Raw genomic sequence first — 115,156 nt, forward strand, 5'->3', positions numbered from 1 at the left:
GTTTCCATGGGAGTTGCGGATGCTCTATCTGGAAACTGAGCCCAATTTAAGCACCTAAATATGGATTTTAGGTAGATTCACTAGCTTAAAAACTTTGGGGGGCGCGCATATATGTATATAATTCAGTCGGTTTCGTACATTCCTCCCTCCCACATCCCTCTTAAAACAAAAGCTAAACTTTCAAATCTCAGCTGCCTAGCAAAGTGTCGTACACTCTACTATTGACGTGTGCACCTTCAAACTAACAGATTCTCTTGACTTACCATAGCTACGTTCTTCCAAGCCAAAAATTGGTCTCCTTTCCTAAAGCTGTTTCCATCAGTGCATTATTCTTACACATGGACCTAGGGCCTCTCTTTCAGAAAAACTGGTCCCCAATTCCTTAGGAGCAATTCTCAACCTGAGGTCCTTGGGGTGGGAGTGGAGGGGTAGAGCCCTTCCAGGTACCCTGTAGGGCAAAATATTGACCGAGACAAATCAGGGGGTGTGGGATCTGTCTGCTATTAAATGCTCAGCAGCCTAATAAAAGTAGGAGAGCTACAGCCTTAGTGGGGGTTAATAGATGTGTTTGATACTGGATGACTGGATCTATTTTATTCATGTGGGAATTTGTGATAATTACACCGTTAAGGCGATTTTTTATTTTGATATAAATTTGTATCTTGATGCTGACATTTTACAAGCATATGCACTGCTTTAAACTCAGACTGAATGGGCAACCCAGAAAGCTTTGACAAATAAAAAGGACTTTCTGGCCCTGCTATAGGTAACAGCCCTAGTGTTTCTTAAGTGAAGAAATGAGACATTCCAAAGACTGGGAAAATGGAGGCCAGGAGAATGCCAGTTCTACCCCTGCCAGCCCTCAGGACACGTGTGCCGCTGCTGAATGTGAGCCTTTCTCTGTCCCGGCAGCTCTGCCAGACTTCTAGCTGCGTTTCCCCCTCCTTTTCAGCAAGGGCCAATACAAGACCCGTTCTGTCAAGGCTCTGGCCTAGCTCCTTCCTCTGCAAAACCCTCCTTAAAGTTCTGCCTCCATCGTATTAGGGGGAGGGGTTTACATTGAATCCAATGGATACCATGTCCCTACATTACAAGTGGGCTACAGCTATGGAAACAGTGTATGAGAGGAAGGAGCCAGTCTACTTCTGCACCCCAGCTTGAAGGTAAGGACTGCTGGACCCTGACTAGTTGTGTGGTAAGAAATCATGAGGTAAGCTAAGCACAAATTTCCTTTGTAAGCATGAAAACCTGCAATTAGAAAAAATTCGTTGTGGTATCCAACATGTCATCAGGTTCTTTCTCTGCTCAGAAATACAAGCATATGTGAGTTTTACTAAACCACACACCCCATGTTCATCTTGATAAGTGGACATGCACGTTGATATACTGTCTTTTAATTGCAATAGAAATAATTTCCCTACTAGAAAACTAATCACCACATAAAGCTTTTCTGTACAGTTCATAAATGCATACATATGGCAAGTTTACCAACCTCGCGGGATGGTTTCCCCGCCAAGACTGGGACTGATTTCTAGTCTCTGCAGAGCTTCCGTACATTTCATCCATGTTTTCTGTGTGAACACTTTATACATGAAGTATTTACTCCCAGAATTGCCAACATATCACAGAAACAGAAGGATCATAGGATGATCCACAGTTGACAATTCTCCTGAAAGTACATTATTATAAGGTCCCTTTCTAACCAAGAGATAACACATCACTGCACTTCATCAGTAAGCACTACGGTGCATCAACAGAGGTTAACAGACTCCCTCCCCATGAACTGTGCTGCATAGGGAAAGTTAGAATTGAGACCCTGGTATAGCAAATGGAAAAACAAGAAAAGCTGGTACTGTGTACGATCCTGCAGCTATGAAAGGGACCTATGTGATAGGCCCCAAATCAGGAAAAACAGCCCTCTGCAGGACAGCACTTATACACAGGCTTAAAGTCGATGGGACTTAAGCACATTCTTAAGTTCTCTCCTCAGTAAGGATGGATTTAAGTATATGCTTAAGGCTCAGATCCTGAAAGGTATTTAGGGGCCTCGCTCCCATTGATTTCAGAGAGAGTTAGGTGCCTAAATTAGCAATCATAGTTCCAGCTTTTCAGCTGTGCATCCGGACCTATAATTTCCTGGATCAAAAGGCCTTTCCTAATCCTCTTTAAGAGATTCACTCCCTACTTGTGCTGGCCAGTGAGTACTTACTTTTAAGGTTACCAATGATCAGAAAATAAAATGCTTTAAGTGCTAAAATGCTGTCCAGGCTGTGTTGAATCAAGCAATCCAGTGATCCTCTCCAAAAGTTTAAATGCTTATTCAAAAACTTTGAATGATAAATTGAATGTCACCTAATGGCAGAAAGTTGTTTGTTTCGTTTGCTTGTTTTTTGCTGCAATGTCCTGAAGAGTTTTTATTTCAAAGCCTTTGTGTCTGAAGGGTATTCCCCCCCCCCCCCCCCCCAGTGTCTGAAAAGGCCCAGCTGCTTCTCATATTTGACTGCATTCAATACACAAAAGGCCTGAATCTCTATAAACTAGTCCTGTATGTCAGTAATTTCTTCCAGATCAAAGAACACAGTAAGAGACACATGGGGCAGAAGTATGCGTTGGCCATTGCTCTACTCGCCCGCTGAGGTCTGAAATGGAGGATCTGGACCATCAAGGTGAGAAGATGATCAGCTGTTGTCAGAGGATTTTCAGCTTCCATTGACTGTAAATCAATTTACAACAAATTGTTGAAAGCTGCCATGAACCCGCCCAACTTGTGTCCTGACTCAGCATCCGTTTAGCAGGAGTTTCACTGACATGTTGCTATGAATGAGACGTCAATACATAGGGAGGGGCAACAGTGAAACTTCTTATGCTCACCTTCAAGGCCCTTCACAGCGCTGATCCTTCCTACTTACTTGCAGGTCTCTGATCATGTGCCCCCCTCACCCATCCTCTGGTCTGCCGGCAAAGCCAGCTTCTGCTTCCAATTTTGTCTCCTCTCCTTCTCCCATTCTGCATGGAGCCCCCTCCCTGAACTAATCCATAATGCCACGGTCCTCTTCTCCTTCAAGACCCACCTCCGCTGTAACACCTCCAAGGAGCCAGCCGATTGTGGTTTGATTTGTGCATCAGTTGGGGAGAGCTGATTTTCTCTACTTTAGCTATTGCGCAATTTGGTAGTTCTTGCTGACTCTCAGTAATCCCAGCCAATGATTTTTTATCTTCACGACCCCTGCCCTCATCTCCCACCCTACCCTGCTCCTTTTATGTCACATTCGCTTATCATGTTAAGTCTCAAATTAGATTATAAGCTCTTTGGGGCTGTATTTTACTGTGTGTTTGTATAGCACAATAGTCCTAGCTGGGGGTCTGTAAGCTCTACTGCGATGCTAATAAATAATAATAAATTAAATCTAGTTTTGTGAATTACTTGGAATCAGGTTAAGGGAAAAAATCCTACGGCATATAGTGTGTGCCAACATGGAATTCTGGCAAATGTCTGCAATAGGGTGGCCTTGTCTCCCAATAGTTTACACGAGATGAGCTAAATCAGCGTGTTAGGTTGCAACCACCCAAGGTTCTTCTGAGCTTGGTTCATCACGTACTTCTGCCGTGCTTAGCCTGCTTTATCAGAAGGCTGCTGTCTATCATTGCTTTGGTTTTTTTTTCTCTTCCATTGGAAAGGCTTCTTCACCTGCTTCTTCTGGGTGCAGGAAAGCTGTGGGTTGTGAAGCAGATTCCACATTAGCCAGATTTCGGCTACTTTTAGACTGTGGACTACCATGAGATCTTTGTAAAAGCAGGGGTCAAATGTCTGCAGGTGCGGGGCAGCTGAGGGTTTCACGATGCCAAACGTCTTGAATCCTTCATGCAAAACAGGTTTGAGATTGATTCTCTGCAAGCACATGCCCAAAAAGACATCATCAATGGGGAAGAGCTCCACCTCTTTGCAAGCCTGGAAGAGCTTTTTCATGGTGCTGCTGGACAATAAGAAGCCCCCACCGCCTGCATAGAGTGGGTATGTGCCTAGCCCATACATTGTTTCTGGGATATAGTATTTACTCTTCTGCACCCGGATTGGGTGAGCATTGTAGATGATATCCCCAACAAAGAGGTCTTCTGCAGGGTCATGTCTCTCGAGGAAGTCAATGATGTTCTCCACATTGACAAAAACGTCAGCATCCCCTTTAAAAATGAACTTCACACTGGAACAAAACTCATCAGCCCAGTTCAGGAAGTGGATCTCTTTCAGGGTCAGATTGAAGAAAGTATCCAGAAAGTCCCAGAGTAAAATGTCCTGGTACATCAGACTCTCCTGATGGACAAGAATCTCCCATGTTGCAAGTGCTGTCTTATTCTTTGGTATTCCTAGGAGGAAAACTCTTTGAACCTGCACCCCATTCACCAAACCCTCCCTGCCCCAGGTCTTACGGACTATCTCACGTCTATCAAAGTCCTCAACCACCGATTTGATGGCTATAAGCAGGAAGGGACCTCCGGGTGTTCTCAGGCATTTCTTGGGCTGGTTAATGAGAAGATCAAAGTTCCGATTGTCCTTGTTTAGAAGGTAGCGCTTGAAGTCGAAGGCAGAATGAGTCAGCGGTGGTGAAGTGGTAGTTTGGGCCTTTTTACTTGCCACCTCCGCATCTTTAGCAATAAAAATGATTCTGGGTTGGCCAAATGTCACCTCCGCTTGAGGATGCCACTTGCGGGCTTCAGGGCCTGGGAAGATTCTCTGCGTTGGTGAAGGTTTCTTGTGCGTTTGTTCCCTGTTTCCTGTTGTCCGGGAAGTACGCTCCAACTGGGAATAGAGTAAAGAGCAAAGCACTACCACCAGGAAAAGGGTGCAGATCGCATCCCCTTTCAGCTGAACTCTCATTGTCTCCACACTTCTTGTAAGGAGTGTTAAAAGCTGTGCTTGGTGAGTTGCTCAAAACCCATGTCCATCTGCAAATAAACACATTGTACATCAGTGCAGAGCACTTAACATCTTCAAAGCACTCTGGTAAAAATTAATTTAATAACCACAAGACACCCGGGAGGGAGGTATTAATATTCTTGTTTTACCAATGGCAATGCTGAGACCCATTAAGTGCTTTACCAAGAGCTAGACAGCAAACCAGTGACTGAGCTAGGAGTTGAATTCAGGAAGGCCTGGCTTCCAGTCACTTGCTCTGACCTCTAGACCATGTTGCTGTTCAAGTTACCATCAGGAAACCCAACTTTTTCTTAAAACCTCTCCGCTGATACAGTGGTTGATTCACCCCCCACTCCAAAACCACAAAAGATCCCACCGTTGTGTCCTAGAAGAACGTAGAGCAAAACTGTGATCAAAACCATTCTTTTTGTCTCATATAAATAAAACCCTTGATAATATTAAGTGGCTTCTTTAGTTCTTCAGTCCCCTCTTTGTCATTCAAAAGCGAAGAGACAAATCTGGCAGCTGAAGGCCAAATTTTCAAATAGCCATGCACAAAAGTAGGCTGGCATTTCTGAGCATGCCCAACAAGAGCAGAAATATCCAACTGCAGGGTGGGACTGTGTGTATGCATATATACATCTGCATGCAGACCCCGACATCTGCATGCACACGGTGATAACTGCATATCTAAGTGGGGTACAGTAGGTGCACCTCTGAATACACACATTTGGCCCTTTGTTTCCATTGGTGTTTATAAACTGTTAAACATATGTACGTTTTTAAAAGTTATATCTGGCAATATAATAACGTTAGATGGATACAACATCATTTTAGAGATGGGAGATCTGCCAAAATGGATCAGACCAGTGGGACACGTTGCCTGTGACAAATGACCAATATCCAATGCATCGGAGGTACAGAAAAGAGCCTCTATTATGCCCATAGCTAATCATGCAGTGCTGTACGAAGATGGGGGCTAGGGAAGAATGTTTTATTTCACAGGCAAGGACAGCTTTTCTTCTACAAGGAGATGTGATTGCCCACATATGCTTCTCCCAGAGATCTTCTAGTCCAGGGGTTCTCAAACTTCATTGTACCGTGACCCCTCTGAGAACAAAAATTATTACATGACCCCAGGAAGGAGCACCAAAGCCTGAGCCCCACCCCCACAGGCTGGGGGAGCCAAAGCCTAAGCCCTGCCATCCTGGGGGGGCACCAAAGCTTGAGGGCTTCAGCCCTGGGTGATGGGGCTCAGATTTTGGCTTCAGCCCCAAACCACAGCAAGTCTAATGCCATCCCTGGTGACCCCATTAAAACAGAGTCGTGACCCACACTGGGGTCCCGACCCACAGTTTGAGAACTGCTGTGCTATTCAGTTAGATTAGTAACTAAACTGCAAGAAGAAAAATAAGAGTTGCAAGGATGCAGAAAGCAGTATCTAAATATAATCCAGGGAAAAAATTGGTCACATGTCTATAGCTGGAATGGATACAGATCCTTTTTCACCACAGTACACGTAGTCACATTGTTTCCCACAGTAGCTAAATAACTATGTGGAACAGAAGCAAACTGATGACAAGAGTTGTTCCAGCTATCCTTAGAAGCAATTGGTTCTCTTTCTCCCTAGAGAAGGGTATATCTATTTATTTAAGCCTTACACACCCAAGGGGAGGTGGTGATCAGAATCTGAGAGCTATCTACACCAGTGGGATTTTTTAAAAGATCATTATGATTGATACACACACTCTCACACACAAAAGTAAAATGATATCTGATTACAAATCCTATAGCTGCCATAATTTACATTCATAGATTTTTAAGGCCAGAAGGTACCATTGTGAAAGATCATCTAGTCTGACCTTCTGCTTAACCAAAAATTGATGCCTGCGGGATCCCTCCAAAAAAACACACGCTCAATGATGATTCCCCATTTAAGCTTATATTTTGAAACCTCTCAGTTAGCCAGTTCTTAGTCCGTTTAGTGTGTGCCATGTTAATTTTGTCTCATTCTAGTTCTTTAATCAGAATGTTGTGCATACCAAGTCAAATGTCTTACAGAAGTTGTGACGTTATTGACTTGAACTGGGACTGTATAGAACATTGTTGCAACCAAGGTCCTGTAGTGGCACCAAATCTTGCATAAAGGGGGTCAAATAAGGTGTCTAAGATGAGGTTATGGTTTGCTGGTTAGGATTATGCTGTTTGCATGGATCATTTTTGTATTTAAAGATGTAAGTATTGGCTCTATGCTGTCTGTATTCCAAATTTATGCTATGCTTCTGGGTGACACCCCAGACAAGTTGATGTCAGCTCTGCCTAGCCTGCTTGCTGGCCCATTAAGGACCATCAACTATACAATTGACCATTGAGAGAAGGCAGACACGCCTTGTGACTCAGCAAGGTGTGCAGGGACCTGCCTATGGACAGAACTCTGAGGTTTTTCCAGGCCATGTGATGGGCAGCGTGTCTTTGGAACAAAGAAAGAAAGAGACCACATGGCAAGAGAATATAAAAAGCTGCTGCAGCTCCTCCATCTGGTCTTCAATCCTGCTTCTTACCTCTGGAGGGACTTTGCTACACTGAAGCATTGAAGCAAGGACTGACTGACCCATCCCAGCTGTGGATGTTCTCCAGAGACTTGATTTGAACCTGCGGTTTATTCTATCACTGCTGCAAGCCTGAACCAAGAACTTTGCCATCACTGTATGTCATTGATTTCATTTAACCAATTCTAGCTCTCATCTGTATCTTTTTCCTTTTATGAATAAACCTTTAGATTTTTTATTCTAAAGGATTGGCAACAGCAGGATTTGTGGGTAAGATCTGATTTGTATATTGACCTGGGTCTGGGGCTTGGTCCTTTGGGATCGAGAGAACCTTTTTTCTTTTACTGGGGTATTGGTTTCCAAAACCATTAATCCCCTTAACAAGTGGCACTGGTGGTGATACTGGGAGATTGGAGTGTCCAAGGGAATTGCTTGTGTGACTTGTGGTTAGCCAGTGGGGTAAAACCAAAGTCTTCTCTGTCTGGCTGGTTTGGTTTGCCTTGGTGTGCATAGAAACCCCAGCCTTGGGCTGTAACTGCCCTGCTCTTAGCAATTTGTCCTGAATTGGCACTCTCAGTGGGGTCCCGCCAGAACCAGCATCGTTACAGAAGTCTATTACATCAACATTATTATCTTTATCAACCAAACTTGTAAGCTGATCAAAAATAATATCAATTTCATTAGACAAGATTTATTTTCCATACACCCATGTTGATTGGCATTAATTATATTACCCTCTTTTCACTCTTTCCTAATCAAATCCTGGATCAGCCATTCCATTATTTTGCCCAGAATTGTTGTCATGCTGACAAGTCATCCCGTCTACTCTTTTTAAATACTGGCACAAAATTAGCTTTCTTCCAGTCCTCTGGAACTTCTCAAGCGTTCCAGAGTTATTAAACATCAACATTAATGGTCCATAGTGCTCCTCAGCCTGCTCTCTCAAAACTTTTTGATGCAAATTATCCAGACCTACTGATTTAAAAATGTCACTTTAGGCACTGGTGTTTAAAATCCTCCTTAGTTACGGTTGTAATAGAGCTTATTTGATCACCATCATCCTATATATACATCCTCTGACTTTTTCCCAAATACAGACCAGAAATATTTATTGACCACGTCTATCTTATCTGTATTGTGGTTGATTAGTCTACCATTTCCATCTAGTAATGGACAAATACTATTGTTATGGTTCCTTTTGTTCCTGATATACTTAAAAACTCCATATCTTTGCTGGCCATAGAGGTTGCCTTGTGTCCTTTTGTTTCCCTTATCAATTTCCTCTGGATTCTAGCTTCTATTTATAGTCACTGCTATCAGCATCCCCGTTTTTATTGTCATACATTGTTTTTTAAATTGCTTATTTCACTTTCCCTCCTAGTCAGGCTGTTTGTTGGTTTGTTTTTAAACAAGTACAGCCTTCCTTCTTGGTTGGAGCTTTTTGGAAATTTAGTAAAATGTTCTGATGCTGTTCCCAGTTATCATTCATATTTTTCTGCTTAAATTTTTTTCTGCCAGCTGATTGGACTCAAATGTTTTCAGCTTTGTGAAACTGGCCCTTTTGGAGCCCCAAGTGTATATATATTACTGGTTGGGACTTTATTCTGTTTGCACATAAGAAATGTAATCAAGTCATGATCGCATGCACCTAGTTCTATGATCAGTTTCTCTTTATCTGTCATGAGGTGGTCCAATATAGAGCATTCAGGAAATAGTCATCTATAATGTTTAGAAATTCGAAGGATGTTTTAGTACTGGCAACAAGAGACTTCTAGCATATGCCACTCGGTTTGAATTTCACTCAGTAATTCTTGCATCAAGCCCCAGTTTACTCACAGGCTCTCTGAGGATTGGGTGGGGCTGTTCTTAAGTGGTTCTGTTCCCTTCCTGTCAGAGAGATCTCAGGGGAATTTGGAGGAAGTTATTTTTCTTCCCCAAGGGTGCTCTCATGTTTGGGTGCCACTGGTTCCACCGTATCACCCCTCTCATTCATAGAGGGGCCATTAGCCTTCAGTGAGACGGCATGATCATCAGTATGCTGAAGACACCCCAAGTCTTCATCTACATCTCCTCTGACCCAGTGGGAGCCAGTCAAGCACTTGTCTGGAGACCACAGCATGCATGAGAATGATCTGGCGGAGGCTCAGACCAAATACATCTGAGGTGGTGGTGATGATGGTGGGTAGGAGGTATGGGAGAGATTATATTTGTCCCTTGACAGGATGTGCACCTGCATTTGGTCAATCAATACACAATCCTGGGTTGGGTGAGATCTCCAGCTACTGTGCGTAGAGCAGGTAGTATTTGGGGTTTTTTGTTTTGTTTTTTTCATCCATGTTTGGTTTTGAAGTTATGCCCTTTTCTGTTGTGTGTAGACCTCCCATCCCTCATCCATCCCTCATCCATCCTGCAGCTAGACATCTGCAATGTGCTCTGTGTGTGCCGAAACCTGAAATACAATTGGAAGCTGCAACTGGTGCAGAAAGCCGCAGCCCATTTATCACCCTGTCCCTGGTGATCTCACTGTCACCGTGTTACTCTAGTGCTCTGAGGTCTGCACTGGCTGCCTCTGGGTTTCCAGGGACCGTTTAAGGTGCTGGTGCTGACTTATAAGCCTTGAAGGCCCAGATTTTTGAAGGTGCTTAGCCATTGCTACCCATTTAAAAAGGGATTTAGGCTCCAAAGTGCCTAAACCCCATTGACTGCCAATGGGATTTAAGCTCCAAAACTAATGACTTTAGAATGAGTTAAGGCTAGTTCAGTGCCTTCCAGGATTGGTCCCTCTATGAGAAAATCCAAGATATGTTGGCAAGTGATTACGTATCTCAGATCAAGTTAAAAGCCAGAAGTGTTTTTCATAAAATCCCGTCTCCTTCCCTATTTGAGAAAGGATTTTTTTTTCTTTTGTGTAAATGTCTGATCTTACATCAGCTCTCAGATTCCAGATGCTAATTAAGGTCTTGGATAAAAAACTGGCTCTTTATTGCATTTAATTTTATCAACTAGGACTTGGAATAAAATGTGTGTGTCATGAAGCTAGAAATTTCCATGACTTACAGATTTATCCTGCCAAATCTGTGGAGTCTGGCAATAGAATCCTTGTGAAGGAGCCAAAAAAAATCCTGGATTGTTACATGCATGGGCTGATGGCCCAATCCCTCTTCTGTGTTTTCATTTACTGAAGGAAAGGACTCTGAAATACAGCAATATAATGCTCAAATACAACAGATTACTGCTGAATATAAACTTCTAATTTAAAAGGAATTGCTTGCCTTGATCCTATATCAAATTATATGGACCTTTGTGTTAATGTTGGATATTTTTACAGCACTCATCCTGGCCTTGACTTATTAGCCAGGAGTCAGCTCTGTTTGAATTTGTCAGTGTGGGAAAAGCTCTCGAGGTTCTGTTACTGAACTTGGCCAACAAGATGCTGATGAGTTCTGCAGATCCCTTTCTATTTCTTGAGTATTCATCACCACCCAGCATCAGGAAAAACTAGGGTGATGTTAAAGCAAGCAGAAAAGCCCTGCCCCTTGCTGCACAGGTCTGCAGCAAGAGCGTGGCTGTGGGGTAATGCACTGAATAGTACAATGTGCTACCATGTGGGAAGAGCAGGTTTTGCTACCTGGGTCCAGCTTCTCACTCCTGGGACTAGCTGAAGCTGGTAGGTTCAAGCCATGACAGTAGGGATGGTTTTGTATCACTCAGGCTGCTCTGCCAACAAAACCAGCCCTCTATGGCTCGCTGGAAAAGCTAGAGGTCTGAGGGTCCATTGCCAAGTTCTTCCCAGTCAGATTTCTTGTAACCTTCCCCTCCCCGCCCAGTGAATGTGAAACCTTGAAATAGATGGTCGGGGGTCCCACCAGACAGGCTGTTGGACCTGCAGCACCCCTGCCACTGCTGTGAAAAAGGTAGGGCAAGGGATACCTCCTAGCCTTCCCTCTTGCTGCTCCTCAGGTGGCATTGGAAGGGAATCAGCGGATCTGATGTAGAATTCCTTGAGGGCATTTGTTTAAATGTGGGGTTGGCTGTATTTCCTGCAACCAGGGAACTGTGTTGTCTATCAGGGGTGAAATCTTAGCCCTCCCCGCCCTTCCCCAAAATCAATGACAAAACTCTCATTGACTTCAGTGGGGCCCAGATTTCACCCTGGGAGCGCAAACTCAAGGCGTGACCGTGAGGTTGGATGGTTTTACGACAACTGCTGGGGAGAGTTGCATTTCTCACCAGAGTCGGCAACAAGGCCAGCAGCTTGTTGGCAAAAGGCATAGATGGCAATGGGGAGACCTGGGCATCTGGAGCTGAGGGAGAGGACTGTACAGGTGAGCTCAGAAGCTCTGCCATTCCTTCGGTCAAATGATGCAAGAAGCCACAGGATTGCAGGGGTGAACCAGTAGCTGGGAGGGATGACAGAGCATCGAGCTTCCCCTGAGACACAAGCGGGCTGGATGAGTTACATGGACTCTGCTTGAATAGCAGTGAAATCAGTCTCTAGGACATCAGGCTAGCAAAGGGACACAGGGTTAGGGTAGTTGGAGATGACTATAAAACACAACAGTGAACCCCCGTGCAAAGAGAGAACAGGAAAAACGATCTAAGTGTTTGTATCGGGCATTTTAAAGAGCTGAGAATGGAGAGGGATGAGCATGGAGCATGATGAAGACAGAAGAAATTGAAATAATAGAATCATAGAGATGTGGGGCTGGAAGGGACCTTGGGAAGCCAAGTCCAGCCCCTGTGCTGAGGCAGGACCAAGTAAACCTAGATCAGTGGTTCTCAACCGTGGTACGCAGAGGTCTTCCAAGGGGCATGTCAACTCAATTATATATTTGTCTAGTTTTACAACAGGCTACATAAAAACCACTAGCAAAGTAAGTACAAACTAAAATTTCGTACAGACGATGACTTGTTTATACCGCTCTATCTATTATACACCGAAATGTAAGTACAATATTTATATCCCAATTGATTTCTGTTATAATTATATGATAAAAATGAGAGAGACCAGCAATTTTTCAGTAATAGTGTGGCTGTGACACTTCTGTATTTTTGTCTGATTTTGTAAGCAAGTAGTTTTGAAGTGAGGTGTAATTTGGGGGTATGCAAGAGAAATCGGACTCCTGAAACGGACACAGTAGTCTGGAATGGTGGAGAGCCACTGACATAGACCATCCCTGTTTGTCCAACCTGTTCTTAAAAAGATCAGCGATTCCACAACCTCCCTTGGAAGCCTATTCCAGAGTTTAACTACCCTTAGAGTTGGAAAGTTTTTCCTAATATCAAGCCTAAATCTCCCTTGCTGCAGATTAAGCCCATTACTTCTTGTCCTCCTTCCAGTGGGCATGGAGAACAATTGATCAGAGTCCTCTTTATAACAGTTCTTAACATATCTGAAGACTTATCCCCCTCAGTCATCCTTTTCTCAAGACTAAACATGTCCATTTTAACCCTTTCCTCATAGATCAGGTTTTCTAAACCTTTTTATCATTTCTGCTAGTCTCCACTGCACTCTCTAAAATGTCCACATCCTTTCCAGAGTGTGGCACTCAGAAAGGACACAGAACTGCAGCTGAGGCCTCACCAGTGCTGAATACAGCAGGACAATTACCTCCCAAGTCTTACGTACAACACTGCTAATAATGCACCCTGGAATGTGTGATGTTGCACTCCATATGATTTTATAAAAATATGCTAATGAGTGTGAATATAATGTAACTGGAATATGCTTCATGCAAAAGGTCTGTTGTACAGTATCATTATAAAGCTTATAATCTACTGAGTGTGGTCATCCTATTTGTATAAATATATCACTCTTGTATCTGAAACTAGAAATATGAAATGTAACTCTGAGGTCCTATTATAGTTATGCAAAGTGTGGGCCATTAATGGTGGTTTGGAATCTTAATGGCTCCCATTAACCAGGACAATTACCTGTAGATGGCTCTGTTTTACTTGTAAGCTTCCTGTATACCTGTGGGTAATGAAGTCTTACAGTGACATGTGATCATGTCACCTGAACTGAAATCCATCTTTAACCTGGTGCTTTTCCATTGAGAAGAGGGGTGGGAACCCAGAGGGACAAAGGATTCCCGCCTTATGCAAAAGGCATATAAGTGGGTGGAACAGAACAAAGGGGGAGGGCCATCATAAGAAATCCCCTAGCTACCACCTGAGCTGGAACAAGGGCTGTACCGAGGAAAGAATTGTGCCCAGATTAGGAAGGCATCCAGTCTGCGAAAGAAACTTATTGAAACATCTCTGAGGGTGAGATTTTATCTGTATTCAGTTGTATTACTGTACTAGACTTAGACTTCTGTGTTTTATTTTATTTTGCTTTGTAATTAATTTTGTTCTGTCTGTTACTACTTGGAACCACTTGAATCCTCCTTTCTGTATTTAATAAAATCACTTTTTACTTATTAATTAACCCAGAGTACGTATTAATACCTGGAGGGGGGGGGGGAAACAGCTGTATATATCTCTCTATCAGTGTTATAGAGGGCAAACAATTTATGAGTTTATCCTGTATAAGCTTTATACCGAGTAAAACAATTTATTTGGGGTTTGGACCCCATTGGGAGTTGGGCATCTGAGTGTTAAAGACAGGAACACTTCTGTAAGCTGCTTTCAGTTAAGTCTGCAGCTTTGGGACACGTGGTTCAGACCCTGGGTCTGTGTTGGAGCAGACTGGTGTGTCTGGCTCAGCCAGACAGGGTGCTGGAGTCCCAAGCTGGCAGGGAAGGCTGGGGCAGAAGTAGTCTTGGCACATCAGTTGGCAGCCCCAAGGGGGTTTCTGTGAGCCAACCAGTCACAGAATGATATTAGCCTGTTTTGCAAGTGTATTACATTGTTAACTCGTATTCAATATGTATCCACTGTCACTCCAAATCCTTTTCTGCAGTACTGCCACCTGGCCAGTTATTCCCTATTTTGTAGTGGTGCATTTGATTTTCCTTCCTAAGTGAAGTACTTTGCATTTATCTTTATTTACTTTCATCTGGTTTAATTCAGACCAATTCTCCAATATATCAAGGTTGTTTTGAATTCTAATCCTGTTCACCAAAGTGTCTGCAACCTCTACCAGTTTGGTGTTATCTGCAAATTTTATAAACAAACTCTCCACTCCATTACCCAAGTCATTAAAGAAAACATTGAATAGTCCCAGACCCAGGACTTACCCGTGCAACACCCCACTAGATACGCCCTTCCAATTTGACAGCGAACCATTGATATACACTCTTTTGGAGTATGGTCGTTCAACCAGTTGTGCACCCACCTTATAGTGAATTAATCTAGACCACATTTCCCTACTTTGCTTATGAGACCATCATATGAGATGTCAAAAGACTTACTAAAATAAAGATATATCACATCTACTGTTTCCTCCTTACCCACTAGGCCAGCAACCCTGCCTAAGAAGGAAATTAGGTTGGCTTGGCATGATTTGTTCCTTATCTCTCTCTTATCCTCGAGCTGCTTACAAACTGATTGTTTAATAATTTGTTCCAGTATCTTTCCAGGTATTGAAGTTAGGTTGACTGGTCTATAATTCCCAGGGTCCTCTTTGTTCCCTGTTTTAAAGATAGGTGCTATGCTTGCCCTTCTCCTGCCCTCTGGGACCTCACCCATCCTCAGTTATTTCTTGAAGATAATTACGAATGATTTGGAGATGGCTTCAGCTTGTTCCTTAATTACCCTAAGGTAAATTTCACTTGGCCCTGCAACTTGAATACATCTAACTTATCTAAATATTCCTTAACCTGTTCTTTTCCTTATAGAGGTGGCTTCTCTTTTAACCCTCATGTATCCCCTACTGAGCCCATCTTAATCTCCTCTGAGTCTCCAGAGCCTCTGGTCATGGTGGGAGTGCTGTACTCCAATCTCTCCCTGGACCCACAGCAGTGCCTCTGATTGTCAGCTTCTTTCTCCCTCTACTTGGGATAGAGGAAGGCGCTGCCAGTCAAATGGAATCACTTGAGGCCTGGACCCCATAGTCATGAAGACACTAATTCTGTGGTGAGAGCTAGAACTTGCACCCCAGGTCCAGAGTAAGCACCTGGAATGCCACACCAGACTTACGGCAACCGCATAGAGTCTGTGGGCATGGGTTAGTACGATACTGGCCCGCTTGGTGCCGCGCCTGTAACCGGCTTGAGCTGTGGAACTGCTGCCTAGGAAGTCAGAGTTGTTTGTAGAGGTTTCTCTTGGCGGGTGATTTGTATGAATTACCTAGTTGATTCAGCTGTGTTCCCAATTACACAGAGGCTGCTGTCACCCACCTTTCACTGCTAGGCCCTCCAACAAGGAAAAGAATATGCTGCCCTGATGCAGATTGTATATGTCTGTGCAGGGGCAGATTAACCCTGGGCTTCCAGCAGACCGGAAAGCATGCTGCTAAGCTCAGTGATGTGCAGCTTGGCTTTAGGAAGGGAACACTCCTGTTTTGGTGGGTGCTAGGCCCCGGTGAGTCTTAATTTCCTTCTGAAATTTCTAAACAAAACATGCATTGTTTTACAGCACGTTTAACTGTGAGGAAATCAGACTGCATTGTTTGTTGTAGCATTACATTAAAACCAGTCAGAAACGCATCCACTGGTTAGTCTCATTCCCCTTAAGCAGCAAAGCAAAAAGCCGAACCCATGACAGTTTGTCCCTCCAGGAGAAAGGGGTGGAAGAAAACAACCCTCCTTCTCAAAGAACGGAAATACCAATAGGAGGAATTACTTCGAGCAAGTTAATAAACAGCCCTGTCCAGATCCAGCTCTGGAGCTTAGTTGTACACTGCTGTGACTTTGTGCACTGGATGCGTGGCCTGAACTGGAGGCCCTGTGGAGTTCTATACTGCACCCACAGGACCAGAGCACCTATCGATTCTGGGTGTGGAAGGATTTCAGTGTGAGGCCCACAGCATGCAGCCAGATTCCCATGGAAAAAATTAAAAGAACCCTCGGAGCTGTCAATCACCCACCAGGCTGCACTGCACAGTTACACTTTTAAATGGATTGTGTAATCGTTGCCTTGAAATGCCGATTCATTTCACTGCACCGGGACTCAGGAACCCTGGGTTCTAGTCCTGCCTCTCCCGCAGACCTGCTGGGCGACCCTGAGCAAGTCGTGTGCCCTCTCTGTGTTTCCCTTTGCCCCGCCTGTAAAATGGGGATAATGAGAATTATCTGCCTGTTGAAGCAGGTTGAGAATTTAAGTGCTGATTATTGTTTTGTTCACGGGTTTGTGTTTGCTCTAAAAGGGACCTTCCAGCTGGAAATGGATTGCACCTTGCTCTCGTCTCAGTGCAGAACCTGTGAGCTCTTTTGGGACTTCTGTTAAAACGCTGTTCTGTAACTCTAGCAATTCCAGTTCCGTTCCCTGGCACTCCCGAGGCTTCTTTCAAAGGTAGACGAATGCCACCTTTCACAACACTACTGCAGAGCACGATCCTGGCCCATTCGACACTGGGACCAACCCGCCCAGCCCTCAAAGTGAAGATCTGGAAAAGGCTCCATGGTGAGCTCTCTGGGCGGCAACCCCTTCATAATATGTTGGGCCCAAATCTGTTTAAAACAAACAAAATCTTCCTACAAATAAGGAACAGCAGAGACCGACGTAGATTTTTATTGTGAACTGGAAGCCAGAGACTTTTTTTTAAAGCAAAGAATCAGGGTGTTTTTTTTTTATTATTATTTCCAGGAAGATACTGTCTCTTTAGCCTGCCCAAGGGTCAGAGATCCTGGTTCTGTGTCCTGCTAACTTGTGTGTGAGCAGACTGTGATCAGATACAGCATCCTAGGACTAGGGTTCAGAAAGCTTCTAGCTCTTTTCAAGTGGGTGAAGTAGAATCATAGAATATCAGGGTTGGAAGGGACCTCAGGAGGTCATCTAGTCCAACCCCCTGCTCAAAGCAGGACCAATCCCCAATTAAATCATCAAATCAAAGTAACCCAGGGGAAGGGTGGCAGGATGCTGCATCTGAGAGAGGCAAGATAAGCTCATCTCCAGTTGTGCTGCATTCTCCGCTGGAAGGGAGAGAGGAGAGAGTGTTTGTGCTAATGTGTTGGCACAAGCATGTGTCAAAGCAGTAACTGCTATGTCCTCATGAGCCCTGTAACATTGGCCTCTGCTTTGCTCTACACCACCTGGTCAGGATTCAGTGGCTCAGCCCCATACCTTCCTGAGTGCACAGCTGTTTACTCAGACTGTGAGCAATCTCGCCTGATGTGACTCTTGGACAGGTTTCAAGTCATGCTTTATTTGCAGAGTATATGAGATTTTGGGGGTTGGGAAAAGTTCCATGCAGGAGCCAGTCTCGTTGATTTTAAAACAGCAGATTATTAGATTCTCCTCCCACCAACATCACGTCCTCTCTTCCCTCCTCTCCCTCCACTCAAAATAACTAAATAGATAGATAAAAGCCTGGCCAGAAATAAGAACAACCCGTGGAACTATGCAACATTTCCCTGAACAGGCTGGATGGAGCCTCGCTCTGGAGCCATAGATTTTAAGGGCAGAAGGGACCGTTGGGATGATTTAGTCTGACATCCTGTATAACATAGGCCATAGCACTTCCCCAAAAGAATTCCTAGAAAACCTCCAATCTGATTTCCTGAAACCTGATTTCAAAATTGTCAGTGATGGAGAATCCACCATGACTCTGAGTAAATTGCTCCAATGGTTAATTACTCTCACCGTTAAAAATGTACACCTTATTTCCAGTCTGAATTTTCCTAGCTTCAACTTCCAGCCATGAGGATCAAGCCGTACCTTTATCGGCTCAATTGAAGAGCCCATTATTTAATTATTAGTTCCTCGCGTAGGTATTCATTGATGTAATCAAAAATCACCCCTTAACCTTGTATTTGTTAAGCTAAATAGATTGAACTCCTTGAGTCTCACTATAAAGCACGTTTTCTAATTTGTTAATCATTCTCATGGGTTTCCTCTGAACCCTCTCCAGTTTATAAATATCCTTCTTGAATGGTGGACCCCAGAACCTGACACGGTATTCCAGCAGTGGTTGTACCAGTGCCAGATTTAGAAGTAAAATAAACTCTCTACACCTACTTGAGATTCTCCTGTTTATGCGTCCTGGGATCATATCAGTTCTTTTGGCCACAGCATCACACTTGGCAGCTCATGTTCAGCTGATTAGCCGCCATGACCCCCAAATCTTTTTCTGAGACACTGCTTCCCAGGACAGAGTCCCCCATTCTGTTTCCAGGTGTGTGTTTACATTTAGCCATGTTAAGATGCATATTTGCTTGCGCCCAGTTTACCAAGTGATCTAGACCGCTCTGAATCAGTGACATTTCCTCTTCGTTATTTACCATTTTCCTCCCCCCGCCCCTCCCCCCAAATTTTTGTGTAATCTGCAAACTTAATCAGTAATGATTTTGTTTCCTTTCGGGTCATTGATACAGGTGTTAAAAAGCGTAGGGCCAAGACCGATCCCTGTGGGACCTCACTGGAAACCCACCCGCTCAATGATGATTCCCTGTTTTGCCTGTTGCCACCTATCAGTTAGCCAGATTCCCCTCCCGCACTGTCAGACCACTTCATCAGCCCTGTCACAAGCCTTTATAGTTCCCACCCAGCCTCGGTTTCCCCATCAACCATTGCTTAAATTCTTACCAGCAATGCCCCACAGGTGGTGCTGTTCTGCACAGCCCACTTCAGAAGTCTTTATACCTCCTCCCATCCACACCCAAACATCCCCTCAGAGAAAAGCTTTGGGCTCCTTAGTCCAGTTAGGACAGATAAGAACCCAGGAGGGTATTCCCTTGTAACCTAGTAGACAGACTTTTCACGCCATGGATGAACATAGCCATCCTTTCCCCTCCCCTTGCCTTTCCAGTCTGAGGAAAGCACCATGGCTTGGTTGCAGGAGCAACCTGAGGAGAAAAGAGTGGGGGAAACAACACTGGTGGGCTTGACAGCGAGTGGGTTCAGAACAGAGAAAGAGAGAAACCATTCCCTCAAACACTCCTTCCTCAACTATGTATCAGTCACCTTCTGGAGAGCAGATCAGTATAACTACGTCCTGTACCTTGAGCCCACTCTCTGATTAGACTTAGAAGGCCTCGTCTACACAGACAGTCACACTGGTTTAACTTAAATTAGTTGTCACCCAGTAGAGACGCATGTGTGGACACACTGTTAGGGAGCAGGTTTGGTTTAGGTTACACAGATTCTTACTGTATTCCTAATTGATTTAAGCTAAACCACAATAAGCCTGGTTTATAATGAGATACGAGTCTGTAAATAGCCTGATTCACATTGGTTTCAAATCACATGTTAGTCCCATTAGTGCAGTTTTGTCACCTGGACAAGTTTTGTCGCCTCTATTTCAGATGACATCCATGTTTGGCCCCTTCAGAGAAGCTCTGAGGTGTTTCACCTCAGGTCTCAGCACAGTGTTAATTCTGACATGGGTAGCTCGAACTTCTTTAGCAGGAGCAAACTTTAACTACGTATGTATGTATTAAATGGCAAAATGGTCTTTTCTGCAAACTGAACCGCTGCTCCCAAATTAAAATCACTGTAAAGTGCCTGGAGTGTTTGGCAAAAATGCCAGTGCACTTCTGGAAAAGAAAACCCGTTCCATTCCTGGCCTTGACTCTTCCATGCCAAGTCCCAGTGTTGACTGGGTTTCTTCATGCAAAGTCACAAACCTCTTCAAAGTTTGTAATACAAATGGCTGTGGTGCCATGAGGGCTTCTCTACTTGCATGAAAGGGTACTGCGGGAGGAGGTCTAATGTGAAGTTATACCGTTCCAAAGCAAAGCATTGTGGTTTGGTCTCGGCTGAGTTAGGAACGAGATGCTTTGTAATGTAGCCTGGTGGGAAGCCAGGCAAATGTAGTATAAAGCCCTGGCAAAGGAAGTCACAAAAACAACCAGTAAACTAATTTATGAAGGTCCTTAGAAGTTTATAAATCCATAACCAAACTTTGAAAATGTGCTTTGTTTAGCTGAACATCTTCAACCAGTTTTCCCAGTAAGCCTGGGGCCTGATCCAAAGCCCTGGGAACTCAGAGGAAAGTCTCCCATTTACTTCAGTGGGCGATCAGCTCCTAACACGACGGGGGTCCTGGTCCATGACTAGAGCTCCTAGGTGCTACCACAGTACAAATAATGTTTACGACTATAGTCCTAACGGTGGGCACCACTATGGCAGGTAGTATTGGAATTGTGCTGTTACTATTAAACCCCTCGCATGAGCAGGCCAGAAGTTTTAAGCCTCCAGCCATGAGAGGAGATTGTGCTTTGTCCAGGATGACCCTTCTGCAGAGCTCTGGAGCTTTAAAATGTACAGCTGTTGTTGCTGATATTTACTACTGGTATTGTGGTGACACATTGGGCTAGGGGTTGTAGAAACACAAAACAAAGAGAGAGTGCCTGCCCCCAAGACCTTACAAAACCCTTGCGTGAGCTGCCTCTCATGCTAACACACATTAATGGACATGATCAGGATTATTGCGGGATTATTGCTACAATTCTCGTTAATTTGTCCATTGGCAATAATCCTTCAAAGTGCAATTAATCCCATTAGTTTTCAAGCCAGTTTCTTTTTCTGGTGGGTCAGATTTCATCACAGAGCCTCTCATTTCACCTATCAGTTCTATTCGCCACTCCTTTTCAAGGCCACTGATACACAAATTAGCCTTTGAGAAAAGCTCTAAAACAGTTTCGGAGGCAGGGCTAGCTGTGTACGTTTCGGAGGCAGAGCTATCTGGCGATCTGTTTGTAGTTTCCAAATGCTGTACTCAACCAACTTATCAAGTGCAAAAGCTGGAAAGCAGTTGTTGCTTCCAGTGCAGTTTTCTGATTGCAAAATATTGTAAAACCAGCCAAAAATTAAATGGGGAAAAAGAGCCAAGTTGTAGCTGTTAGACCCAACCCTGGAGCCCCAGATCTGCATTTGCTGAGTGCCCATGACTCCCACTAAAGTGCCCACAATTCAGGGTGCTCACGCGGGATTGGGCTCACACAGATAGGCTTTGTTACAGGGTTACAGGATCAGGTGCTATTTCTGTGTCTCTGACATGTGCCATTCACCGGCCTTGGTCTGTAGGGGCTGTTACAGTGTTTCACCACGCCCTGAGCAGCAGGTGCTGCCGGCCTGCCCCACCGCATGGGAAGCTTGAGGAGAGATTGTGCCTCTGGGACCACAACCACCTTCTCCCCCAAGTGGTCGGGGACTGCATTTTCTGCCCATAGTCTGGCTGGCCCACCCTGTGGATTAGTGCCAGACTGGGTGAGGGGCAATTGACTCTCCTCCTCACCTGCCTCCACAACCTTCGGGGCACCCGGTGCCCCTGGTGGCAGAGCAAGAGGTCAGGCTCTGGGTAGCCAGTCACAGTCCAGTGCATGGGCTGGTGGAGATTGGGAGGCTATGACCCTGTCCCCCACTACCCTTTTGGGAGCATAATGTGCCCTGGGACAGGGGGCATGCTAACAGAGGACTACAATTCTGAAATTATGACAGGCGCGTATGCAGGCTACTGAAGAATGGGGAGTGGGAGAGAAAGGGAAAGTCCCTTGTGCTGTGAATCACCCCTTAAGGAGCCTTCGCAATCCAGCCCTTGGTGTGTAATATTAGAATAAACTCCAGATCCATCTATTATTCACAGTGGCCGTTCCTTTCATCAGAGGTGGGCTGGTTTTGTTTGTTTGTTTTGCTAACCTGAAATGTAAGAGAAGTCCAGGTGGTTTGCAGCATATGGCCAAGATCTTTAAAAATGTCAGTGTTAGAGGTGGGTGTGTAAATCTGTACTTGGGCTCCTACGTAGGAACAATGGCCTGACTGTCAGACCTGTTTAGCGCCCAGCAGCTCCCGCTGATGCCCAGAGGTGCTCAGCACTTTGGAAAACTGGGCCTCATGTTATAGCAGCTGTGATACAGTCAGGCTGGAGGGCTGCAAGGGGGTCTTCATATTGGGTTCTGAGAGGTGGGGGGGCGCAAGGACCCTCCCCCAGCCATGGGGAGGATCCTCTGAGCCTGAGACTCAAATAATTATCTGGGGCAACTGAAAAAAATAACAAGGACAGGTGTGTGGGTCAAAGGGTCAAAAGTAGGGGACACCAAGCAGAGAACCCCGGACAGCGCCCACTGGTCCTCAAAGGTGTCAAGGGAGCCAGTGGACGCTGCCCAGAGGAACTCTGCCCAGATACATGAGCCGAGGGAGTATCAGAAATAGGCCCCAGAGTAGCAGAGAACCCCCTCAGCCAACCTCCTCTCCCTGATGTTATAGATGGCCACTTTGGCCATCGTTAAGAGGAAGTTGACGAGAAGGTCCCATGACTCTGTGAGGCCACAGACAGGGTGTGCATATATAAGAAGATGGGGGGAGAAGTGCAGCTAAAAACATCAACGGAGGTCTAGGAGCCAGAATAGGGGCTGCAGCCTGGCAGGCTGAAGATAGGCATACACCAGGGTCTCCCTCGTGCCACAAAAGGGGCCAGGTATCGGGAACAGAGGCAAACCGTGCCAGGTACATGCCTGTGCTTACGGCTCCATGAAGGAGCCGCCAACCGATATCCCCAAGGTGGAGTATAGGTTGGCCCACCGGGGTTCCTCACCCTCAACAGATGACATTAGGTCCCACCATTTAGTGTTGAGGTGGGACACGAGGGTGAGGAAATGCAAGAGGGTCTTGGAAGGCCGAGATGTTACCCATAGAAAATTAAAGGCCCCTTTTCCTACAAGTTGAGAAGGGGTTACCTCAGGTCAGTTAGGGACACCTGATTCCAATTAAGGGCTGCCTGAGGCCTTTAAAAAACCCTCCTCTGGGCAGAGAAAAGAGGGAGACAGAGACAAGCAGCTACCAGGCTAGAGGCAGCAGGGAAATAAGCTACTCCAGGGTGAGAGGCCGTGCTCCTTCCCATAGGGGAAACAGCCAAACCTGAGTGCCTGCTAGGGGAAGGACTGACACCCCAGGGCAACCAACAGGACGACACCCTGCACCAGCGAGGAGGCAGCGAAAGGTACCCCCTGGGTTTTTGTGTTTGAGACTGTTTGGTGGAGGGTCACCCCACAGGCCGACCTTCAGGCCTGCTCTGAAAATACGACCAAGGGGCACAGAAGGGGGAAGGCGAACCCTGAGTGGGGCTGATTACCCCAGGCCCACCATCGCCAGGGGCGGAAGTGCTAAGTCTGGTGAAACGAAGGAGGTGCCTTGCCACACAGCCTAATATGGAATTAGGAGCCTGCCTTTAGCTTCCTGTTTTTGAAAACTTTGACCCACATGTCCCCTAAGCTCCAGAATAATGCTACAGCCTTTCTAGTATAGTGAACAGTCAGTGTAGCACGCATGCAGCCCCGGATATCGCAGACCTGTTCTTGCTCAATCTCGGGTGGCTGAATGCCACTTATCCCTCTAAGAAGTTGGTCGCTGACCGCTCGGGGGTTGCAAAACTAGTTAGCATGCCAGTGTAGGATTTTCTTGATACTCAAAATAAGAGATACCATCTGCAAAACCTCTGTTTCTCCCCCAACAATCTGCGTCACTTGCTTTCTTTCCTTCTCCCTCTTTCCCCGATCCCCCATGAAATGATAAATCTGGTTTCTTCTGATGATCTGCCATTGACGAACAGCAACTAAAATTCATTTAAAGTTCTCACATTAGCATCTTCCATAACGATTTACAATGCTATTACAGTTTGTGATGCAAATATTGCAATGTCCCTAAATACATATATATATATATATAATAGTACCTTTACCCTGGGAGTATGCCCCATCAATTTGAATGGGATACTCCTGAAGTAAGATATAATGTGAGTAAGAGTGTCACAGTCTGACAAAAATCTGTTTACATGGTCATATGTGACGTTCTGTTAAATGCTAACGAAATATATATATATTTACAATGATACACAGTTTGCAAAATTATGTATATATGGACTGAGCTCCGAAGATTACACCACTGAAACTCTGGTAAAGAGGACTGCATACAAATTGTGAGTGTAACCCAAAAAAGAAGGTCTTGTAAGCATAACATGCCCATATTTTTACATGATTACATTTGGACTGTAACAGCCCTTCTTGCAGCTCTAAGACACCCCATAAAGAAGCCCTAATGTCTTGCACAAAAAACAACATCTAAAAACATGCAAAGAAGATTCTATTGTGAAGTAAAGCACAAGCCTATGCAAAGTTGGTCAGAGACAGTTCATTTTAACTGGCTCTGCTGCATATTAAATCACGGTAAAATGAGCTGCATAGCTTCTTGTATAAACCACTGTGGGAACAAAAAACTGTAGGATTGACTAAAATAAAAGCTTGACTATAAGAGTCTCCAGTTCGCGTTGCCTTTAGTATAACATGTCCCCCTGATCAAACATAAATGCTAGATACTTACATCCAATTTGATAGTGTAGATCCTGTGTCCCCTCAGTAACGTTTCGTCAGTGGGTTGCCAAGTAGGCACATCTGGAGACAGTTAGTGGAGACATTCCTTAGCCTCTAACTGAAACCGAGGAAATCCTTGCTGAGCAAAGCAATGCTGAGTCTCCTGCATTTGGGGGCATTTTTGTTACGGAAGCCACCAAAGTTCCTCCGTGCGTGTGTGTGTGTGTGTGTGTGTGTGCGTGCTAATGTGGCTTGTGACAACACTCTACATCTCTTCTTTCCAAACACTTTCTTACTGTAGTGGTGAAAGGAGCTCAGTTTTCCTAGTGCTTGTCATGTGATTTAGGCAGATGTCTCTGCACACAGGCTGTGGGAAGTTGGAGAGAGCTCTGAGTGCAGATGTTGGCTCGCACCGAACAGGGGTTGGCTGCTTGACTGTACGTACAGTGATGGATCACACGGCCTGTGTCAGATCTGGAAGGCATTCCACGTATGTTTCTTCGAACAATAGAGCTAACGCCTCGTATAAAAGGGGCAGAGAATGTAAATTGCTGGGGACTAAAACATGGTACCAGAGTGGTGTTTTCTTATGACCACTTAATTCTTCCCTCTGTGCTCAAGCGAAGTGAAGCACTTCACTGAACACTGGGTCTGGTTAAAAAACAGCCGTTATTTCCCGTGAGACTTTTGAAAGCAACAAAGCCTTGTTCAGGTCGTTCAACATTTTCCCACAGACTTTTCTTTTTTTTGCCCAAGTATTTTTGTACAGAATTTCTAACTCACAATTTTCATTTAGATTCAGTTGGATTCAAATGAAAAAGAGAAAAAAAAATTGACGTTTTGGTTTTGGTTTCTCCAGTAGGGGAAAAAAAAATGCAGGGGACTCCATGGAATGAGGGACCAAAACCCATGAAAATCCATTTTCCCTTTTGATTTGAATCAAATGGAATTAAACCAAAACCATTACTTCAGAATGGCATCTAAATTCATGTACTCACACCGGCCTGCTGAATGACCGTGGGCGAGTTATGTGGTCTCCTTGTGCCTCAGTTTCCCCATCTGTAAAATGGGGATCAGAATACTGACTTCCCGTGTGGAGCGCTTTGAGATTTACTGATGAAAAGTGCTACAGAAGAGGTAGGGAGCATGAGAAGTATTTATTAGTAGCAGTACTTTTTCATTTTTGACAAAACAGAAAATTTGGAAGGATACCGTTTTTTAAAAAACGTTCATATGGTCCAAAACCCCCAATTTTTTGGTTTAAAAAAAAAAAGGAACAATAATTTCCACCAAAGCATTTTCACCAGCAATACCGACCACACAGATGTAAAGGTGATATCCCGTAAAGCTTTCTAATGGGGACAGGTACAACTGGTCAACTTCAGCTACTAGTTAGTCCGTTGAAACAGAACAGCTTATTAAGAAGTAATGTGATCAAGGCAACCCTCCCCCAGCCTTTAGCATTACTGGCCTTATTCTTTCCCCGTGGAATGGCAAACTTCCCACTGATCCCAGCGGGAGCAGAACTGAGCTGTGAGTCAGAGAAAGGGCTGTGCCTAATTTTCATTTTGCCCCAGGGGATATAGACAGCCATGCTGGGAGTCTGCCCTGGGGTCTGATACCTGGCTGGATACTGCATTGCATTTCCAGCCTGAAGCCAGCCACTTGTGGAAGAAGGCAAGACCTACCACACAGAGCAGCAGCTCCCTAGCTCTGCCCCTACTTTTACAATGCTCCCTCTGGGCCCCAGCCACCCAGAGTGGACACGGAAGCATGCCATAGACTCGCTGCTCCTCCCCTCCTGTGAGTTTTGGGGCCTCCCTGTCCCTTTGCTTCCTTCCACAGGATGAAGATAAACAGGGATCCTCCTAAGTATTAACTCTCCTCTGTGGGTAGCTGCTGCTGCTGTTTCGAGACCCATGCAGTGGGGCCTGGAAGGTAAGGAGAGGAACAGTCGCCATGGGTGGACCCCTGTCTCCTGACACTGTTACCTATTCATTGTTTCCCTTGTACCTTGTTCCCCGCTCCCATGTGTCTGTTTTCATAGAATCATAGAATATCAGGGTTGGAAGGGACCCCAAAAGGTCATCTAGTCCAACCCCCTGCTCAAAGCAGGACCAATTCCCAGTTAAATCATCCCAGCCAGGACTTTGTCAAGCCTGACCTTAAAAACCTCTAAGGAAGGAGATTCTACCACCTCCCTAGGTAACACATTCCAGTGTTTCACCACCCTCTTAGTGAAAAAGTTTTTCCTAATATCCAATCTAAACCTCCCCCACTGCAACTTGAGACCATTACTCCTCGTTCTGTCATCTGCTACCATTGAGAACAGTCTAGAGCCATCCTCTTTGGAACCCCCTTTCAGGTAGTTGAAAGCAGCTATCAAATCCCCCCTCATTCTTCTCTTCTGCAGACTAAACAATCCCATCTCCCTCAGCCTCTCCTCATAAGTCATGTGTTCTAGACCCCTAATCATTTTTTTTCTCCAGCTGTCTCTTGTCGTGTGCTCTGAGGCCGAGACTGTCATATCTTTGTAATGTGAGCATATAGCTTCAAGCACCATGGGGGCCTCAATCTCAGCTAGGGGATCTCGGTGCTACTGCGGTACAGATAATTAATAGTACATGGCTTTTCCAAGGTGTTCTGCAGATGGAAGACCCAGAGGAGCACCGCCTGTTGGCCAAAGGGGCAATAGATCCACCCAGAGCTTTTGATAGACAAAGGAATTTTGCGAAGCTCCGTTACTCAGCACATGGAGAGCGTGCTAACATTGACACACTGCTGGGCTTGTTTAAAGGCCTCCCTGGAACGAATAAGAAGAATTTGATTTTATGAGCTGTTTGCAGATTTACTGTTTCCCGTCATATGTGCTGGACTGTACAGGGTATTCTTTGGGCTGGCACTGGTTCTCCAACCCACTGCATGGCATCTTGTCCCTCAAGGGTCACTGGACAAGGTTGGGCAGAAGGCTCAGTCTGGCATGTGAAGCTTTTAAATGAGCAAAGTCCTACCCCACTGAAAGAGAACCGGAACTGCTCCTGATCAGATCTGGCTGATGCGTCAAACATCACTCTCGTCCATCACTCAGGCAGAGAGCCCTGCACTCTGAGCTCCTACCCCGATACATTGATCCATGGGGTTAGTATTAGAACAGCGTGATACGTGGAAGAAGGATGGTCCTGTGGCTGAGGCATTGGACTGTGGAGGACTGGGTAAAATCCTGACTCCACTTAAGTCAATGGTAAAACTCCCATTGACTTGAGTGGGAACAGGATTTCACCCCTGGGTTCAGTTCTTGGTTCTGCCAAGACCTCCTGTGTGACCTTGGGAAAGCCACTTAATCTCCTCATGGCTCAGTTTCTCATTTGTAAAACCGAGATGATCATTCCCTACCTCTCAGGGATGTTATCAGGACAAGTTCACCAACGTTTGTAAAATGCTCAGATACTGTGGTCAATGAGGGCCATGTAAGTGGACAGATAGCTCACAACTTACATCATGGCACTGAAATGAAGGGAACCTTGCCTGTCTTCAAGTTTTGTAACAAACCTCAATTTCTGGTCATATTTGCTGACAGGCCCATCAGAGTTATAGCTGGAACCTCCACAGAACTTGGTTGTGATGTGAAACCAGAGCATTTAACTGGGGGGGGGGAATCCAGAATCCAAACCACATGGGCTTTGCACGTCCCTGTTTCTGGACAGCAGGATTCTCCTTAATATTATTATTTGTATTATCACAGTGCCTAGGAGCCCTAGTCACAGACCAGAACCCCAAACACAGAACAGAAAGTCCCTGCCCTAAAGAGCTGACAATCTAAGTATCTCCAGGATCTTTCAGGTAGATACGTTGTCAGAGCCGGTGAAGACAGTTATACGCTCAGAGCTTCCCCATGATGCACTCATTTCTTTTTACCGTTGCAGCATCCCATACTTGATTATATTCCTCTTTTTAATAAGTTTTATTGAGTAAGAAATAAAAGCTGAGGCAAAGAAAGCCAAACTAATTTATTTCGCTTTCTAAAGACATTGTAAAAATATGATCTGATATATCAATATTCACCAAAAATACATGTTTCTTTATAGAAGAAGTCAGAAAAAATAGAACAAAATGCTTTCCGATACAAAAGACAAATACTATTGAGGTTAAATGCTGTAAATTGGGTGCACATGCTCCAGCGCTGAAATCCCTCAGCACTGGAGCTGCAAACTGTTAATCTCGATCTGGAGCTGAACTTCCAGGGTATCCATAGCTGCAGTTTCAGCTTGAGAGTTTCAAACCTGACTAGGGGATTGAGCCACACAGCTCTTATTGAAATGACTAACTGTTGCGTGGCTCATTCCCCTAGTTGGCTTGGAAACCTCAACCATGGTTTAGCCCTTAGTAGAGACAGGGAAAACCTACAAAGCTTGGATCCAGACCTGAACTTGCCCAAAATTTGGGCCCATTTTTAAACAAAAGACACAGGGCCAGATCCTAAAGCAGTAGCTCCATTGAAGTCATAACCTCTGAGGGCCTGGCTCGTGGTGAAGAAACCCTGTTCTTTCCCTTTCCAGTGTCTTTCTAATGTCTCAGTGGCTTGAGGCACAAAACATTATGATCCTTTTAAAGACACATTTTTATAAGAGAGGTTTCAGAGTAGCAGCCGTGTTAGTCTGTATTCGCAAAAAGAAAAGGAGTACTTGTGGCACCTTAGAGACTAACCAATTTATTTGAGCGTAAGCTTTCGTGAGCTACAGCTCACTTCATCGGATGTAGCTCACGAAAGCTTATGTTCAAATAAATTTGTTAGTCTCTAAGGTGCCCCAAGTCCTCCTTTTCTTTTTATAAGAGAGTTTCTAATCCAAGTAAACAAGCAGTTTGAGAGCATTCAAATGCTTTTCATTGCCACGTGCATGGTATCTATGTTTTTTATTCAAATTTTAAGTGGAATGTGTGTGAGGGTGTGGATGGGGTGGGGATTGAGGCTCAAATATTCTGGGCTCCCCTTTGAAGCTGGAGAAAGACTTGTCCATCCTAGCAAGGAGGCCCACGGCATCTCAAGGTGACCCTTCCAATTTCTGTCACCTAAATGCTGAGGCAAGAGGCGCAGATAATGTCTAAGAGATCATCCGCTCACCTCTTTCTAACAGAGCCTCAGCTCTTGGTAGTTCAAAATCTGAGCATTTTGATTTTTATTGTTTGAATAAGCCCGCAACTCTAACCCTACCTCTCAGTAACCGTGCAAGATATATCTTGTTCTCAGCCATGTTTTCCTCTGACTTCTGTGTTATTTTGACATGGTTCTGAGACTCCCTGGCTGTAAAACCCAGTGTTGCCAACTCTCTCATTTTTATCACAAATCTCATATTGGTGTTTTTCTTAAAGCCCCAGCCCCCGGAATCATGTGACTATACCAGAATTTCAGCATACATTAAAAAAACCCAAACCTTCCAAACCTTAAGTTTCTAGCCCTCATGACTGCAGAGATATGGTTGAAAATGTAAAACCCTAAAAATGCACATACCAGATAGCAAATAAAAAGAACTCCAAATGTATTATTTTTTAAATCTCATGATTTCTGAACACTTGTGACTGGCAATACTGAAAACTTTTCATTATTCTTGGAATTGTTCGCAGCTCTTGGATTATAAATCAGTCCATCATGAGTATGTGGCATGGGTTTGGACTGAAGCTGGAATGGGGTATCTTTCTGTCATCTACCATGGTTTCTAAAGCATCCACCGTAGTGTCTGTTCTCCTTCAAGTGGAAGAATTAATCTAGGGTGTGATTTTTTCAGCACTATTGAATGCCAAACTCTCACTGATTTCTGAAAATCACACCTCTGATGACCAATTTGATATTTGCAGTGGTGTTGTAGCTATGTAGGTCCCAGAACATTAGAGAGACAATCTTTTGAGCTTACATTAAGCTCTTCTTCAGATCTCTGTAAGCTTGAAAGCTTGTCTCTTTCACCAGGAGCAGGTCCAGTAAAAGATATTACCTCATCCACCTTGTCTCTCCAACTGATATCCTCTTTCATTACACCTTTAAAAAAAGTTGGTTTTACTTAAGTCATAAATCTAGTTTAGACAAGGGGGTGAGGTAATATCAATGAAAGATATTATCTCACCCTCCTTGTTTAATATCCTGAGACCCACATGGCTACAACAACACTGCATATAAATCTTGTTATGTTTTTATGCCAAAGTGGACATGGTGGCCATTTAAAACTTCATCCTCCTCTTTTAACAGCCATGTAAACCCTTTCGCTCAGCTATGCCAAAACAAGGCATTTAAAGCCCTGTTTGGATCAATCTCTTCTTCCCTCTGCCAGACTGAAAAGAGCCTGTTTCAAATCTGAGACATTGCAAACACTACAGAAACAATCTGTATCACAAAAAAAAGCCCTATTGGAGTTTCCCCTGTGAATTTACTTTGACCTCATCTCTGTTGTTTGCTTAATATTTTGCCCATTTATTTTGTTTTTGTGAGGCTGATTTATTTGTTTAACATTCTGTGGCATTCAAAATAATAGCACGTTTGACCTTGAAGGAAACCACAGGTATGTCTTCACAGATTCCCTTTGATATAGGACCAGTGTCAAGGTGCAGGGAAAAATTCAGTAGTGATGCAAACCATGGTGTACACCGCACAAGTGGGCATTAGATGACTGGTGTAAGGGGTAAAGAAGCATCCCACTTGTGCCTATTTGGTATTTAAGTGTGTGCAAAAAAATGTGTGTACCTACCACACCAAAGAAGAAGAAGGAAGTTAACCAGGAAAAACAACTTGCAGGAAGATGTGTGCCTCATTAGCAATAAGTGACATGGCAGACAGGCAGAGTTACAGGAAACAGAACTTTACTACCTTTGCTGACAGGCCAGTCTTGCATGCGGAGGATCTACTGTGTGTGTATAGGAGCCTGGTCTCAGCTTATATGGCTGATCCCCTGGAGTCTCACCAAACTACCTCCCTCCTGAAACCTGACCCTCTTCCTCCAGTTCCACTCATCATACTGTAGAGTGAGGTAAAGCAGCCCCACTCTTGTATTCCACACATTTTTGTTAATTTCTTTTCCTTCTGCCACCTCCTCTTCTTCCCCTTCATTGTGTCAGTTACACTCTTTTGGCACATCCGTGTAAATCAGGAGTAATTCCACAGACTTCAGAGAAGTCACACGGGTATAGAACAGAGGTGAGAGCAGAACTGGACCGCTACTCAATGCCAAATTAATGCAGCTTACTCTGTACTATTACATCACATGCTGAATTTGTCCCAGAGACTTCCATGAGAGTTACACCTGCTGACACTAGGTCTGAATTGGGCTCAAAGTGCTAGATGGTACTAAAAGTCACATGGTCAGAACAGCTGTGGGATAGGAGGTTAAGCAGGTGTTGGTTTGAGGCCAGAATTCACCATATCTAGGGCATGGCAGCTGATTCTAGAAGGAATGATTGATGAAAAGATGCTAGGACATACAGCCATTCCCAGTGATCCTAACCCACTGTGCATACTCCTGACAGCACCATTATGTCATGCCATTGGAAAACCCTCTTACTTCACCTCTCTGAAAGAGGACACCTGTGAATGCTATTAAAAATGATGTTATCCTATATGCGCTGCCAAGAACTCGAACACTTAATGCACTTTTGAGAGGAAATCTGTGAGTAAGAGGGAACACACATGACTAGCACTGGCAGAGAAATAAAAAGCACAGGGCTGGTAAATTTATGCGTGCTCCATCCATGGATGTAAAATGGCAACAGCAATTTAAGACTTTAAGGCAGACTCTGAGGAATAGAATGGTCGATTTTTGACTGCAGAGTGTTGGCAGGTTTTTCTCCCCAGGGTGGCTAGCACTGATCTGAGTGGAAGACTGGGCATGCAGTTAAGTTAGACTACAGACTAATAGCGTAGGAATGTTGGATTAAAAAGTGACAGGACAGCATGCATATCATCTCGTATTCTAAGAACCATTACTGTAAAATGCAATTGAAAAATAGATATTAAAAAAAAAAGGGGGGGACCAGCAGGAATGTTGAGTGACTTAGTGGAGACGGGCCCAAAATGAGGTTCCAATCCTGCTCTCTTTGAAGCCAATTGCAAAATAATGGGAGCAGCATCGTACCCTAAACTCCCATATTCAAATTTTATATGTCATATATCCTCTTTGGGATTAACAAACCCTGCACGTGAACACACATGACCTTGGTGATTTGGAATCAGATCCAAAGGCAAACTGTCTCAGGTTCCAATTGAATGGTCAGGCTCAGTTTGTTCTAGGCACTCGGATACCACCGGGACAAACATAGTATCATTCTAGCGGGTGGGGAGCGGTATTCCTGTGAACTCTGATTTGAACCTACATCTGGATCCCAGGCCTGAGCTCTTCCTTATCAGGGAATTTCTTTGTCTCAGCCAAAGGTTACAGAAGTGCTTATAGGAATAGGATAAAACATTATTTGGTTTAAAAGGACATCCGCTCTTGCCCATTGGCGAACCACTGCCCTTGAGAGGTAGAGCAAGCAACTTTACATGAGTACACACACTGGCAGATCCACCCTCCCCCCAAATCTGAAATGACCCCCATGGACTATCTGCTATTCCATGATCAGGGAAGGAGGGGGAGGCTAAATGGAGTCAATGAAAGGCCTAAAGATAAGTAAAAACCAGCCAGGATGCCACAAGAAACATGTCGCAGAAAAGCAAGCTGGATGATCACATTTACGTGATACGTAACTGCTTATGCTCCCTTATATGTTGCTGTGTATTTCCTTATGGGCTCAGGCACAAATTCTGCTCTTGTTACAGCCTGGGCACACCTACTGAAGCCAGTGGGGTTGTCATGATCTAACAGAGAGCAGAAGTTGACCCTAGCTCTTTTTTTGTACTTTTCCAAACTTTACACTTGAAATCCAGAATATGTGAACCTGGTACCCCAGGCCCAGCTGATTCCTGGCTGTCTCAGAATCTCAGCATGCCAAAAAAAGATGTCATGTGGGTCCTGACTCTCCTGGTATGTGATGTCCCAGAGTGCTGCATTCTGGGGCATCTCTAGCAACGCCAAGGACAGTTTTTAAAGAGAGCCAGTGATGTGATGAATGGACCTTGCGGCCCGCTTAGAGGCGTCATTCAGCACGTGGGTAGGGGCTTGAGTTGGTTTTGACATTGCAGTACACCTTTAAGAAGAGGTCACCTGCTCTTCCTGCTTATTTACCACCTGCAGTTTGTTCCATTGCAGCTGTTTGCAGCATGGAGACTTTGAAACTTTCTTTTCTTGACATTGAAACTTTTCTTGACATTGAAACTTTCTTAGAGTAACGAGGATGCCTTCAGGTGGGGAGAGAAAGGAAAGAGCAGACAAGCTTTTTAGTGGAGGAGTTACTGTTTACATGAAATGTCCTTATTTGTGAAGAATGAAGGGGGCGGGAATACCCCTCCAAGTGTGTACTATATTCAATTAGCAGAATTATTTCTAAGCACCTGTAGAATGTTTCCCAAAGGACTTTCCTGAGACCACAGTTGCTCTTTAACATTCACCATGTTGGCATAATCCGTAGGCCTGGGCTGTAGCATTGTTAGGTGCATTGCAACATGTCGCCCCAGGGGGTAGTGACCGGGAGCCAGTTGGAAGCCATTCTCCCCAGCCCGTAAGCAGCACTGTCTCCTGGCAACGTTGTGCAATGAATGTGGTAATTCAGTACCCAGGCTGACTTTGTAAATGCACAGCAGCTTTTTCTTGGGCATTCTCTGCTAGTAGGATACCATGGTGGTTAACTGAGCTTTGCATTCCTGGGATGCTGGCAAGAGTCTTGGAAACTGTCTGAAACGGGCAAGATCCAAGTTCCGCTGGCTTCTCCATCCCCGGTCTATGACATGTCGTTTTCACTAGGGTGGAGGCCCAGGAGTTCCTCTGCTAAGGTTATGAGACTGTTTTCCTCCAGGGCTGCAATCAGCCTCTGTAACGTGGCTCTCTTGCCCTCTGACTGGATAAACTTGAGAAGGAGCTGGTACGCTTGCTCGTACAATCCCTCTCGGTCATATTCGTGGGCCAAGTTGTCGATGACAGGATCCCGAAGGGCACGACAGTTCTTCTGCAAAGACCTACCCACCTGCTTCCATTTCTTCGACACGAGCTTGGCAAATTTTTGATGGTCATCTGGCGTGAGTGTTCTGTTGGCTTAAAGGGAACACGAAGTGCTTAACACGTTGGGGTCCCAGTTCATCACTGCACTGACACAATGCAAGGCCATGTTAAGGTCTACATAATATTTTGTGGAGCAGAGACCTCAGTATGGTAAAGGATAAAACTTAGTGTGTGTGTAATGTATTAAACTCTGTCATGGAGTTGTACCCACCCTTTGTTAGCTGGAGTTTTCACTAACTCACTCCCGGAAGAAGCATTGTGCGTCTTGTGCCACACAGTGACAGTATTGAATTTAAAGGAGTAAATTCTGCATGAAGAGGGAGTTATGCACAGAGATCTGTGCTCACTGAAAACACACCCAAATCAGCCTATACGGGAAAGGGAAGCCATGACAACTGAACTGACCTGCATTAATCATTCAGCAATGCTGATACTGTGACCAACTTCCCCACAGCCTCCAGGGTAAAAAGCCAGCTGATTTCAGTTACAAATTTCAGATTTTGAAATCAGTGCAATAGAAATTTGTTCTTATCGGATTCTTACATTAGTGCTAATCCACCATACAATATCTGATTGTGGGGATCTCTGTAAGCACAGTGTGTAATTGCTCTTAGCGTTTCTTAGTTGCTTTTCATTTGTACCTTTGGTTGTAATAGAAACTATAAAGGGATGCTGCTGTTTGTGGTATTATTAGCAGACCTGATATAATTTGTATGTGTTTATGATTCATCCTGAATGTTGATTTTAAATGAAGTATCAGTATTTCGCTATCAGCAGAAGAGTCATTACTGTTGAGAATCGTTTCTCCCCTCGCCCTGTCTGGGAATATGAGAGGTCACGTCCTAGGTAACTTAGATCTACAGGTAGTGACTATGTGAAGAGAGCAGGGTGCATGTTTTACAAAGACTGCTGAGCAGGGAAGGGTTTGAAGTCCACAATTTATACTAATGAACATTCCGTGTCCAGTCATTCCAAAGGACAGTGCTATCTTCACTAAGTGGCAATTAGTAGAAACTTATTTGTGACTGTTAAAATGTGCCATCTTCTGGATTTGGGCATCTAGCACCCACTTTTAGGACTAGAGGATAGCGACCTGTGTAAGGGAGAGAGTCTGTACTTAATAACCTTTCCAGCTTGATGTCCAAGGCAGCCATGTGTTTAGAGTGCCCCCGTGAGGCCAGTCCTGGCTGCACATATTGTTAAGCTGTCTCACACCAGGGCGGAACTATACGTTTGTTTCATGGGGTTTACTTTTCTCTTGGATGTTCCCCTTTACCTTATGCTATCAGTCCTTGCCCTTTTAAAACCCTCAGGCTCGTCTTTCTGATCTTTTTCTCTGTTCCTTTTCTAAACACTCTCAGCTTCCTTCTATATCTGTTGACTCCTGAAATAGTGAATCAGGGAGGGCAGATCCCACCCTGCTTTTTACCTGTAAAATCCTTATATGGGGCTAAATCATACTCAACAGTGACCCAGGTGGGCTCTGCCCACAAACCCATATTGCAGTTTGAGACCATTCACAAATATCTCTGATCAGGAAAGAGCCAAGACTGGAACAGTGGGGATGCGGCAGCTCACAGCTGGGGTACACTGGCAGAGCTGTGAGGGGAACCCTGGATGGCTATCTCCCCAGTCAGTACCATTCGTCCTTCATTTTCAGGGGCCCTACCTTCATGCAAGGGTTTGTCTCGGAAAATGGAAACTTCTTCCTCTTACTTGTCCATTCAGAGCGCGGTTACACTGGAGTGTTTACAGCGGCCCCGATACAGCTGCGCACCTGTAAGCTCTCTAATGTAGCTGCCCGAAGCCGAGGGGAGAGAGCTTCTCCCATTGGCTAAACTACTCCAGCCCCCGCGAGTGGCAGTAGCTATGTCGGCAGGAGAAGCTGCCGTCCGGGTAACTTAACGTCGCTCCTGGGAGGTGATTTATTCCCGTTCCCAGAGCTGAGCCAGGCCACTGACTGACCTCACTTGTGTGTTGCAGAGGGATATAAACCCTCCTGCGTCAGGGCACAAGCATCAGGTAAGGCTATGGCTGGAGATGGGACACTGGCTGGCACAGGCCAGGGCTCCAAGGTGGCACCAGGCATTTTCTTTCTCTCTCTCTCTCTCTCAGGTGCTTGGCTGGCTGATTTCTGTGCATTTGCTCAGAGACCAACTGATCATTATCTGGAGGATTGGGAAGGAATTTCCCCCCAAATCAGACGGGCAGTGACTGGTGGATTTTCTTCTTCAGTGTGGATGTGCAGGTCATTTGCCAGGATTATCTGGATACCTCTCACTGAATCATTTCCCTCCTATTGTGGGGGCCTTGGGCACTGGTGCACCTGGGTCTCTCCTATTCTCTGCCTGTAGCATGTAAAAGTTCAGTCTCCTGTGGGCTGTGATACTTTGGTCTCAGAGCAGTTATTGGATTTAGTGTGCGGGTGCTGGCATGTGGTACGTGGTAGGACAGGTTAGATGACCTAGTGGTCTCTTCTGGCCTTTAACTCTGTGACTGTAAACCAGCCTCTCATTAATGGGATTGGGAAGAACCTTTGGGAAGAAGCTCAGGGTAAATTCTATCCCACAGCTGCCTACTGTGGGGTTTCTTGTACCTTCCTCTGAGGGAATGTCTACGCAGCAGTCAGGAGGAGTGATTGCAGCATGAGTTAGCTGAAATAACAAGAGTCGTGTAGACGCGATGGCACAAGCTAGCCGCGCAATATGTCCTGGGTTGGACTGTCCTCGGGTGGCTAGCCCATGTGGCTGTTTTTAACAGGCTAGCTCCGTCAAAGCCAGCTGGGTATGGTATACCTGCTGCAATCACACCTCCTCACTACAATCTAGACATACCCTACAGTGCCTGGTGCTGGCTACAGTCAGAAACCGGACTGCCTTGGTCTGACCCAGTATGGCAGCTCCCATGATCATAATCTGGGAAATTCTATTCTTGACTCATCCAGAAACAGTCCTTACTTCCCTAAACTTTCTCCTTTATGGTTTGAAGAGTGGAAGACCCAGGGCTTTAAGATTCTAACAGCTCAGTTCTAACCACTCACCAAATTGTTGTTCCTGAAAGGTGAAGGTGGCTCCAGGGGGCAGAGAGCTCCCCCCAGAACAATAAGGCAGAGATGAGGAGTTCAAAGAGTTGCAGTTGTTTGAAGGGGTCGAGTTGTTGCTCTCCTGTCGACAAGTCAGGCTCCTGAAAGATTCCTCCAGCTCTGCAATTTCCTCGTCCCTCAGGCGGTCGGGCTGTAAGGCAAACAGTGCCAGTCATTGCTGGTGCATTCTCCTTCTCATGAAGTTGTCAAATCAACACCAGATGCCTTTCTGAAAGATATGCTTTGCCTAACACAAGTTACTGGGCTCAATACAGTTGTAACTGGATGAAATCTATGGCCTGATATACTGAAGGACAGACTAGATGAGCTAATAGTCCCTTATGGGTTTACAGTCTATGAATTTGCACTAAATAATCCTCATTTTTTAAAAGGCTCTTTTCCCCCAAACTTTCCCCTATACTATTTTTCCCCACACAAGGGCGCAATAAATAAATCATAAAGTGGAGGGAAGCTCATTACTGATAGATACTTGTATTCTAGGAGCACCCAGAACTCCAGTCTCCACTGAAGTCAATGAAGCTATGTTGACTTGCGCCAGCTGAGGATCTGGCTCAAAGAGTAAGTGGCAGACCTGGGAAAAAAGGCCAGGAATAGAGCAGGCTGCATCTCAGAATTTGTTTCATGGGTAATATCGACACTTCGCAATTTAATTTTTGTTCTGAATCAGAACAAAAACCAAACATTTTTTGAAATTTCTTGTGAAACAGAATTTCCAAATAATTGTGATTGGGGAAAACTTTTGTTTCAAAATGGCAAAATTTCATTTCCAAATTTATTTTAATTTATTTTTTCATTTGTATATTATTTTTGGTCATTTTTCCATTCTGTGTCAGAAGTCACTACTGCTACTGACATGTCATGATATGTTGTTCGCAGTATCATAGTAGCCATGTTGGCCCCAGGGTATGAGACAGACAAGGAAGGTGAGATCATATCTTTTATTGGACCAACTTCTGTTGGTGGGAGAAACAAGCTTTTGTACTCCACAGAGCTCTTCTTCAGTTCTCTTTTGTTTTCTTCAGGACCTCAATCACCTTGTCTCGTGTCAGAATATGACGTAATTTAATAGCTGAAATATTCTATTTTATTTTAAAAATCATTAAGAGCAGCAGCTACTTAGTACTGACTGAAACATCATATTGTCTGTTCTAAACCAAAGTGTTTCCTGTTTTCTGTTATAATGAAACAGTGTGACGCTCGGGCCAAAAATTCCTGACCAGAGTTAACCAGGAGTTCGGACTCCTGGTGCCCTACTTTAACCACCAGGTTACATACACATTAGAGTGAAGATTAGTCACTGCACGAGTCTTTCCCTTTAGCTAATGGTCCTTAGTACCGCGTAGGGGACAAACACACAGGGGAGAGCATGCTCTGTTGCTGGGTTTTTCAGATTTACACCAATTGAGTCAGTTTTGGGAGCAGAGAAAGAATCCATCTTTTCTTGGCTTGTCTGCTAATTCAGCAAAAAGACTAGGAAAGGAGCAGGAGGCAAAAACTGACGGGATGCATAATATAGCCTTTTGTTATCTCCCATAATGACGTGTTTCATTTCCTGGCAAAAAAATCAATCCAGAGATGCACTCACCCCCAGTAGGTACAACAGATATCTGGTTTTGGGGACACTGAAGATGTTTAATAGCTCCCATTCTGAGCTAGTGCAAATTAAATTCCAGGTGAAACAAGCATCTAAAGACAGCACAGAGGCAAGGAACAGGAGACAGAATTCAATTATTTAATCTATTTCAGAGGCCCTATACTCTAGTGAGCTAAGCGGATCCCAAAACAGCAGCCTCTAATATCATTAGCAAGGTTTGGAAACTATTCAGGAATGCTTAGCCATCATTTGCCAGACTATTAAAGCCAGTTGCTGGTATGACACATGTAAAACTTGCATCTCTCTCAACTGGAGTGGGTCCACATCAAGGATAGCAGCCTCCTACTGCTGCCAGCTCAGGTTTTAGAGGTCTACGTCCTGGTGCTGAAGGTCCCAGTTCAAACCATGCTGACAACCTGTGATGAATAGTGGTTGTGCTTGCCCCAGTTTTTAGGAACTGTTCCAAATGCTACTTTCAAAGGAGATGTAGGGGAGGCAAAAGCAATATTGGAATAGATGGTCTCATGAGTGTAATGTGGCACTGCTGGGTTTTCTTACTGATTCACTTATCTGGCAATTCAGGCTTGTTTGTGCCTCAGTTTACCCTCCATACACAGGTATAATAGAATTTCCTGCCTTACAGCAGTGCTGAGCTTTAATAGATGCTTGTTCAGCACTTTGAGACCCCAGGATCTAGAGACGTGCCAAGTATTACAGGCAAAATATTTAATATTCTGGCTGTCATTTATTTATCCTCAGTACTTACCTGGCCCTCATTGCCGTAATGTCTGAGCTCCTCACATCCTTTGATGTATTTACCTCATGGCACCCCTGCATGGTTGGAAATTTCTATTATCCCCATTGTCCAGATGGGAAACTGAGGCACAAGAGAGGCTAACAGCTAGATTTTTAAAGGTATTTAAGTGTCTTGTGGCATTTTCAAAAGCACCTTACTTTTGAAAATGTCACTAAACTCCCACTGGTTTCAATGGGAGATATGCACCTAGGCACTGCTGAAAATCCCACTAGGAATCTACCTGCATCTTTAGGTCCTAAGTATCTTTATATATTTGGCCTTAGGTGACTTGGCTGGGATCACACAGGAAATACATGGCAAAACAGGGACTTGAACGCAGGTTTTCTATGTCCCAGCTTAGGGCCCTAATCACTGGACCATGCTTCCTTCTAATGTACCTTTTCGTTGTAGATACATTCCAAACAGCGCTCCTCCTCGTTCAGCATGTGGTCCAGCTGCTCGCTGCCAGCCTTCAGCTCCACTTGAACAGGTACGGCTGTCATTGACAGGGTGACTTGGAGGTGTTTCTGCAGAGACTCCTGGAACAACCCAGCCCGGTAGCTCCGAAGGAATTTGCGGCAGTTCTCTCGAATGCAGAATTTAAGCTGGATAATCAGGTGCGGCTCACTGCAGTGCACCTTGAGCATGTCGACGCCATGCAGGCCGCCGGTGGAATCTGGCACAGAAGAACAGGCAGAGTCAGTTTCTTGCCATGAAACAGATTGTCCACGTGAGCTCTGCCTGGGTGGTGACTCGCTCTGTCTCCTCGAACTTTTGGTGACAGACCTGTGCCTGGATAGCCTTTCTCTGTGTGTGTTTGTTTTTATTTATTTTTATTTTTTCCTGTATTATAAATTATTCTGGGTTGGGGAGCTTGTATTTGAAAGTGGGAGGACAGAAGTAAGCTTTAACTGACTATGTGCTATGCATGGAACCCATTTGAACTGAAGCATTCAGTCCAAATTACCCCACAGCTGAATCTGTTAGAGATCCATTAATATTGCAGTTCACAGACGGGGGCATTATCTGACTCCCTGCAACAGGGAGAGACCATTCACATTACATCTAACGTAGAACACAGGGTGCACTCTGGTGCTTTGTCTGCACCAGCACGATTACCCAGTAGTAACAGCAGGGGTCAGCAGTGGAAGAAATAAACCTGCTGAAAAGAGAGGAGCTGAAATCAGCAGGGAAATCAAGTGTAACAATGCTATGTGCTCAAACTGCAGTTAAACCACCCATATGCAGCTGCACCGGGTGTCAGCAACAGGTAATTCTGCTGGTGTCACAAGCCCAAGGGGAGAAACTAACTATGCTAAACTGATTAATTAACTTTAAGATCTAACTACGGGGCAGGCAGACTTTACCTCAGAGGAGATTAAAGAGGGAGTGTTCCTCTCCCACATGGCCAGACTGCTGTCGAGGTAAAGCTATAGGTGAGATTCCACAAAACATTTTACCTGTGCGCTTCCTGCTTGCAACCCCAGTCCTCCTTCAGCTTTGTCTACGCTAGAAAGAGTTTGCCAGTATTGCTATTCTACAAGACTGGCTTCACCAGTCTAGGGTATACCAGTTCCCTGAACAAAATAAGCTATACCAGCAAAAATACTATGTCAGAATAACCTTGTCTACTCTAGGGCTATTGCCAGAATAGAAATGTCATTAAATCACCCACCGAAGCGACACTGCTGTACTGGCAAAAGTTTCTAGTGTAGACCAACACTTAGTAAGGTTTCAGTCATGCACCTTCAATGAAATTATCCTTTTATTCCCTTGTTCCCTCCCTTGTGTTTGGAACTGTGGCTGAGATTTTGGAACTGTGTCCAGATAGTGGCTGAGATTTTGGAACTGTGTCCAGATCCCTGAGGCCGCTCTGAAAATCTCAGCCAGTGTAAATAAACCCTATATCCAAAACCTCTCTGTCTGAGATTTTGTCTTTACTGCACACAGATGTATCTGTTACACAGAGATAGCTAACTCGATGTAAAATCCTAATGGAGACAAGGCAAGGATATTTTTTACCTCAGTGTAGTTAGCCAAAGTCAACCCCCACCCTCACCCACCTCTCAATGTAGGGTTGGTGTGATGTTGCACCCCATAATGCTTTATGGAAATATGCTTATGAATGTATATATGACATAACTGGAATATGTTTTATACTACATATGCCATGTAACCTATCTCTGCAAAGGTTATGATCTACTGAATGTATTCATCCTATTCATATGCATGTATCATTTTTATATTCAAAGTTATGAATATTGGCTGTGTACTTGTTTGATTTTAAGTAGCCTTAGTAACACATTTAGTCAGCTTCTTAAGAAAGGAATTTGCAAGTTAAGTGCCCAATCAAGAAACACTTAACGGACAATGGAACCTTGGAAGACTCCAGTCCACATAAGGGGATGTTCAAGGTAGCATGTAGGCAATGGCTCCAACTTGTAAGGAACTGAGTCATGCATGGACATGTGACTTGCCCATGTGACTCCAAAACTCCATCTTGGAGCTGTATTCTGCATAGGAGAGAGGAGGGGGTCTCTACCTACAAGAGACAATCTATTTAAGCCCCTGCGAGATCCCTCCATTTGGTCTTCAGCTGGCTCAAGAGATAGCCTCTCCTCCCCAAAGGATACCTGAAAGAAACTGGAACAAAGGACAGTAACTATAGGGGTGTGAGTGATTGTTGGACCCAGACTAGAAGGAGGCTAGTCTGTAAAAAAAGAAGCTTACTGGAACATCTCTGAGGGTGAGATTTCATCTGTAATCATTTTCTTACTGTATTAGGTTTAGACTTGCGTGTTTTATTTTATTTTGCCTGGTAATTCACTTTGTTCTGTCTGTTATTACTTGGAACCACTTAAATCCTACTTTTTGTATTTAATAAAATCATTTTTTACTTATTAATTAACCCAGAGTATGCATTAATACCTGGGGGGGGGGGGAAGGCAAACAGCTGTACATATCTCTCTGTCAGTGTTATAGAGGGCGAACAATTTATGAGTTTACCCTGTATAAGCTTTATACAGGGTAAAACGGATTTATTTGGGGTTTGGACCCCATTGGGAGCTGGCCACCTGAGTGTTGAGAACAGGAACACTTCTTAAGCTGTTTTCAGTTAAGCCTGCAGTTTGTGGGATGTAGTTCAGACCTGGGTCTGTGTTTGTAGCAGGCTAGCGTGTCTGTCTCAAACAAGACAAGGTTCTGGAGTCCTAAGCTGCCAGGGAAAACAGGCTCAGGGACAGTCTCAGCACATCAGTTGGCAGTCCCAAGGTGGTTTCTGTGATCCAACCTGTCACAGTTGGTTTCAATCAGCTATATTGAGGTAACAAATATCTGTGCCGTGTCTCAGCTCAGCAGCCTATGTCCTATGTCAAAGTGGATCTGTTTGTGCCTCATTAGTCCAGAGCACTCGAGTTCAGCCCTGGCATCTCTAGGATCTCTTTGTTTTACGTGTATGACAAGGCTTTTGCCCTGCCGTGATGTACCACTGAGATCCTTTATGTATTACTGGTTGCATCACAAGGTGAAGTTTGGAACGGCTGTAAGACTGGGACATCTGGGGAGAGAGGCATTCAAATTTGCTGTTATTACTGATAAATAAATGCCCTTTGCCCTGTATCTCTGCCTTCTCATTCCATTTATCAGGAGTACAAAGAGGCTGATTCAACTGAAGTTTGCACAAGAGTTTGATCTGGGTGAACAGGTACTGTACAAACATGGAAAGTTGTAATGAATTGCGTAAAATGATCTTTATGGCTGTTGCATAGGAGACGACTTTGTGCTTATCTGCTCTGAATACCCAGGTCTCATTCCTTCTTTAGGTCTGGCAGTACAGTGCAGAATGTAGTGCAATTAATACAGAAATGGGCAGAGCTCTTGTTCACGTATATGGCCAGATTCACCAGTACAATCTGACTGCTTTGCCCCACTTTGGTGATGCAAAGCAGCCATAAATCTGGCCTAACCAGGCAATCAAGCCAGGTTGTCTGCTGCTTTGTATCGCTGGAGGAGCACAAAGCATTTGCAGTGTGCCAATGAATCTGGCCCGATATAATTAGATTGGTGAGAAAAGGCAGGTTGTACTTATAGAAACCCGGCTAAAGGACACACTGGAGAGTTGGTTGTACAGTAAATGATTGACGCTAAGATATTCATCATGGGGAGAGAAAACAAATGTGATAGCTGTTTTAAATTATTATTATCCAGGGAGTCAATATGCTGCAAAGGATCACAGCTGAGATGCTTCTACTGTAGCTCAAATCCTGTGTTGGTGTAAATGGGCACCATTGCATTGGCTTTGTTGGAGTTGAGCCCATTTACACAAGTAAAGGATTTGGCTCAATATGTTTGATAAAAGGAAGCTGAGAGCAAATTATCGGTCCTTTGCCCCATGTATTCTTTCACTGGTAATTTTTCCCATATCCAGAATTTCCCACACTTGACAAGTCTAGTTTTCTAATGCAGGGTAAGTGAGGTTTCATCACTAGGCTGCAATTGTGAACCCAGGAGTAAAAAGTCGGGTCAGCTGTTGTAGCCAGCTGCAAGGAAAAGTTAGACTGGACCAAATTCCTTTCTGTTGAAACTCCACTGACATTGGAGGGGCTAAAATTGTCCTGTCTTGGTTTCAATGATTGTTCAAAAAAAAAAAATCTGGACTCTAAGCAATCTGCTAACTTTGTGATCCAAGTGTAAACGATAACGATTTGGAACCTGAGAATAGTGGTGATCTCTTTCCTCTAGTGTATCAACGGCTAAGATACTGGGATGATCCGATGAAGTGAGCTGTAGCTCACGAAAGCTTATGCTCAAATAAATTTGTTAGTCTCTAAGGTGCCACAAGTACTCCTTTTCTTTTTGAAAAGACAGACTAACACGGCTGTTACTCTGAAATACTGGGAAGGGTGATCATATGAGAGGAAGAATGGCTTTGTGGCTTAGGCACTGGATTGGAGCTGGGTTCCATTCCCCACTCAGCCACAACCCTTAGGGCTTAATCCTGCAAGGTGCTCAGCTTTCTGATCCTTCTCCAGCAAAACACTTGAGCAGCAGCTTAATTTTAAGCATGTGAGTAGCCCTATTGGAATCCTAATCTCTCAGTGCACTAATTTCCTATCTGTGAAATGGGACTAATGCTTCCTTTCTCCCACCCATTGTTTCTTGTCTATTTAAACAGTCCCTCCCCTGAAGAGTTTACAGTCTCTTCCTATGTGTCTATACAAAGCATAACTCAATGGCAACCAATCTCATTTGGGACCTCTGGGTGTTATTGTAGCACTAATAAATTATTAATAATATATCCAGAGTGCACTTATCTATGTCTATGTCTGGTGCTATCAGTGCAGAGCTCTGATTTAACCAGTGTGACATCAGTTTTACCTAGTGCTACAATGAAACGAAGAGAGAAGGATTAACTTTATTATTGGACAGTAAGTGGTCCAGCAGGTGCAAGGATTCTGATTGCCCCAGTGCTTGAATTCAAGCCTTGGAAGATCATGGCTTGAACTTCTCTGTAAAAGCCCTGAGAAGTCTACAATCTTCAATGAAATTAATAGGAAAGGATGGGATATGACCCATGAAATTGCAGTTAAGATTCCTAAAAAATTCCCTGTGTTGTGAATCTGACACCTTTCTCCAAGCACCAAATCCCTTGAAAATTAATGTAGCAAGTAAAGAAATAAGACATTGTGACGTTTCCATTTGTATTCAGTGCAATGACACATACCTGCTAAAGCCAACTTGAGGGCCTTGAACACGCTAGACTTCTGGTGGGAGCTTTCATAAAGAGAGGGCAGGATAATCTTCTCAGATGTCGACTGGAGGAATAGATAAGCGCTGCCAATCCAGAGATCAGAGCTGTCTGCCATCCTCAGCACCTAAAATACCAGGTATGTGAGCACAGTCTGTTCTGGAGGCAGCCATGACACACACAAAGCAAAGCAAAGTTTGTAACAAGGATGTTAGTCGTTACAACTAGGTGGTTTTGTTCTATCTGAAAACGTGCTATAAGAGAAAAAACACTAACAGTCATGAGATTGTTATTGGCAAAGCAAGTGTAGCCTTTAAGGGAATTATAATCATTATCTCTTAAAGCAAAAATTGATAGAACATTGTGCACCAAAGAAAGAGTCATTCAGTATCCTACACTGAAGTCCCCCGATGGATAGATTTCTAGTTCAGAGACACCCTGAGTTCAAAGGTGAGAACCTGCTGAGAATTCACCAATCAGGCCTCTAATGATCAGGTCTAATGAGCATGAGAGGTGCTTAAACCCAGCTCCTTTCTTCTGCACAAAAAAAAATATCCAAAGGTAAAATCCTGGCTCCATTGAAGGCACTGGGCAGGACGGTCATTGATTTCACTGGGACTAGGATTTCACTTCAAGGCTTTAGATAATGCAAAAAGGAGGCTAGATCTGGTTCTTCATATTCTCATCTCCACTATGAGAAACCTTCATCTATATCATACAGTGTCTTGAACTCACACTGGTGCAGCCTGGCTCAGTGAATATAGCACACTGGGTCCTGAAGGCAAACGCTGCCACGCTTGGCTAACCCACCAAGTCAGCCAGTCTGGAGAGCCCGAGTCATCTTTGCCAAGGGGATGAAACTGAACTGAATTCTCTTTCAGCGTGGCTGAATTACTGGAATGGGAGGATGATGGGAATTTACTATTTTCCAATCTCTGTCGTGACATTCTTATATCTTTAAAACATTTACCCCCGGACAGTTTCAATTAGAGAAATGTCTGATAAAAGGTCATGCAAAAAATCCCCTTAAAATAATCCTGAAATTCCCTGTGATACTGTCACTAGGTTTGTATTTTGTAACCCTGCGTATGCTTCTTGCCACAGTCCTAGCTTTACAGCGTGCCTTGCTGGGAAAGCCATTCAATGGCAGCAAGGTGTGGTGGGCGGCCCAGTAGTCAGCCAAGCCCTCAGAAGGTGGGTTTCTATGAAGGTGCTCCTTAAATATAAATACTAAGGAATCATCTCCAAAGCAAAACCAATTTCAGCCATGAACAATTGCATGGCCCAGGATAGGAACCAGTTGCAGACTGCATGGCTTAGCTACTGAAGAACAAGCTCACCTATCAGCAATGTTTTTATTAACACCAGTCAGATAATATCAACCCCATGCAGAGAGGAAATTTGATAACATCTCTCCATCATTGTCAGACCCAGTTTCCAAAGTGAACATGTTTCCGTTAAAATGAAGAAAACTTGGCAGTCTGAAGAGTCGGTAAGTGGCCAGTTTATAGCTTCATCACGTCAGTCGCACGTGAGATGCATGACACCTGACAGTTCTGGATGTTCCAAGTATTGGCATGTTGAGGCCTGCTCCAACCCCAACTGAGGTCAGGGGAAATACTCCCTCCACATCAGTGAGGGGCTGGATCAATTCCGAATGACACAACAGGCTCCCTCCTTTTGCACAGACTGTTTTATAAATGGATGTAGTTGCAACTTGGATCCTGTCTCCACACTGGTGCGTTTTGATCAGCATGACCAGGATACTCAGAAAAGTTCCTTTTTGCATTGTATTCTATCAGCCTTCCCCAGAGATGGCTGGTAGGTCTCGTATATATTCAAATGATAAGACTGTTTAGTCGCCCACCTTATTCATATCCCTACTATAGCTTGGTTGGCTAATTCTAACATTAATACCAAACACAAAAACGTGCACCAAAACTTCCAGGCAAAACAATCCCCAAATCATAGGTGCTGGGGATGGAAAATTCCTATCAGATCATCTAGTTCGGCCCCTGCCAATGCATAAAGGAGAGGGTGTATCTAATAATAACCTGATTGAGGCACACTGAACTTTTTGTTTTCTGTAGCCACTAGTTTAACTTTTTCTAACACACCAGAGATAGAACCTGGGACCATGAATCTGGAGACACTAAAGAGCCAGGCTTGCTAGCTGGGGGCTGTAACAGCGTCTCACCCTCTGTGGCGTGGGTGCAAGGGGTGGGTGGGGCATGTACCACACGCTAATCAGTGGGATATATACGCTCTCCAAGGCAAAGGCAAGGGCAAGGACCATCTCTTAGCATGTGTTTGTACAAGGGGTCCCCAACTGGGGCCTTCAGACACTGCTGAAATATAAATAACAACAACCAGTCCTGAGATTTGTGCTGAAATATCTATTGATCTCTCTAGAGGCACATATCTGTGTGTACGTTGGATGGAAATTTCAGAACTGCCGGAGTGACTTAGGAGTATAAATCCCAAGGACTTGTGTTCCTAAGTCACGTAAATGCTTGTGAAACTGTCACCCAGAGGGGAGCAAAAGGAGGAGATGAGTCCAAGCTGCAAAGTTCAGATCTGGTTCTGTATGCTCCCAATTCTGGTTCAGGTACATGTCTGTCTCCTAGTGTCTAAGAGAGGGAGAGCAAAAGAGAGAGAGTTTCCTAGAAAACTAGGTATATGGGAGGGAAGAGAAAAGAAGAGTGTGATTTAAACTGCAGAGAAATAGGTCACCTTCCACATGCACACAAAAAAGAACTAAAAAAACCCCCAGACAAAAACAAGGTGCAGAAGGAGTGTGGTATCCTGCCTAGAGTTGAACAAGCAATAGATGTTTTGGTTCAGGGGCTGAACTGGCGGGGGGGGGGAGTGTGAATAGTTCAATTTATCATAGAATCATAGAATATCAGGGTTGGAAGGGACCCCAGAAGGTCATCTAGTCCAACCCCCTGCTCAAAGCAGGACCAATTCCCAGTTAAATCATCCCAGCCAGGGCTTTGTCAAGCCTGACCTTAAAAACCTCTAAGGAAGGAGATTCTACCACCTCCCTAGGTAACGCATTCCAGTGTTTCACCACCCTCTTAGTGAAAAAGTTGTTCCTAATATCCAATCTAAACCTCCCCCACTGCAACTTGAGACCATTACTCCTCGTTCTGCCATCTGCTACCATTGAGAACAGTCTAGAGCCATCCTCTTTGGAACCCCCTTTCAGGTAGTTGAAAGCAGCTATCAAATCCCCCCTCATTCTTCTCTTCTGCAGGCTAAACAATCCCAGTTCCCTCAGCCTCTCCTCATAACTCATGTGTTCCAGTCCCCTAATCATTTTTGTTGCCCTTCGCTGGACTCTCTCCAATTTATCCACATCCTTCTTGAAGTGTGGGGCCCAAAACTGGACACAGTACTCCAGATGAGGCCTCACCAATGTCGAATAGAGGGGAACGATCACGTCCCTCGATCTGCTCGCTATGCCCCTACTTATACATCCCAAAATGCCATTGGCCTTCTTGGCAACAAGGGCACACTGCTGACTCATATCCAGCTTCTCGTCCACTGTCACCCGTAGGTCCTTTTCCGCAGAACTGCTGCCTAGCCATTCGGTCCCTAGTCTGTAGCTGTGCATTGGGTTCTTCCGTCCTAAGTGCAGGACCCTGCACTTATCCTTATTGAACCTCATCAGATTTCTTTTGGCCCAATCCTCCAATTTGTCTAGGTCTTTCTGTAGCCTATCCCTCCCCTCCAGCGTATCTACCACTCCTCCCAGTTTAGTATCATCCGCAAATTTGCTGAGAGTGCAATCCACACCATCCTCCAGATCATTTATGAAGATATTGAACAAAACCGGCCCCAGGACCGACCCTTGGGGTACTCCACTTGATACCGGCTGCCAACTAGATATGGAGCCATTGATCACTACCCGTTGAGCCCGACAATCTAGCCAGCTTTCTACCCACCTTATAGTGCATTCATCCAGCCCATACTTCCTTAACTTGCTGACAAGAATACTGTGGGAGACCGTGTCAAAAGCTTTGCTAAAGTCAAGAAACAATACATCCACTGCTTTCCCTTCATCCACAGAACCAGTAATCTCATCATAAAAGGCAATTAGATTAGTCAGGCATGACCTTCCCTTGGTGAATCCATGGTCTAATTTAAACTGAAAGTGAAGTTGTTTGGGGTTTGTTTCCAAATTGGGAAAAAAAAAAATCATTTTGAGTCTACCGATTTAGTTCAACGCAAAACAAAATCTGCTTGGTGTTTCTTTCTGGGTGTTTTTTACTTTTTGGTTTCGCTTTTAAAAATGAAACCATTTCAATTAAATACTGTTTAAAAACAAAAAGGCAAAACATTTGATTTGAAATGGTTGAAACCAGATCTGTTGATTTTTTTTTTTTAAATCATATATTTTTTCCAGCCAAAGCTCTCTGGGGAATTCAGCCAGAATTTGCGATTAGTTTTGGTGCCCTGAAAAAAGCATTTTTCAGCAATTTTACAGTTAGTCAAAAGTATTCCCCCAGCTCTAATTCTGGCTCTCTCTGCTGTCATTGACAGAGCATGTACCCAGTTTTCTTTATGTTGGCTCTCAGCACAAGTCAGCTGGTGGGATTTTTAAACTTTCTCCTAGGACAAAAGATTGGTTTGACATGCAAGTTCCACAGGGGCACCTGGGAATTACACTGTAGATGCCAAAAACAACTCTGAAGGTAAGCAGCACTTTGTCATCCCAGTGACCTTGCATCTTTTTCACGGAACACACTTCCATGACCAGAAGACTTACTAACAACAGTGGGTGGGATTCTCAGAAGTGTTCCGTGTTGGCCTACCTGTGCGCTCAGTAAAGTCATTTAGACTTCCGCCACTGAGCTCAAATAGAAGTCAAGCCAAAGCTGAGCACTTTGAAAATCCCCCCCACTCGGTATGTACACCTGAACAATATGTAATTCATCATCTTTCCTGCCTCGTCTCTTACCTTTTGCATCTGTAACCTGTCAGTTCATACTTAGGAAAAAACTAACACAGGCGGTCATTTTTAGTTTAAATATCAAGTTAGTTACTGAATTGAAATGATGCTACCACTGACTCGGTTCTTTGCTTTGGTCAGTTTCAGTAGAGACCCATTCCAGTTATTGTAACACAAGAAATTTGACCTGAATTTTGTCACACTGTGTTTCAGGATAGTAAATTAGGTATCAAACTATCTTATTTGTCTTTATTATTATTTTACATTTTGGTTGTACTATTGTAGCATCTAGGAGCCTTAGTCCTGGACCAGGACCCCACTGGGCTTCATGCTGTACAAACAGAGCAAAAAGATGGTCCCTGATTAAAATGCAAACAGAATCATCATAGTTCTCCCTTTGATCCTATAGAGAGGCCATTCACTTGGAGTAATAGTCCTGCTATGCAACATAATATTCCCTGTAGCAGAATGCTCTGTTAATAGTTTTTGCATAATGTAATAATCCTAACTTTCCATAATCCCAGCAAATGGCATAGTATCCCAACAGCAGGTATGAACAGTGAGTGGTATTTCATTTTCTAGGAGTTGGTCCAAGCAAAGTATTTTTAATCCTGTCCTGTTAATACACAGATTCAGGAAGGGAAAGGTAGCCATAATAACAACTCTAGCAAACCCATTAGGATCAGCAATACAACGCAGAATGGCTTATTAAAATCAGTGGGATTTGGTTTGCTAATATGTGAAAAAAATATAGTGTGAAAATAGGGCAGAGACTTCCTTCAATAACACATGTTGACTTTAAAAAATCTCCCTGAATTCAGTGGCCCATGTGAAATGAGTTCTGGGAGTCTCATCTTAGTTCCTAGTAAACAAATGCCTCTCAGAAAGCCACCCCACAGCTAGCATTGCTGGCCTGCCAGCAGGAAGCAAAGAACTGATTCATGGAGACTGAGCCCCACCTCTTGCTACATACAGCTGGTGGATGAAGTGAGCTGTAGCTCACGAAAGCTCATGCTCAAATAAATTGGTTAGTCTCTAAGGTGCCACAAGTACTCCTTTTCTTTTTGCGAATACAGACTAACACGGCTGTTACTCTGAAAGCAGGTGGACAGACGTTAAACAGGTTCTGGGGCTGCTTGGAGAAGTTTGCACTGGATTTGCTCATTCAATGCCAGTTCTGTGGAATGGACAAGATCTGGGGCTGTTAATTTGGCCCATTTTCACCAGCATTGTTTTTCCTTGACTGAAAAGGTCCGTTGGGTCAATATCACACATGTGCAATAACTACCTATCATGCTTTAAAATCTCTGGGCCAAATTCTCTGTAAATGAGTGCCACTCAATTGACTTCAACAGCATTTCACCCACTTACACCAGCAGCTAATTTGGCCCTATATTTTATGAACAATAGACACAGCACCAGAAAGACTCAAGCCCCGGTGTCAGACCGATAAATCTCAAAATATTTGTTCCAAAAGATGAAACTCTCTTATTTCACCAAGGCCAGAAAGTGAGCCTACGGGTGGGTGACCCTGGAAATCTGCTTGTTTCAATTTGGTTTTGGTTTTATTTCTTGATTTATGATTTCATAGGGGAAAATCAAGCTAATTTGAAATTAAACCAGTTTGTAAAAACAAATTCCCCATTTGGTTTGGGTCTCGTGGCAAATTTCACGCTGATGGAATTTGGGGCAAAGCTCTCTGAAGCCAGAACTTTCTTGGCAGCCGATTTTTCTTTGCAGCAAGCACAGCTGATTGATCACAGCAAAACCACATTAAATGTCACGCCCACCAAAAAACCACCCTCCCAGAACTCATAGTAATTTACCTTGTCCAGACACCCCTTCTCACGCTTTCAGATGCCCTTCACTTCCGCCTCTGTTCAGAGCAGCAAAGAAAGAGTCACTAAAAATTCCTCCTGGTCATGTGGCTTTACTGAGAGGCAGCTGAAGGCGAGAAACCAGCCCCCCAGTTTAGCACTGCTGTAATCCTAATACCAGGAGCAAGGAGTTAAAGACAGAAAGGGTAAAATCTGGCATGATGGTAAATCACTGAGGCTCAGATCAAATTTATTTCTGAGAAAGTACATTTCCCTGTGTGCTGGAGTTGTACCTCCCCTTCAGGTTTAGGAATCAATGTTATTGGCCAGAGCACTTGCCAGTCCTATGTGCCTGGGTTAGCAGCAGAAGGCTGTAACTGAGTGCTAAAGAAGGAATTGTCTGCTCTCATCAGATGACTCGGTGAACCAATCAAGTGAGTTTAGGATTGTCTGTTTCAGGAGATCTCTTTGCTCTGACGTGAAATGGCTTTCCATGCCTCACAGTGAATGCAGAACTGTGCACCAAGGTATAATCATTTATGTTCTTGATAAAAATATAACACACAAGGTAGCTGTAGAAAAGCGCATCCCCTAGTCCTGGTCTTGGGCCCAATCATGCCCTCTTTGAAGAGCCACAAAAAATTACCAGGATTGTGAGAAATGCAAGCCTATTTGGGGGAAAGAAATTCCAGCTTTTGAAGTTGTTTTCGTTTCAAAAGGTTTGACGCTGACCCCTTAATTTTGTTTTAATTTTTCATGAGGTTTTTTTTTTAAATCCTCCCCTAAATTTTGTATTAAAGTGGTTATCGACATTTTCATTTGCTCAAAACTTGGTTTTTGGTCAATTGAAGATTTTGTAATGCTGTTTTGGGGAAAATATTGAAAAAAGCGCACACCTCTGTTTAATGACATTGTTCACTAAAAAGTGGTTTGTCAACAAAAAAATTAATTTAACAAAAAAGCAGACTTGCTCTAATTCTTTGGGTGGATGTGACATTATCTAATTAAAATATGACCATGCAAATCATCGTTGCTACCACCACTGTTATATAGTTGCAACCAATCTTATACAAAGTGTGATGCATGGCCAGAAAGGGTTAAGCATCCTGCAGGATAAATGACCCAGATTCAATCTTTAAAAACATGTTATAAAAGTATATAAATGGTAGTTAGGGCCATTCCCTGCTAGATAGGCTAGAACTTTGAAATGCACACTTGTATTAGAGGTGATACCAATTTTATGTGTTTACTTATATCATGTAAACAGACAGATTCAGAGATCAAAAAGGAATATTATCATTTAGATGAATCTTGGGTGAAATAATGTCATTGTCTATAGGTCTCTTTAAAGTTTGTGATAGACTGCCTAATGGATAAATTTCCATATGTTAATCTGTGCAGCTAATTACCAGTGATGCTTAGGAAATAGGTCTACTTCAAAATCTCCATGATTGCCTATTGTTCGCCTGAGGACTTCGAGCTGTCAAAGATGACCTGAAACTGTGTAAGAACATCTAGGGTCCTGATCCTTTTTATCTCAGATCTGCTTGATGCTTCATGCAGGGGAAACTTAAACCCAAGATTGAGATCTCTAGTCCTAATCTGGAATCACCCTGACTATGAACATTGAACTATAAACTATGGACTATTTCTGAAAGAACTCTTTGCAACTACAAAGCTCACCATCTCTTTGATGAATCTAATCTCAAGAACTGTACTCATGTTTGTATGTATATGGAACTTTTAACCAATACTCTCTCTCTTTTCTTTTTTAATACATTTTAGTTTAGTTCATAAGAATTGGCTGTAAGCGTGTCTTTGGGTAAGATCTGGAGTATTCATTAAGCTGGGAGGTAATGTGTCTGATCCTTTGGAATTGGTAGAACTTTTTTATATGATGAATAAGATTTTCAGTAATTCTCATCATATTTGACTTGGGTGTCTGGATGGAGGCCTTACGACTGGGTTACTTTAAGGGAACTGTGTTGTTGGCTTCTGGGTAACCAGTGAGGTATTATAGAAGCTGGTTTGTGCTTGCTTGGTAAATGGAAGAATTGGAATATCCACCAGCTTTGGGGATTGTCTTCCCCATTCTTTGCAGTTCACCCTAATTGAGTGACCTCAGTTGGCTCCCCTGGGACTCCGGTCACAGTGGGATAGGAGTGCACATGGGATTCAGGAGAGAATCCTGTAATCTCTCTGTCTGCATACAGTTGTTTTAAGTAGTCCCCTCTTTCTTCTCCCCCCACGCACACACATTGGAGCACTAAGGAACGAGGCAGCAGAAGATGGGTGTTGAGCACCTGATGGATCGTTCTCAACGTCATGACAGAGGAGCTTCATTGGCCTCTTCATTAGAAGGTAAGGCTGTAGGGTTGATGTACTGCCACACCATGATTCAAAAATCGAGAGTCCGGCCCCAAAAGATTGGGAGTGGCTTAAATATCATGAGATTTTTTAAAAAAATACATGTTGAGTTATTTGCTTGCTGGTTGTTGGGCTTTTCCCTAAAATCATGAGGGCAAGTAGCTTCCCCTTCTTTTGGCATGGAAGCTGAGATTCTGACGTCGTCATATAACCTCAGCAGCTAGGTCTTTGCTTTCAGAGCAGCACCAAATACCTCAAGACACAGGATAAAATTGTGAGTTGGCAGTGCTTGATTTAGAACGAAAGAGGTTGGGGTCTATGACGGGAGGGGGTGGGTGAGGTTCTGTGGCCAACAACGTGCAGGAGGTCAGACTAGATGATCATGATGATCCCTTCTGGCCTTAAGTCTATGAGCCTATATGAGAACTCCAGCCTGAGACAAGGAGAGGATACGAGAGGGTAGTTTGCTAAGGAGGGGCTAAATTCTTTTTGCCTTACTAGGCTCCGAATCCTGTAAGGCATGGAGCGCCTCTTGCAAAGTGCCTCCTATTGCCTGGTGGCCTGAATGGGAGCAGAACGGGCTCAGTACCTTGCAAGACCCGACCCCTGACTAGTCCAGCCTTCGGGCAGCAGTTTCTGGCCAGTGGGTTGGCTTTTGCAGAGAACTCGCTCCTGTAGGAATAAGACTGTCAGTACAGACTGAAAAGATATAAGGGAACTTGGCAGGCAAGATACTGATCACACAGTGACTGAAGCAGGAAGTTCCATTTGAATACTTTCCCTTGACCTAGATATCATTTAAATGATGACTGCCCAAGACATCAGATGTCTAGCAAGGATTCAGTATCTGTGAAATATCTGCTAACGGAGATGAAGATAGACTTCCCTTAACTCAGGAAGTCAGAGAAATTAATCTGGTGGCGGTCAGGGATCTCATCTTTTCTTTCTGAAAGAAGCGGGCGGCTTGGCAGATCTGTGCAGACCAGGAGCGCAGTGAAAGAGTCAGCCCAGAGACACAGCCACAGGAAAAGAGCTGTGAGACTCGGCAATCCACGTATAAAACCAGTTGCCAGTGGAGGGGAGCAAAGGACCAGGGAACATTTTGGACCATCCCAAGTGACTGGAAAGCCCTGTAGTGCAAAGCCTGAGGAGCTGGTAAGAATGCACTGCTTGGGCTCCTTTTGAAGGATAAAGGATGGATAAGCTAGCAGCTGTTTAAATTTGTCTGTGTAACTGACAAGGAGAAAAGCTCATGCCTGTTTACTATGGCTTTTATCTCAGGTATTTATCCCCCCCCGCCCCTTTACTGAGCGCCTCACAACACCCCGTGAGGTTGAGAAGTACTGTTATCCCCATTGTACAGATGGGGAACTGAGACACACAGAGACTTGCGTGTACATCCAGACTGCGGTCACAGCGTGTCAATGCAGCTCGAGCTGACGTGCCGAAGCTCGCTTTAATCTCACTAGTGCGAGCTTCAGCACAAGCTGTTCAAACTCACTCGGATCCCTCCGTGATACCCACGGGGCCAGCCCCGCTGCCGCGTCCGGTGCCTGACCTAGCTAGATTAAAGCTCATAGCATGGCGTCTAGCTCCGATATGCTCAGCGACTGCCGTCTAGGCCTACCCCAAGGATATGGCTGCACTGCAGGTTAAGATGTAACTGTAGCACGGGGGGGCGTACTTTTGTCTAGTGAGTGTAGATAATAACGGCAGTGAAGAAATGGCAGCACAGATCCTGACACGGGCCAGGAACCCCAGTCTTCAGCGCAGGTGGCTTGCGCTGAAAACCCCGGGGGCCATATCTTCTCTGCTCTTTTCCCCCTCATTCGCTAGATTAAAGCTAATGGGAGTATGTGCTACAATCACACCTGAAATTGAAGTGTAGACATACCCAAGGGATTCACTTAATGTCACCTAGGAGTTTCGTGGCAAAGCCAGGAACCAAAGCTGGGTCTCCAGTGTTCCTTGCTCTGCCACAGACCTCCCGAATCACTCATGGTACATCTACGCTTCAATTTAAAGTGTGATTGTAGCACCCTAATCACAGAATAATCTAACCTCTTCCTAACTGGAGTGCTTTGCCAGGTGCATGATATATTAATATGTTCGTATTTCTCCTATAGAAATGTGCAGCATTTATTTTAAAAGCAGTGCGCAAATTACTTACGAGCTGTCTTGAGGCTAAGTGCCTAGGAAAAGGGTTTAACCGTATGTTGATCATAAGCATGTTTTTCAAGTTACCGTTGTAGGAGACGTTTGGTACTGTTGCTATACTGATCTGAGTTGCCCTGGAACATACAACATTCAGGTGGCCTCCCAGCATTTATTCATATTGCTGAAGTGATGGCTGAATGGTTGAACTGTAGAAGTCATGTTTGCTTGTATGCAGAGCTGGTCAGAAAATGGGGGGCAGGTTCCACTGAAAATCTTGACTTTTTGGCAAAAAAAGTAAAAAAAAACAAAAAAAAAAACCCTGAAATATTTCACTCAAAAATTGAAACGTTTTTGTTCATGGTCTTGAGAAAAAAATCAATTTCCTCCAGAAAGCACTTTCACCAAAAATCTACTTTAATCAAAATCCCAATTTTCCATCAATAAAAAACAGTTTTGATGGAGAAATTTTGACCAGCCCTACTTTAGGTATTCGTTAAACTTCTTGGGAAGAGAGGAACGTCAGCATTGCTTAAGATGAAGTGACCAGAAATGGAGGAGGAGAAGATCTTTTAAAATGCACCGTTGGAAGTAAAATGCAGAGAATTCACGTAGAATTTGGAGGAATCTTTTGGCTTCCAAGCCTGGAGTCATAATAGCTATTGACTGGCAGTGAAATAAGATCCCGATCTTGGGTACAAAGCGGTACAAACACAGAGCAACATTATCTGTTGAACTCGTTAGTGCCAAGATTGCCACCAGTCTGTGCTGCAGTGAAGTTCTTTCATATAACCTGTCACAAAGCATCCCTAATGAAACATACCTTCAAATAAACCACAAAAGAACTAACAGATTTCTCTGCTAAGGAAAAGGAGCCTGTAGGGAATAGCCTGCCAGGCAAAAATTCTGCAGTGGAAAACTTCCTGAGCTCCTGCAAGCAGAGTCCAAACACCCCACAGGTGAACTAAGCCCTCCTATTAATCTACCCCAATTAAGCCCAAGAGGGAACCTTGTAAAAGTGAGCCCAGGTACACTCTGACCTTCTCTGGCTCATAGCTGGCTCCTCTGCTGCTGTCTGATATGATGTAGCAGTCCGGTCTGATCTTTTGTTTACACGTCTATCTTTCTAAAACCTAACTGTACTTGAAGGATAGGTGGCAACTACATTATTTAGCCTCCGATCATAGAAAGATGGTGCAAGTTCTTGTCTCAGAACTTTCTGCCCATATGGTAGGTTGGCCTGGCAGCAGCAGCAGCAGCCTTGGTTTGGAGATTAAGACTAACCATAATCACCAGGTTTCTGAAAGGGTTAAGCCCATGGTGTGGGACATTGTGCTAATATAAGGTGAGGGGATTCCTAGTACGCCTGTACTCCTTGACTGGATTTCTTGAGACCCGCCTTCCATAGAGTAACCCCACCCCAGGAAGCACACTCCCTCTTGGCACACACAGAGGGAATTTGGAGACACTGAATAATAGATCCTTGCAGTTCTACAGCAGCAGCCATCTGAGTTGCTCAAAGCACTTTACAATGTAAAGCCCTGATCCTGCAAGCTACACATGAGCACTGAGCTTCGTGTGAGGGGTGGGTAAGTATTATCATCCCTATTTCACAGATGGGGGCACTAAGGCACAGCCTTGGTAAGGCCCCAACTTTCAAAAGTGGCCACCTTTTCTGGGTGCCTCAAGTTTGGATGCCCCAGTTTTAGAAATCTTGGACCTGATTTTTCAAATGCTGAGCATCCTATCCACCGACTGGAATTGTGGGTGCTTAGCATTTCTGAAGATCAGGTCCCTAGGCATTGAAGCTGGACACCCAAACTTATAGGGCACTTCTGAAAATATGGGTCTAAATGATTTAACAATAGTCAAACAGTGACTGAGTGTGTGTCACAGCTGGATAGAGAACCCAGGAGTTCTGTGCTTTATGCATAAGAAACTAAGACAGCTGGTGACAGGTTTCAGAGTTGTAGCTGTGTTAGTCTATATCAGCAAAAACAAGGAGGAGTGCTTGTGGCACCTTAGAGACTAACAAATTTATCTGGGCATAAGCTTTCGTGGGCTAAGACCCACTCCATGCATCCGATGAAGTCGCTCTTAGCCCATGAAAGCTTATGCCCAAATAAATTTGTTAGTCTCCAAGGTGCCACAAGGCCTCCTTATTGTTTTTGCTAAGACAGTTGGGTTCATGAATGAGTGCAGACTCGACTAGCCTATGATTTCCACCTGATAACTACAGGTGAATTTTCAACAGGAGTATTGGCAACACATGTCAAACAGCAGATCTCTCGGAAGAGAAGGTTGATGAGCAGGTAAAATTCTGTGTTTAAAGACCAGAAAAAAGGAGAGAAAAAAGAAGACAATAGTTAATGTCTGAGTCTTTAATTAGTTGATCCATAGCTTGCCACTTCCTTTTCAGAACTCGTTAAGATTTGTCTTTTTCTAGTACCTTCCGTCTGATGATCTCAAAGGGCTTACCAGACACTCATTCTTTACATGGCAACCTTGTGAAGGCAGCACTGCAGCTTCACCCCAGGTCTAAAAACCGCTTGTGCACGGCGGTGTGAGTTCAGAGAGTCAGGGGTTACGAGCACCAGGCAGCTCCTTGAGAAAGGGGGCCGAGGTAGCAGAGGACTGACTTAGCGAAGGACTGCTGTTTTTCAGAGGGGGAAACTGAGGCACGAAGCGGCGGCGTCACATGTTCCAGGTGACGCGCGAGACCCGGCGGGTGAGATACCAGCGTCGGCGGGCCCAGCTGCTGCGGCCGGGAGGAAAGGAGGACTTTCCCAGGGACTTCCTCGCCGAGGCCTGCCTTTCCCTTTCCCTTCCCGCGGCTAGGGACTCACACGGCCGCTCCTCTGAGCGGGGGGCGAGCCCGGGGCGGGGAAGGGCCCGGCGGAGGCCAGACGGGAGCGCCCCTTCCGATGTGGGCAGCCCTCGCTCCGCCCTCCGCCCCGGAGCCCGCGGGGGCAGCGCCGGCGGCAGATCGGAGCGGGCCGCGGCCCGGGCGGCGGGGAAGCGCAGCGGCCCTCGGACGGGTAGGCGGGGCGCCTCCTTCCCCCCTCCCTGCGCGGCGGAGGGACCCCAGCCGGGACGCCCCGTTGCAGCGGGGGGTGCCGCGACGCGACGCCCCTGGGGGAAGATGCATTGGGCCCCCCCCCAGCATTGGGCTACGTGCAGCTGTGGGGGGACGCTGCCGTCCTCCCTCCCTGCAGGCAGCGGCTGGACCGGCTGAGCGAGCCCCCCCCCCGCGCCGCAAGCTGCCGCCGGTTCTGCCCGCTCAGCCGCTGCCTTTCCCGGGCCGGCTGGGCTGCAGAGAGCGGCCCCTGGGCCGGGCCAGGCGCTTTTGCTTCTCTTACGCCCACCCTGGGGTGCGAGCCGGGCGGCGGCGGGGGGGAGCCCCGCAGCGGCAGCTGTGGATGCTGCCCCGCACGGGGCGGGCGAGCGGCTCTCCGGAGCCAAGGCGCGTCACCCCGGCTGAGCCTTCCCGCGAGCGGCCCCTTAACCCGTGAGAGCCCGCAGGACAGGGAACAAGCGGGCGGGATTGCCAGTCCCAGGAGTTCAGAAGCCCTGCCTGGGCCCCCTCCCCGAAACAACGAGATTACGGGGAAATAATGACGGGTCTCAGGGTAGCAGCCGCGTTAGTCTGTATCCGCAAAAAGAACAGGAGGACTCCTGGCACCTTAGAGACTAGCAGATTTATTTGAGCGTGAGCTTTCCTGAGCCACAGCCCACTTCATCGGATGCATCGGACCCCGCTGCACTCCGACGGGAAGGCGGGGCTCCTTCCCCTCCCTGCCCAGGGAGGGACGCCAGCCAGGATGCCCCTTTGCAGGGGGGGAGTTTAGCAACTCAAGGCGCCTATGGGAAGATGCATTGACCCCCCCCGAGCTCACGAAAGCTTATGCTCTGATAAATTTGTTTGTCTCTAAGGTGCCCCAAGTCCTCCTTTTTATAAAAATAATATATTTGAGGTGGGTTTTTTTTTCCTCTTTGCCTTCTGGTTTCTGAGTCTCTAGGGGGCACCTAGATTGGGCTTCCAAGCTTTTCTGTGCCGTCATGGGGGCTAGACTTTTTTTTTAATGAAAACTGGGATGTTCACATGACTCCAGGAACTGGGGCTTTAAGAAAACCACCACTCATGATAAAATCACAATGGTTGTTTATAGGGGAGGAGTGATGGTGAGTAGTTTAGTACTTAGGTAAGTGCTGAAATGATGAGAACATTTATGAAATCTGAGATAAAAGTAGGAGAGCTGTGGGTGAGCTATAGCAGGCACTGTCAGGGGTAATAAAGAAGAAATATGCAGGAAAAAGGGACAGCAAGAAGGCATCTCCCAGGCAGGAAGCAGGAGTGCATTGCTGGGCAGTCAGTAATGGGGTGAGAGGCAAAAGAATCAAATAAAAACTTGCAGCTGGTGATTTTATTTGTGTAACAGTACAGTGACTGGATACAGAGCACACTCCAAGCAGAACTGAGAAGTAATTTTGCAGAGATGTACGTGTGGTTTTGTGCTTTACGTTTCAGTACACTTCCCATGTATTCATTCTCTTGCATCCTAATTTACATGGAAGCATAATTAAATGAAAAGTTCCTGCATCAGTATGCAGCACACGTACATGAATATATGGTTCGTGTGATCATCACCATAAAATCCTTATACCAATCTGCCGTCTCTTATATTAACAACTGCAGCTAATTGCTGTGGTTAAAATAGCAAATTAGTTTCCATTATAACTCCTTGTTTTGCCATACACTGGATAATTCAACTTTTGGGTTAGATTTTTCATGCTTGGCTTCTGTCCCCAAAACGAGGGTTTCCCTCCCCCCCCCCAAGTTTGAGGTAAATCCCTCCATCTGTTTGAATATCAGTATGGAAAATTGTTATTTTAAAATAATGCATTATATAAAGTTTATCGTGTTTAGAGTTGGTAATGAGGAAAAGAATCACATTTTTTTAAATGGTTTTACTTTTTTTCCAGAATTTTGAAATTTGGAATTCACAAAAAATTTCAACCAGCTTCTATGTTGGGTCAAAAAATGGAGTGGGTGGGGAAGGAAATTGGCCAAAGTTTGTCTAAACTTCCTTTTTTGTGTTTAAGAACGTAAGACCGGCCATATTGGGTCAGACCAATGGGCCAGCTAGCCCAGTATCCTGTCTTCCAATAGTGGCCAGTGTCAGATGCTTCATAGGGAATGAACAGAACAGGGCAATTCATCCAGTGATCCCTCCCCTGTCATCCAGTCCCAGCTTCTGGAAGTCAGAGGCTTCACCCAGATCATGGGTTTGCATCCCTGACTATCTTAGCTAATAGCCATTGATGGACCAATCCTCCATGAATGTATCTAATTGTTTTTGGAACCCAGATATACTTTTGGCCTTTACAGCATCCCCAAGCTGTGTGTTGTGTGAAGAAGTACTTCCTTTTGTTTCTTTTAAACCTGCTGCCTATTAATTGGGTGACCCCTAGGTCTTCTGTTATGCGAAGAGGTACATACAACTATCTCTGCACCGTTCCTGATTTTTAGACCTCTCTCATGTCCCCCTTTAGTCGTCTCTTTTCCAAGCTGAACAGCCCCAGGTCTCTCTAATCACTCCTCATCTGGAAGCCATTCCATCCCCCTCATCATTTTTGTTGCCTTTCTCTGTACCTTCTCCAATTCCAGTATATCTTTTTTGAGATGGGATGACCAGAACTGCAAGCAGTGTTCAAGGTGTGGGAGTACCCTAGATTTATATAGTGGCATTATGATATTTTCTGTCTTATCTATCTCTTTCCTAATGGTTCTTAACATTCTGTTAGATTTTTTGACTGCTGCTGCACATTGAGTACAAGTGTTCAGAGAACTATCCACAATGTCTCCCAAAATCTCTTTCTTGAGTGGTAACAGCTAATTTAGAATCCATCATTTTGTATGTATAGTTGTCATTATGTTTTCCAACGTGCATTGCTTTCCATTTATCAGCACTGAATTTCATCTGCCATTTTGTTCCCAGTCACCCAGTTTCGTGAGATCCCTTTGTAACTCTTCAGTCTACTTTGGACTTAACTATCTTGAGTAATTTTGTATCCTCTGCAAACTTTGCCACCTCACTGTTTGTTTTTGTTTTGTTTTACAAATGTCAAAATTATGGTGAAATTTTCAAAATGTAAGAAAAAATTCTGACCTGCTGTAATAGTATTATATCAAACTAGGGTTGGGTTGATGTGTTTCCTTTTTCTGCAATAGGGAGTCTAGGGAATTATTTGAAGTCTGGAAGGTGGGTCTCGGTGCAGCAGCTCGTTGGGTCAGAAAGATGCCTGCTCCAACATCAGAATTTTGGAACTACGTCCCGGAAGAAATCCTCGTCCATATATTTTACTACCTGTCTCTCCGAGATAGATACACAGCCTTCCAAGTGTGCAAACATTGGGCCGCAGCTGTTTCCACTAGCTCCGTGTGGCATTTCACAGAGATCAGGTGAGAGGAGGTATTTTCTACTGTTTGTAGGTGTCTGTGCAGTCACACATGCAGCATCTCATAGTACAACCTATTTATCTTAAAGTAGTGTTCTTCATTCAAAAATCGCATTGCTGATAACAGCCTAGAGGTGTGAGTATTTATCAACCATTGGAACAACTTACCAAGGGTGGTGGTGGATTCTCCAGCGCTAGCAATTTTAAAATCAAGATTGGATGTTTTTCTAAAAGATCTGCTCTAGTTGAATTCGGAATTAATACAGGGAAGTCTGATGGCCTGTTATACAGGTCAGACTAGATCAGTGGTTCTCAACCTGGGGTACATGTGGCAAGCAAAGGTCTTCCAAGGGGTGCATCAGCTCATCTAGATATTTGCCTAGTTTTACAACAGGCTACATAAAAAGCACTAGCAAAGTCAGTACAAACTAAAATTTCATACAGACAATGACTTGTTACTGGAACTAGTGGTACTGGGGTGCTGTCGTACTAGTGGTGCTGTCGTACTCCCTCACTTGAAGTAGTTTCCGTTGTATACTGGGTTTACAGTTTGGTTTAATGGCTCTCAGCATCCCTGCTGTACAAATTGTTCCAGCCCCCCTGCTTGTTTATACTGCTCTATATACTGCACGTTGAAATGTAAGTACAATATTTATATTCCAATTGATTTATTTTATAATTATATGGTAAAAATGAGACAGTCAGCAGTTTTTCAGTAAGTGTGCCTGTGACACTTGTATTTTTATGTCTGACTTTGTAAGCAAGTAGTTTTGAAGTGAGGTGTAACTTGGGGGTACGCAAGAGAAATCGGACTCCTGAAACGGACACAGGACTCTGGAAAGTTTGAGAGCCACTAGGTTAGATGATCACAATGGTCCTTTCTGGCTTTATAATCTATGAAACTATGCAAGTAACAGTACCTCCTACATGTATCGGCTGTGTATGTGGTAGAGAAAATAGGGTTAGATTGTTGTTTTTTAAAGAAAGCATTAAGAATCATAAATCAAGGAAAGGGATAAGTCAGGACATTAGATGTGCTTTGAAAAGTGTCAAGGAGATACCATCATCCTACTCATCACCTAGCTTTGATGTAGCGCTTTTTGTCCGTGGATCTCATGGCGTTTGCAAAGGTGGCCAGTGTCGTTATCCCCACTTTAAAGAGTGGGAAACCCAAGCCCAGAAAGGGGAAGATTCTTGCCCTGGGCCACACAGCAGGAAGAGCTGGGAATAACCCCCAGGTCTCCTGAATTCCACTCCTATGCTCGTAACACTAGGCCACATTCAGGTGCAAAGAGAAAGCTTCAGCCAAGGTCACTGGAATGATTATCATGGTGCTGCTGAAGCTGGTGATCTGAGCTCTAGTGTATGAGATGGAGTGAAAAGGGAGTTTGGGACGGGGACTCACCTCAGTCTGTACATAGTGACCGAGCCCCGTAACTAACTGTATTGTTGTTGTTCTCTATTATTTGTATTACAATAGCACCTAGTGGACCAGCCCGAGATTGGGGCTCTGTGGTGCCATACACCGTGTAAACACATAGTGAGAGAGAGTCCATCCTGAATATCTTATTATCTAAATAGACAAGACCGATAAAGGTTGAGAGGAGAAACAGAGGCATAGAGCATAGAAGTCACTTGTCCAGGATCACACAGCAAGTCAGTGGCTGGCTTGGGAGTAAAACCCAGCTCTCCTGACTCCCAGCCTAGTGCCTGATCCTCTAAACCAAGTGAGAACAAATATCTAAGGCAGTGGAGAAGATAAATAATAAGTAAATAATAATAAAGGACAGTGATCCAAAGTATAGACATTGTGCTCACTTGTTGCAGCTCCAGCAAAACAGCTAACTTGTGTTTATAATGCTCTTCCAGTTGTGATTCGGAGAACGAGGAGGGCATGCTGCAGAGTTTACACCAGTTCCTGAGCCAGATCAAACACCTGAGGATTGTGTTTGATCAGTCCAAGGAAATAAATCGGAAGAACGTCACCCACATTCTAGACATGTTGGCCAGGCAGAACTACAAGCTGCAGAAGCTATGCATCATGTGCAAAGGTGAGAACCCTTATTTCTACTCTGGCCAGGACATCCTGCAGAGCATACGAAATATATGCCAGAGAGAAAACCAAATAGACCTTCAGCATATTGATTTCCGGAGAATGCCGTTCACCCTGGATGATGGGCTTGTTGGACTCATAGCCGCCAGCAGCCCAAACCTGCATAGCTTGTTCATCAACAATCGCACTCTGGTTTGCAACGTGAAGCCAGAAACCATTCAAGAGGTTCTGACTGTATGTCCTAAGTTGTCTACCTTGGGAGTCTACTATGCCAGCCTGTCTAACGATGTGTTTGCGGAACTGATCAAGCCAGAGAGAGGGGCTTTCACACGCTTAGATATTTTTTGTGAGCGCTTGGACAAATATATTCCAGTCATCTCTGAAGAGCTTTGGGCTGCCGTGATCCAGAAGCATCCTCAACTCTGCGTAGACCTGGAGTTTGACCACACAGTCCCTGCCTGTAAGATACCACGAATCCTAAAGCCCAATATACCCGTGGGTACTTTACAACTGAATACTTTTACGTACATGGTGAACCAGGTTAGGTTTGTCACCAGCAGTTACAGCAGGACCTTAAAGAGGCTGGTGCTCCACACAACCCCCTCGGATGATTTGAACTCCTCGCTAATAGACCTGGCGAGGAAGTGTGTCAATCTAACAGAGATTCATTGTTACTGTGTGGTTAGTCAGGAGGTGATAGATACCTTCCTCGTACACTGCCCCAGTCTGAAACGATACACTCTAAAGATTACCAAAGAACATCACCCCTGGAAACCGACAGTAGTTCAGTGATGTACCTGTTTGACTAGTAGCTAGTTTGGAAAAAACGTGGATACAAAGATTCCAAGTGAATGGAGTTTGAAATTTTAGGGTAATGCCTCAAAAACCACATCCCATACTACGTCGTCGTCATGATCATCATCAGGAATCCCTCAAAGTCGAGGACGATTGTCTTTTCATGGATTGTCTATTTCAAATTATCTGTGGATCTGCTGATGGCTGATAAGGCCTATTCTGGTTTTGGTTTTATTTCTTGATTTATGATTTCATAGGGGGAAAATCGAGCTAACTTTAAATTAAACCAGTTTGTAAAAACAAATTCCTCATTTGGTTTGGGTCTCATGTGGCAAGTTTCACGCTGATGGAATTTGGGGCAAAGCTCTCTGAAGCCAGAACTTTCTTGGCAGCCGATTTTTCTTTGCAGCAAGCACAGCTGATTGATCACAGCAAAACCACATTAAATGTCACGCCCACCAAAAAAACACCCTCCCAGAACTCACAGTAATTTACCTTGTCCAGACACCCCTTCTCACGCTTTCAGATGCCCTTCACTTCCGCCTCTGTTCAGAGCAGCAGGGAAAGAGTCACTAAAAATTCCTCCTGGTCATGTGGCTTTACTGAGAGGCAGCTGAAGGCGAGAAACCAGCCCCCCAGTTTAGCACTGCTGTAATCCTAATACCAGGAGCAAGGAGTTTAAGACAGAAAGGGTAAAATCTGGCATGATGGTAAATCACTGAGGCTCAGATCAAACTTATGTCTGAGAAAGTACATTTCCCTGTGTGCTGGAGTTGTACCTCCCCTTCAGGTTTAGGAATCAATGTTATTGGCCGGAGCACTTGCCAGTCCTATGTGCCTGGGTTAGCAGCAGAAGGCTGTAACTGAGTGCTAAAGAAGGAATTGTCTGCTCTCATCAGATGCCTCGGTGAACCAATCAAGTGGGTTTAGGGTTGTCCGTTTCAGGAGATCTCTTTGCTCTGACGTGAAATGGCTTTCCATGCCTCACAGTGAATGCAGAACTATGTACCAAGGTATAATCATTTATGTTCTTCATAAAAATATAACATACAAGTCACACAAGGTAGCTGTAGAAAAGCGCATCCTCTAGTCCTGGTCTTGGGCCCAATCATGCCCTCTTTGAAGAGCCACAAAAAATTACCAGGATTGTGAGAAATGCAAGCCTATTTGGGGGAAAGAAATTCCAGCTTTTGAAGTTGTTTTCGTTTCAAAAGGTTTGACGCTGACCCCTTAATTTTGTTTTAATTTTTCATGAGTTTTTTTTTTTAAATCCTCCCCTATATTTTGTATTAAACTGGTTATCGACATTTTTCATTTGCTCAAAACTTGGTTTTTGGTCAATTGAAGATTTTGTAATGCTGTTTTGGGGAAAATATTGAAAAAAGCGCACGCCTCTGTTTAATGACATTGTTCACTAAAAAGTGGTTTGTCAACAAAAAAATTAATTTAACAAAAAAGCAGACTTGCTCTAATTCTTTGGGTGGATGTGACATTATCTAATTAAAATATGACCATGCAAATCACTGTTGCTACTACCACTGTTATATAGTTGCAACCAATCTTATACAAAGTGTGATGCATGGCCAGAAAGGGTTAAGCATCCTGCAGGATAAATGACCCAGATTCAAAGATCTGACAGACAGATTCAGAGATCAAAAAGGAATATTATCATTTAGATGAATCTTGGGTGAAATAATGTCATTGTCTATAGGTCTCTTTAAAGTTTGTGATAGACTGCCTAATGGATAAATTTCCGTATATTAATCTGTGCAGCTAATTACCAGTGATGCTTAGGAAATAGGTCTACTTCAAAATCTCCATAATTGCCTATTGTTCGCCTGAGGACTTCGAGCTGTCAAAGAAGACCTGAAACTGTGTAAGAACTTCTAGGGTCCTGATCATTTTTATCTCAGATCTGCTTGATGCTTCATGCAGGGGAAACTTAAACCCAAGATTGAGATCTCTAGTCCTAATCTGGAATCACCCTGACTATAAACATTGAACTATAAACTATGGACTATTTCTGAAAGAACTCTTTGCAACTACAAAGCTTACCATCTCTTCAATGAATCTAATCTCAAGAACTGTACTCATGTTTGTATGTATATGGAACTTTTAACCAATACTCTCTCTTTTCTTTTTTAATACAATTTCCAGATGATGGTTTGAGAATCTCATGCAAAGACCTCAAAGGAAACCATTCCTGAGCTAACTGTGCCTTCATTACCCTGCTGGCATCCCTTTGGAAAACCACTAATGCTAATGACACTCATGTTCTCCTCACTCTCTTCACAAGGGAGCTTTCACCCTGTAGGGAGTGATAGTTACTTCTCACTTCAACAAAACGTCCCACAATCCCACTTCTATGTGAGCTGGTGTGTGTGTGTTTGTGTTTATCAGTCAAATGTGTCAGAGATCCCTGGTGCATAGTAGAGAGAGATTTTTAAAGCTTGATTTGGTTTGAAATGATCCTGGGCTCTGATTACATTGTCATCAGGTGCCCAGGAAACAACATGTAGTGGACTGTGTTAACACAACAAATAAAGGGTGAGACTGTGGTGCTTTTACTTACCCGCGTGAGCAACAAGTCATGTCCCATGGAAGCCAATGAGAGTACTCGGGTGAGTAAGTGCTCACCAACATGAATAAGGGCTTCAGAGTCTGGGCCAAATGAATCCAGCTGCTCATAACTAGCAGTGGGTGAAACACCTGGAATAATAATAAAGCAGATTGTGGCATCTGGGGCCTATCTATTTTCATCCTCTATTTTCACCCAATCCAGAGCTGTTTATCCAAAGCTCGCTGCACTCTGGGATTCAGGTAATGTGGGACTCAGCTTTGGTTTTGCCCAGCCTGAATAAGGTTTCGCACACTAAAAACCGGCCTTGATTTTGCCTATCTCTGGGTGCCAACATTCAGAACAAGGAGTCTCCTAACTAATGTTTAAACTCAGTACCTTCACAATCCAGTGTCACTGCTTCCTGGCATCCTGCAAACATGCCAGCCAGGTGTTTTCTTAATTCATTCCAGTGATTTGCTAGCCTCCCAGCCTAAGGTGTACAGCATGTGTTCTCTTTGCATGACACTGCATGTTTATTCACAGCATTGTGCGATCGACTGCAGTGCATTTTAATTCTGTGCATTGTTCTCTGGGGCTGGTGATGCCGTTGCATTGTGCTGAGTTTTTAAGAGTGCGAACAGCACTGCTGATGTGACTCAGTGGGGGCCTACTGTCAGCTGGACCTGGATGAAACTAAATGGTTCAGTCTCCCTGTGACCCACACGCACGGCGAGACAGGCATATTGAAAGAGATGGAGTTAGTGTAACTAAAACATTGAAAAGCTATGCAAGAGTCACCCAGTTCCCTGGCAATGGATGGATACTCCAGTAATGTGCCAGCATTCCTGACTAAACTGTGGACGCTGGTGGAAGATCCTGAAACAAACCATCTAATTTGCTGGAGCACTGTAAGTACAGCTAATACCGGAGGTCACTTAAACCGCACATGTCAGCAGGACAAAAACAAGTCCAAAGTATCTAAAAGATTATATTCTGTAGCATTTATCTAGCACTTTACATTTTCAAAGTACCTTGCCAGCATTAGCTGGTTAACTAAAAAAGACCGAATGTTCTTTAGAGAGACTTTTATAGATACACATTTGTGTTGGAGAGGCCAAGATTTTCCCAGTGACTAATGACTTGGGGGGAGGGGTGTCCTTGATTATTGGGTGTCCAGCTTGACACCTTAAATGGGCCTGATTTTCTGAAAATAAGTACCAACCCTCTCAAAATCAAGCTCCTTTAAGGCATCTCAAGTTGGGTCCCCAAATCACTTGTCATTTTTACTAAGCACTTGAACTATTATGTATGGTGGACAAGGTGACATGCATGTCTATTGGCAGTTTGTCTATTTTTATTTTTAAGAGGTTTGTTTTTATTTGTGTGATGTTTCTTACTGTTTATCATTTGTGGCTTTTAAACGCTAAGTGCAATTAAAGGACTAACATTGTTTGACTCTATAGCATTTTGAAATCCTATTGTGCACTTGACTTTATTAACAGTTGTTACAAGTAGACATGATTTATTTTTCAGCAGAGAATTATCCAAGATGATGTGTTTATAAACTCACTTTCCACAAAAGGAACTATAATTAAAGCAGACTTCAAAAAAAACTATTTTGATGCCAGCCTCTTTGTCATGTTTTTAGCTACTGGAACATTGTTCAGCACAGTTTTCATTCAGACTGCCTGGGATGGGATGTAAGTTGCATTTCTATCTCTAAACAGAAAGTGAGGGATAGCTGAGTGGTTTGAACATTGGCCTGCTAAACCAGGATTGTGAGCTCAATCCTTGAGGGGGCCATTTAGGCATGTGGGGCAAAAAAATTGCGGATTGGTCCTGCTTTGAGCAGGGGGCTGGACTAGATGACCTCCTGAGGTCCCTTCAAACCCTAATACTCTATGATTCTATGACAACCTCCCTTCGAAGCCTATTCCAGAGCTTAACTACCGAGATAGAAAGTTTTTCTAAATATCTAACCTAAATCTCCTTTGCTGCAAATTAAGCCCATTGCTTTTTGTCCTACCTTCAGTGGACATGGTGAGCAATTGATCCCCATCTTCTTTGACAGCCATTAACATAGTTAAAGACTGTTATCAAATTCTTCCCCTCCCACCACGAGTCTTCTCAAGACTAAACATACCCAGTTTTTTTAATCTTTCCTCGTAGGTCAGGTTTTCTAAATCTTTTATCATGTTTGTTGCTGTCCTCTAGACTCTGCAATTTGTCCACATCTTTCCTAAAGTGTGGCACCCAGAACTGGTCACAGTACGCCAGCTGAGGCCTTACCAGTGCTGAGTAGAGTGGGACAATTATCTCCTCTGTTTTACATGTGACATTCCTGATAATACACCCCAGAATGATATTTGCCTTTTTTTCAGCTGCATCACATTGCAGATTCATCTTTGATGTGTGATCCACTGTAACCCCCAGATCCTTTCCAGCACTACTACTGCCCAGCCAGTTAGTCCCCATTTTCTAGCTGTGCATTTGATTTTTCTTTCCTAAGTGTAGTACTTTGCATTTGTCTTTAATCTTGTTGATTTCAGACCAATTCTAAAGGTCAGTTTGAATTCTAATTGAATTCCTGTCTTCCAAAGTGCTTGCAACCCCTCCCCCACAAATTTTAGAAGCATACTCTCCACTCCATTGTCCAAATCATTATTGAATATTACCGGACCTAGGAAAGACCCCTGTAGGACCCAGTTAGATACGTCCCCCTATTTTGGTAGCAAAGCATTGATAACTATACTTTGAGTATGATGTTTCAACCAGTTATGCACCCACCTTATTGTAATTTCATCTCGACCATATTTCCCTAGTTTGCATATGAGAATGTCACGTGCAACTGTGTCAAATGCCTTACTGAAATCAATATATATCCTGTCTACTGCTTCCCTACCTCCATTAGGCCAGTAACTCTGTCAAAAAAGGAAATTAGGTTGGTTTTGCATGATTTTTTCTTGACAAATCCATGCTGTCCATTCTTTATTATCCTCTAGGTGCTTACCAATTGATTGATTAATCTTTTGCTCCCGTGTCCTTCCAGGTATTGAAGTTAGGCTGACTGGTCTATAATTCCCTGGGTCCTCTTTGTTTTCCTTTTTAAAGATAGGCAGTATGTTTGTCTTTCTCCAGTCCTCTTACACCTCACCAATCCTCCATGAGTTCTTGAAGATAATCTCTAATGGTTCTGAGATCTGTTCAGCTAGTCCCTTCAATGCTCTAGGATGAATTTCATCAGGCCCTGCTGACTTGCATATATCCAATTTACCTAAATATTCTTTAATGATGAAGCCATGTTGGCCTCTTACTATTCTTCCTATCTTTCCTTTGCATGGGATAGTTTGCTGTTGCACCTTTAATATTGTCTCTTTGAAAAACTCCCAGCTCTCCTGAACTCCTTTTTTCCATTAGATTTTTTTCCCAGGGGACCTTACCTACCAGTTCTCTGACTTTGTTTAAGTCTGCCTTTTGGAAATCTACTGTCCCTATTCTGCTGTTCCTTTCCTAAAAATCATGACATTTGTCATTTCATGATCACTTTCACCCCCCCAAGCTGTCTTCAACCTTCTGATTTGCAACCAGTTCCTCTGTGAGTCAGAATGAAGTCTAAAATGGCTGTTCCCCTAGTTACTTCCTCCACCTTCTTGTTGGTTGGCACATACACTCAGCTTTGTGTCCCAGCATGCATGGCTTTGCCATACTCATGTCTGCACAGAAAGGAAGCCTTGAAGTCGAAGTCCCATGGAAACAATCTGTCTAGGTATAACTACCATGCAATAATAATATAAGTTTTCCTCAGTCCATCTCAAGGCACCTTAGAAAGGAAGTCCATATCATTATCTCCATTTTGCAGTTGGGGAAACTGAGGCATAGAGCAGGGAAGTGACTTGCCCGAGGTCACCCTGTAAGCCAGTGGCAGAGCCCAGAATAGAGCCCAGGTTTCCTGAGTTCGGTATCCTATCCACTGGATCACACTACTCCCCCATACTCGCCACAATTGCATCTCAACCCCATTGTATCTGATCACCTTATTACACCTTGACAGTCATGTCTCTAACTAATTAACTCCATCTGGCCACCTCCCATTTCATTGGCTCGCACATGCCTCTGGGGATTCCAGAATTACCGTGTGAATTTTTTCTTTTCTTCGTATCTTCTCTGCAGAATGGCACCAGCTTCCACGTTTTTGATCAAGGTCAGTTTGCCAAGGAGGTGCTGCCTAAATATTTCAAACACAACAACATGGCCAGCTTCGTCCGGCAGCTGAACATGTGTAAGTAAAACTCCAATGCCTGAGTGCGCTGTAATGGAGACATCATCTGGGAAAGAAGGGAATAAAATAAGCATAAGAATAATAGATACATTTAAGTATAAGAGCCAAGACCCAGGTATGACTCCGTTTTCCACACAGGCTCAAAGTGAAGGACACAAGAAAACTGAAATGGATTAAATTATTTTTCTTAAATAATTTTGCCTTACCCTTCATATTAAGTTTTAGCATTTCTGAAGCAATTAATGTACAATAATATAAATGAGATAGTGCCAACTGTGTGTGGCCTGAATTATGTGTCTAAATGAAGACCTTCCCTTGTAAAGACAGAAGGCTGTGCCCCATAGATAAAGAATTGTTATAGAAGGCTGCAGATTGATTAAAGGCTTCTGATGAATTCATAGGTCATGAGAAAGGCTTGTTATCAGAACGCAGGGGTGAGATTTCCTTGTGGTGTATTTATATTAGAGTACACAGGTTACTTTAAATTGTATATTGTAAATTAACGAAGTTTCCGTTCCAAAGTTTTTGGCTTATATTCAGTCTGATGACACATCATTTGTTATTTGCTTTATATAACATGTTACATCAGAATTTTCGGAAACCCTATTGGACGTTCTTGCCCTGTAGCAGAATCTTAAAAGCATGATCTTCACCCGTGCCCAGGGTTTGGTTGTACTGAGGACAATTCTCCTCCGTCATTAGTAGGAGGTCATTTTTGTTAGAAAACCAGTTTTTATTTGCCCCTTGACTGGTCACTTAATACACTTTTCCCTATGTTATATAGTATATTATGGCACAGCTTATAGTTCAGGCCAATATCAAGAGTCCCAGGTATGGTTTAGATAAGTGGTTTAGATAAGTGAACACAAGCATCCAAGGGAAAGATTTTCAGAGGCACAAAGGGCAGCGAGGTGCCAAACTCTTGCTGAAAGTTAATGGCACCTACCTGATTTTTACCTTTGAAAATCTCCTACTAAATCTCTGTGGTCAAAAAATCAGAGTGGAGATTTTGTAAGAACTGGTCTAGCCCTTCCTAGTATTTTGTTACTTCCAGGCCTGCCAAAACTATGAAGAACAGCTTCATGGGGGAAAAAGGAAAACAGATTTGAAAATTTATTGGGTATTTTTCACTATGGCAGGTAAACTATTGTTATCAGCTGGGTGACACCTTGTCATGGGATTGAGACACTCTAGTGTGAACTCACCCTATAGTTAACACAATTGTAAGCATAAGCCCGACCTAAGTCAAAAGGAGTGCATCAACTGTCCAGGAGCTTTGCTGAATATCATTTTGGGGAAGGGTAAGTGCAGTGCTTAATTTGCAATGAAAGAGGTACTGGGGCTCAGGCAATTAGGTGCCAGGGCTCAGGTAACTTTTTTACTTGCATAACTGATGCAGCAAGCCCAGAGGCACCAGGGCTATGAACTGCCAGGCGTAGAGGTCCCAGGGCTCAGCGGGGCTGGGGGAGGTCAGAGCCAGCCCCGGCCCACCCTGTACCGGCAAGTGCCTCCTTCCCCCTCTCCGGGGTAACAGCGGCAGCCGGGGGCTCTGGCAGCGGTTTAAAGGGCCCTGGGTGGTAGCGGCGGCCGGAGCCCTGGGCCCTTTAAATCATCCCCAGAGCCCCGCCGCCGCTACCCCAGGGCTCCGGCAGCAGGGCTCTGGCAGTAATTTAAAGGGCCAGGGGCTCCAGCTGCTGCTGGGAGCCGCAGGCCCTTTAAATTGCGACTTGGGAAGTCGATCCATCCTGGTACGGCACACTGGCTCTTGCCAGTACGCTGTACTGAGGCGTACCAGCTTACTTTCACCTCTGGGTATATGGCAGGGGGAGGGGGAAGTGAGGGAAGGCAGAAAACAAAGAAACTGAGAACCAACAAAAAAGACAGAGATTGAGAGAGAGAGAGGTCCAGAAGGACCAGCTGAGAGCTGACCCTGAAAGAAACCTTGAGAGAGGTTTATAGGTCTGGGGTGCAGACTGAAAAGGGTGCTCTTGGTACTGTGAGTAAAAGAAGTTGTTTCCTGCCATTTGATTCCTGCTGCATTCAGAGACACGGGGCTTTGCAAATTCTGTGTAAATAAACAAAACTGCACCAAAGAAATACCTGCTTACCTCCAATTTCATCTTCCAGCTGGAACACCCACAGGGCCCCAAGCAGTGACTAGCTATCTGGCTGGTGAATCTTGCCCATATGCTCAGGGTTTAGCTGATCGCCATATTTGGGGTCGGGAAGGAATTTTCCTCCAGGGCAGATTGGAAGAGGCCCTGGAGGTTTTTCACCTTCCTCTGTAGCATGGGGCACGGGTCACTGGCTGGAGGATTCTCTGCTCCTTGAAGTCTTTAAACTACTTCAATAGCACAGATATAGGCGTGAGGTTTTTTGCAGGAGTGGGTGGGTGAGATTCTGTGACCTGCGTTGTGGAGGAGGTCGGACTAGATGATCATAATGGTCCCTTCTGACCTTAGTATCTATGAATCTAGCTGCTAGGGGCAACACTATCTGTCTTGCTGTCTTTGTTTTTAATGCATCGGAAAGGTATTAATATTTTAAAGCACCGGTTGAAGTTCCACAGCATTTCACGTGTCCCATTCCTAAAAATCCTCAAGCAACTACAGAACATGTGATCTGTGTCGTGAGTGTTTTTTGGGTAACAAAATATCCCACTAGTAGGTGCTGGATTTAGGGGGTGAAATTCCCCCCAGTGCAGAGGCCAGCACAACACCTATGCACTTGTATGTCCTATTTTAAGGTCTTAAATAGAATGTAAGAGGTGCTGGCCCTCTGTCTGGTGATGAACTCCAGCCTTAATTACATTTTTATTTTTCACACAAGCTTTTCAAAGTGAGGTGGGCTGCGGAAGTTCGCATGAGGATTAGAAATGGCCCTTTCGACTGCAGGCCAGCAGTTTAAACTCAGCCTAGGTTAAAAAATTGTTTCTATCCAAGATCCATTCAGTAGTCCATGTGGAATGAGTGCTAATGGGCAAGTTGGTAACAAACAAGGGCCATCATCGTTACAACTGGCACTAATTAGCAGCCCCATTCAGCAGAGAGGTGCCGGGTTGAATTGATTGTAGAGGCTGTACTACCATCTCAGCATCAGGTGCCTCCTCTTTGGGGTTTGAGGCATATTTGTCCAAACAAATTAGTGTTTCAGGCCCATCTCTGTGACTGGCATGTTAAGGACCATGTGAGCTAACCAGTGAAGGGTTTGCTCCTTGCAGCATATTTACAATATCTAGGACAACACTCAGGCAGAAATTGGGAGCAGGGAAAAGGAAACTACACTTGAAAATCAGTGGGTAAGTGCGGGAAAGTCTAATTCAGACATTGGGATTCTTTGTTCTTCCCAATCTATATGCTCTACATGGTTCTCACCAGTTCTGTTTACATTTAGATGGCTTCAGGAAAGTGGTAAATATAGAGCAGGGTGGCCTTGTCAAGCCTGAACGTGATGATACTGAGTTCCAGCATCTTTATTTCCTACAAGGCCACGAACACCTCTTGGAACACATCAAAAGGAAGGTGGGAATTGAGTGACAGCTGCACCTCCTCTCCTGGGGCGCTGATGTGCGTGGGGTCTAATGGTGCCATTAGAGGAATGGGCAGGGTGATGGAAGGCTGCTAGAAAGCTTGCACCATTAGCTAACCTCACTTCCTAGAATTGCTGACGTTAGGGGTGTAGAAGGCCGGGGTAGATCATCTAGTTCAGCTCCTTTGTGCTAGTGCTGTATTGATCCTTTTTTGTACTTTTTTGTCCAGTTCAGTATTAAATAACTCCAGTGGTGGGTCTTCTACCACAGCTACTAGGATGCTAGTCCCTAGCCTAATAGACCTCACTATTAAAGTATTTTTCATGCTCTTCAGCCTCTATTTACTTTCCAATGCCCCTAGCTATGTCTCTTTGAGGCCACCCCAGACTCTTAAAACTGTGTCTCCTGTTCCAATATGTCATCACTTAATAGCCCAGGCTGTAGCTGATACTCCTGCTTAGAAACCATTGCAAAACTCTTATCCCTGTGCATAACATCTTGCAGTAGTAAATTCTGCCCGATGTGCTCTTCTCAGGTATCTGTTGTGAAAAGTGAGGAAACGAAGATGCGCCAGGAGGATCTCAGCAGGTTGCTCTACGAAGTCCAGATTCTGAGAAGTCAGCAGGAGAACATGGAGTGTCAAATGCAGGACATGAAGCAGTGAGTTGATCACATGCACATTGCTCCTACGTGTCTGCTTCATGACATAGTTGCAAACCCTGGGGAGTATTTGTAAGACCTATGGATCTCTGGGAATTATATCCTGCACATCCAATACGATCTTTAAAATGACTGGTTTCAGAGTAGCAGCCGTGTTAGTCTGTATCCACAAAAAGAACAGGAGTACTTGTGCCACCTTAGAGACTAACAAATTTATTAGAGCATAAGCTTTCGTGGGCTACAGCCCGCTTCATCGGATGCATAGAATGGAACATATAGTAAGAAGAGATATATATACACATACATACAGAGAACGTGGAAGTTGCCATACAAACTGTAAGAGGCTAATTAGTTAAGATGAGCTATTATCAGCAGGAGAAAAAAAACTTTTGTAGTGATAATCAAGATGGCCCATTTAAACAGTTGACAAGAAGGTGTGAGGATACTTAGGGAAATAGATTCAATATGTGTAATGAGCCAGCCACTCCCAGTCTCTATTCAAACCCAAGTTAATGGTATCTAGTTTGTATCAAGCGCAGCAGTTTCTCGTTGGAGTCTGTTTTTGAAGCTTTTCTGTTGCAAAATTGCCACCCTTAAATCTTTTACTGAGTGGCCAGAGAGGTTGAAGTGTTCTCCTACCAGTTTTTGAATGTTATGATTCCTGATGTCAGATTTGTGTCCATTTATTCTTTTGCGTAGAGACTGTCCAGTTTGGCCAATGTACATGGCGGAGGGGCGTTGCTGGCACACGATGGCATATATCACATTGGTAGATGTGCAAGTGAATGAACCCCTGATGGTGTGGCTAATGTGATTAGGTCCTATGATGGTGTCACTTGAATAAATATGTGGACAGAGTTGGCATCGGGCTTTGTTGCAAGGATAGGTTCTTGGGTTAGTGTTTTTGTTGTGTGGTATGTGGTTGCTGGAGAGTATTTGCTTCAGGTTGGGGGGTTGTCTGTAAGTGAGGACTGGTCTGTCTCCCAAGATCTGTGAGAGTGAGGGATCATTTTTCAGGATAGGTTGTAAATCTTTGATGATGCGTTGGAGGGGTTTTAGTTGGGAGCTGAAGGTGACAGCTAGTGGCGTTCCGTTGTTTTCTTTGTTGGGCCTGTCCTGTAGGTGACTTCTGGGAACTCTTCTGGCTCTGTCAATCTGTTTTTTCACTTCAGCAGGTGGGTATTGTAGTTTTATGCTTGATAGAGATCTTGTAGGTGTTTGTCTCTGTCTGAGGGATTGGAGCAAATGTGGTTGTATCTTAGAGCTTGGCTGTAGACAATGGATTGTGTGGTGTGTCCTGGATGGAAGCTGGAGGCATGTAGGTAAGTATAGCAGTCAGTAGGTTTTCTCCTGCTGATAATAGCTCATCTTAATTAATTAGCCTCTTACAGTTTGTATGGCAACTTCCACCTTCTCTGTATGTGTATATATATATATATATCTTCTTACTATATGTTCCATTCTGTATATCCAATGAAGTGATCTTTAAAATGAATCCCTTCTGTGCTATAAACATTTGTTTTATGTCCAATGAAGTATTGGGTTTTGGTCTTCCTTTCCATTTTGAATTTATAAAAGGAATTTAAAAATTGCATTAAACGAATTAAAATCACATACCACAAATAATGAGAAGTGAACAGTCAACATGAATGGATTGCACACAGCCCACAGGCTGAAAAATTGTACATCCAAACTGTTCCACAAATGCCTATAAATAATGGTATCAGGATACAGTCACAAATGAGTAGTGGGCAAATAATAGGGCTGTATTCACTGGGTATTTTTTCCCAATGAATTACTCAACCAGCTCTGTCTATAATTTATCTTGTGCCAAGTTCTAAGGCACTGAGAACGATGGCTGTTCTGAGACCGCTGCACAATGAAGGTACAGAAACATCAGCTGAGGATGGAGCCTCCGTGCTGTATTCACGTAGTTCTTAGTGTTAAAAAGAAGACCCTTGAGGCCAAATTTTTGAGAGAGCCTATAAAACGGCTCACATAAAACCTGTGTTTGCATACAAGCTATGTGTGTATGTGGACAATTTGATTTGCAGACACAATTTTAGAGGCTCCTTTGAAATATGACCCTTTAATAATAATATCTCATTGGGTTGGGAGGGATTGAATTTACAGGAGTGCCATTTCAGTTGAAGTGGAAAGAAGTATAGTATTGCCAACCCAAACCAGTCAGAAATCACAAAGATTTTATATTCTTTTTATTTGCCTTACGTTTGTTGAACCTTTTGGGGGTTGTATTCTCAAGGTTTCTCTGCAACCATGAAGGCCAACTACTTGTTTTAAATATATATAATATGAAGGTTGAGACGCTCAGATAATCATGTCTCCAGCATCTGGGGTTTTAAGAAAAGATAAAAGTCACACGCAGTCGGCCACGGCAGCAAACGCAACGCCTGTGTGTGGGGATGTCTGTGTGTTCAGGGGATGTTTCTGTTTTCCTTTCAGACAGAATGAAGTCCTGTGGCGGGAAGTTGTATCTCTCAGGCAGAATCATTCTCAGCAACAGAAAGTGATCAACAAGGTAGTGATCAGACTAGCTCGGCTCAGATAACTGTAAAGTTGTATTGAACTGTGTTATGCAGACTATCAGATAGATGTAGTTAAGTCTCCCTATTCCTGTCCAGAGCCTACGTTATATTTTGTTCAGCCTCTATCATTGTCGTGTATGTATTTTCCCTCTTTCCTAATTGCATTGCACATGGCTCCCCTGAGTGCTAATAGGAGCTCTGCCTGAGAGGCAGAGAATTGTATCACCTTTGGCTACATCTGGTTTTACAGCCGTGCAGCCCCGGGATGGCATTGGGGAAGCTCAGACTTAGCATCTAGTTCTGTGCCCATGTACAAAGAAGAGTAAAATCCTTAAGCAGATGAATTTGTATTGCTCCTTAGTGATCACAGTGACTTTAGGACGCAATATATGTAGGGGAGTCACAGGCACTTTGAGCTGGATCCTGCTTACACTGAAATCAGGGGCAAAGCGCTCACTGGTTTCAATGGGAGGAAGATGGATCATTTATATTTCCATTTTGTATGGAGATAGTCCTCATCATTAATGCCTTGGACTATGGGTGTCAACTACAGACTTTTGGGCTTGCCCAGATTTCTCCCTAGCTCTTTGTGCAAGTCACAGTAAAATCATCACAAAGCCTGTACATGCCCTAGATTGTGCAACCCTCCCTCCCATCGGTGAGTGCTTACACACACAAGTAGCACCACTGTGGTCAGTGAGTGAGGCGGGACTCACCAAGGGGAGAAAAGGTTGCACTGCCTAGTCCTAAGCATAAGATCCTTGAGCCTGCCCCTGCTGAAGTCAATGCGAAGAACAGGAATATCACAGCTACTACAGCAATGTTATCTCCATGGATAGGCAGAGCTGTATGGTTTCTAATGGCAGTCGCTGCACTGAGGCACTGTAGTTGCGTTTTCGCTGCTCTCTTTCTTGTACTGCAAGAAACAAGCAAGCGATGGATGCAAGACATGATGCTAATACGCTGTTTGTACTTGGCCTGCTTTAAAAGTGTTACATTAGGCTTGAGTCAGCTGTCTTCTGATGAAGGATTTCTCACTACGAAAGCATTCTTGCATTATGGTTAGTGTCCTGAAATGTCGATTCTGAGCTCAATAGGGTTAAAAATCCAGCAGAAATGGCTGAGACCCCCAATCCGGGACGACCACCTGTAGGGTATTGCCTTTTAATCTGTAAATAGCCCATTACCTTATATAGAGATTGATTCTGGTCAAGCCGATCTGTGTGCATTGATGCACACGCAATTATGTGCTTATTTGCACGCATACTACCAGATATGATGGGGCTAGTTGGGGACTGTGTATGCACATGGCGAGCGAGCTAGTCCTGTTCATGTGCATCTGGCAGCGTGGATGCAAAGAAGGTGCATAATTCCACGCACAGAAACGCTACCTGGAAATCAGGCCCACGAGTTTTAAGTATGCAGATTGCTCCTAAACCTTTTCAGGCTCGGTCATTTCATACATTCTGATTCGGATGTTCCACCCCATACTAGGAAAAACTTTCTAACTCTATGGGTAGTTTCAGTTCTGGGATAGGCTTCCAAGGGAGGCTGGGGAATCCTGGTCATTGGAGCTTTTAGAGAACAGGTTTGACAAACACCTGTCAGGGATGGTCTGCTTGGTCCTACCTCAGCACGGGACCCTTCCAGCCCACCATTTCTATGATTCTATATTCTGCATGGCAGATCCCATTTCTTTGGGGTTTCGGTGAAATGGGGGAATGTACATGATAAGAAAGGTGCTCTGGAGTGTGGAATGCTGGGCCACTGCTGATTAACACCTGACTTTGATCTCCCCAACAGCTGATTCAGTTTCTGTTCGGCCAGCTCCAATCAAACCCCAGCGGCGCTGGGATAAAGAGAAAACTGTACGTACCCTTGTGTGGCGTGCACACATGCACACGGACGGATAATGCTCACACTTCATTAAAAACACCAGCTCAGCTCAGAGTGGGGTGGGAGGTCACCTGACTCAGGCACCATGGCGATAACAAATGAATGGGGCAGAACTGCTGAGTCAGACCTGCTGACAGTCCTCATTCAGTGGCCTTTAGAGAACCACCACGTCAGCTTGCTCTGACCTTTCTTTTCGTAACACAGAGTGAGCTGAAAGAGGGACAACCTAACTAACTGACGGCTTGATCCGGCTCCCTTTGAAGCCAATGGACATTTTCCCATTAAAATCAATGGGAGCAGGATTGGGCCCTAGCTAATTAAAATAATCAGTTAATTAAAATAGGGTTGCTGAACTTGGATGCATATAAAATATTTCAGGTTGCACCTAGGTTACCGATGCTGCTTCTACAACTATAATCTTAAGGGTAAATTACTGCTGTGTGGAAGTCACTGATGGCATGTACATCTCGTGGGACTTGCTCTTTATTATTGCAATAGATCCTTGGGAATAAGCATATGTTGTTAGGGTAAAATTCAGCCCTGCGCAAAGGGTCAAATTCAGGCTTTATCTTGAGGTCTTAAATGGGCCGCGTGCTGGCCCTCGGCATAGAGGTGAATTTCATTCGAAGTGCTTGGATACCACAGTGATGGGCTGAAAAGAGACTTGGCCTGATTTCACTCTAACTTAAACCAGTATAAATCTGGAATAGCTCCACCGAAGGCAGTTAAGGTACACCACTGTATCGGGGGAGTGAGTGAGAGGAGAAGCTGGTATATCAGTTCTTGGCTATGAGTGTTAGTTGAGAACTCACCCCTTGTTGAGAGCTTCTGTAACTTGCAGGTCTGTGCCCTCTGGCTCTATGTAAAGTCTGTGTAAGATGGGCCTGAGTTGTCAAGTTTGTATCCAGACCCAAACACAAACTTCTCCAAGTTCATGGGTAGGTGGATCTTGTCTTCCAGTTTGAACTCATCTCTATTTATGATCTATGGTAGCTGCAGTGACAGCATTCAGACACGAGAGGAAGCACTTCTGTGAATTAGGATGAATTGAAGTTACTAGGAAATGATATTTTCTGGCTCCTGGCAACGAGAATACCAAGCACATGGCAAGGGACTCTGCTCTCTGCTTTGCAGCTTGCTGTGGTTCTTAAATGAAAGCATCTTGTTAAAAAGGACATTGTCTTTGAATGTGTCATGGACCAGCCTGGTAGTCAGAGCCAGAGTCAAGATCCAGGAACCAGAGCCAAGGATCAGGACCCAAGAGTCCAGAACCAAGGTGGGGAGCAGAGCAGGGGCAAGGCAGCCATAGGACTCAGAACAAAGCAGGAACAGTGGTGGAGCAAGCTGGGCACAAGGCAGGCACAGGAATGATTGCAGATGTAGGCATAAGCCTTGGACAGCCGCTGCCCGAGTGCTACCGCTGGGCTTAAGAGCAGTCCTGGCAATGCAGCTCAGCCACTCGGGGGATCTGGCCGATTAAGGGTTCGAGCTGCAGTTAGCTAGTGGTAAGGTCATGAAGTCTGTCTAAGAAGTACTAACATATTGAGCCCTGAGGTAAGCACTCTCTGCCTGCTTCTATGTTGTATGCAGCATTGTGTTAGGCATGTTGGTTCCAGGATATTAGAGGGACAAGATGGGTGAGGTAATGTCTTTTATTGGACCGACTTCTATTGGTGAGAGAGACGCTTTCGAACTTGCACAGAGCTCTTCTTCGGGACTGGGAAGCTAATTGGTATTCTACACCAAGCCTAGGCAAAGCACAGAGGCTGCAGTGTTATTGAAGTCAGGCACTGACCATAACCTCTAGAAGATGGTAGTCCTCTCTGGTTTGAACATAATTTTACTTACAAAACTTACGAAGTTTAGATGGTGCATGGAAATACACAAAGATAAAGACACACTTGTTTTTGCTAGATGTAATGGGTATAACCCTATAGGCCTCCTGTGTTTCCGAGCTCTAGTTGACTAACCAAGCAGCTGATCTAGGAGAACTAGAGCCAATTTCTCTTTAAAACAAGAAAATGAGAGGAAGAAGCCAGGCAAGTGTTGGGTTTTACTGTTTGTTTGTTTGTTTTGTTTTAAATGTTAGCAATGAGGAGGAAACTCAATGAAAAGAGGATGCAGAAAGAATGGGCTAACCTATAAAGTTAGACCTATAGGTCAGTTCATTGTTAGGAGGATTTGTAACCCCTTGCAAGCTCAGCTATCTGCCATTCAGCATCAGGTTCTGGTTTTCAAGGAGATTAATATGCTTGGCTGCTTTTTAAAAAATAACATGCTAAGGGTTCCTGAAATAGTCAGTTTCCTGTACGCCAATTCAAAACATTCCCCATTGTTCTTTCCAGAGTAAAACAACTGGACTCCACCTAAGAAATCTCTCCACTTGGACTTCCAGCTGCCCATTGGCCTTTTTCTCATTTATTATTTGTTACTATTATCAAGCACTGACAATGTGGTCAACACCATATAAGACAGAACAAAGACATTCCCTGTCCCATGGCAGTTGCAATCTAAAGAAAGGCACAGAGGCTGTTAGGGGAGGAAGGATGGATGGCCTTGTTGTTAGGGTAGTCGACAGGGACTTGGTTCCTAGCTCTGCCACAAACATCCTGTGTGGCCTTAAGTAAGTTACTTAATTTCTCTGTGGCTCAGTTCCCCATCTGCAAAATGTGGGTAATACTTCCCTATTTCACAGTGGTAATGTAAGGCTAAATCAGTGTGAGGTGCTCAAGTACTATGGTGATGAAGGCTATATCTTAGTACCCAAGAGAGATCAATTATGGCCAAAATTTTCAAAAGCGTCTAGTGGTTTTAGTTGCCTCAGTTTTCAAGGTCCCAGCCTGAGACCCCTTAAAGGGACCTGATTTTCAGATGATGGGGGCTCAGCACTTTGTACTAATCAAGCCCTGTTAAGGTATTTCATTTCCCCCACTCCTTGCAAAATTGAGATATCCATAATCACTTGTCACTTTTTAAATAATTCCTGAGTGTCATCAGGACTCAGGGGCCTAGGTACTGTACATCATATAGAATGGAAGCTTAACTGAGGATGGGGGAACAGCAATTGGCATTAACCCCCAGTCCTCCAAAATTAAGCTTGCGGTTTATCTGGAAAGTTGCATTCCTGTGTATTCTATTCATTTTCTCTATTCCATTCATTAATAAATACCTTATTTCTGATCAGCCTTCCACCTTTCTGGTGAAATGTGTATGTAATACACAGTAAAATTTAGACTCCAGTCTAACTGAGCTGAAATTTGGTTTATTTAAATACTTGGGCATTGAGTTATGTTGCATGTCTGGGCAGAATGGGGATGAAACTGCAAAACGGAGCACAGAATGTAGAAGAGACAACTGGATCAAATAGGCAAATTGCAGAAATTCACACAAAGTTGAAATGGAGAAAAGATTTTCTTTTCAAACTTCTGGTGAGAAGGTGAAAGCTGCTATTGGGAAGGTCTCCACTGGATGATTGGGTCTCACTGGAACCTGGTAGCTTGACAGGGCTTTCACTAAGAATGAACTTCCCTTTAATAGTATGGCTGAGGTAATAGGTTTTCTCTAGTATTAGTCATATAACCCCTCCCAGCGCTTAATTTGAATTATTAAAAGCATAAATATTGCAGCCTGTGCAAAGGAAAATCAATGGGATGGATGGTTTGGTGGTTCAAGCCCCAGGTTTGAAGTACTGTACTTAGACCTCTGTGGAACTGCAACTTCTAATCTTGGTAGGGGTGTTTCAGATTTTCTGTCTTCTGTGGGCTATAAATAGAGTTCTGAGTCATGAGTCATTTACCCTGTGTGGATCTTTCAGTTAAGACCTGGAAAACCAAGGTCCTGTGTCCTCTGCATGGACATGAAAGGTCCTGTGTGCTTGGTGATCTATCCAAAGCTGCTATTACACTGTATCTTTTCACTTTACCGTCCATGATACAAGACAGGAAACAACCTGACAGCAGAAGAAAATAAGACACGCACATTGAGAAGCTTCATGCTGACGCCAACCACTGATTCAGATGTTTCTTGCACTCATACTTAGGTGGCAGACAGTTAAGACAAGGCTGAGATAAAATATCTTTTCTCCTTCTTCCCTACAGACCTCTGATGCTAGATGATGGAAGCTCAGTGCCACAAGTGTCCAAGTTCAGCCGAAATTTGTCTGTGGACCCTCTTCATGATTCCTATTTCATTCAGTCGGTAGGTTCGCTTTCAAACACGGACACTGGCTTCATTCCTTCTTTTTGCCATGGTGTCGTTGTGAGAAAGGTGACATTTCTGTGCATGAATATTAGCCCAGGTAACTTTTTTAAATGAGAGTAAATGTTCAAAAGTGACCCAATGTGGCAAAAATGCATTGCGGAGAGAGAGATTTGCAAAGTTACATTTTATTTATCTGAATATTCACTATGCCGCAGTGAAAGAGGGCCCATCCTGCTCTCTGGCTGCCCTTTCCTGCTGTTCCCTGACTGGATGAAAGTGTGAAGAGGCTCTGGCTGGAGTACGGGAGAGAGATTCTGGATGCTATTTCCTGGTTACTACTCACAGGCTCATGTGATCAGGGAGGGAGAGACAGCTGGAGCACAACCCGGTGTCATTCTAGCCAGGTCTTTGGCCATGGGTAGCCTGGGGGGACTATGTTCTGGGCTACATCTATGGTAAGAGTCCTCCCAGCTGGAATCTTTCCGTAATAACCTGGGGTGCCACCTAAATGACTAAGGAGCACAAGTCCCAAAATGCCACCTCTGGACTCTGAGTATGAAGATCCCACCTAAAACGGCCCTGCATATAGACATGCAGCCCATACCCTCTTCCTAGCTCTCCAAGCCAGGAGAAGTTCAGAGAGCAGCTAGAAACAGAGGCCTCCTGGCCAGATGAGACAACAACAGCCCTGCATAATCCATAGCCTCATAACTCCTGTGATTGCTTTGGTTACCCTGCCCACCGCAGAACAGATGCCATTTGTTTAAACAAGGTGAATTCCCAGGCACTGGGTGCTGTAAGCAAAGACTATATGTAACTGGAGAGGGAAAGTGTTATGCTGAGTTGTTGGGACATAAAGATAAGGTCCTGGTTGCTTGCGGTGATTTAAAGGTCTCGTGGATCATAGAATCATAGAATCATAGAATATCAGGGTTGGAAGGGACCCCAGAAGGTCATCTAGTCCAACCCCCTGCTCGAAGCAGGACCAATTCCCAGTTAAATCATCCCAGCCAGGACTTTGTCAAGCCTGACCTTAAAAACCTCTAAGGAAGGAGATTCTACCACCTCCCTAGGTAACGCATTCCAGTGTTTCACCACCCTCTTAGTGAAAAAGTTTTTCCTAATATCCAATCTAAACCTCCCCCACTGCAACTTGAGACCATTACTCCTCGTTCTGTCATCTGCTACCATTGAGAACAGTCTAGAGCCATCCTCTTTGGAACCCCCTTTCAGGTAGTTGAAAGCAGCTATCAAATCCCCCCTCATTCTTCTCTTCTGCAGGCTAAACAATCCCAGCTCCCTCAGCCTCTCCTCATAACTCATGTGTTCCAGTCCCCTAATCATTTTTGTTGCCCTTCGCTGGACTCTCTCCAATTTATCCACATCCTTCTTGTAGTGTGGGGCCCAAAACTGGACACAGTACTCCAGATGAGGCCTCACCAATGTCGAATAGAGGGGAACGATCACGTCCCTCGATCTGCTCGCTATGCCCCTACTTATACATCCCAAAATGCCATTGGCCTTCTTGGCAACAAGGGCACACTGCTGACTCATATCCAGCTTCTCGTCCACTGTCACCCCTAGGTCCTTTTCTGCAGAACTGCTGCCTAGCCATTCGGTCCCTAGTCTGTATCCTTCAACCAAGGGGAAGTTAAGGGGTCTTGGAAAATTTAAATGTGGCTAATCCCATTCTGCCTACATTAAAATCCCTCTGGAGCGGCCATTCCAATTGGCATAGTTATTTTATAGGTATATTGTAGTAGGCCTCTGGGTGGGGGATGGGTTTGAGGTGATTATGATGCTGTGTGCACTTTCCTTGTGTGAGTAGTTCCACCAGCTACCTCATTGACTGCAAGAGAATTGCTCCCATGAGTGACAGAAGCAGGGATTTGCCCACAGGGCCCAATCCTGTAAACTCTTACTACCAAAGATGTAGTTCCATTGAATTCAATGGGACTATGCCCAGTAGGAGGGACTATATTTTGCCAATTAGCTACCGCCCCCTGTAGGAGTGGTGTAGCTGCACCACCTCAGGGGATGGTCCAGGAGATCGAATGCCCCATTCTGTCCCAAGCTGCTGGGTTCAACTAGGCAATGTGTGGCAATGCAAGGAGTTTGGTGGAGATGATCCAGAATCTCTGTTACAAGCTTGCTGAGCCAATGTATAACTGACATAACGAACTTCTTTAATTCTTCTTGGTGTATCACAAACTGATCCTTTTGTATTTTCTTTTGCAGCCATCTACAGAACCTGCCTCATGCTTAACCAGTCCTGCTATTGCTGGAGGGCCAGTCATATCGGATGTTACTGAAGCATCATCACCGAATGTCATGTCGCTTCAATCTCCTCCAGAGGGTAACAGGTAAAGAACGTTATTGTGATCGTAAACTAAGGGTGCGTCTGTACTTTGGGCTCTGGGTGTAATTCCTAGCTCAGGGAGACATACCCACACTAGCTAGTGTGCTAAAAATAGTCTAGCCATGGCAGCACGAGTGGTAGGATGGGGTAGCTGCCTCAACTACATACCCATCCAAGACACTAGGCACATACTCGGGTGGCTAGCCCCTCTCACCACTCTCACTACTGCAGCTGCACTCTCTTTTTAGCGCACCAGCTCCATGAAAGCTAGAGTGGGTATGTCTCCTTGAGCTGAGCATTACATACCTAGCTCAAAATATAGAGACACCCTTAGAGATCTGTGCAAGGATGCAAATAACTACATCGGAATATTGTCTAGGATTAATTCTCCTATGGTGTCTTCATCTCAGTCTATACTACATGCCTCACATATTTAAAAAGTGGCTGTGTATTTTATCTGGTTTGCAACATGCCATATGTGGGAAATTTTAAAAAACAGGTTGTGACCCTGAATGCACACACATTGCAATAATCAGTCATAGGTTTTGTGCTGGGAGCTACCAAACACTTCCTTGAAAAGTTATCCAGAACATTTTACTGATACTTTCTCCTTAAGAAAATGGAAGTCTCAGTCTTAATCAGAGAGTAAGATATCTGGATTTGTTGGTTCTATTTTGAGACAGAGTGAAAAAGAAAGCGAGAGCTTCTATTTGGTTTTGATGAGGAAGAACTTAAATGAGGAAGAACTAAATTGAACATCATCCTTAATATCAGAAAATAGAGAAGACTGCCATAAGTGCTCTTGAACTTTTAGGTCAATTTGCAAAGATTCCAGAAAGTTACAGCATTCAAATACACAGAGATATTTCCGAGTTAGGCTATATGGCTATCTCTTCCTATTGTCCATTTTAGATATTCAGAGGCTTTAGAGTTACCGTGACGAAATATGCTATAGTTACATCCATGCAAACTGAATGGAGTGATGTAATCAATGTAATCAATCTCCCTAGCTAATAGACAAGACTCTCTAGAAAAGATGCTGATTGAAACTGTGCTATCCCTAAAATTAGTTAGAAGCATATTAAGTGCTCCAGGTAGGATCTGCTCCCTAAAATCAGTTTTTGGTATATAACAATGCTGCTTATTCTTGAGTGCCATCTACTGGCACTTTATCTATTAATAAACTATCTACATATATAGAGACAGCTTTTGTAGAGAAGTCTCATAATAAGACAGAGACATAATGAATACATGATGATGTGGCGCATGATAACTATTTTATCAGCAGGAGCTTCTGGTGGGTGCTCACCATTCATGAGTTCTGCAGACGATCCCAAATTTGTACTGATGACTCCTTTGTAACATCCCACCCCATCACATGTGTTGTCCATGCCAGATGTGTTACAGCAGCAGCTTGTGGAGTCTGATCACTTTTTATCATTGTTCAATTTTGTATCCCTCTGCCTGTAGAGCTAGTTGCCTTAGTTACTTTCTGAGTCCAGCTGTGCAGGGCTTATAAAAAACTTCTAAAAATGGCACATAGCAGTTTTTTACTCATAAAAATTTCACTATTTGGAAGTCTAATGGCTTATATCCTTTAAGGGCTAGAATTGAAGGCTGGTCCCATTGGAAAAGGGGAAATCTTCCATTCCCTATGGGATAATGCTTCTGCCTGAGACTTTCAAGGCAGCTATGGGATTTGGATGACCTAGTGGGAATTTTAATGAGAATGGATGTCTCAATCCTATAGTCAGTTTTGAAAACCTACACCTCCGTTTCTAATCCTGCAGGGCCACAAGATAATGAACAGAGCCACTTTTACTGATAGAACATCTGTCTCCGGGCTGTGTCCGAATCTTGCCCACATCCTGGGCCTCAGACGGGGTTAGACTGGAGGAAGTTACACAGTAGGAAAGAAAAGAGGGAAATATTAAAACAGGGCTACTGTTTGAAGCTTCACAGGGGGTTGGAATGTTAGACTGAGTGCTGAGGATATGGATTAGTGGGCAGAGTGCAGGTGAGGTGGTCCAAACAGCTTGATAAATAGATGTACCATATGGATGCCACCTTCTCCACATATGTAAGATACCTGATGGGACATATTCACCTCTGGCGTAACTCTGTTGAAGTGAATGGAGTTATGCCAGCAAAACATTTGGCCCAATAATTATTATAATTAATAACAACCTTAATGCGGGACACTCCCTGGATATTAATGACCCACTGGTGTTAATGACCCTCTCGTGCACCTTGAGCCAAGAATTCTTTCTAGCTGGTCCTACATCTCCAGGAAATGTGGTGCACCTTGATCACGCTTGCTTGTAGGTAACATGCAATGTCAGCAGCATTCCAGATGGGAGGTTAACACAGTATCAATAACGCAGCAGGCTCCAGCATAATCCAGGATTCCTTTAATCCATTTAGTGGTGTGGTCTCAGTGTCTGAGACAGAACTGAAATGTAAAACACACAGTCTCACAGAATGAGCCGCATAGCCAGGGTGGCAGCACTGGTCAGGACCACCAGGGTGGATGCCCTGTAGTATTTCCCACATGTGTATGAGGTTAAATGAAATGTCAATGCCCTTCCCTTGATCTGACAGTTGAAATCTAAGACTCCCCAGTTGGTGTTTTCCTTCTGGCACAGCACGTGTCGCATGTGGTTGTGCCTTTGACAGCTCTTGCTGATTAAAAGAGGCCACCCCATTTGCTCCTGGCAGAGGAAATAAGAAGAGCCATGTGCATGCACAAGAAGGAAAAATCTCTGAGAAAAGCCGGTCCTTATGCCGAAGCCCACTAAAGTCAATGGGAGTCTTTCCGCTGACTTTCACTGGGCTCAAAATTAAAATATTAAACTTGGGTGTAAACAGAGTTCATGTGTCCACAATGGGGGATAAACACTGCATGGCAGTTGGATCAAAAGCAGAAACAGCCCCTTTGCCAGTACTGCCCTTCCCATTCATGCAAATAGCAAAGTCCTTGGTGCACATATGTGTGAGTGTGGTGCTGAAACTTTTCTTTGGTTCAGGAAAAAATGCCACATGCTGATCAAGGAAGAACCAGTTAGCCCTGGAGTGAAAGCCACAGCTGAGCCAGATGTCTCTCTGCCTGGCTGTAGTGCGTGTGCTGAACCCCCTGTGTTACCAGTTGCAATGGTTCAGTCTGTTTTAGAAGGCAAAGGGAGCTGCGGGGCGCCACAGTCTGCAAGTTCACAGCAACCCGAAAGAAGAGGCAGAAGGGCACCTCTAGACAGGTGAGGGGAGGACAGCAGCTATGCACATCCAACTACATTGCACATGAGGGTTGCCACCTGTCCAGGTTTTCCCAGGATTGTCCTGGGAGAACTGTAAGGCAGCTCAGTACACGCTGCCAGCTGTCCAGGCTCAGGATTATCCCAGGTGTCCTGTTTTTTTGTAGCTCGGAGGTGGCAACCCAATGACACAGAATGGCTTGTGGCTAATAACATCTGTAGTGATGCAAGTTCCATGCTGGAAAGGGCCTAAGGGCCAGCATATATTGCTGAAACCGGTGGAACATGACACTGGCTGCACACAGCATGCTGAGCCCCTTGTATCCTCTTGTGTCATATGAGGGAATAGATCTGGTAAGAGATGACAAGAAACCTCCATCAGACACAGGTTTAGATCACGGGAAGAATGTTTCATTAGCAAAGAGCTGCCAGTTACGTCGTCCTCCTTTTTTCTCCCTTCTCCAGCTCTGTGAACTCATGTGGGTTCTTCCTCCTTCAGTTTGCATTCCTTTCATCGCCTCATCTGTCACCTTCCTGATGGCTGGGCACATCTCTCCATGCTCAGGGAAAAAAGTCAATGCTCACAAGTCAATAATTGATCCAATCCTCCGTCATTATTGAGGTTATTCTTTTGGATACCGTGCACTCAGCCCATGTGTTTTTGGGAAGATAACTTCATCCACTGACTCTTGCCTCAGAGTGTGTTTGTGGGTAGCCACAAGACAGACTGAGTGTTTTAATTCCTTCCCATCTTTGACTTTGGGTAGAAAGCTGGCTAGATTGTCGGGCTCAACGGGTAGTGATCAATGGCTCCATGTCTAGTTGGCAGCCGGTATCAAGTGGAGTGCCCCAAGGGTCGGTCCTGGGGCCGGTTTTATTCAATATCTTCATAAATGATCTGGAGGATGGTGTGGATTGCACTCTCAGCAAATTTGCGGATGATACTAAACTGGGAGGAGTGGTAGATACGCTGGAGGGGAGGGATAGGATACAGAAGGACCTAGACCAATTGGAAGATTGGGCCAAAAGGAATCTGATGAGGTTCAATAAGGATAAGTGCAGGGTCCTGCACTTAGGACGGAAGAACCCAATGCACAGCTACAGACTAGGGACCGAATAGTTAGGCAGCAGTTCTGCGGAAAAGGACCTAGGGGTGACAGTGGACGAGAAGCTGGATATGAGTCAGCAGTGTGCCCTTGTTGCCAAGAAGGCCAATGGCATTTTGGGATGTATAAGTAGGGGCATAGCGAGCAGATCGAGGGACGTGATCGTTCCCCTCTATTCGACATTGGTGAGGCCTCATCTGGAGTACTGTGTCCAGTTTTGGGCCCCACACTTCAAGAAGGATGTGGATAAATTGGAGAGAGTCCAGCGAAGGGCAACAAAAATGATTAGGGGACTGGAACACATGAGTTATGAGGAGAGGCTGAGGGAGCTGGGATTGTTTAGCCTGCAGAAGAGAAGAATGAGGGGGGATTTGATAGCTGCTTTCAACTACCTGAAAGGGGGTTCCAAAGAGGATGGCTCTAGACTGTTCTCAATGGTAGCAGATGACAGAACGAGGAGTAATGGTCTCAAGTTGCAGTGGGGGAGGTTTAGATTGGATATTAGGAAAAACTTTTTCACTAAGAGGGTGGTGAAACACTGGAATGCGTTACCTAGGGAGGTGGTAGAATCTCCTTCCTTAGAGGTTTTTAAGGTCAGGCTTGACAAAGCCCTGGCTGGGATGATTTAACTGGGAATTGGTCCTGCTTTGAGCAGGGGGTTGGACTAGATGACCTTCTGGGGTCCCTTCCAACCCTGATATTCTATGATTCTATGACTAAAGCTCAAGCCTCATGCAAGGGACCAAAGATTTATTCATTGGTCTTTTATCCTTTATTAGGAAGAGATTATTAAAATCGAGGCACTGTTACTCAAAAGTAGTTTTTACATTATAAATAACTGGGTTTTGAAACACATTTTGAAACAATTAAGTGACAAGCCAAATTGTTAATGGGGATGGAGAAGAAAGAGCTGTGTGTTAATGAACCCAAGAGGTCCAGGTATAGAGGAATGCAGTTCTGTTCCTGAACTCTGAAGGATCATTGAGAATCTTGGAGTCATTGCAGATAAATATACTAGGACCCGTAAGATATACAGTGACTGGCGCCCTGCTGAAAGGGCATTAGCACAACTCTTCCTGGCTCAGCCAGAGGGGACATCCTGCGTAGCTCCCTTCAGAGAGCTGCTGTATATGGTCCATAAGGGTCTCTGGCTTGAATCTCAGCTGCAAGGATGATATGGCAGTAAACACACAGCATGTTCAACCAGCAGAAGGAGAACTGCCCTGGCTGTCACATCTGACCACCACAAAGTAGACAGAGCAGAAAGAAATTAACAGAAAGGAGCAGGGGTTTTGAGTGAATCTGAGAAGACTTGGGCAACCCCAGTGAAGAAAGTTCTTACCACATGTTGGGCTGAATGAAAATTCTCATGGGAAAGGGGAAGAGAGAAGGTTAAGTGAATCCCGGTTATAACTCGCTGACTTCAGTGGAGCCTCAGAGAGGGGAATCTGACCCACTGTTGCAAACAAGGGTCTACATAAAATCTGATACCTCTGAGGACGCTCACCCTTTCCTTGTATTGAACACATTTTAATACATCCTGTCAACTCTGTAGCTCCTCTTAATGTATAGTCCCAGATTCTGCCCTCCGATAAGGCTTCCATTTGAGATTACATTAGCCACCAATATAAATTCAAGGTTAGAATTTGGCTCAGAATGTCTTCAGTGAAGATGTTTACCCTCTTAAATATCCGTAAAGATTGTAGTATAACTCCACTCCTCAGACCCTAATGATTCATGAGTCTACTCTACAATGTAGACACAATGTACAATGGAGACATTTTAGAGACAGAACTATCCTATCATTTCTCTCTCTTCTTTTGACTGCCACAAAGTGTGTACCTAAGCTAATTATGCCATTTGGCCTATGTGCTTTCTTGTCATGTAGAATGTCCCCTTATTTCAACTCTCTACTGGAATTTTGTTTCCTCTTGGAATCTGTTTGGTTCATTTTCCCTCTAATTAGAATATATTGCAGCTTATTTGTCTTCCCTTTTATATGGTATACTCACCGCACACTAACACAAACTCATAATTCGGGCTGTTTTTTCAAAGGTGACCATATAAGGGTTCGGGCATTTGTTTATGGTGGCACCCATGGAAATCTCGTTTATGGCACCTGCTGACAGAGCAGGAATGGCTGCAACCCTGGACCTTTCTGTATGGTCTCTTATGGAAAAGTCCAGTAGAATTTAACAGAAAATGCGGGGGAAAGAGCACAATTTTATAGAATTTAATAGAAAATCAAATCCCTGCTATAGAATTCTACAGGATAATTAAAAATGTCTATAATAAGAACTCTTTTTCTTTTATGTGTTGTAGGTTTGTGGTTTCTCTAGAACCCTGTTGATTTTAAACCCTATTGTATTCTACAGAACTTTTGCATAAGGGTTAATAATAATTCATCAGCTATATTATTATTCTTACAAATCCTGTTTATTGGTGCCTGAGAGCTGACCGAGAATGGGGCTCAATTATGGTAGGTACTGTTCAAACACAGATGGTCTCTGCCCTGAAGAGCTTACTATCTAAACAGACAAGACAGACACACACGGTGGGGGAAGGAGAAGAAGACACCAGCAGAGTGAACAATGTGATGGTAGCAAAAGTCATGTAAATGCAATGAGTTTTTTGGAGGGAGGGGATAATTAGGAGGGGGATCAGCTAAAGAGAAAGAGAAGGGAGGATGGGGCAGGGAAGGAGAAGATAGGAGGGCAGGTGTGGAGTGAAGCAGTCCCTGATTTTGGCTGCTGTTTACGATTCCCTCTCTAGCTGGGTGTCACTCTCTGTTGGCTTGTACAACTCTTTCTACAATGAGCTCTTTCCCTTAATGCCATTTAGTCACAGGAGTTCAAACTTCTTGGATCAGATTAACTGAGCCTGGTATAGAAATGTGTGCACTGTACTGACTTCAGATCTAGAGGGGATCCATTTAGGGGGCGGGAGGGAGAGAGGTATAACCACATGCTTCTCCCTCGGAATTTCCTCCAAGGAGGGTAGCTTTAATTCTGCCAGAGACACCATAGGAGCCCAGTCTTTGGGAGCTAGGGAGAGGATGTGACCAAATATATTCCCAGATACATGGGCCCTTTAGAAGGCGTACAGCAGGCTCCGCTGCTTAGTGTCACAGTAGCCTTATCCCCATTCTGGTGGGTTGTGCTCCTGGGGTTAGTCCATAAAAGCTGGTGTAACCTAGGGCTGAGCATGGCCCATAGGGTTGCCAGGTAAAATTTGGGCATATGCTTTACCTTGGGAAGTTTAATAAATTGTATTTTCAATATAAACGTGTATATTTCATATTGATGACACATTTTCCTTTTCTCTTTCCTCAGAACAGAAATTTCTGACCCCGTGGATGGTACTGATTTGAGTTTAGAGGGCCTGCAGGTGCTGCTGAGGAGCCAGCAGTATAATCTGGAACCAGCCAGCGTTTTGGATGTGAGTGTTAAGAGCACACTTTTGAATGTGACAGTCACTTTGATTGTTCCTAGAAAAACTGTGAACAATGTAGCATATTCTTGTGCACCATCTACTGGCGCCTTATCTATTAACATATATACAGACATCGCCTCTGTAGAGTACTCGCGTAGCAGCGAGTTTGAGCAGCTTAAGATTTTATCATGCATTTTCATTTCTCGTAAAGGGAAATATACTTAGGTCTTATACCCTAAGATCACACAACAGAATCCATTTGGCTAAGACAAGGTCATAAGATCTAGAATTGTATTAACATTCTCACTCTTACATAAAAATAGTTTTAATACTATTCTTTAGTAGTCCGGTTAATATTTTTCATAGTATCCTGTATGGTCCCACCTCATCCAATTAGATTATGTCTGAACCTATTACTCCTTTGCCATTTCCTCCAGTTCTTGGAAGGGCTGCTGAGGCCACATTATCCCTACTGAGGTCTTTACCTGTCTGAGATTCCTGGGATGTGTTTAATTGCAAATTGGCAATGGGGTTTTATGTTTTTTTCCAGTGGTCAAATAGCTCCATATATAGGGAAAGAATATATTTGTCAGAAGAGAGTTGATCTCTTTGATAGATGGTTCATATTTATCCTTATAATAAACGTGTGGATAATTAAGAATGGGTGATCAAAATAGCAAAAAGAAAAGGAGTACTTGTGGCACCTTAGAGACTAACCAATTTATTTGAGCATAAGCTTTCGTGAGCTACAGCTCACTTCATCAGATGCATACTGTGGAAAGTACAGAAGATCTTTTTATACACACAAACCATGAAAAAATGGGTGTTTACCACTACAAAAGGTTTTCTCTCCCCCCACCCCACTCTCCTGCTGGTAATAGCTTATCTAAAGTGATCACTCTCCTTACAATGTGTATGATAATCAAGTTGGGCAATTTCCAGCACAAATCCAGGTTTTCTCCCCACCCCCACCCCCCCACAAACCCACTCTCCTGTTGGTAATAGCTTATCTAAAGTGATTGTTAGTCTGTATTCGCAAAAAGAAAAGGAGTACTTGTGGCACCTTAGAGACTCTGACACCTGATCAAAATAGGACACCTTTATTCTCTCAGGGTGGAATCTTGAGAGGTGCTAGAACCTGTGACTTCCTTTGACTTTAATGGAAAGATTCAGTGATCATTGTTTGTTTGTTTGCTCTTCTTGTTCCTTGGTAGGAGTTTTTCTGCTAATAATACAACTTCTTTCTTCTCTCTCTGAGTGAATCAGAACATAGTATCAATGGCCTGATTTTTCAAAAGAGCTTAGCATCCTAAATTGAGTGTCACATTGGGAGCAGGTGGATGCTGGCCTCTTCTGAAAATCTTGCCCTCGGCTACAAAATCTTCGGACAGTCCTTCCAAAAAGAATATGAATTGTAAAGTCACTGTAGAATCCTTTTACTCTCTACTAGGAAAATAAATGTCTCGTTTCCAACAGGTCTTTAATCCAAATCTTTCAGTGAGTGAGTGGAATCTGACTGACATGGAAGCCAATTTTTCACCGGTAAAGGATGCATATTTGTGTCTGTGTGAAAACCATAGTATAGATATGAAACAGCACTTCTTGTTAACAGAGCTAGTACATTAGTGGAGAATGAATAATTGTTTTATGGGAAGGAGGAGGAGAATTTTACAGTGGGTAAGCATTCACCAGGGATGAAACTGAAAACACCAATACTCTTCACATGTGACCCAAACTAGACTTGAACCTCTATTTTCCACTCAGAAGAAATCTGAGCTTATTTGGAGGACTGGTTGGGATAATGAAAATGCAACATGCTGGAATCTGAGTTGCCTTTTATGTGGTCTTCAGTTGAAACCAGCTGCCCAAGTACCAGTCTTTGTGTTGACCCTCTGCACAGGCATGAAATTCACCCACTGTTAATTAACTTTTAGTTTGGAAAACTGATTTAATTGCAACAATTCTAAAAGGAAGAAAAATAATATCTCAAATGCATATAGTGCCATGTGTGTGAAAGTGCTTTACAAAATATATATGTGTGAAATGCTGCCCTCCCTGGGGTGTAATAATGTCATTGTTTAAAAGCACACAGCCATGTAACACAACAATTTAGGAAAGCAAATGAAGACTATATATACAGTTGAAACTGTGGGGGAATGTGATTAGGCAGGGTGAGACTGGAATTTGACACTGGGACTAATATCACTGAAGTAATATTACACACAGATGGAAATGCAACCGTCACAGGATGTTAGGTTTCACTACAGGGGTTTCTTCTCCTACTTGAGACCAGGGGCAGCCTTTCAGAGCTACAGTATCACCCTCCAGACAAGTTTTATCTGCAGAGTTGCAAGTCAGGTGGTTTTGCCGCCTCAGAGGGTAGGATTTCGCTCCTCTGTGTCAGTGCTGCTAAGGCGGCAATTTTCTGTCATCATAACAACGTCCTTGGCTAGCTTTTGTTTTTTCTGTCATAACTGGCCATTTTCTGAGGTAAATTTTTTTCTCCTGGCTGTCAGGAGGGCAATAGAGCCTCTGGAGGCCCAATTGGTAATGCAAAGGCTCAACAGGAGTGGGAGCTTGCTTTCAAAATGGAGGACTCTGTATAAGAGCAAAGGCCAACAGATACTCCCAGGTTGCTTTCCCCATTCGGCCAAACGCAGAAGAAGGCTGTATACTTAGTAATTCAATCCTTCAGCTCAACAGGATTTTCCAGTACCTCAGGCAGCCTCCTCAGGTGACGCCCTGAGCATACAAAAGAGCATATAGTCATATGACCAGCTGTATTGCCAAAGCGATAGTGCAAGCAAGTACAAAATCTAGTCAAAGCACTTTCAAGCACACAGAAGGGGTCCCGGGATACATCACCCCCCCCCCCCGATCACTGCTCAGTAGCCCACAGACCAGTAGAAGTCAGTAGGAGTTGAGAGGGCATTATTCACCTCACAGGATGGCTCCAAAAGAGAAGAAATTCAAAGTTAGGCCTCCAACAACTTTAACTCATCTCCTGGCAACTTCCAGCCTTGCAACTTAGAAAATGTGAGAGGACTCTTGGAATTGTTTTAAAAAAAAAAAGTTAGACATTAGAAAAATCTCTGTTTGATGGCATGTTGTATTTGGCTTTAGATAAGGACCCTTAGTTAGATGGTACAATGTGATTAAGAGAAAGATTCCTGTTATCGTAGCCGCTGGCTCTATGAACCTAGCTAGTGATGCTTGGTTGCACAGGAATTTTAACCCCTCATTAGGATTCTCTTAAAATAAAATCAGGTCCGATCTTTGGAGGTACCATTTTTCACCTTCCAAAATTAGCCTGAAAAGAGTGGGATTCCGCAGGGTAATCCCACCTTCCCACCCCAATTGGCTGTAAGTAGCAATCACAGGTTGGCCCTATGTTCCACGTGGAATAGAGAGGCAGAGGATAGAGAAAGCAATCACAGGTAATTTTTTATTTAAAGCTTCCTCAAGGACATCTCATACTTGGTGCTGGGTAGCTCTGCCAGGTGCGGAAGCCAAATCTGAGATAACGTAAGGTTTACGTAGACACGAACATGGCAATTTGCTAGCAATTCCTCTTGTGTACATAATTTTGCTTATTAGAACAGAGGCCAGCGATAATAAATTCTGTGTGCTATCATTTGCTGTATGAATAAAGCACTGATCTTCACAAACAGCCTAGTTCTAACCATCTCCCTGTCTTTGTATAATTGTACATTGTAGTTTGTATTTTTGCATCAAGATGCAGCAACTCAGAGTGGATCTGGAGAAGAATGTAAATGAACTGTTTCCCAAAGTGTTAAATCCTCACTTTAACACCACCTGCCCAGGTACCAGCAATAGCTGTCCAGGCAAACACAGGAATGGGAATTCAGTAATGAAACTAATGGTTAAGCATTTTTAATGGCTAGATGAAATGTCTGGTATTGATCCTTTAGCAGACCAGAGGCTTATGATAGTAGTGCAACTTTTGTGTTTCAGTTTAGTGATTATTCCTCAATGATGTTTTAAGATAACAGTTTAAGATTGGAGATGTGCCAATATTTAAATATGACCAACCTCTGTCTATTCCTGCTAACATCTATGGTGAGACGAGATGGGTGAGGTAATGTCTTTTATTGGACCAACTGAAGAAGAGTTCTGTTTAAGCTTGTCTCTCTCACCAACAGAATTTGGTCCAATAAAAGATATTACCTATCTTGTCTCTCTATTATCCTGGAACCAACATGGCTACAACAACAATGCAAACATCTGTGGTGTCTGTCAGAATGTAGCCAGTCTCCTTTTGATTGTTCATTGCCATCCAATTGCTATGTGGTGACCTAGGTGAAATGTTGATAGTCTCAATCTACCTTGTCTTCTTGATCTAGTAGAGACATGCCCCTATTTTTAAAATAAATACCACTCATTTAAACCCGTGTCAGCAGAGAGGCCAACATCTGAATGGGTATGGAAATTAAGTTCTGTTTTACCCCTGGAGCTGGTCTTTCCAGACTACGATTGAATCACATTGGTTCAGCAGTGTCACGATGCTTGCATTACTGCTGTCTGTGCTGTACCATTTCTTTCTATCATAGGACTTGTCTGCCTGGGAAAGTATATTGTTATAATTATACCAGTATAAACATCTCATGTGGACACTCCTATTCTGGAATTAGTGGCTTTTTTTCAATTTAGTTTAAATTCCTTCCCTAATATCATAAGTTAAACCAAAATAAAGACAATCTTTGAACAGAATCAGTGTCCGCATAGAGCAGCTAGTGTAACCATATTGGTTTAAAGTCACAGCTTATGTTATATGGAAAAATCTTCCCCATGTAAACAAGTCGTTACACTCTGTCTAGAGTAGAAAGAGGTTTTTAAAATGTGTTTAAAACACCACTTACAACCTAGTGTAGACAGGGTTTTAAAAACGTATTAGGTGGTCAGCCATGACCCCATGCTTGGTGCCCAATGGTGCATGAAATATGTTAGCTAGCGTGTTTTAAAACAGTCTGTTTCGCTGCTCTAAACAGAGCCTTCTGGTTTTCTGGTAGTGTTCTCCCACCATGTATACATAACCGCTTTGTTACATCAATGACTTTAGTCTCAGCCCAGGAGCATCCATGGGCAACAGATTCATTAAAAAATTGATGTATTGAAGACAGAATTCCTTGGCACTGTAGGTGATGTTGCATGAAACATGCATGTCTGTACTGGTAAGGCCTGGTGAGTCTAGTCTCTTCTTTGCAAGGTCCCTATTGTACACATAGCAGCGTGAGGATAGTAGGGGTGAAATAAGGGAGACATTGGAACTGGTGGGTGCCTCCAGTGCGGAGGTGAAAAAAAGCTGAAAGCATATGTATAAGTGGGGGAGAGCAGCTGCTCTTACCCAGTCCTCAAAGGCTTCAGGCCATTTGCTTCTTTTTCCATTCCCTTATTCCCATACATCTCAGCGATTGAAGTATGATTCAAAATCAGCTGAAGCCAATGGAAAGACGCCCACTGACTTTAATGGACTTTTGGACTGTCCCAGTTCCAATCCCTTCTGGCAAAGTCCTGAACTCCCTTAATTCCTATTGGAGTTCAGCACTTCCTAGGATCCAGCACTTAGTTAATAAAGACCAGTAGTTTGCCTGTCGGTAACCACGTTTTCCATTTTCTGTCTGCATTCCTAGGGAAAGATGTCATTCTTGAAAGCACCCAGCAGTTTCTCATTGATCGTGAAGCAGACTTCAGGAGCAACATTGTAAACCTGCCTGAAAATTCAGCTCTTTATATTCCATCAGAAAATATGGCTTCCTATCTTTCCTCTGTGGGTCTCCAAGGAGATATCCCATTAAACCTGAGCTCTCCCACTGAAAGTAACTAGTGATCTATTTAGCTTTACAAGACAGTTGTGCCTTTTACTCCCTTACAAAACATCTACAGTTTTGAATGTAAAGGAACAACAGTGACTTAGAAACACACGAAAGAGTGGTTGTTGCTCTTTTTGAATTGATGGAAAACTCAGCCACCATACCTGTTTGCACCGCCCAAGCTGCACTTGTTTTCCCATGCTTACCCAAGACAAATTTTACAATAGGCAGTCTTCTTCCAAGAAACAAACTTGTGAGTGCCCAGTTACAGGAAATCAGCTGTGCAACCGGTCCACCCCTAAAAGTGTTTTCTTTTTTACCCATTTCCTTCTTTTGATATGATGAGAGATACTCATATCTCTCCCTTATCTTCACAGTTTAAGCAGAACAACCTGAATTTGCACATCCCTCAGTTGACATCAGTCTGTGCAGATGGAACTTTTTCTGAAGACCCATCCTAGACTGTGAAAGAAACTCCCATAGAAACTAAGGACCATCATAAATCATACCACCTTCCATTCCCAGTGTAAGATATACTTATTTGACCTGCCTTCTTCAACATCAACACTGAGCAGCATGGACATTTAATTATTTTAGAAAAACCTACCAAACCACAACGCTCCACTGCACACAGAATTCCCCCCCGGGAAGGGGATGAGAAGGAACGAACCACATGTGACACATGTTAGACACATCACTTAGTGCAATTCTGGAAGGTGCTCAGATTCTACTGTGATGAGGGCAGTATAATAACCTATTTCAAATAGTAGATAAAATAGGACAAAGGGCTGGATATAATTTTGGTTTTCAGTGGCATTTCAATACTTTGCATGCATATCCAGTCTAATCTACTGTGTGTTCGCATTGACTTGGAGGTTATTCTGAGTCCCCTGAATAAGATTTTGCTAGCCTGTTGCTTTATTCATATACACAAATGAGAGAACCCAGATTTCTTTAATGGGATCCTGATTGAGTGAGACTTTCAGTGCAAATACCTGCTGGGGGTGGGCGCGCTGAGAGGTACAGTATACTCTGCCCACTAGCTTTTCTTGTATTCTTTGTCCAACCTAAACCAGCGTCCAAACCTTGAATCAACCTTCTCTTTCATGTGGTTTCTGAAGACTACATTTCTCAGCAAAGCAGAGCTTTGTTTTTTATAATGTAGTTCTAGTGTTACCCAAGGGATTTCGTATGGAGAATCAGAGATTTACTGTGTATCAGTTGTTTCAGTATTTTCTAAATAAGTTGCATTTCCCTAGAGAAATTACTGACCCAAATACCTAGCAATTCAGACCTAACTTAGGCCTTCAAGCTGAAACAGAAAGGAAAGGCATAAGCCATGCCAATGTCAAATGAAAGAAGCACCCTGCCTCCTTTTACTGCCATGACGATTCATGGTACTGAACCATGTTTCTGAGCAATTTGAATGGTCAAGTAGCATCCATCCCAAAATATGTATTGAGATAAAGTATAACTGCAGTCAAATTCTCCTTTAATGGAAAAAACACCCCAAATTTTAAATGGACTTCCCCTCAGAGCCATTTCCTCCATTGATTTATCAATAAATAAAGAGCTGCAAGAGTTGAGAAGCATTGTGCTGGTTAACAAATTTTGTCCATCTGACTTAATACTGTGGATGCTACCCTTGTGATTTTCACTGAGTACCTCTGTCCCGATCCCACAAGGTACAGTCCTTTAAGGAATTATGATGCAGCAGCATTTCTATAAATTCCATCCAGTATTTCTGTGGTTGTGACTAAGGGAAGCCCATGGCAGTCCCCACTGGCTTCCTATTTAGAAAATATACCTAGTTGGACCAGGTATCCCTATATGATTAATCTATACTGGGAAGTAAAGATGTTTCTTTGATTATCTGTGTGTAATTTTCAGCAATGAACTGAGCTGAAATTTATTGAGTTGATTTTTATTCCGTTTACTTATTTTCTTTTATTAGAAAACTTAAAATTGGCTGGAGGCTTGTTCCACCTGACAAACTTATGGTTTCCTTATTCAAGGACTATTTAATCACCTGGATCTTTACACACAACTTCCGTTGCAATTGGTCTTTGTGTGGCAGTCTAAAGCCCTTATTCAGTGAGGTAATTAAACAAATGCTTGATTTAAGCCACTTGAGTAATCCCAATGAAGTTGATGGGACTATCACATGCTTAAAGTTAGGCATGTGCTTAAGTACCTTTCTGAATCGGAATCCATTTTTGGTAGGAAAATGAACCATAGTAGGATAGCTACTTGCAAATAGGAATAGACTAAACACAGTCCAAAAGAATGAGCAATTCCAAACAAGCCCTTATATAAACAGTTAGATTCCAGCCTCCATACTGCCAAACATCATACTGTGACCACTGCCAGCTGCTACTCTGGGAAGAGTCTCTCTTTTTCTTTAGACCTTTTGCTCTATTATAGGCATTAGATTGGAAATTCATGGTAGAAAGGAACCCCTAGCAATATTTTTCTGGAATCTCCCCTGCAAGGAAGTGTGACTGTATTTCCTGGCTTTTTACACTTTTTGTTAACTTTACTTGAAGTTGATGCATTGAGACTGCATTTTTGCACTATGCTGTACATTTGTAAAGTTTTACAGAGAACACTAATTAAATACATTTCCTTTTTCTCATTTAGTCCTGCTTTGGCATCTCTCCATTCCCTGTTCCCTCTTCATTTATAAGTGGTAATGACTTCTTATTTCAAGGGGCTTGCATGTGGGATAGGACCAACTGCACTGAAATCTAATTGTTTTTTTTCCAAATGGACAGTTGGCTCCACAAATCTTTAAATAATAAATAAATGAGAAAAGAATACAAACACAAAGCTAGTAAATCTGGATGAATTTTTCAAATTAAGACCCTAATCTTGCGAAGACTTATACATGTGCTTAACTTCATGCACTGTGAATAGGTCCATTAAAGTGAAAATCAGTGTCTAAATCTGGTTAGTTACTGAAATTTGGCTGTTTGTTGTTCTTTAAACAGTTAAACACTTTTTTTGTGGAAACATTCCAGTTGCTTCAAAATTCTCCACTTTTCAAAAATTTTTGACAAAAACTTTTAGGGAATCATGTTGCCTCTTGGTCATTTCAGGAGGCGGGTGTTGTTTTTTGGTTCATTTATCATCACTAGATTTTTGTTGTTTGGGGGGGTTGTTTTTTGCTGTGATAATTTTGATTAGTCAGTTTAGTCAGATGGTGGGATTTTTTTGTGCAGAATTTTTTTCTAAAAATTCTAATTTCAAAAATAATTTCTAAATAAACAATTTTATGCAAAATTCAAAAAAATTGGACTGTTATAAAACATGATGAATTTTGCTGAAATTCACATGAATAACTTTTCTAGTTTTTAACCAGTAGGATTTTTTAGACTAAATTTTTCTCATCTTCCCATTATCTCTTCTATTTGATATTCACAGTCAAATGCCTTTTACTGTGGTGATGTGGAGGGAAGATGGGAAATAATAATTATTAGCAAAGGGATATCCCACTTGAAAAAAGGCCTACTGCCTGTTTGGAACATTAAAATATTGTAATTGTGAGGCTTGACCAATAAATGGCACACTATTTTGGGCTGTTACTTTGCTTAATCATAGAGTTTAAGGCCAGAAGGGACCACCAGATCATCCAGTCTGACCTGTCATGTATAACAGGCCACCAAGACCACCCAACATTCACACCCTAAAAACAACATCCAAAATTAGACCAACCTCCTTAATCCTCCCTGGTGTTTACTCCCTCTCTCCTCTCCCCCAATTTCTTTATAGAAAGCAATCATATCCTTTCTCAGCCTTCTTTTTGCTAGACTAAACAAGTCAAGCTCTTCTAGTCTCTTGCCATAAGATAGGCACTCTAGTCTCCTAATCATCCTAGTCACTCTTCTCTGCACCTAGTCCAGTTTGAATTCATGTTTCTTAAACACAGGTGATCAGAATTGTACACAGTATTCCAGATGAGGTCTTACCAGTGTCCTATACAATGGGATTAATACTTCCTCTCTTTCTAGTGGAAATGCCTTGCCTGATACATCCTATGATTGCATTTGTGGTTTTTTTTGCAGCCACATCACACTGGTGGTTCATGCCTCCTTATCATCCTGCAATTGACCAACATACCTACTTCTTTCTCCTCCTCTGTCATTTACAACTGATGAGCCCCCAGCTTGTAGCAGAAATTCTTATTATTCCCAAAACCCTTACATTTTGTAAGATTATTCAGATCCAACTCTGTATTGACAATGCCTCTCAACTTTGTATCACCAGTAAATTTCATTAGCGCGCTCCTACTTTCTGTGCCAATGATATTAATAAAACTATTGAATAAGATTGGTCCTAGGACCAATTCTTTAGGAACTCCTCTAGTAATCTCCCTCCAGTCAGATAATTCACCTTTCAGCACAACCTGTTTCCATCTCCCCTTTTGCAGTTCCTCATTCACCTTACAATTCTTGTACTAAGCCCTATCTTATCTAGTTTAACTAATAATTTCCCATATGGTACTGTGTCAAATGCTTTACTGAAGTCCAAGTATACCAGATCTACCACATGTCCCTTCTCTAAAAACAATCAGTTATTTTCTCAAAGAAGGAAATCAGGTTAGTCTGGCACAATCTACCTTTGATAAACCCATGTTGCATTACATCCCCTTTTCAGTTTACCTCCATGAATTTAATTATTCTTTTCTTCATAATGTGTTCCAAAGTCTTGCCTACTACTGAAGTTAGACTAACAGGTCTGTAATTGCTGAGATCACTTTTTTCCCCCTTAAATATAGATATGATGTTAGCCATTCTCCGGTCATATGGTACTACACCCCAAATACATCGATATATTAAAAATCCTTGCTACTGGACTAGCAATCTCATGTACCAGTTCTTTCAGTATTCTGAGATGGAAATTATCCATTCTCCCCGACTTGAACACATTAAGCTCTTTGAGTTTAATTCCACCTCACGTGATAATTTCCATTACTATACATTCATTTCCATCAGCCATCCTGCCTTCACGCCCTTGTTCCATATTATCATCCTTACTGAAAATCAAATCAAAGTATTTCTTTTATTTTGAAGCCATACCTAGATTATATGCTGATCATATGCAGCTCTCCTTTCCAGCAGCCTCTTTTCAGCCCAAAGTCATGTTACAATATAGATCTCTACTCTGACAATTATAGTACATAGTGAGTCCTCGATATGTTTCTCAATAGCTTGGTTTTGGTTCTGTTACTTTGGCCAGAAGTCCCTCAGAGTTCAGACAAGTGCTGTTTATTTTGATGGGAGGTGCATAAACTGCAGAAAACTAAGGAAAGTGTGGGAGTGATCATAAATAACTGACAGCTTACGGAACAAGAAATGTACTGAGCATGCTCAGTATTTGTTTATGGCTTAAAAGTCCAGGTTGGCCAGTGTTTCATATTTAGTTTCAGGGTTACATCTTCGCCAATTTCATATTCTGAAGGAATGCCTTATCCTTGTGCTACAGCGTGAGCTACTGTAATAAGTATTGTCCTGAATTAGCAAAACACTTATGCTCATACTTAATTTCAATCACATGCTTAAGTCCATTCCTGTTTAGCAAGATAAAGTGGCTGACGTAATATCTTTAATTAGACCAATTTCTGTTGGTAAGAGAGAGAGAAGCAAAGTACTTAAGCACATACTTAAATCCATGGGTCTTAAGTACACTTCAAACATGTGCTTAAACAAGTCCATAGACTTCTGTCTTTAAGTTAAGTAATTATTTCAATGCTTTACTGAATACAAATGGACTTAAAGGTTTTGCTTTATTTGAGGCCTATATTGTTTGGTTCTTCTGACCAAGAATTAATTTTATAGCGAAATAGAGTGGGAAACTATTTAACCCCAAATTTCTTTTGTGAAAATGCCACTGTGACTGGTTGGTTATACAAACCCCACACCAATAAGGAAGGGGTTCAGTAGCTGCTCTGGGCCCAAGCAGCCCCACTCTGCATACCTTCAAAGCATGCATGGTTTGGAAGAGGAGCTCAAAAGAAGAGCAGTCCAGCTCAGGAGGATGGCAGACAGTGAAGGTAAACTGACCTGCACTATGAGCTACTGAGAAGGAGCACCACAAGGGGCTTATGCTGCCCGTGGCCAAGCTATAGTGATCTGACCTAGCCTGCAAAAAAGGGACCTGAGAGGTAGAAGTGATCAGGGAGGTAGCCGTAGAGGACCCCAAGGTGCAGGACTTAGCTATCTATCATTGGATTGGAGCTCGATGGAGAGGATGAGCTCGGGCTCCCCTCCCAGACCCAAAGATGGACAATGACATAAGTCTATCCCTCAATAGGGAACCTAACTCGGAGAAGACCCTGAAAGTACAAGGGTTATGGACCACAAGACCCCAGCCCAAGAAGGAAGCCCTGAACCCCCACTGAATTCTGAAGCATTCCCTATTATCAGACTCTTTATATGTACCCCAAAAAGGGTGAACTTGAAAGTGTGATCTGGCCAGAAGGCTGAGTCACTGAAAGGACAGATCATTGCAAGGCAGAATTGTAGTAAGAGAGGGGAACGTTTGGGAGGAAGACAACCTGCCACCCCCTACCTGACCACTGCGCGGCACTAGCCATGAGTGTTCCCCTTCACAGCCACATCACTACTTTGCATTTACAATTTACATGGCTTCCAATGAGCATCATGCATATTAAAAACCTTTAATTAGATAAGTATCATTTAGTGCCTTTGCTACAGATGGGCAAAGACAGATAAATTTAGAAGTGTCTGAAACCCTTAAGCTCTAAAGTCACTTAGCCACACTTGAAAATTTTATCCTTGGTGCTTTGCCCAACAACATACAACAATTCAGACAAAGACACCATAAAGAATAGAACCCATGGGATCTAGCTTCAGGCCCCTCCTCCCTCTCTCTCTCCATGGAGTCACACTCCCTCTCTTTTTAAAGATGTCATTGTTTTCATGGAAATTGGAGCAGAGATGTCAATGGAACATAAAACTCAAAAGGTATTGTACAGGGCTTCGCCTCCCCCACTGGTTGGGCGTATAGATGAGTGTGGTTTGAGAGAGGCTGCGGAATGCAAAGGGTAACAAAGCATTCTTGTGGGGGTAGAGCTTCCAAGTGTCTCGAGGGGGCGCTGCCTGCATTAAAATGTTTGTTGGATTTTTGATTATATGATCTTGCTTCATTTATTTGGGACCCTGTGTTGCTCCATTCATGTGGGGATGGATGGTGATGAAATGACCCCCTATGCAGGCCAATAGAAGCAGGGTATACTAGTGTAGTGGGTTAATTGATACAGGGTCATCTGTGACTATAGTGTGGCCTGCAGTTCTGGACAAATGGGGATACTTCCTGAAGAAAGAGTTTGGGTCCATCCAGTTGGCAATGGAAGAATGAAATGGGGGAGGTGGCCCCAGTATTTGGTAAGGCCTTGCTGAAAACTAGAATTGTAGAGATGAAGGTGGCCCAGGAAAGCTGGGTAGCTGGAGTTCGGAGTCTGGGTTTGGACTGTCTGAAACTTTAACAGTCTCTTTGCAGGTCTTGTTGGGTATCTGACTGTTGGAACTGAGGGTCAGCTATTTCAGGTGGGTTTAATACAGTTGGGAAGGAGGGTATGTGCTATCCAGGAACAGAGGCCCTGGGGGTTCTGACAGGTGTGTTAGAGGAGATGCATCAGTGTGCAGGAGCCCGACTGCCACAAAGTCAGAGGGTGATTTTATGGCAGTTGGTGTGAAATTATAGGGGGTATTCTCCAAGGGGCCATACAATTTGGGTCAAACCAGCCTAGTTAAGCATGAGATCAACACAGGTAATGCCTGGCCTATTAAGGAAGACCCACATCACTTGCCTCTGGTCCACCAAGAGGAAACTGAATGGAAGATTCATGAGATGGCGACTTCAGGAATTACTGAACTATCCAGAAGTCCTTGATTATCTATACCCCCTGGCACTGGTGGGCAAGAAAGACAGCACAACACAGATCTGTGTCGATTACCCACATTTGAATGAGGTGACCCACAAGGACTCAGATCTAATGCCCCACATTGACAATATGCTGGAGACATGAACAGAATCCAAATGGTTCTCTTCACTGGACCAACAGAGTGGTGCTGGCAAGATGTGTGTGTGGGGGGAAGTCAGCCCCTGTGAAGACCACCTTTACCTAGGGACAGGGCTTGTGGGAGTTCAGTGTCATGCTGTTTGGATGACATAATGCACTAGCTACATTTGAGCTGTTAATGAAGCAGGCCCTGGGCAAGCCACCACTTTTCAGGGGTCAGTGTACTTGGACAACATGCTGATCTGAACAGGAACTCTTCTACAGCACTGGAATGGGCAAGTAATGTACTAGAGCAGCTTCCAGGAGCAAACCTAAAGCTCAGCCCTGCAATGTGCAAGTTGCTCTAAAGAGAAACTCTTTCTGGGACATGTTGTTAGTGAGGAATGGATCTCCACTGACCCAGGAAAAAGTGCCTGCAGTGGCCAGAACCCCAGCATATCCACCGGCTTCAAGGGTTCCTGGGCCTTGTCCCTTATTACCAGAGGTTTCCTGGAGCTTTGCTGGGATAGCTGCCCCATTGCATAGACTAGCAGCGAAAAGGTCACCATTCATGTGGAGAGCCAGGCTGAGGTAGGCGTTCCGAGACCTGAAGTTGGCTTTGATCACTGTGGGCCAGTGTTGGGATATCCTCTGCCAGGTTACTTATTTTGTGTTGGGTAGTAATTCAAGCTAGACTGGAACAGGAGCTGTGTTTTCCCAGGTGCACAACAGACAAGAGCGGGTTGTTGGGGCCTGTTATAGTAAGACCCTCCAGAAACCGGAAAGGAAACCTTTGAGACCCGCAGGTAGCTCTGGGCAGTAATCAGAGCTATTGAGCTATCACCCTGCTGTTTACAAGTTCATCTAAGATTTACTTATTGACTTCGGATTTATATACACGTCACAGAAAAAGTAGTGCCTTTCCCAAATTACAAGTATGGCCTATTAAACAGCTCAGAAAGCCCAAACTATCAGAACTGTTATCAAAATAATGGACACTGTTAGAAGATAGCAAATCAGGATGAATCTGTCAAGGATAAAGGCCACCATATGCCACTCTGATTTGGCCTCCTCTTATATACTACTTATATAGTGACAAGGCCTAATCCACATTAGCATGTAGCTAATAGCATCAAGACAAAAACCCCACAGGCTTAAAATTATTCCTGTCTTTCAATCGGTTGTCATCTCACCTGGGGCACAGTGGAATGGACATTATATCTTGACCTGTGGAATTAGTTAGAGGCCCACGTTCCCTGGGGGGACTGTTATTTTTTTGGGTTAGTTACCATGAGGTCACATTTTCTTATGGGCTGCATTAAGCTCTCTTTGTACATTATTAGATTGCTATCCTGCTGAAATTGCACAGGGTGTTCCCCCTATTAACATTGTTGCATGCACGGAGGTTGGTACTATCCCTTGTTATTGTCCTGTCCGGTTTTAACTTGATATGCTCTTGAACTCAAGGGGAGCCATGATGTCATCACTACTGTCTGACGTGGAATCCCCCTCTTGTGCAAGTCTGACTGAATCTTTCTGAGATCTTCCACTGCTCTTACACACATGGCTAAAATGGTTCAACTTTGACACATTCCTTGCAATGCTGTCCTAATGCGGGGCACATCGCCTTTACCTGCTCAAGCTATGTCCCACAATAAATTCATCTCACTATGGATATGGAGCTGGCTGGGAGCGACACTCGACATTAATGTTGATTTTCAGTAAATCTTGGAGGACTGGGGACGTTCCAGAAGATTGGAAGAAAGCTAATGTGATGCTAATTTTTAAAAAGGGTAAAGAGAATGACCAGAGTAATTATAGGCCTGTCAGCCTGACACTGATCCTGGGCAAGATAATGGAGTGGCGGATACGGGACTCAATAATGAACTAAAGAAAGGTAATGTAACTAATGCTAATCAACATGGGTTTATGGAAGATAGATCCTGTCAAACTACCTTGATATTTTTTTATGAGATTATAAGTTTTGTTGATAATAGTGTCGATATAATATACTTAGACTTCTATAAGGCATTTCACTTTTGGACTGCATGACATTTTGATTAAAAAACTAGAATGATATAAAATTAACATGGCACACATTAAATGCATTAAAACTGGCTAACGGATAGGTCTCAAAATGTAACTGTAAATGGGGAATAGTCACTGAGCTAGTGTGGGTGGGGGGTCCCGCAGGGATTGGTTCTTGGCCCTACGCTATTTAACATTTTTAATCAGTGTCCTGGAAGAAAACATAAAAATCATCACAGATAAAATTTGCAGATGATACAAAAAGTGGGGGAGTGGTATGCAATGAAGAGGACAGGTCACTGATTCAAAGTAATTTGGATTGGTTGGTAAACTGGCCACAAGCAAACAATATTGCTTTTAATACAGCTAAATGTACATCTAGGAACAAAGAAAGCATGCCATACTTACAGGCTGGAGGCCTAGTCTGGGAAGCAATGACTCTGAAATGCAGGTTGTGATGGATAATCAACTGAACATGTGCTACCCATTATGTTCTCAGTTTTGAGAATACTATGTTCAGTTTTCCCTGGAGGTCCCCCATCCAAATAGTGACCAGACCTAACCCACATTAGCATGTAGCTAATACTATGTTCAGTTTTGATGCCAACAATTCGAGAAGGACATTGATAAATTGGAGACGATACAGAGAAGAACCACGAGAATGATTATAGGATTAAAAAACATCCTTAAAGTGAGAGACTCAAAGTGCTCAATCTGTTTAGCTTAATAAAGAGAAGGTCAAGAGGTGACTTGATTACAGTCTAGATGTATCTACACGGGGAACAAATATTTAATAATGGACTCTTCAGTCTAGCAGGGAAAGGTATAACATGATCCAATGGCTGGAAGTTGAAGCAAAGCACGTTCAGACTGGAAATAAGGCCTAATTTTTTAAGAGTGAGAGTAATTAACCATTGAAACAATTTACCAAGGTTCATGTTGGAGTCTCTATCTCTGACAATTTTTAACTCAAGATTGGATGTTTTCCTGAAAGATGAAGTCTAGCCATTATTTTTGAGACGTTGTATAGCACAGGCCATGGGGGGGGGTCGGGTCAGACTAGATGATCAGAACGGTCCCTTTCTGGCCTTGGAATCTATGAATTTATGGAAACCTGGCCATTTGTTCACCTTTGCTGTTGCTGCACTGCACGTACAGGAGTTGTGCCTCCTAGGCCTTCTCTCTTGAGGCTTCCACTGCATGCCCCATGTCTAAACATCTGTCTAATGTGAGAGTGCCTTCCTGGAGCAGCCACTTGTATGCGGTGAGCCCAAGTTCTGCAAACAATCCTGTCTCAAATTAGGGAGTCTGTCAAGTCCTCAAATATTGAATGTACCAACCAATGTGCATAAGGCAGTTACATAGGGGTTTATCCCCTCCACTTCAGACTGGTATCTAGTGAAAAATCTGTGTCATGCCAGTTTCATTCTGCTTTGGGGAGCTATAAGTCCCAAGGGCTCCTAGAATTGCGGTGATACTTGAGGCAGTGGTGAGCTTCAGAGTGGTGCAGACATCTCTGGCTTCTTCCCCAATAAAGTAAAATAGCAGTTTTACTTTCCCATGTTGTCATGTTCCTGAAGGGCTAGGTCTGCATACACCTCTAACTCCTCCTTCCACCAGGTACATTGCTAGGCTAGGTGTGTGTCTGAAAAATCCAGGACTATGCGGGGTCTTCACATAGAGTTCCTAGATAGATGAAAGTTCAGCCAAGGAGCTACTGGCCCTGGACACAGGCACTCCTATAAGGATCCAGCTATTAGAGACACCAGGAGTGGACAGGAGTCATGAGGGGTGCAGTGGCACCCAGGTCGTACAAGGAGACTACACAAGAGGGATAAGTGACCCAAAGGAACAGGAGACACTTACAAGCCAGCAGACAACACCCAGAGAGCCTATAGAGATCATAACTGAATGGAGAGACAAAGAACCATACAGAGGCTAACCCCACAGGGAGGAGACGACTCCACAGAAAGAAAGTTTGCTAGACTTCGAGTGATTGCACACATCCATTACACTTCAGGCAACTCACAAGCAGTATGGTAAGGACAAGGGTTTTGGAGGCTGAACAGGAACTGCAATACAATTTGTCCAAATCTAGCATCAGCCCTTGATGCTTGTTGCTTGGGAAATAGCATGACTAGTACAAGTATGTACCAATGAACAGGTTGCAGCCTTGCAAATATCACTTGAGGACACCTGACCCAGGAATTTGTGTGAGCAGGCACCCACACTCTGACTACCTACCACAGGTCGTGAGAAGGAACTGAGAGAAGGTCAGGGAGGTCCCTCCCCTTTATACCATCAGCTAGAAGCCTAAGCAAGTGGGGAACTCATGGGCGCTGAAATGGCTACCCCTATGAGGAAAAACTATCCAGCTTGGGTGAACTGGGGGGGCACACGCACGTAAAGTGGAATGGACATGTGCAATCACTCAAAGAAGAAAGTGGGAATGCTTTTCACAGGGTGGTATGTGGAGGAATTGGATGGAGTTTCTAGCAACCTCTCCCTTTCCTTATTTTTCAGTTTCCTACTACAGGCTTTCTAGGTGCCCTGCCACCTCCGCTCATAAGAGGAACTTAGCTGTTTCTGTGCAACAATATGCTTCTGATTAGTTGGGTGTAGTGCTTCACATCCTGCACTGCACCAGGTTGGGATTTGCAAGAGCCTCACCTTATGTGG

At 43.8% G+C, this 115,156-nt stretch overlaps 4 protein-coding genes across 7 annotated transcripts; 2 read left to right on the forward strand and 2 right to left on the reverse strand.

Annotated features, from left to right (window-relative positions):
- Positions 1 to 2,482: 2,482 nt before the first annotated feature.
- B3GNT9 (UDP-GlcNAc:betaGal beta-1,3-N-acetylglucosaminyltransferase 9) lies at positions 2,483 to 25,027 on the reverse strand. Its single transcript, XM_073308447.1, has 2 exons — positions 24,820 to 25,027; positions 2,483 to 4,941 (listed from the first exon to the last, which is right to left on the reverse strand). The coding sequence occupies exon 2, from the start codon at positions 4,871 to 4,873 to the stop codon at positions 3,611 to 3,613; it is 1,263 nt and encodes a 420-aa protein (XP_073164548.1). The 5' UTR covers positions 4,874 to 4,941; positions 24,820 to 25,027; the 3' UTR covers positions 2,483 to 3,610.
- Positions 25,028 to 29,604: 4,577 nt separating this feature from the next.
- Positions 29,605 to 53,180, reverse strand: TRADD (TNFRSF1A associated via death domain). Its single transcript, XM_073307502.1, has 5 exons — positions 52,962 to 53,180; positions 46,155 to 46,305; positions 40,831 to 41,108; positions 37,980 to 38,172; positions 29,605 to 34,972 (listed from the first exon to the last, which is right to left on the reverse strand). Exons 2-5 carry the CDS (start codon positions 46,294 to 46,296, stop codon positions 34,662 to 34,664), a joined length of 924 nt encoding a protein of 307 aa, XP_073163603.1. The 5' UTR covers positions 46,297 to 46,305; positions 52,962 to 53,180; the 3' UTR covers positions 29,605 to 34,661.
- A 2,058-nt stretch (positions 53,181 to 55,238) lies between these two features.
- On the forward strand, positions 55,239 to 69,347 carry FBXL8 (F-box and leucine rich repeat protein 8). 4 transcript variants are annotated; one of them, XM_073307508.1, is made up of 4 exons: positions 60,336 to 60,511; positions 63,142 to 63,189; positions 63,706 to 63,936; positions 65,802 to 69,347. In XM_073307508.1, exons 3-4 carry the CDS (start codon positions 63,773 to 63,775, stop codon positions 66,775 to 66,777), a joined length of 1,140 nt encoding a protein of 379 aa, XP_073163609.1. In that variant the 5' UTR covers positions 60,336 to 60,511; positions 63,142 to 63,189; positions 63,706 to 63,772; the 3' UTR covers positions 66,778 to 69,347. The 4 variants fall into 4 exon arrangements, with proteins under 4 accessions (XP_073163606.1, XP_073163607.1, XP_073163609.1 ...); XM_073307505.1 differs by lacking the exons at positions 60,336 to 60,511; positions 63,142 to 63,189 and adding an exon at positions 55,239 to 55,313; XM_073307506.1 differs by lacking the exons at positions 60,336 to 60,511; positions 63,142 to 63,189 and adding an exon at positions 58,997 to 59,058.
- A 96-nt stretch (positions 69,348 to 69,443) lies between these two features.
- HSF4 (heat shock transcription factor 4) lies at positions 69,444 to 102,440 on the forward strand. Its single transcript, XM_073307503.1, has 13 exons — positions 69,444 to 70,248; positions 73,511 to 73,619; positions 77,013 to 77,140; positions 77,684 to 77,808; positions 80,272 to 80,347; positions 82,158 to 82,222; positions 86,348 to 86,447; positions 88,689 to 88,813; positions 91,836 to 92,060; positions 96,496 to 96,601; positions 98,072 to 98,137; positions 100,332 to 100,419; positions 102,247 to 102,440. Exons 1-13 carry the CDS (start codon positions 70,126 to 70,128, stop codon positions 102,438 to 102,440), a joined length of 1,530 nt encoding a protein of 509 aa, XP_073163604.1. The 5' UTR covers positions 69,444 to 70,125.
- The last annotated feature ends 12,716 nt before the right edge of the window (positions 102,441 to 115,156 follow it).

This window comes from Lepidochelys kempii, chromosome 12 (assembly GCF_965140265.1).
Source record: "Lepidochelys kempii isolate rLepKem1 chromosome 12, rLepKem1.hap2, whole genome shotgun sequence".
Taxonomy (NCBI): domain Eukaryota; kingdom Metazoa; phylum Chordata; order Testudines; family Cheloniidae; genus Lepidochelys; species Lepidochelys kempii.

Excerpts from the sequence above, each read along its gene's own strand:
- FBXL8 (XM_073307505.1), top strand. The coding sequence starts at position 63,773 with ATGCCTGCTCCAACATCAGAATTTTGGAACTACGTCCCGGAAGAAATC. Across the intron at positions 63,937-65,801 it reads TGGCATTTCACAGAGATCAG|TTGTGATTCGGAGAACGAGG; the intron begins GTGAGAGGAGGT and ends ATGCTCTTCCAG.
- TRADD (XM_073307502.1), bottom strand. The coding sequence starts at position 46,296 with ATGGCAGACAGCTCTGATCTCTGGATTGGCAGCGCTTATCTATTCCTC. Across the intron at positions 41,109-46,154 it reads CCTCAAGTTGGCTTTAGCAG|ATTCCACCGGCGGCCTGCAT; the intron begins GTATGTGTCATT and ends CTTCTGTGCCAG. Across the intron at positions 34,973-37,979 it reads CTTTCAGGAACAACAATTTG|CCAACAGAACACTCACGCCA; the intron begins GTGAGTGGTTAG and ends GTTCCCTTTAAG.
- B3GNT9 (XM_073308447.1), bottom strand. The coding sequence starts at position 4,873 with ATGAGAGTTCAGCTGAAAGGGGATGCGATCTGCACCCTTTTCCTGGTG.
- HSF4 (XM_073307503.1), top strand. The coding sequence starts at position 70,126 with ATGCAAGAGTCACCCAGTTCCCTGGCAATGGATGGATACTCCAGTAAT. Across the intron at positions 77,809-80,271 it reads CAAATGCAGGACATGAAGCA|ACAGAATGAAGTCCTGTGGC; the intron begins GTGAGTTGATCA and ends TTTTCCTTTCAG. Across the intron at positions 92,061-96,495 it reads AGAAGGGCACCTCTAGACAG|AACAGAAATTTCTGACCCCG; the intron begins GTGAGGGGAGGA and ends CTCTTTCCTCAG.